At 36.1% G+C, this 128,649-nt stretch overlaps 3 protein-coding genes across 5 annotated transcripts; all 3 read right to left on the bottom strand.

The window, feature by feature from the left end:
- Window positions 1-37,314: 37,314 nt before the first annotated feature.
- On the bottom strand, window positions 37,315-39,242 carry LOC128536268 (saposin-C-like). Its single transcript, XM_053510462.1, has 4 exons — window positions 39,179-39,242; window positions 38,378-38,451; window positions 38,201-38,287; window positions 37,315-37,709 (listed from the first exon to the last, which is right to left on the bottom strand). Exons 1-4 carry the CDS (start codon window positions 39,219-39,221, stop codon window positions 37,542-37,544), a joined length of 372 nt encoding a protein of 123 aa, XP_053366437.1. The 5' UTR covers window positions 39,222-39,242; the 3' UTR covers window positions 37,315-37,541.
- Window positions 39,243-43,765: 4,523 nt separating this feature from the next.
- LOC128536299 (granulysin) lies at window positions 43,766-45,576 on the bottom strand. Its single transcript, XM_053510508.1, has 4 exons — window positions 45,488-45,576; window positions 44,707-44,780; window positions 44,531-44,617; window positions 43,766-44,436 (listed from the first exon to the last, which is right to left on the bottom strand). The coding sequence occupies exons 1-4, from the start codon at window positions 45,528-45,530 to the stop codon at window positions 44,266-44,268; spliced, it is 375 nt and encodes a 124-aa protein (XP_053366483.1). The 5' UTR covers window positions 45,531-45,576; the 3' UTR covers window positions 43,766-44,265.
- Window positions 45,577-52,135: 6,559 nt separating this feature from the next.
- On the bottom strand, window positions 52,136-115,460 carry stac (SH3 and cysteine rich domain). Of its 3 annotated transcripts, XM_053509518.1 has the most exons (12): window positions 115,079-115,460; window positions 98,361-98,688; window positions 82,474-82,503; window positions 77,631-77,731; window positions 70,585-70,666; window positions 70,106-70,212; window positions 64,682-64,760; window positions 62,639-62,706; window positions 57,243-57,343; window positions 54,844-54,895; window positions 54,600-54,737; window positions 52,136-53,560 (listed from the first exon to the last, which is right to left on the bottom strand). In XM_053509518.1, the coding sequence occupies exons 1-12, from the start codon at window positions 115,205-115,207 to the stop codon at window positions 53,462-53,464; spliced, it is 1,314 nt and encodes a 437-aa protein (XP_053365493.1). In that variant the 5' UTR covers window positions 115,208-115,460; the 3' UTR covers window positions 52,136-53,461. The 3 variants fall into 3 exon arrangements, with proteins under 3 accessions (XP_053365493.1, XP_053365494.1, XP_053365495.1); XM_053509519.1 differs by lacking the exon at window positions 82,474-82,503; XM_053509520.1 differs by lacking the exons at window positions 52,136-53,560; window positions 54,844-54,895 and having other exon boundaries at window positions 54,686-54,737.
- Window positions 115,461-128,649: the final 13,189 nt, after the last annotated feature.

Genomic DNA, 128,649 nt, shown 5'->3' with positions numbered 1-128,649 from the left:
TCATATGTAATAAATTTATTATATGGCAATATGGTGTCTAAGCTATTTTAAATATTTGAACTACTCAAAGAGAAGAAAATAAATAAATAAATCATATAAATAAACAGTAATAAAAATATAGCAAGTAATTAAAGATTTTACATTATTCCTTACAAACAAATGTATTTTATTATGATTTTCCTTTATGTATTTTTAATCCCATCATCTCTGAACATGACGTGAGGAGAGCTTTCAACAGAGTGAACACCAGGGAAGCAGCAGGACCAGACGGCATCTCAGGTCGTATTCTCAGAGTCTGCGCAGACCAGCTAGCACCTGTGTTCACAGAGATCTCAGTTGGTGATCCCAACATGCTTCAAAGAGTCTGTCATTGTTCCTGTCCCGAAGAAACCCCATCCTGCTTCTCTCAATGATTATCGCCCTGTAGCCCTCACTTCAGTAGTGATAAAGTGCTTTGAGCGCCTGGTCAGAAACTTGACCCTCTACAGTTTGCATACCATCCAAACTGCTTCACAGACGATGCAATCTCTCATCTCCTCCACACATCACTCACTCACCTGGACACTCAAAGAAGGAAATTATGTTAAAATGCTCTTTATCGACAACAGCTCTGCATTTAACACCATAATTCCCTCCACACTCACCACCAAGCTGGAGCACCTGGGACTCAGGTCATCTATGTGTCAGTGGATCTCCAACCACAGGCAGTAAGGATGGGCGGACATGTCTCAGCCTTCCTCACTCTCAGCACTGGGGCCCCCAGGGTTGTGTTTTGAGCCCCCTGCTGTACTCTTTGTACACCTATGACAGCGTGGCCTCTACCAACACCACTGCCGTCATCAGTTTGCTGACGACACTGTCGTGGTGGGGCTGATCACGAACAACAATTAGTCTGCCTACCTAGGGGAGATTGAAAATCTGGAGAAATGGAAGAGTGGACAGCTTTCGATACCTCTGTGTTCACATCACGCAGGACCTGTCATGACCCGGCAGCATCTCTACCACCTCAGCCGCTTGAGAGACTTTAGACTGCCCTCCAAGGTGCTCAGGAATTTCTACTCCTGCACCATAGAGAGCATCCTGATGGAAAACATCACGACCTGGTTTGGAAACAGCACCATGCAGGATAGACGAGCTTTACAGAGGGTGGTGCGTTCAGCTGAGCGATCATCTTCACCATGCTCCATGACCTGCACTCGATCTACAGCAGGCGGTGCTGAACCAAGGCCAGGAAGATTGTGAAGGACCTCAGCCATCCCAACAATGGCCAGTTCTCTCTGAGGGAGACTGAGGAGAAGCTTCTTCCCGCAAGCAACAAGGTCTCTAAATCACAACACTGACTGGGCATTCATGGCCACTATGGACACATTCATGCACACTTGCACTAAATATTTATATTTTCATTTATGGACCACTGCACAAATCACTTTAATAAGACACTTCAAGAAGTCACTTTTTATGCATATTTGCACACCCCAGTCATTTCTAAATGTCATTTCTAAAACTATATTTTAGTGTTTGCTAGAATAAATTAAAACTTTAAATAGTTAAATATACTTTGTTTTAAAGCATATATTTTTGTTAAATTGTTTTTATATGTATTAAAATTATTAAAACTTTGGGTAAAATTTTGACACAAAGCAATGGCAGAGGCAAAAATATATATTTTTAAAAACTTTAGTGAGTATGAAAAAACACTACAATTTTTTTTTCTATCCAGTTATTGAAAGTAAAACCCACACTACTGCTAGTGGACAAAAGAAAAGGAGTGCTTGGAATGCAATTTGCAATGAATTCAATGCAAATGAAAATGCAACCACAAGAACAATACAACAACTTCAGGCGAGATTTCTTTGTTATTATCATTGCACATTTCTCATATTTATATTTTTGTCACAATTTATAATGAATTATATTTGCCTGTATAGACTCTGTGGAAGAACCTAAAACTGGCTTTCAAAAGACAATGATTTATTCCAGGTGGTGGAGCACCAAATAAAGACAAAGCAGGATGACCATTCATGAAAAGCCAGAGAATTTCATAAGCAAAAAATTTAATTTATGAAGGAAGAGCGTGAATTGAAAATGAGAATTCTACAGATTGAATTGGATATGAAGTTGGAAGAAAGATACAAAAAAGATACAGTGAGGAGACAGCTGTGATTACAAGCCATGGTCTGTAAAACGAGTAAAAAAGAATGAACAATTTGTCATTTACATATTCATGAGTGAAAATATTTTATTTTACATTTTCATCCAGTATTGTTTAAGTGACTTGGTAAATTTTGTGCACACTGTTTTGATTTTGTACAGAACATTATCATTAAATTATCATTATCACATTATTATTAAAAAATAAGCCATAGTAAATACCTTCCATATTGAAATTCATCTTATCTAGCTGAAGTTGTGAATGCAGCTCTATGTGCAAGACCTCGTTGGCCATTGGCTGCCTCAGCCACTGCCACATCTGCCTCCATTGGAGGATCAGGACAGCAGCGCTGCTTCAGGTAGTTGTGCAGCAACCTTGCAGCATCTTCTTGGGCTGAAACGAAGTGTATTGCGTAAACATTAGAATCGACTTTTCCATATTCCAAACATGCGTTCAACCATGCCTCTTGTTCAGATATGAGCTCTGTTGTATCTTTGCTGCTCCACTGTTGTGGGATTTATGTATGGAGTAAATAAAAAGTTACTCTGACCATATCCACTGCCACCAAGTAGAAGTCCACTATGCTGTCCTCTCCTTGAATCATGAGTTGAATCTTTCCAACACGCTACAATGTTTGCAAACTCTAAATTTGGTGTGCATACACCCTGAACATTGATTGAAAACCAGTTCTTACGGATCCTGTACTCCTCAGCATCAGGACTTGGAAGTGCCAATATTCATAAAATTGCACTTTGTAGTTGGCTTGGTCAACAGCATCAGAAAACTTTATGTAAACACTCCTCAGTTCACAATTGGCTGTGTAGAATAGTTTACAAAGTCTTCAGAGCCATTTGCAGAGCCACCATACAAATCACGAGTTTCACAGTGAAAGGTCCCACATGCCAAAAACCTCAATGTGAGCAGAGCTTGGAAAGAACTGGGTAAAGGCCCTTCTCTCAGAGACAGACAGGAAAGTGTAGGTTCTAGCAAAGATATTATCTCCAATGCACGTTCTTTGAACATGCGAAAGCGGTCTTGATAAGCAGTGTCATCAAAGTACTGTAATGAATCACTCCTATCCAAAAGTACTCTTGCAGGCCTCTGTTGTGCACATGGGTTTTCATTTAGATATTCCAAATATTCCATGCTCCCCTCACAAACAGTGCTAAGCAGGAGTTAAACCTGCCTCCTTGAAGGATTAATTTAAACTTCAATTTAGTCAGAGACTAGCTATAATCCTCCCTCTTGCAATCAGCTTTGTTTAATTCAGAATAGGCTAAATCTGTGACTATTTTAATCTATATCTGTGCAAGTCACTTTGAGTTAAGACAGCTCAAGTGGGCAGTTAAGTCTTGGACTGGGCTTAAGCCCTGTCTGTGAAACCGGGCCTTTGTGTATCAAAATGAAAAAATGATAAAAATCTAAAATAAACCAATAGGGTATGAATTTATGAGTGTAGGCTAATACTGCATGTATCTTAAGGTTGATGTTCTGAGAAAGTGATATAAAAATCAACATGGCCACTTGTAGCATAAGCACCAAACAAAGTAAAGGAAGTAAATATATGAGGGTCATTCAAGTCAATTGCTCAATGGTTGCACAGGATAACAGAACACAGTTATAAAAAGTAAAAACTCCTCTATATAATTCCAGTTACACTAATGCCTTTATCCAGGATTTCACTAGAGCTTGAATATTCAATTCAATTCAATTTTATTTATATAGCGCTTTAAACAATGGTCATTGTCTCAAAGCAGCTTTATAAAAATTAAATTAAAATGAAAAAGAAAATTTGGAAGTGTCCACTAATAAGAAAAATGTGTCTAGATAATAATGAGATTGTCCCTGATGAGCAAGCCAAAGGTGACGGCGACAGTGGTAAAAAAAAACCTCCCTGAGATGGCAATAGGAAGAAACCTTGAGAGGAACCCGACTCAACAGGGAACCAATCCTTATTTGGGTGATAATGGGTAGAAATTATTTAACATTGTGTGTGTTATGCAGTTGAAAGTCCAATATAACAGAAGTTATTTAAATTAACATGAAGTCCAGTTTAGCACAGAGATGAGACAGCAGGTGCAGAGGGCAGATGGAAATTGAATGGAATATAAGTGAGCACTGCAGGATGAAGGCACTGCACCTCTCTGGCTCGCCTGCATACGGCTGTGGAGGTGGTAGTCGAGTTTCTGCCACCAGATGGGGCAGTTGACCCACTGATCAGGAGGCGCGAGTCGACCGGAAGTGGCGCACGCTTCGAACTGCCCTAAAATTTGCCCGAGGCGCATCACTAGATTTAAAGTTAAAACGGTTATGGCTTCCTCATGATTAACAAGCACTTTCGCTTGACCCTCAACTATTTCATGCACCCGCTTCAAGCCCGCGGGCTCTTCTGGTGGTGTTATCGTTCTGTGGTATAGAGAGCCGCACCACGAGATGTTTTATTGTTTCTTCTGAGGGGGTGAACGAAACAGGAGTAAGGGAGAGTGCTTATGATACGCACGGGAAGGCCTTTCCGTTTGGAGATAGCGTGGGATTATTTATTAGAAACTTAAGTGGAAATAAAAGAAAACACAACATAAACACGTCTACGTGAGGGCTCTGAAGACTGAAGATCCTCTCGAAGCTTATGCACTTACCGAGTATTTATAAGACAGAGTGTGTTTGTGTTTTTTTGTGTACACCTTTTAACTGAGCGTGCACGCTGAACTAATGCGTTCCGCGCTCTCTCTCTCCCCCGGCGTTTTAGGGAGGAAAAGGCTTGAGCTTTGCTTCTGTCTCTCAACAACGCGCTTGCTTGCTTGCCTGTCTTTCTTTCTTTCTTTCTCTCTCTCTCTCTCTCCCTCCCTCCCACCCACTGGCAGCTCAGGAGTGGCATGACAGGTAGAGATAAAAAAGGAGAGAACAGTTAGATATTATCACATATAAGATGAATGTATATTTAGTGCAGAGTGCAAGCAGGGACTGTGGCAGGACCAACTATGACAGCATAACTAAAAGGGAAGCCAGAAGGAAACACAGACATGAGGGCTCCCTGGGATGTAAAAACAAGTTACTCCACCGTCAACAAACATGATTGATCAGTGAGAGTGGGAAAGACAGCATCCAAACATACCAGTTCACCATAATACTCTACATCCATGAGTCCCCCAGATCTGCTCCTTTACCCAAGGAAAATCTATAAAAAACAAAAAGCTTGGCTAAATAAATATATTTTTTTTAGATTTTTTTTAAATATATATTTTTAAAATATGTACAGTATTTGTATGTACTGTGCCTGAGTCCTGAACATTAATTGAAAGGCTATTCCATAACTTTGGGGCTTTGTAAGAAATAGCTCCCCTGCTGTAGTTTTCATAATTGCTGTACTGACAAGCAGCCTGCATCCTTTGATCGAAGAAGGCATTGTGGATCATAAGACACTAGCAGTTAGGTACTGCGGCGCGAGACCATTTAATGCTTTATATGTCAAAAGTTTACAGTATGCACCTAGATAAGAAACCAGGCAGTAAGATGTTACAACAGTCAAACCTAAAGGTGATAAAAGCATGAACTAGTTTTTCTGCATCATTTAGTGACAATATATACCTTATCTTGGCAATATTTCTGGAATAAAATTATACTATCCTGGTAATATTATTTACATGAGATTTAAATGAAAGATTGGAATCTATAATTATATAAGTCTTTTACTGCTGTACATGATGAAACAGAAAGGTCATACTATTCACTATGTGATCAAAAAGCTTACTTCTAGCTGCATGTGGTCCTAGTACTCCTGCCTTGTCAGGATAAAGTAGAAGAAAGTTAATTAAAATCTAGTCTCCTATGTCCTTTACACATTGCTAAATTTTATTAAACTGGCGTAATACACACAAAATAGATTTTTTTTTACACTTTGCAGCTCAAATCCACAAAGGCCCCAACATGAGTTCTGAATGCAGAATAAGTGTGTGTCTGTGTGTATCCATGTTTTGAACAACTTATTGTATATTTTTTTAATCTTTAGTAAACTGTTTATCTTGCTTAGAGTCACAGAGGACCTCATACACCACAGGATGGGATTTCAGTTCATCAAACTGGGGACCCTGGAGCTGTGAGGGGACAACACTAACTGCTGTACTGCCATACAACCCCACCTTTGTCCCCCTCAGTAGTTAACTTCTTACCTGTCACAACCAAAACCAATACATATTGTTGCCAAAGCTTGTGTTACAAACTTTGAGAATATGAACAGTTCATTCATTCATTGATTTCAAAGTAAGTGTTTTATCTTGGTTATGGCCTTGGTGGTTCTGGAGTCTATCTATTCAGATGGATTGCAGGCGTCCTTGGCATGAAGTGGTAATAAACCCATAAATTGCTAGAGTGACATTACATAAAACTTTCAAAGTCAGAGAATAAAAACCATCTCTCTTACTCTCTTTCCCTCTTTCGTGTATGTGTGTGTGTTTATTAGGCTATACATAATAAAATAAATTTTGTTTGGAAAACAAAATGTATTTTAACCTTTTTTTTAGTTAGACTAAAATTCTAAATTTCCTTCTACAATAAATAATGCTGAAATAAATATATTAAAAGAAATTGCAAATATATTAAAAGAAATTGCAGACATATAAAGAAATTTGTTGCTTTTTTGTTCTAATAGTATTTTTTCTCTATAAAGCTTTTTTCCATCCCATTTTTAAATGATATCATATATAGTAAAGATATATTGTATTCTAGAATTTATATTCCTTTTTTTACTGAACAGGCTTTCTTTCTGTCTCTGTCATCAGGTTTGACACAGAGTCTGTGATCTGAATGTGTATTAACACGGTTAAAGAGAAATTGCTGAACTGTGGTATTTTAATACTGTACAAACCAGAACCACACTGCTATTGTTCGTTACATGCACCGGGTTTTCACAGACACACTAACACACACATACACACACGCATGCTGTGGTTTTTAACTGTCTTTTTGACCACAAGCATTTCTCATCACCCATCAGGAGGATCACTGAGCAAGAAAAGCACCTTTATGGATCTGTTTTCATAAATAAACTTTATGTTGTTAATAATTCTGAAAAAGACAAAGAACCGTATGCTGAACACTTTTTTTTTTATCATTAAAAAGTATTATTTGCTAGCTCAGTAAGAAAACCAAAAAAAACTATGATTATGGATGCTACAATATTTGCTGTTTTTCAGCAAAAAAAAGTTTTCTGTTTAAATGGGAAGTGCAAACACCAGAAATGTGTGAGCTGCTGTTTCAGAAACATGTGTGTTGCTGTCTCAGAAGTGACAACGTGATTATTCCCATAACCATAGTGTCTAACAGAAACACAAGCTTTTCTCATCTTTTATCCAGCATAACTGATATTTTTCTTAAACTCCACTGTGTAGTGAAGCCTCAATCATTACTGACCCACAAAAATGCTTTATCAACTTTTGAAGACTTGATAAGTTTATTCCACCTTCAGACAGATTCATCTCACTTATTAGCCATCACTGGTGGACTCGAGTTGCCTTCCGATATGCCTTCACAGCAGTTGAAATGTAATAAACTGCCCAGTGTCCCTATAGTGGAGTAAATTTGAGAATGTGCCCCTTAAATACTCACAGGAGGACAAACACAATAAAGTGCCATCTAAGGTGCCCCCATAGTAGAGCAAACAGAGTAAAGTCCCCCATACTAGAGAAAATAGAATAAAGTGCCCTCTAAGGTGCCCACACAGTAGAGCAAACTCGAAATAGTGCCTGCTAAGGTGTCTCTATAGTAGAGCAACCAAGAAAAATTGCAGTCTAAGATGCCCCCATAGTAAAGTTAACACAGTGATGTGGCCTTTAAGGTGGCACAACAGTACAACAAATATGATAAAGTGCCCTCAAAAGTGCCCAGTGCTTCAGTTATTTCATTGGATCTGTCTTTTTCTGGGGCAGAATAATTGTATTACATACATCTTTAATAGAAGAATATCCCAAGAGTTTGGAACAAAATATTAAATTTATTTGGGTTTCATGGGAAACACATGGAGTCAAGATTATACTTACAGTATTAAGAATAAACATAAATTTAGATTAGTAATTTAGTGCTGCTGGAAGTCCTGCAATGTCTATAAAATTGCCGTGCCCATCAGTTTCTTGTTACTGATGATGATGATGATGACTATAGATGGTACCTACTCCATGTTTGTTGCAACAGGTGTCGTTAACAGTAAATACAACACTAGTAGTTAAGTTTAGCTTTTATTTGTCTCAGAAACATTACATTACATGAGTATACAGTGAAATTCTTTTCTTTGCATGTCCCAGCTTGGAAGCTGTGGTCAGAGCGCAGGACCAGCCGTAATACAGCTGACAGGGTCTGCTCAACGATACTGATTAATAGATTTAATTTGCTTTGGAATAATCAACACAGACACGCTAGCTGCTTACATTTATATCACCAACAATTCAATTTGCTGTCTTTAAATTCCTTGATATACAGTATGAAGAATGAAATATTCATATACAATTGTGCACAAATTAAGCTGTTGATAAGTTTATATAAAAAAAAATAGCAAACTTTTGTGCTTTGATTGTGATTTGTGAATATCAACAGAGCTATATGCAGATCTTCAAACTCTTGCAGATACCTTGTGGACCTCCGGGGAAAAGGGTGCGCACTATTATGTTTTGATAAATCTTTGCTTTAGTCATGCATTGATTTCGTACACTTTTCATGATGTTGCATATGTTTTCGGCTTTCTGCAAAATAAAGTGAAAAAATAATAATTAAATTAATGAATGAACTGCAAGATCACCACAGAGCTGCTTAGTAAAATGCAACAACATTGCTAGCTGTTATGTGTAGATGCCTGGAAGCCATTTATTTGCAAATTGTTCCAAATTATTCTGGAAAAAAATGGGCTAAATTATCTAAAACTATTATCTTTAAAACATATTTATGTATATTACGTAAGCACTTAGTCCAGAAAATAAGGAAAATAGGGTGGGGATACAACAGCTGCTAGTAGTGGCAACACCTCAATCTGACATCCAAACTTAGTTTTAAGCATTAGCATACAAACCTGAAACAAATCTACTTTAAATCTGAGCTTAAATGCAACCTGTGGTAAAGAATGTATTTTCCATCAATTTATCTATAGGTTCTTTTCCAACATTTCAGTAATGGAAAAGTTTGAGGTCATTTTACCTGCTGAATTTCGTTCATGACCAAAAACCTGGCCAACATCACTGACTCTTTGCACATGCAGCATTTATATGGAAATTTCTGTGGAAAAAATTAGTTTTGTGTAATTGACGTATAGAGTTGTTTTTTTTATTTAAGATGAAAACCATGAGGCTTGTCAGTTTTACCCATGTCATGTTTTCATTAACTTTCATCGCAAGTTCCTCAAGGATTGCTGTTGGCTCCTCAAACTTCAGCAATCCGTCAGAATCACTGGTCTTGCTTTGCGTGAAGACTGCAAATGCATCAAGTTGGATTTAATCATTTAAAACCTCACAAAATTCACACACCGCAGGTTCTTAAAATTTTATTTTTTATAAATTTTGTTGGTCTTTTTTCTTTTGTCTGATGCCATTTTAGACTTTTTTTGGGTTCTTATAGGTTTCTACTTGGTTTAAAATAAAAAAAACATAGTCATTCAGGTGGAGTATCTTGGAGTTACCTGAGTTATTAGGGAAGGGGGGGGGGATGCAGGGCAGGGTGAGAGCGAAATGGAAGACAGAAGGGAGGGATTAGGGAGCGTCATTAGGTGTCATTAGTCATTAGGTATAATGACCAGAGATTAAGGGGAGTCCTTAAGTGTGGAGATTAAGGGGAGTGTGGCTTTCTTGGTGGACCTATGAAGAGGACTTGATCTTCCTTGGGAAAGATGAAGGGGCAGCATGAAAGATAGGAGACAGGTTGTGCCTAAGGATTTTTCCTCTTGCACGTAGATGGCTTCTTTTACCCCCCTCTCACCTCATGTAAATGTTTTTTCTGCATGAAAAAATCTTACAGCCCAAAACATGTAAGACTGTAAGACTGTCTTTAGTAAAGCCAATATATTTACTAAAGGTTTTATTAACATAAACATATCTTGCATTGCATTCAAAGGCTCTAAAAGTTCACCATAAATAGATGTTATTCAGCTGATAACTTTAAGTTTAAAAACTTTGGAATTTTCAGTTTGATAAAACTTCACATGAACTTGAAATATGTCTGAAAATTACAATTATAATTATATATACATATAAGCGAGGCCTGGTTTATATATATTTAGTTCTGAATTTAAAGGAAATCAGTAAAAACTTGTAGAAATACAAAAAAACAGGTATTTTCTTCTATAAAACCATATATAATATATACACATTTACTCAATACCAGGTAAGTTTTTGCATCAGAAGTTACTATAATTTTGTCTTGGTATTCATATGAGAGCAATTTCTTAAGTCTTACAAAGGTTACTTTGGCTTGGTCAATTATACATTTATAAACTCACATTAAACCATAAGGTTCCCAAAAGTGCAACAAGAAAAATGGCAATGTGGAATATTTAATATTACGTTTGGGTGCTGGATTAGATAAAGTTATAAAATTACTATAAGTTAGTGGTGTCTCTACAAAGATACATAAATATATCCACCAGTTACTAGTCAATTATTGCAATTGAACATAGTGTTCTTTATATGGTGCAAAAGTTTACAATTATTATAATGAGATTAACCCAAGTTTGAAATTCTTTAAGTACATTTTCAATGTCCAAAGAGTTAAATAAAAAAAGTAAAATTCACAAAAAATAAAACATTTTGGGTAAAAAGCCTACATTAAAAATAACTTAAAGTTTTGACCAATTATTATTATTATTATTATTATTATTATTATTATTATTATTTAAAGTTTGCAATGTAGTTTTGCAAGCATGACTAGGTTAAGATTTTTTTTTTAAAGCAAAATGCATAATTGTTAATATAGCTTAATGTAATTTTATGAATAGACCAAAAAAAAAAAAACACTAAATAATAACAAGAAAAGAACTGTAGATCTGGTTATAAATTGTATATTGAAGCATCTTACCTGAACTTGCCAGAAACACAGCAAAATAAAAGACATAAAACATTTTCAGATTTTTCTTGTGCAACAAACACACTGGGTAATGATAGTTAGATATCTTTTTTTGCTTAAGCATTATTTTCTTCTTAAGCCCAACCCCATTTTCTCTCTCTCTCTCTCTCTCTCTCTCTCTTTCTCTCTCTCTCTCTCTCTCTCTCTCTCTCTCTCTCTCTCTCTAATGATCCGTTTTCTCCCTCTAGCAACAAAGTCCCATTGAATCAAATAATTTCTGAATATTAATAGGTTAAACATTGAGCATTTAATACATATGAGCATAACCCATAACTTTTTGTATTAGGGAATTTAAATAAACTCAAGCAACTTGTCACACTGAAGCAACCTTTAAAAAGTGGTTTTTTTTATTTAAAATTGTCATTTGTATTAACAGTTGAATTAAATTTTTGTCAAATTTGGAAAAGTCTAACAAAATATTTTACAGCATTTCACAGTATAAATGTTTACCCTTTGACATGGTTAAAGATCGGGCATTAAATGCTCTAGTTAATTACAGTACCTCAGTTAATTATTAATTACACTTATTTGCAATTCAGTGCAGTATTAAAAAATTTTAAATCTGAGAAACAAGGATATCAAAACACGATAACAAATAGTAAAATCAGAAATATGATTGTTAAAAATATACGTAATTATTGATGTACAATTTATTATAAAAAGAAATCTATTTTTAAACATTTCTAGTAGTTTTAAGGTTGAATTTGTTATTTCAGTGGCAGTCATTTTGCTAATTTCCAAGTAATAAAATAAGACATTATTATAAATTATTGTAAGTATTCACCTACAGATTAGTTGCAATTAAGTCTTTTTTGTTGTCATTTTTAGACTAAGCTAACCCACATTAGATGATGTGGCTCTAATACAGACACAGTTTTATGTGCCGACATGTGTCTCTGGGGGTTTTTCCAGGAAACATTTTTTGGACAATCTTGTTTTTGAGTTTTCCACCAAACTGCAAACATTTCATTTTCAAATTTAGGATGAACATGCTGCAAAACTTGTTTATATTCTGTAAAAAAAAAAAAAAAGACAAGATAAGTTATATAAGTTAATGTATGTTTATGATAGAAATCATAAATCATCCAAACAAAAAAACTATTTTTAGTATGTTTCAGGAGATCAGTTCACAAACAGAGAATTGTGTTTATACCCCATATACGTTAATGTCAACCAAATGCTTGTACTGTAAGTGACATTTGGTGCATATTTTGATTAACCATTTAGTACAACTTTTAAAATTTCTAAAAGCTGAATGCAAATTGACAGTATGCAAACATTTTACATTTAAGTCTTACTTCAATTATTTACTTGCTTTTTGAGTGGACTTAAATATTTATTTTCCTACTCTTTTATTCATATATTTACTTACAGCCTCTTTGCTGAACATTATTTGTCAATATTTTAATGACAGTACACTGATTTGATGAAATTCAACAAATTTAATAGATCTTACCAACTGGATCTTGAGATCAAGTTTGGGCTTAGTTTGTTTTACAAAATCCTGGCAAGTGCAACAAAATAATGGGTTCTTCTGCCACTTCGGTGGAGGAGCATGCATAGCTATCTACGGTACAGAAAAAAAAATAAATCTGCATGTAATGATTAAAGTTATCCATTTTGGATTATTCTATACAAGCATATTTAAATATTCCTAATTCTTGTCTCATAAGTATTGTTAACATGTAACACCCACAGTTTTGTTGTTGTTGTTCATATTTTCCAAAATATATATATATATATATATTTTAATTACATACTTTTTGACTCCCCTCATGGTGGCCCTTCTTGATGCTCGATGAACTCAAGATCATATTGGGTTTTGTGTGAGAATAAATACCACCACGCTCAGCAAAAACCACTGTACATGAAAAATATTTATCATTTAATATGGCTAAATAATATCAATATCAATAGTTTTGTTTATTTACATACTTCCTTTTTTTTTTAATCTATGCACACAGTAGAATTCAAAAGTCTAGAATCAGATGTGGAAAATACATGCAAAAAAGTTCACCAAGCTAATATTTCTTATTTTAAAAAAAAAAAGGAATTATTTAACATTTTTAATTAAAAGTCTGGTTTGTTTGTTAAATTTGTTATGAATGATACTTCATACCAATTTAAGTGCTCTAAGTGTTATGTTTTACTGCCTCTGTCTTTTTGTACCTTTTTATGTGCCAAATAACTTTTGAATTTTAGCATTTTGAATTTTTTTTTTTTTTTTTTTAATGAAGCTTAAAAAAATTCTGATTACAAATGAAACAAATCAGAAATCAACTCAGACTGTTGGATCCTGTTTTATCTAGTTTGACAGTCATTAAATAAATCTTAATATACATTACTACTTATGACTTTCTTACCTGAGATCATTAGCAGAATGCTGATGTGAATTACGGATGACATACTCCTCTTTTTAGTTTTATATTTTACAAATGATATTTGTAATGCTGAACAAAATTTGGCCACAGCTCTTCTCTCATGTTCTCTCTCTCTTCTCTCTCTTTCTCTCTCTCTCTCTTGCCTATCCTTCTTCCCTTTCCTGGATGACTAAAGGCTCCCAGCCACATCTACACTACATTAGAAATTTTTAACCACTGCAAACATTAACCACCTCAAACTGTTTATTCATATTTAATTTTATTCATGATTTAGTTTTAAATGTACTGTATGTCAGTAGCTGTTTTTTATGGTGATAATGTAAAACCATAAAGTTTAGATCTTGATAGTTGTTACTTTGAGCAGATGTGTGTAAGGGTTGCCCACCAGAGGGCACTGTTTTTAGTTTTAGTTTGTAGACTCAGTTTCCCAGAAGGCACCTTGGTCAGGTGACGTGGTTGCGCACCTGGACCAAGGAAGCTCATTAGCCTTGTTATAAATACCTGTTTGTTCTGGGAAACTGGGTCAAGCATTAATGTTAATTTCTGTTCTGTTAAGTGGGTTCTTGGTTTCTCTAGTTATGTTCTGTTTTAGTTTGTTTAGTTGGCATTTGGTTTATGGAGCTTTAAGTTAAGTTTATATTTGTCCTTATTTAGTTTGTCTCTGTGTCTCCTAGCAGGATTAGCCTCTAGGAGAATTAACCTTTTGTGTCTACCCTCATGTGTGAGTAACCCCCTTTGCATGTTTAGCTCTTAGTCTGTATAAATACTAATCAGTGCACTACTAACCTGCTTAGATCATAGTCTGTCTAGTCTTCGAGTCTGTCTAGTCTCCTCGTCCGTTTAGATTAGTCTGTTTAGGAGCTAACTTGTTTAGCTACTAACCTTTAGAGTTCTTAATCTGTTGCATCCCTAGTCTGCTGTGTACCTAGTCTGTTCATCCCTTGGGTCTCTGGCTACTAGCCTGTTTAGCAGTTAGTCTGTTTAGCTACTAGCTAGCTTAGCTCCTAATGTGCATAACAGCTAGTAGGCCTAGCCACGTCTGTCTTGTGTGTGTTTAGCCCCTAGCATGTATTGTCCCTTGTGTTTAGTCCTCTAGTCTGTTTAGTCTGGTTTGTATCCCATGTTTGTACTGTATATTAGTGTGTGTGTGTTCTCCCTTGTCCGTGTATTAGTTGATTATTGGTTTTGTTCATATGCTCCCAAGTAAAGCCAACTTCCTTTGTTCCTGTTTTGTTTGTTTATTATTAAAGACTTTTGTTCAACATCATCCCTCTCTGCGTTTATGCCTGCCACACCATGCCCACAGTCCAACACCTAGCTAAATGTGACAATGTGTAACTGAATTCATCAAGTACAAATGCTAAACTTTTTGTGCATATCATACTTAATGTTTAAAAAATGGTTTTATTAGTATTTAAATAGCACCAACAATGAAATTTGTTTGACATATAAAATAATTTAAGAAGATATAGCATAAAGGTAAAATAAAATAAAGCTAAAAAACACACTAAAATACATAAACACCAAATAAACAAAACAGACACATAAAACAAGACTTTTATTTTTTTCATTTATTATCTTTTAGACGTTCATGTACTTAAGCATTTTTATTTGATTTTCATGCGTTTTCCATTACTATTGATTTTAATTGTATTACATATAGATAAAGTGAAGATAACTAGCTAAGTAAGAAACCCATCAGTGTTTTTGAACAAACAACAAAAAATGCTGTATATTACAGCAGAATAAAATTAATTGGATTAAAATTTATATTTTCTTTCCACATATATTTAACACATATTTATTTTCTGACATGCTTTTACAGGGGATCTGTTAGGGAACCAAAAGTCCATTACATCTTTGTGTAACGCTTTTGCTTTCTTTAAGCAAGATTCCAGATGATAATCTATGAACAAATGACATGTTGAACACAATTTCTAAAAAAAGAAAGGAAATTAGTTAGTGCAAAACATATTGTATAATCAAGATTGAACTGTCACATTTAAGGACACATGTTTTGTGATTGACTTTCCTACTTGTTGGATTTATTAAAATAATTTAGCATTTAAATATGTATATGTATTAACATTCTATTTAAGTATTTATTACAATCTTTGATTCTTTTGTCTTTATCTTATAATTAGAAATAATAGCTACATTTTATTGTATTCCTTTTATTGCCAGTGTGTCATTTTTAATTTTGGTGTGAATTTTTGTTAAAAAAAAAATTTTATTGTTTATTTTACTTTTCTACCATACTGTACAGACTCTTATTAGATATCTCATGTCTGTTAAAATTTCAATCTTTGATTGGTCAGAAGGTGTTGATTAATTTTTGATTTATCAGTAACAGTATCTCTGCCTTGTCAAAACACCTTGTTGTTGATTATTTTCCCATAACAGCATGCCAAATTCATTCATCTTTACTTTAAATCAACCTAGATCAGATATTCTTATCTCAAACACAATAACTTTTGCTATTACCTGATAAAGCTTATTGGAAATTGACGGCATCACCTTCTTCGCAAGCTTTCTACAAGCAAGACAGCGGATTTTTCCTTTCTGAAAATAGCAACAAAATTTTCAGTGTAATTGTTAAAAGTAGGAATTTCTTTAATATCATGGATTTTACAATTTTTATAGTTCTTGGTATGCTGTAAAATTTCGAACACATTTTAGGGCAGGAATCTGCAATAAAAAATTAGTCTTAATTATAATAATTATTACTATTGTACTATGTACTAAACAATGTTACTGAACAAGGTTTATATTATTTTGTTTAAACAGTAAGACAACTTAAAAAAAAACATCATACAGTAATACTGTATATATATATATATATATATATATATATAGAGAGAGAGAGAGAGAGAGAGAGATATTCAGCATTCAGCGGGAGAGGGAGCATGCAGGAGCGCCACCTCTGTGTGCTTTAGTCTGCAACACTGTCCACTGCCGCCTATCACCATCCGTGTGCCCACATGCCAGACTGGGCACTGCCTCCGGACCTGCATGTGCACACCTAAACTTCTTTTTTTCCTTTTTAATTCTTTTCACCCTCCTTCAACCCTTTCTTACCCCATTTTACCTAAACACTAACTACAAAGATTATAATTAATACATGACTAAAATATAATTTTTCTATTACAACAGCTATTAAAACAGCCAGATTCTTTAAATGTTGGTTTTTATAATGTTTTACCCATTAAAATAATAAATCAAATATAGATGCATTTTATAAATAAAATACAAAATTTTTAATTTTTTAGGCAGTTGCTAGAGTGTTGCTAGGGTGTTAATGTTATCATGTTACGCACAGGTAGTACAGGTTTGACAAGGTGGTGCTTACTGTTTTCCAGCTGGTTGCTAGACTATTGCTAGGTGCTCAGGTTTTGCTGAGCTGTTACTAGTGTCTTGCTATTGTGTTGTGTAACGGGTTCAACCCATGTTGCATGAGCGGCACCATAAAGCATGGACACGAGGCGAGGTCTTATGGGAAAAAGGGTAATTTTTTCAGGAACGAATAAGGTAGGAAAGGGTTAAAGGAAGGAGAATGGAAAGAAAGGGAAGGTATGAATGTGTACGTGCAGATCTGGTGGGCAGTGCCCCGCTGGCATGCGGACACAGGCTGGTGAACGGTGGGTGCACGTCATGACAGTTGCTATGGTATTAAAGGGACTGATGCTACAGCATTGGTCTGGTTTTCATGGTGATGGCCAGAGTATTATCATGATGTTCTGAATGGCTGCTAGTGTGTTTCAGGCCAGTTGTCATGGTGTTCTAGGTGGTTGCTAGTGTAAGGGAGTTGTTATACTTTTTCTTCTAAATGCCAGAATGTTGTTAAAGGATTGCTTGGGGGTTTCTTGACAGTTGAGGTCTACAGATATTGTTGTAATTGTAATACAAGTATTCATTAGCAGTGGTATTATACGTGTTTGCTATGGTGCTGCTAAGAATTTTTATGTGGTTGCATTGTTAAAACATTGCTAGGCAGTTGGTTTTCTAGGTGGTTAAGGCTTTTGCTAAGTAGTTGCTAGTAGTTATGTTTAAGGTCCTTGTATGTTAATAGAACGATTACCAGAGTGTTGATAAGATGTTGCTGTGTTTCCATAGTGATTACTAAAGTATCACTAGGGTGTTTCTGGTTGCTCTAATAGGAAATTCCAGATGGTTACAAGAGAGCAACGGAGAGTGTGGAAAGGATTGTTGGAATGGGTGGAGAAAAGTTTCAGGTGTGTTGTGCGATAAAAGAGTATCAGCGAGAATGAAAGGAAAGGTGTACAGGACAGTGGTGAGACCAGCGATGCTCTACGGCTTGGAGACAGTGGCGCTGAAGAAAAGACAGAAGGCAGAGTTGGAGGTAGCAGAGCTGAAGATGTTGAGGTTCTCCTTGGGAGTGACAAGGATGGATAGGATCAAGAATGAGTTCATCAGAGGGACAACCCATGTTAGATGTTTTGGAGATAAGATCAGAGAGGCCAAATTGAGGTGGTTTGGACATGTTCAGAGGAGAGATGGTGAATATATCGGTAGAAGGATGCTGACGTTTGAACTGCCAGGCAGGAGGTCTAGAGGAAGACCAAAGAGGAGATTTATGGATGCAGTGAGAGAGGACATGAAGTTAGTTGGTGTGAGAGAAGAAGATGCAGAGGATAGGGTTATATGGAGGCAGATGATTCGCTGTGGCGACCCCTAAGAGGAAACAGCCGAAAGACAAAGAAGAAGAAGATGGTTACAAGAGAGTTGCTATGGCAATCTGTGTGGTTGCTTTAGTATTGCTCAGCAGTTTGCTAAGATGTCAATGTCCAAATGGTTGCTAGTGTGTTTTGGAGCAGTTACTGTGGTGACCTAGGTGATTGCTATGATGTTACAATAGAATTATGCTAGGGTGTCGCTTTTGTTTTCCTGGTAAATGCTGCTGTGTTGCTCTGATAATTGCTAGAAAGTCGCTAATATGTTGCTAGGCATTTGCAATGGTATGTGATGTGGTTGTTACAGTGCTGTTTAGGTGTTGCTATGGTATAATCAATAGAACATTGCTAGGCTGCTGCAGACTGATGGTTTAAGTATCCCAAAAAATTTTAAACACCATTTTTTATTTGTGTTATTATTTAATACTATCTATAAAATCGAAGTCCCACCTTATCAACATCTTCGCGCTTGTGTGGCGAACTGTCATTTCTGCTCAAGAGTTCAGTCTTGTTTTTCAGTTCATGAGAAACACGGCAACTATCAGTGACAACTGCTGAATAACAATGAACAAAAATAATGTTTATAATCAACTTGATCTGTAAAGCATTGAAGAATGCAAAAATGTACTTACATAAACATATGAGGAGAAATCCAAGCTGGATTACAGGCAACATTTTTTTTACCCCAGTCTCTTAAAAATGCAGAAATTTGTCTAAAACACCTTAAAAAGAAAAGACTCAAAAAGAAGAGTCAGAGTGAGCTCTGAAGAGAAGTGCCTGCATTTTGTGGTTAAAAGTGTTTTTTTTTTCTAAAAAGTGCTACATCAGCAAAAAGTGCTAGTTACAGCAAAAATACCACAATGCCATGAAAGTGTGTCATCAAAAAATAAACTGAAACCCTGTAAGCATCTTTTGGGAACATTTTAACTGTCACTTTCATGTTTTTGTTTCTCATTTTTGTAGTACTGTATTATGTATAAGAATGAATTATAAAATTTTTTTTCTTTTATAAATAATCACTTTTGTAAATAATTATTGGCAGCCACAAAAGAAGATCTAAATTAATTTGTTCATATATATATATATATATATATATATATATATATATATATATATATTTATTTATTTTTTATATAAATTTTTCTAATTGTTTCTACATCCCATAGATGTCTAGTAATCAAATATTCATGAGATAGGGCCTGGATACTTGCAACACTTGTTTTCTAATAATAATAGTAATAAAAAAAAAATTATTTTTTATTATTATTATTTTTATTATTATTATTATTATTATTATTATTATTATTATAAATTAAAGTACTAGAATTTAGACAGGTTTAAAGACATGCATGCTTAAAATAGTTTTTAAATGTTTTTGTTCTCCTATAAAAGCTTTGGTGCCAACCCTAGCAACGAGGTCAACCACACCTCCTCACTATGATAAAGGTTTTTGTACTTTCCTTAGTCAGAGTTGCTCTGAGAAGTTTCCTAAATCACTTTTAGTCTAGGACTCCCAGTTTTTAGGCTAAGATAGGAGCTCTCTGAGAGAATTCTAAGAAGCTTTGTGAAAACACAAGAAAAGGAATGACTCCCTCCTCTCTTATTTGAGAGGAAGGAAAGCTACTGTGTGGAACAACTTTTACACACACACAACGGAAAGACTTATTCATTGGAAAACTTAACAAGAAACCTCTCTAATGACACAAATAAACAAATTAACCTGCACATTACCTTTAAAAAATAAAATATATAAAATATATCTTTAACCTCTCTAATGTCACTTGCTTTTGCTTTACACATGCCCACACAAGTGTGTTATAATAAAGAGTACATGCAGAAAATAAAAATTGCTTTATGCGCACACGTTGTGACAGTGTTATAGTAAACAGTACACATGCACGGATTTGAATATATGAAATAGAAAATATAGAAAATATTTAAGACCGAGCATGGGAGACGATTACCCACGATGCCGCAGTGCACAAGAGAGAAGAACCATTGGCTCAGTTGTGGTCATATGACGTTTGGCGTCAAAACAAGAAGCTTATGCATGTTACATGATAGTCGATAATACTTGGTACTTGTATATCAAGACTTGCTTGTTTAACAAGAAAAAAATGTATAAAAATTTTTTGCTCATCTTGCGGAGTGCTCGCAAACCAGGTTACTCGCAATCTGAGGTTCCACCGTATTACAATATAGATTTAAAAATAAATAACTTTTTAAAAAAGAAAAGAAAAATAATATCAGAAGTAAGTTGTTTCAAACTGTTTTTACATATATATAGTAAAATGTAAACAAATCGTAATTTTTTTTGCTTTCAGCTAGCTAACAACTTTAGTGATATTCACAATTTTTTAATTTAGTATACTGTAAATATTGGCATTGTGATGATCTTATAATTTACATCATATACAGTAAAAAGATAAATGTCTCATACTGTATACAAAGTTGCTTGAATTTCTTATTCGCTTCCATGTGTCTGTTTTATATTAAAATATAAGAAATATATATATATATATATATATATATATATATATATATATATATATATATATATAAAGATATAAAATGTCTTCTATAAATTTAATCTTTTAGTTCTTTTAATTATAAGAACACAAGAAAAATGTATATGTTAATTACTTTGTTTGTTTCATTTTAATTCTGGACAAGTAAATATTTTCAGGGTTTTATTAAAACAGCTTCTTATTTTATTTTGTGTCTTTTTTCACAGCTTGCAAAACAATATGATTAATTAGATTTCTTCAAAAAAATTATATTTAGTTCATAATTGTATGAATAACATAAAAAGCTTAATCAAGTACACAAAAATTATGATACATTAATTATGCTGCATCAGAAAGTTTTATTCTTTACACAATCATTTTCAGTATTTCAATCTATATGCATTTTTTTTACAGAATTGCAATATTTAATTTAAATGTCAATTAGTAATACATTAAGGAACTATTTTTAAAAGTGACATTTAAAGTTTGATTTAAATATTTACAATTTTATGATAATCTTTGTATTCACGAATCAACCAAAAATTTTTTTTAAAGTCTTTAGAACATTTTAAACAATTTTACCAATTTGAAATTGCTAACTTTCAAAAGTTAACAATTTGAGTTATAATGTATACAAATACATAATAAAATAAAATACTAGAATATTAAAATACTTTAGCAGTTGAAACTGAAAAGAAATGACACAATAAACTAAAAGGACCCACATTATATACAATTATTTAACATAAAAATTAAAAATGACATTTAAATTTTTATTTGTAAAAATTAATTTGCAGAATAACAAACATTCTCATTAGACAACTGTTATGTTTTTTTCTGGATTGTTAGAATTAGATTAAGGATTAGTACAGGTCGCTTTTCTCATTACCTAATTTTCAAAATTCTTAAGAATATGCTCAGACTTTGTTAGCTTGCCAAAGAAGTTTGCAACGGCTTGAGGGTCAGGATGTCCTGCTAACATATTGCCATAATGTTACATGTGCCCTTGGCATGCCCAGGGAAGATTTCTTTAATTAGCTTTGTTTTGAGCTTTAGGCCTGTTGTTTTGCAGGGATAGCGAAATTGTGGTATAAATTTATTGCAATTTTTAAATATCATCTGAAAAGAGAAAAGAGAAAGTAAATTAAATGAAAGAAATTTTATGTAACTTAAAAAAAAAATTTGTTCAATTGTTTTTCATGGTACAGTCACAGCAAATGTAAACAATTATGTAACAGATGTTCAAGTTCAAGTTCAAGTAGGCTTTATTGTCACTTCAACCATATACAGTTAGTACACAGTGAAACGAAACAACGTTCCTCCAGGACCAAGGTGCTACATGCAACATAAACTTACAACATAAATTAACAGAGAAGCTAAACTAGCTAGCTAGGAGGCCTAGTTAGCTGGCTAGCAGAGACAAGACAGATATTCCTAACATAAATTACAACATAAATTAACAAAAAAATAAATAAATAAAAAATAACTAAAAAGACTAACTAACTAAAAGACTATCTACAGGTTGTTGTTTTTTTCCAGACAACAGACAACAACATAAAGTGCACGTGCAAATGTGCAAAAACGAGCAACAACAAAGTGACAGTGCGACGACAACGACATATCAGAACATAAAACATAAGACATAAAACATAAAATATGGTGTTGAGGTAGTAAAAACATAGCAGCAAGAATTGGTATTTGTGCAAAAAGTAATGAATATTGTTCAGAAGAGATAAACAGTGAGGCATTTACATATGTGTGTAACATGTAAACACATGGTAAATTCTGTTTGTTACAACTATTTATACTATATATATCTTTTTTTAAACAACAGAGGATAGGACAGGTGAACCCAGGTAATAGAAGTATGTGAACCCTTTGGGATTACGTGGAGTTTTGCATGAATTAATCATAAAATGTGCTTTAAAATTCATCTAAGTCACATCAATAAAAAAACACAGTCTGCTTGAAATAATACTATACAAACATAATATGTTTTCATGTTTTTATTGAACATAACATTTAAATATTCACAGTGCAGGGTGGAAAAAGTATGTGATTCCCTAGCCTAATGACTTTTCCAAGAGCTAATTGGAGCCAGGAATGGGGCAAACCTTAAGTCAAACCAGTGTGATGATATTGGCTGTGTTGCTAAAAGCTTTCCTGCCCTTTAAAAACACACACTAGTTTTGGGTTTTCTGGTTTCAAGAAGCACTGCCTGATGTGAACTATGCCTTGCAGAAAAGAGCTCTCAGAAGACCTACAATCAAGAATTGTTGACTTGCATGAAGCTGGAAAGGGTTACAAAAGTATCTCCAAAAGCCTTGATGTTCATGTGTTTACGGTAAGACAGACTGTCTACAAATGGAGAAAGTTCAGCACTGTTGCGACCCTCCCTAGGTGTGGTCGTCCTGTAAAGATGACTGCACGAGCACAGCGCAGAATGCTTAATGAGGCAAAGAGGAATCCTAGTTTGTCAGCTAAAGACAGAAATCTCTGGCACATAATAACATTTTTGTTGACACATCTACAATAGGGAAAACATTATTGTAGAGGTGCACAAGAATGGAGTACATGGGAGGACACCACGGAGGAAGTTTGCCATTGCTGTCCCAAAAAAATATTGCAGCACGTTTAAAGTTTTCAAAAGAGCACCTGGATGTTCTACAGCACTACTGACAAAATATTCTGTGGACAGATGAAACCAAAATTGAGTTGTTTGGAAAAAACACACAACACTTTGTGTGGAGAAAAGAATGTACAGCACACCAACATCAAAACCTCAGCCCCACTGTAAAACATGGTGGAGGGAGCATCGTGGTTTGGGGCTGCTTTGCTGCCTCGGGGCCTGGACGAATTGTTGTCATTAATGGAAAAATTAATTCCAGCGTTATTCAAGACATTTTGCAAAAAAAGTAAGACCATCTGTCCGTCAACTGAAGCTTCACAGAGGATGGGTGATGCAACAGGATAAAGAGCTAAAGCATACAAGTAATTCAACAAAAGAATGGCTTCAACAGAACAAAATACACTTCCTGGATTGGCCCAGTCAGAGTCCTGACCTCAACCCGATTGAAATGCTGTGGCACGACCTTAAGAGAGCGATTCACACCAGACATCCCAAAAATATTGCCACACTGTTTTGTGGAGATGAGTGGTCCAAAGATCGTTGTCCAGGTCTGATCTGCAACTACAGGAAACTTTGGTTGAGGTTATTGCTGCCAAAATAGGGTCAACCAGTTATTAAGTCCAAGGGTTCACATACTTTTTTTACACCCTGCACTGTAAATGTTTACATGGTATGTTCAATAAAAACAGAAAAAAACATATAATGTTTGTGTATACATTTTAAGCAGACTGTGTTTTCTTTTGTCGTCACATTTTATGACCAATTCATGCAAAACTCCACGTAATCTCAAAGGGTTCACATCATTTTTATTGCAACTGTATGCTATATCATTATTGCAGGAAACTATTTCACAATAGACTTTACTGAAAATTTAGTGGTAAATGTAAGGTACTTCTACTGAACCTCTCCTTCAATTCTATTACTTCCATTAATACTCTTTATTTATGCAATGTATTTAAATTCAAATTACTGAATTTTTGTAGTTTTATTTTATATTCCTTTACATTGTGTTTGATGTGTGTTTTACTTTAACTTAAGAAACATTAAAATGTCATGACATTTTATGTTTATTTATTACTGTGACCTGTACTTTAAGTTGAGAATAAAGTGGAGAAACAGTTATGATCAAAATTCAGATTAAAAATATGTCTATTATGGGTTTTTAGTAAAGTGTGGTAATTTGTTTTGAATGTATGTTTTTAATGATGGTTTTCTAATTTAAGTCTATTTTTCTGTTTATTATAATTTTCATTTTACATAAAATAAATGTGCCATGTAATGGGAAAAGTCTTATAAAAGCTTGGTGTGTTGAAAGGCAAAAAAACAAACAAAAAAAAAACTAATGCTCAGATTTTTATTTAATAAAAACTGTGATAAAACAATAAAGTTGCAAAGAAGATTTGTGTGGCCTTTAAACATATTTCAAGTAAAAATAATCCTTTTAAAACATTAGACAATATAGGAAAAGCAAAAATCAATTAAAGTAAAGAAATTGCAACTGTTTTTACCTTTACAATATTCCTCTGAAATCTGTTCATTACTGCTTTCACAATTATCTTGCATATTGTACACTTAATAAATCCTGCATCCTGAAAAAAATATGCAATAATATTTGCTTTTATTAAAGTTGCTTTACAAATTTTTGCAGAGCTATTTTTATATATGTATATACACCGATCAGCCATAATATGCCATACCAGATGTGTTGAATATCATATAATATCAATGATATAGCAGTAAACTGGTCACAGGATCATAAGCACACAAAGCTCATCCATGCCTGTAGGTGTTTAAGGTTGTGTATCCAGCCTCCAGATTCCCCAGATCTGAATCTAAAATCCCAATCCATGTAATGTGCTAAACAAACAAGTCTGGTCCATGGAGGCCCCACCCTGGCACCCACAGCATACAAAGGATCCACTGCTAGGACCCCGGTGCCAGACACAGAGCACACCACTAGAGGCCCTGTAGAGCCATGCCCTGAGGGGCCAGAGCTAGGTGGTTTTAATGTTAATGGTATATCAGTGTAAATAGAAATAAATTAATTTAACTGATAAAAATATGAAAACTACATATGATCTACACAAACCTTAGTGTGACTGCTTTTCCCCTGAGTCGTCGCCACAAAGAAAGTCGTATTTAACATTCCTGTTTCTGTCGTTTCCAGGAACTGAAGATTTGGCGGGTTATGCTCACCATGTAAAATATCTGTTTAAAATGATTTTCCATAGTCAGTTAATAATTACAGTATTTCTATAAGGCTAATTCTTCTTTTTGATCCATGTCCCTTTAGGCATTCCATATATTTGTTAATGTTAATGTTATTTTAGCTATAACATAGACATATTGTATATTAAACTTTAATTAAACTTTAAAATATGAATCCACAACTCTTAACACCGTACATAAATATGTACACTGCCAGGCATTTTTTGCCGGTAAAAAGTAATAAAATCAACATTTAAAAATTGTTCAAAAAGATAGCACTTTTACTACTAGCTAAAAATAAATCTTCTGCTTCCAAAACTGTACTTAATATCATGTCAGGTTTATGTCAAGATATAGTATTAACATCAATTTTAGTACTACTGTAAAGTTCTTTAGGTGCTATGGAAATAGATAGGAAGACAACACATAAATTAAAATAAATAGTTTCTGACCTGAGCAGACCAAAAGCAACACAATGTGCAACACTGCCCGTATTTTCCCCATCATCTTCTTATTAAATGTGTTGATCTATCCTATAACCATTTATTAAGCTAAGTTACAACTTTTTCGACTACTCGCTTCAATGTTTCTGTTTCTCATGTTGTGGAGTTTGTGGCTTTTCACAAATAGTGCTGATACCACAACGGCTAAACTGCAGTGATGTTAAACCTCACCAGGCATCAGATCTGCTCATGCAGATGTTTCGAGTGTAGACTTCTTAGCTGAGATAGAAATATTCAGTAACAAGGCTCCGCACACACCACACACTCACAAAGCAATTTTATTTTTGCTGATTCAGGTACAAGTATGTTTTTTTTCTAGTTGAAAGGAAAATATTAGTTAGGAATAAACTGGGAATGCTGCAGCTGTGAGTTACCAGTTCAACCTACTGCATCACTATAAATACTAATAAATAAAATAGGATATGGGTTATTGTCAAATAAACGGAAAGAACATTCAACTGTTTATGAGGTAGGTTGCCTGGGAAAAAAAAAAAAATCTGCCTGGCTATCCTGGTGTTTGGTGCTCTGTAGATAAAGATGGCTCTATGGCGATAATCCTTTCAGCAGTCCGAACCATCCTTTGTAGTCTTCTGATGTCTGATTTAATCCTGATAAGACAAAAGTTCTTGTCATAGGTCCACAAACAGCTAGAAGTAAGCTTTCTGATCACACTGTACCTTTAAATGGCCTTTGTGAAAGACCTCGGTGTGATTGTAGATTCCAGCCTTTCATTTGAAGCACGTGTAGATAATATTACCAGGATAGCATTCTTTTTAAGCACACGTAAACCTCAGAAATATTGCCAAGATAAGGAATATATTGTTACTAAATGATGCAGAAAAACTAGTTCATCTTTTTATCACCTCTAGGTTGGACTATTGTAACATCTTACTGTCTGGTTGTTTAACTAGGTGCATAAAGTAGCTTTAGTTAGTCCAGAATGCAGCAGTGAGAACCAGAAGATACGAGCACATCACCCCTATCTTATCCACTCTGCATTGGCTCCCTGTAAAATTCCGCATTGATTTAAAAATACTACTATTGTAGTAAAAAGCATTAAATGGTCTCAGTATCTGAGTGAACTGTCATATGATCCGACACGCCTACTTCGATCAAAGGGTGTAGGCTGTACCATGTACTCTATTATGGAACCTACAGCTGGGGGCAGAGCTTTTTCTTACAAAGCCCCAAAGTTATGGAATAATCTTTTAATTAATGTCCGGGACCTAGACACAGTCTCAGTGTTTAAGTCCAGGCTAAAAACCCATTTATTTAGCCAAGCATTTTTAAAAATAGACTGGTCTTAGGTAAAGGAGCAGATCTGAGGGACTCATGGATGTAGAGTATTATGGTGAACTGGTATGTCTAGATGCTGTCTTCCCCACTCTTATTGATCACTCAGGTTTGTTGACGGTGAAGTGATTGGTCGCTTTACTTCTCAGGGAGCCCTCATGTCGGTGTTTCCTTCTGACTCTCCCTTTTAGTTATGCTGCCATAGTTAGTCCTGCCGGAGTCCCTGCTTGCACTCTGCACTAAATATACATTCACATTATACATTGTTTGACAGTGACCATACCTGTTATCTCTCCTTCTCTTCTGCTCTCTCCTCTTCTCTCTCTTCTCTCTCTTCTCCTCTCTCTCTCTCTCTCTCTCTCTCTTTTTCCCTCTACCTGTCTCTCAAGCGATACATATCACGCTCCTAAGCTAGCAGTGATCCAGACACCCTCTGTCCTCTGGAGCTGTCTGACTCGTCCTGGTGGCCTACTTCTGGTTGGAGATCTTGTTGCATGGATGCCCACCTGGTCTGCCTGGAATGCGTGTGGTGACTGCGGACGGTTCCACTTTACCATGAAGATGGCCGGCTGATGCAGACAGCTGTCCACTGAGGACTTGTGACTTCAGTCACTCGACAGTTCGGGACTGGAGTTTCCTACAGTCTCCCTGAGCCTTCAAGAATGAACTGGACTCCATTTTCACTTTAACACACTCCTGTCATACTGAACTTCCAGTCTCACACAGTATGAATGCAGATCAATCCCTGCTATCTGTTTTACCCAAATGAGGATGGGTTTCCTGTTGAGTCCGGTTCCTCTCAAGGTTTCTTTCTATTACCATCTCAGGGAGTTTTTCCTTGCCACTGTCGCCTTTGTCCTCGGCTTGCTCATCAGAGACAGTCTTATCACTTTGATTCATACACATTAACATTTCATACAAACTTAAATAATTCTTTTGACTGTGTAAAGCTGCTTTGCGACAATGTCAATTGGTAAAAGCGCTATACAAATAAAATTTAATTTAATTGAATAGATTTTGTTTTCTAATTTTAAACTGTTTGAGGAACTACTGTGGCAGGTTGAACTTCCTCAGCTGGTGAAGGTCCTCAGGCATGGTCGTGCCCAGGAACCACTGCTGTCACAGTACTCTTGATGTTGAGTGGGGGGGGGGTGTTTCTCCTGAAGTTCATAATCATCCCCACTGTTCAGCTCCAGGTTGTTGTGACTGCAAAAGACAGTCAGCTGCTCAACCTTGCGTCTGTATGCAGACTGGTCACCATCTTAGATGGGGTCAATGACATGACCGTAGTGTCGTCTGCAAATTCCAAAAACTTGACAGAGCGGTCTGTAGAGGTACAGTCATTTGGGTAATGGAAGAAGAGCAGTGAGGATAGAACGCACCCCTGGGGGGGCGCCAGTGTTGATGGACAAGAATTTCCCAGTCTCTCATGGTTATCTGTTTACAATATATTTCTTAATTTTTTTATTATCATGGCATTTGTTTTAAAACAGTGTTTTTTACGTATAAAAAGTTGCTGTTGATGTAAAGATTGTTGTCAAATTCCATTTCCCAGAACAGACAACAGCCTGCAAACATGGCTGACATGGAGTACAACACGCTACTTGGAGTGTTACTGAGTGTATACACCTATTCTCTATTGCACGCGCACGCACACACACACACACACACACACACACACACATATATTGTCAAATAATTAAATTTATTATTAACAAGCATTAAACTTCTTACACATACCCCGCGGGAAGGCTGGAAACAGCTTATTAAATATTTTGGGATTAATTTTTCTTGCTATACGTTGGCACATTTGTTGAGGTTTCGATTCAAACTTTGAACACAGTACAGCTGAGATCTGGAAAAAAAGACACTGTTAACACATCAAATTTAGCACTTAAAACTCTAAAAACATTAAGGATGGTGTTTTAAGATATAAAAATAAATAGAAACTCCTACATGATCATATCTATTTTCATCAATGAGAGTTTCTTATTTTTTTTAATTACCCTGTTAAGTTGTTTCTGAACGTAGTGCCTCATGGCCATGACCCCGGTTCTGCACAGATAACAGCTTCCAGGAACTTTCTTTTTGCCATCCTAAGAAAAAAAGGAAAACATACTGTATGTTCTACTACATACTACATAGAATGGGTTAAAAAATATCTGTTGAAATACAAGACTGCAAAAGTGTTAACCTCAACTCTGGCATTATAGCACAGCATGGCATACATTTTTTATTTTATATATACATATAATCTCATGTAAATTTTAGGGTTATATGTTTATGACTTTATTTAAGTCAAAATGAAATGCAAAAGTAAGTAGAGCAAAAATAACTAAATAACTAAAATTAATAAAATAAGGCATTCAATATTAAATTCAACTGAAATCTGTCAAGCTGAAAAAAATAGTAAAAAAGAAATTAAATACAAAAATGGCACATAAAAAGTATACATTTTACTAGCCTTGTGAGAATACAAAAAATGTACATCCTACTAAGTAATATAATGCATGTGTTTATTAAGTTTTTTTTTTAAGGCCTAAATAGCATAAAAATGTCATGTTACTTATACATATTAGAATATTAGAATATTCGAGACCATACCTGAGAATGATTTCCAGTTGGATGTGTAATTTCCAGTTCAGACAGTGTTAATGTCTTTGTCATGTATTCCAGATGTCTCTCATGTTGGCTTTCACATTTTAGAATTACTGTAAATGTATTGTGATGATATTAATACAGTGAAAATACAGCAGTGTATCATTCTAAATAAATTCATTCATTCATTCATTCATTTATTCGTTTGCTTATTTGTTAAGGATGGCATAAAGAGCCAACTGTTTAAATTACACATAAAATTCAAGTTAAATATGCACCGAAATATCTAAAACTAACAATAAACAATTCCAAAAAACTTTTCTACATGGCTATGTTTTCTGTAAGAAGGCAGAAATGTAAAATTTGGGGCTTTTGTTTTTACTTATAATTTTTGGTAGCACTTAATAGCAGATCTTGGTTGTTTATTGTACGTAATAATAGAAACAATCTTGTCTTTGAAGTTATTAACATTGCTGCAGCTATAAATTGCTGGGCCAAGGCCAGTAAGGACAAGTTGTTCTGTAATAGCATAAGAATTATAATAGGTTAAAATATTTAAATTTAGTTATTTTAGGTTAAAATAAACACTGTCTAAATATATAGAAGTAATAAAGCATTACAGGTCATGCCATTGTCAGGAAATACTTATCCTTGTGGTAAAAACTCCATTTCCTTTTGGACCGATTCATTCATGATTATTTTTCTATTCTTTACTAGGAAAAAAAAAGATATATATAAAGGAGTGAAATATCAAATCCAGTAACTCACTTATAAATGCAAGAAGAAATCCAAGGTAAAGTGAAACATGATCCATCATCCTCATGATGTCTCCTCACACTTATAATTTTAGCTTAAATAAAGTTTTTCTGCTGAATACTACTTCAAACTGTAGTTACATCCCCACAAAGTCACTGCTGAAAATGTTCTTCTCAGCCATCAGCATTGCTGTCACTCTGTCTATCTTCCACCTGAGAAGTAACACAGCTTCTCAATATGAATAGTTAAACGACATGGCTGTGCTCACTTATACATGAGTTAAAGAAAGTATTCCAAAACCTACAACACTTGTTTTATTGTTGACGCTATTCTTAATTTAACAACAGTATATTATTTACGTTTAAAGACCCAGATCATGCACAACTTTACCTATTTACTACATGAATAACTATAAAACATTTAAATATATTTTTCTCTAAAGAAAATCACATATTTAAAAGGTAGTGAGAACAAAAAATGTTAAAACATTACTCCTGCAAAAGGTTATTTATGAATATTTTACGTTAATTACATTTTAATAGATGTATATATAGTATAAATTGAGATATAAAACATACATAAATATTTCTATTTATATATTTTTAACAAATGTGATATGCACATTTTACTTTTTTAAAGTTTTAAAAAATTTTTTACTTCATTAGAACCTTTTGCAAAAAAAAAGTTTAGACTTGGAGTAACACTTAATGAAGTAACAGGATTTATGCATAATGAATTTATGCATAATGTTGAAGAGATTTGGGGATGGTTTACATCTTTTTTAATATCAGTCTCAAACAATCTAATGTACACCCAAATAGTATTGAATTGAAAATAAATAAATAATTAAAAGCTTGTGTTTTGATACACTTAGCCAATTCACATATCAGACTCATTGGATGAATATATATTTTAATATGATAACTTACAAAGTGTTCTTGATTTACAATAAAATGAATTTATATATATTTTTTTATTCTTATTCAAACCATTGTATAGTACATGCAACGTAAGTAAAAGGGCAAACTAGTTGTAGTGCATTTTCATCTTGTTTTCCCACGAAGTCTCTAAAGTTAATTAAACTATATCTTCACGTTTTAGGAATCTTACAAAGCCGTGTCTCACCTCTAATAAAACTGTGTATTAAAACACAGGAAAGAATTAAGTGATTAATAAATTTATTGAAGATACAATAATTTAGTTATATACGTAGCTTGAGTGGTTTATTTGCCTAAGTAAATTTGGTAAATAAATGTGAGGACACTAGTGAAAAAGGGTTTTATTCAGGTTAAAATTATACTGCTAAAATATTTACTTAAATTAAAAAAATAAACTTTAAAAAATAATTTTAATCATGTACACCAATTAAACAAATCCAGATCTGTTAAGAAAATTATTTATTAATTTGTATACATACATTAATATTTGGGAAATTATTTCAGTCTTTTAAGCAATATACATCATCATCGTATACATAACCTTTTTTCTTGTAATGATGTTGACATTTTTTGGTGACTTTATTAGGACATATGATCAGGTGTTTGACATTTAGCACAAACAATGAAAATATCTGAAACTTTTTTTATGTATATATAAAAAAATCTACACATGATGTTTACACATGCCAATATTTTTGCAGGTTTCATGGACATTCTTACCATTTAAAATCATTTTAATTAGTTTATCTTTGTATTTGTGAACAAAATTCAGACAAATTTTGGGAACGGGGGATTTGTGACATGCATTTTTTAGTCCATTCTCGATGCCTTCCTACAAGAAAAAAGAAAAGTATAATCAGATACTATAATTTAAGTATGAGAATATCAGACAAATTACTCATCTTATTTGAATGGTCAGTTTTGAAGTAATGTCAAGTCATGTAGGCATATATTGTCATTTCAAACATAAACTTTTCAGTACACATTAAAATAAACAACGGTACTCCAGGACCTCAGAGATACATACAACATAAATTAACAACATAAATTAACAAAACTAACTAACTAAGACACCTAATTAGCTAACTATAGCTAAGACAGAACAAATAGACACCATAAATTAGCAATATATTTGTTTGTGTGTGTGTGTGTGTGTGTGTGTGTGCGTGCGTGCGTGCATGTGTGTGTGTGTTTGTATGTGTGTTCAAGTGAACGTGGGACTAACTGTTCCCTTTTTTTAAACAGTATATTTAGTGTTTGTGGTTAAATGATAAAATAGGGCTTAACAATTAACGAGACATATTGATGTATTAATGTGAGATGCTATCAATTTAATTTGTGTTTTACATTTAAAAAAAATGATGGAACAAACCAAGGGAACAAAACAAAAGCAGGTTAATAGTTGATGTGTGTACTCAGACCTTTGAGAGTTCCTTTCCAACAGATTTGAAGATATGGTCCACGACTTTTGTGCACACTGAACACAGTCCAATATTCTGTTGTTTGTCTCCTCTCTGTAAGTAGTAGAAATCCCAAATAATTAGCGATAAATTTTGTCAAAATTAAATGACCTGATTAGCTTTACATGTACAGTACCTGCCAATCATGCTTGTATGTTTTAACCATGAGGTCATTGTGGCTGGATATCTGCTCCTTGCACTGCACAGGTCCTACTGGAAAAATAAAACATGCTTCTTTGAAAAAAAATGTAAAGACAGTCACTTAAATTAAAAAAAAGGGGAAATTAAACTTTTTAATTTATTTTCTGTAGCTGTTATACTAAGCACTTATTCACAGTAACATGTTTTCTGACAAAATTGTGCTATAATTGTCTTTTTCGCTTTCAGGGTGAAAATTTATATTTTTAATTTTAAATATTATTCGGAGGTGTCAATATTTCTGCCCCATGTCCTGTAGAGCAGAAAATTACTTTATCATCACTTTGATTTGGTTAAAGGAAAGGTTCTGCTCCATTTCAAGAAGGATGCTAATGATTTAAAAGTTTATGAAATCCAGCTTGAGAAATATGCAGTATTTATGTATTTTCCCCCAGTATTAAGTTTTTCCCCTGCAAACAAAAAAAACATTTCACGTTACAAGAGATTAATAAGCTTTACATATCACTGTCCTATTTTTGATTATTTTTCTATAATGTCATGTAATATTAATATTTTATTCTTATCTTTTTAAATTATTTGTTTAAAACATTCAATGTACATTTTCTTTTTCTCTCGTTCTCTTGTTTAAATTCATCTAATATTTTGTCTTTTATTAATTTTATTTTTACTTACCCAAAAACAGAAGCAAAACTCCAAGCTGAAAAAGAGTCGACATTTTTCTTTCTCGTTGCACCAGCTGGAACTGTAGTTTTGTTCAACGGTATGCTTTTAGAAGGTTTTATCAGTGAACTCAGAATCCTCCCACTTGTTTCTGAAAAAGTGTGAATGTGAACATTGCTCGTGATTGGTCAGTCAGTGACATCTGGGGTTTCTGTTACTTAAAACCCACAACTGCTGAGTTTTTACAACTTTACTGATGACTATAGCTTTCTCAAACACAAAAGCTTTTTGTGGATGTTCACACAAAATGCAGTTTTGAAAAATACTTTGCACCCTCAAAATTAGTTAATTTTGTAACCCATGCCCTAAGGGGTCTGAGTGTCTTACTGTTATGTACTGCAGCAGCAGCAAACCAAAGTCAGAACTCACTAATGTCAGTCCTAAACACACGGCACTACAGAAACGAACACCGTCATTGTTGTAACCGCAAGTTAAAAACCTGATGCTTGTACAGCATCCAGCGCTGACAGTGACCCTGCCCCCCATCATCTGCCCCGGAAAGGTACAGGAGCCACAGAACAGCACACCACCGCAGACACCGAAAGAAAGCACTCCAGTAAAACCAAGGAGGAAAAGGGAAGACACGTTCACTACTTTCGTTTACCGATCAGTAAACAAAAAACCCGCAGTCAGACCCTTAGTGGGAGTTCTTTTACTAAAAACAAACATTGAAAAAAAACATTGTAAGTATGTAAATATCAATTTTCTTCTGTGATCTAAAGTGTTCTGACCGATCATTGATATTTGCTTTCTGTCCATCTTTGGTTTCAACTCTTCTGGACAGACCTTTTTTTTTTAGCTGCAGTCCAACAGAGAGCTGGCTAAGGTAACTTATTGGCCAATAGTTTATAATTTTTAGTCTCAGTGTTACTTTTGACATCTTAAAATTATGTCATTTATAATATGTCACTGGAGGTCAGATAAAGCCTACAGTGGATAAACACACACACACCACTAGAACCACTGTTGCTAAAAAAGAGGAAATACTGTTAAGATTTGAAATAAATTCAGAAATAAGAAAAAGTAAAATATTTACTTTAGTCGCTTTAATAATGTATTTATCATTTTATGCAAATTTGCATCCAAAATGCTTCCACACTTCCTAACTCTAAAACTTTGGATAAAATAAAACAGTTCTCAGGAGTTGCTTTCTTTCTGTGCATTTTCTTCTTCTTTGCTTTCTTCTTCTTGCTCAAAATGGTTTCTGCTGTATTACTCTCCCTCTGTACCCATGCTCATTACTCCAGTTTTGTTTGTCATATATACATTTTTCAAATGTAAGTTGCATCTGGTAATTTGTATTGGTGCCTGAAGCAATATTCACTGATGTTTTCCTCTAGTTTTATCCTAATTTTACTCACAATTATGCCTGTATGTCGTCTATTTTTTTTTTTTTTAAAGATAGATCAGCCATAGCAGTAAAACCATCAAAACAGCTTTGCACTTTTAAGACATCGACTTGATCAATCTCTGAAGGTGTGCCTCCAAGCCATCAGTAGCAGATCCTTTAAGTCCATTAAGTTGAAGGCTCCATGTATCTGACTTGCTTTTTCAGCCCCACACACAAATGCTTGATCAGATTGGGGTCTGGGAATTTTTGAGGCCAAGTCAAGACCTCAAACTGCCACCATATTGTATCTTGGTGCTCTCTCTTCCCCAGGTAAGCAACACACACACAGCCATTTATATGATGATTCATCAGACCAGACCACCTGCTTCCATGGTCAAGTGCCTATTGTAGTTATCCGCAGTCTGGCGGATGAATTCATGTTGTGGGCATGATTCATGGCACACACATTAAAATAATTATATTTATATATACATTTTATATACTTATATTAAATAATTTTAAGTATACACAACTGTTTATTTTAGATTTACTGTTATATGCATCACTTCATCACTTCACTAACACCCAGTACCCCTACATTTTACTGCCTACTACACAAGCAAAACACTCTCATCCTCTTTCCAGTTTCATCAGATTATGACAGTCCTACACATCTGGAACTGAAACAGTTGTGATTGTAGCAGTCTGTTTGAGATAATGTCCTTCACCCGAGTCATGCATTTATAAGTTTAGTCTGTGTGCACAAAGATTTCATACTATGGCTGCTGATTTCACCGTTTCACTTTTCCACCGTTTTAAACTATAAAAACCTGTAAAAATGACAACACCCACTATACTGTGCAACCTATTTTGCGGTTCTCAGTGTCGTAAAAAAAAGTGACGTCACACACTTGTCCTAAATAAACTTTGAGCGCGATTCCTATACAGTAAGTGATTCTGAGATGCGAGTCTGCCCAAGACGCTGTGTTACCAGGAAATAATATAATTATGGTGTGGAACTGTAAAATCATTGTTTAATTTCCATTATTTTATTTGTATGGTGTGTGAACAAGAAAATTCAAAGCTCCAGAGTTTCTCACTAATTCCACATTTGTATTGTATTTTAGTATCCCACTGCATAGAATAAAAACAGGCTTATATTTAAATAGAAGAGATGTCACTACTTTTTCCTTACGCTGAACCCACACAGGATGTTAAACTTGTTGATGTGTGAATGCTAGAAGATGCTTAAAAAAAGAAAAAGGCCCATGTGTGTATTACATGTGTGTTAAGGTTAGGAAGAAAGATGGAGAGAGACAGAGAGACGGAGCTGTTGAAGTGTAAACGCTAGCCAGATGTGCATTCTATCAGGGTATTTACAATTATAACTTTTTTTTTTTGTTAACCCTGTCACACATTTTGTGTCTAAGAAAGATGTGTAAAATGGTAAACACACACACACACACAAACACACACAAAAATAGTGTAGACCTGTTATATACTGGGCATAGAAACAACATCTGAATGTGTAAATGTGTGTTATGATCATATATCGTAACACATGGTGTGTGTGTGTGTGTGTGTGTGTATGTGTGTGCGTGTGCTGAAGAATCAGAAGGACGTTTCTTCCAATCACATAGTACAAAGCAATATTTAACCATTCTTAACCTAATAGTTTTATACATTATATTATCACAATATTATAAACTATATACAAAGTAAGGCATTTGTTTTAATCTGGCACTCCAGCACGATGCCATTTAGTCATGGATGTTGTGTTTTTGATACAGCTGAAATATTTACCTAAATATTTTATAAGAAAAAAAAAATTAATAATTAAAAATAATTAAATAATCATTTCAGTATTTGAATCATGTACTGTACACAAACTAAACAAATCCAGTTCTTATGGCTATGAAAAATATTTATTCACGTGTATTCATACATAAATATTTGGAATATTAATTCAGTATTTTATGCAATACACATTAACATTTTATACATACATTTTGTCCTTGTAATGATCTTGATGTCTACTTGTCACTTTCATGACTTTATTATATAACAGCGGGCTAAGTGCACTTTTTGGTTATATAAAGGAGCAAAATGAGTACAAAACTTTGCTATTTAAAAAATCTGCACAGCTTGAGAAGCCTGCAAATTGGTTTGGCACCTTTTCCACTCAGGAGGAGTTCAACCAGTTTAGCTTTGTATTTATAAACAAATTCAATGCAAGCGTTTTGGTCTCTCACTTTGTAGCACACTCTGTTTAGAGCAGACTCGATTTTGGGCTACAAGGAAAAAGAAAAGTACAATCAGATACTGTAATCCATACATACTGTATTGGTGGAAGTATGAGAACATGAGATGAATTGCTAATCTAATTTAAAACATGGTCAGGGTTTTATCCAGTGGTAAATTAATAAAAAATGTTTTACTTAAATAATACTAATAGCCACACTATTTTTTACTGATCAAAAATGAATTAAGCAAACAATTACCACTGGGTTGACCTGCACACTGTTCATATCTGACAGTATAAGTCAAAGTGGTACCAAGTGTTTTTGGTACCTGTATTAAGTTTGAGCAGTAAGTATTGCATTTATGGTTAAATAGTCAAACTGATACTCATAAACTGATATTTATAAACGTTGATATGAGATGCTATGACACTTTAATTTGTGTTCTGTATTTATATAAATAAAAACTGTAATGTCAAATAATTGGACAAAACAAGGAAACAAAACAAAAACAAATTAATAGTTGATGTGTGTACTCAGACCTTTGAGAGATTCCTTCCAACAGATTTTAAGATTAAGTCCACGACTGTCTGGCACAAAGCACATGTAATCAGTTTTTTGTCTCCTTGCTGTGTGTGTAAAAGAAATATAACCAAATATAAGCAATGTATTTTGTCAAAATCAAATAACCTGATTAGAGAGCTTTGTGTATAAAGTACCTGCACATCATGCTCGTATGTTTTAATCATGAAGCCGTTGTCGCTTGAGATATACTCCTTGCACTGCACAGCTCCTACCGGGAAAATAAAACATGCTTAAAAAAAATACATTCATGAAGCAGTCTTAAATCTTGTAAAATAATTTGCATAAAAAAAAAGAAAATCACTAAACTTTTTAATGCCATATTGCATGTATAAACAGCACAGTGCATTGATATTTTGCAACATTTTTTACAAAAAAGAATTTTTATATGTATAATCATTAATATGGTGATGTTTTCTGTAGGGACAGATTAATTAAATACTTATGAAAGCACTTTGTAACTTAAACTGCATGGAAATAGGATAAAAGGACAATTTCTGACAAATAACCATTAATAAATGTTTTTTTTTATTTGAAAAAAGGATGAAATTTTGTACTGATTTTAAATATTATTCAAAGGTGTCATTATTTTTGCCACATGTCCATTAGAGCAGGAAAATTACTGTCATTACATTTATTTGGCTAAAGAAAAGTTGTTCCCTTACTTCATTTTCCCTGAAAAAATAAACAAACAAACAAAAACATACTTCATGCTGTTATGGGAAAATAATATGGGAATAAAAAATTCTAAAAAATATGGGAAAATCAGCTTCCCGTCAGGAAGCATCAAACCATCCCATGATTAATTATATTCCTATAATGTCATGTCCTATTAGTGTTTTATTCCTAACTTATTATATTTTCATGTCCAAAACATTTAAAGGACATGTTTAAATTAATCTTATATTTTGTCTTAAAAAATCAAAACAATTACTCACCTAAAAACAGAAGCAAAATGCCAAGTTGAAAAAGAGTCGACATTTTCCTTTCCTTTTTCCTTGCACCAGTTAGAACTGTAGTTTTGTATAATTTTCAGGGGTTTTTTATCAGTGAACTCAGACTCCGCCCACTTGGTTCTGAAAAATTGTGAACGTGAACATTGCACGTAATCGGTCACTCAGTGAGGTCTGGGGTTCCCGTTACTTTAATCCCATGACTGCTGAGCTTTTACAGCTTTACTAATGACTATTGCATTGTGTATTATGTTCTAATTAACCACAAAATATTGCAACCTTTCTCAACAGTGAGACCGAAAATACCTGTAAACCTGTAAGGTATAAGTTTCTCAAACATGGAAGCTTTGCTTGAAATGTGTCCTTATGGTTATTTTTACCCTTGTTGTCTAATTTAGTGAAATGTGTGCCTTAAGTGTATGAATGCTTTTTGGGGCACCATAGATTCTTCATTAGTGAGTATATGAACCCGTATTGTACTGTGATTAAGTAGTGTAACAAGTTTTCATGTATCTGTACTTTATTTTACTTTTTTTTACTAGTGGAAAGTCTTAATTTTTACTTTACTACATCCTACAAAATAATATCTGTACATTTGTGCATGGCATTGTGTTACATAATCACAGTTAGTATTTAAAGTGATTCTTCTATTTTTACTTAAGGAATATTTTACCTAGGCTATCGCTACTTTTACTCATGTAAAATGGATTTGTGCAAATTGTCCAGAACCATCCACGACATTAAATGTTACTATAAATTAATGTGCAATGGGCATAAACTGGATCAGGCTTAACTTAGAAACAAGAAAACAAACAATTTCAAAATCTGAAAAAAGCATGCAAGTAACAAAAGGGTTGGTAAAGACACTGGAACAAGTCACATAGAGCGTATACTTCGCAAAGACCGAAGGGCATGAGTCGCTTTTATCAGTGTCTAGTAATTAGTTTCAGGTGTGTTAATAATTTGGTGAGTTGGAGCGTTGGTGTTAGGAGTTGGTGGAACAAGTGTGTAAAAGGGCATGTCTGTACCTCGAGCATTAACAAACGTCAAGAAGGTCAATGGCTCACTGTGGAAGCTTAGGTAGCTTAATAAATCATCCCAAAGAAATGTTATCACTCTTGGTTCATAGCAGTGTCACACAGTGTCCATCACCAAAGCCACTCAAATGCATATTGTTCGAGAATGCTCAGTACTGTTCTCGCTGCATGAGGACTACAGAGACCCAATCTCTCCAAAAGCAAAAGTAAGTTCCTAATTATGGCAGAACTGACATTGTCAGTGGCAGTGACAAGGATAAAGGGGGCAAACACATATTCAGGAAGCATCACGCTGATGATCAATGTAACTGTAGGAGGAACAAGACCATAACAAAACATTGCATAGGCTGCCCGAGCTGGCTAGCAAACTTATAGGAATCTCTGGCGTACAGTAAGTGACCCAATTACCAACTTCCTAGAACCATGGTTTGGAGAGTGGAAGGGCCAAATAAGCTCAGCTATGGTTGCTGTCATAGTGGTCATTGGTGTCCTAACACTTTGTGGGTGTTGCATCATCCCGTCAGTCTGGGGTTTAATCACCAGACTGATTGAAACAACTCTTAATAAAAATTGGCTTATTTTGCAAACCTGTCCTCTGGTTTGTCTGAAGTCCACAAATAGGTGACAGACGGCCTTGCTTGCCTTCACAGGCCAACCTACATGACCCACTGTATGAGTATCACGGAGACCCTTAGCAAAATGAAGTTGTGCAAAATGCCGTCATAATGGTCATTGGTGTCCTAACGCTATATGGTTTATGCATCATCCTGTGTGTCAGGCTGCTTGAAACAGCCCTTAATGAAAAGATGAAGTATCAGCGTGTGAAATTACATGATGATAAGAAGAAAATCTTCCACCATTTAACGATGACTCTTATGACCCTTATCCAGACATCTGGCCTCCAGATCCCAAAGCTATAGACTACAATCCATGCCTGGACTTGACAACAATGACACTCAATGACAATGATGACAAAGATGACAAAGAACTCAATATGCAGCAGAAGAACACAGGACAATGTGCCATCATGAAGAAAAATAGAAGATTCTTGTACAGTACTACTTGATGACTAAACAATATAGCACAAGACGTGAGGCCTTGAAACATAGTTTGATTGATATAAAAAACCACTGCTGTGAAAAATGTAAGCATACCTAAAAGAGGTTGTGGATTAGACCAACTTACAGTAAGTGGTTTCATGTAAAACACGAATACTTACAGTAGGCTGGTGTACAAAGGCATGAGGATGAAAATCACAGTTTATGTGCAGAAGTAGATTGTTTGTTTATAAGAGACGTTTATTTTTTATTTTTTTGCTGAATCAATAGCTTAACTATTGTATTTTAAATGCATTAATTTCTTACCATGCAAAATAAAAACACACAATATATCCACTTTGGACTTAATGTTTTAACTGACGATGTTCACATTACAGTAACTACCTATTTGGAAAGACGTGTTACTGATGTTTTTTTGTACAAGACATTACAAGTCAACCCTTAAATATGTAAGTGTATATCAAATTCTGTACTCTGGTAAGGAAAAATCATGCTAAAATGTCATGCTTTGTTATGTTGTCTTAAGGACAAAGAAGGGGGAACGTATCATTTTACATTTTAAAGCCTGATAGTAGATGACCAGAGCTCTAACATGAACTTTCTTTCTTTGAGAATGACTGTCTGTGTGCTGAACTTGCACTTCTTGTTTTTTAAAGATGGGTATTACCGGACCTCTAACTAAACTTCTGGAAATTTAAATGACTCCTTATTTGGTATGATTTATAGACAGAGACACAAGCAAAGAGAAATAACCCAGTGTAGAGGCGACCAAAACCAACATATGTGTAAATATGTGTCTATGTATACTGTATGTGATAAAGTGTGTGTAAATACAAGCAGTGAGAAATAGGAAGTATCTTACTTTTACAGACTTGTGTGTGTGTGTGTGTGTGTGTGTGTGTGTATCTGAGGTGTCCTGCACAGTAATAAAAATTTGGTTTTGCTCATCGAGATCCTATTTTGTCTTGTTTTGAAAGCGAAAATGGAGAGAGGATGAGAGTGTTTGTATTGCGGAGGAGGTAGTAAAATGTAATTAAATAATTAAAGGAAAATTCTGCCTTACTCTTAGTCTTACCTCTAAAGATAAAAAGTAAGTGGAGGCAATTTGTAATAATTTACAAACAAGCCTCCTTGTTGGTGCTCGGGATGATAATTTTAATGTGTGTGTCATGGATGATGCTCATGGAACATTTGTTAATTTCCTGCTGCATGGTGAAGAAATGTATGAATCTGTATATTATCAGTATATAATATACTCGGCAAAAAAAGAAACGGCCCTTTTTCAGGACTGTGTATTTCAACAATAATGTTGTAAAAATCCAAATAACTTTACAGATCTTCATTGTAAAGGCTTTAAACAATGTTTTCCATGCATGTTCAATTAACCATAATCAATTAATTAACATGCACCTGTGGAATGGTCGTTAAGACCTTAACAGCTTACAGAAAGTAGGCATTTAAGGTCACAGTTCTAAAAACGCGGGACAATAAAGAGACTTGTCTACCGACAAAAGAGATGCCCAGGGTCCCTGCTCATCTGCGTGAACGTGCATTAGGCATGCTGCAGGGAGGCATGAGGACTGCTGATGTGTCTAGGGCAATAAATTGCCATGTCCGCACTGTGAGACGCCTAAGACAGCGCTACGGGGAGACAGGAAGGACAGCTGATCATCCTCGCAGTGGAAGACCACGTGTAACAACACCTGCACAGGATCGGTACATCCGAATATCACACCTGCGTGACAGATACAGGATGGCCACAACAACTGCCCGAGTCACACCAGGAACACACAATCCCTCCATCAGTGCTCAGACTGTCCGCAATAAGCAGTCCATGAGGAAGAGATGCACTGCAGTACTTCAAGCAGGTGGCCACACCAGATACTGACTGGTACTTTTGATTTTGAGCCTCCATTCATTCAGGGACACATTGTGAAACATTTTTAGTTTATGTCTTATGGTGTTGACTCTTTTTGTGTTCATACAAATATTTACACATTAAGTTTACTGAAAGTAAAAACAGTTGAAAGTCAGAGGACGTTTCTTTTTTTGCTGAGTATATATAATCCAGGACGCTGTGTTACCAAGAAATTAATTACCTTTGGTGTGGAACTGTAACATAATTGATTATTTAACTGCACACCCCTAAGTGTTTTCTTCATTACTTGGTGTGTGAACAAGAAAGTCAAAGCTCCAGAGTTACTCACTAATTCCATATTTTTATTGTACCTAGTATTCCACTACATACACTAAAAACAAGCCTTTATTAATATGAAAGAGATGCTTTTTTTTTTCTACACTGCATGTTAAACTCATTGATGCGTGAATGCAAACAAGAGCTAAAAAGTGCTGGGTGTGTATTGCATGTGTGTTTGTGAGGGAAAGAGAGATGAAGTGAGATATGTTAAGCTACTGTATTAAAGTGTAACGCTAGCCAGATGTGCAGTCTATCAGTTTTTTTTTTTTTTTTTTTTTTTTTACACACGTGATTTGTGTTGTTAGACCTGGTAAATAAAAAGCAATTTACTCCCAGTGACATGGTACAAAGCAATATTTAACACACAATCATTGACCTAATATTTTCTTTATACAATATAATATCACAATGTGATGCTGCAACACGACACCTTTTCGTCATGGATGTTGTGTTTTTGATACAGCTGAAATATTTACTTAAATGCAAGTAATTTAAAAATTTTAGTATTTTATGTTTATGAATTTTTTTTATTTATTTGAATCATGTACACCAACTAAACAAATCCAGTTTTTTTACTGTAGCTATGAAAATGATTTATTCATGTGTATTCAGTATTTTATGCAATACACATTAACATTTTATACATACATTTTGCCTTTGTAATGCATTTTGATATCTGTGTCACTTTCATGACAATATATTATATAACATCAGGGTAAGTGACCCTTTTTTTTGGCTATATATGAGCACAAACAATGGAAATATTTTAAACTTTTTCATTTAAAAAAATATGCACAGTCTAAGAAGCTTGCAGATTTGAGAGGCACCCTTTCCACTCATGAGGAATTTAACCAGTTTATCTTTGTATTTATGAACAAATTTAATGCAAGTTCTTGTGTCTTTCACTTTTTTTCGGTTACACACTTTGTTTAGAGCAGCATTGATGTTGGCCTACAAGGGAAAAAAAGCACAATCAAATACTGTAATCCATACTCAATCTATAGGAAATTTAAAACTAATTAATAGTTGATGTGTGTACTCAGACCTTTGAGAGTTTCCTTCCAACAGATCTTAAGATTAATTCCAAGATTGTCTTGCACAATACACATGTAATCTGTTGTTTGTCTCCTCGCTGGATGTGTAAGAGAAAATGAAAAAACATAAACAATGTATTTTGTCAAAATCAAATAACCTGTTAAGTGAGCTTTGTGTGTACAGTACCTGCACAGCATGCTCGTATGTTTTAATCATGAAGCCATTGTCGCTGGAGATCTGCTCCTCGCACTGCACAGCTCCTACCGGGAAAATAAGACATGCTTTTTAAATAATAATAATAATAATAATAATAAATCAGTCAAATAAATCTTGTAAAATAATTTGCATAAAAAAAGGAAATCATAAAACTTTTTTTTAACTGGACAAATGTGACACTTTGGATGTACAAACAGCATAGTGCATTGATTTTCTGCAACATTTATACTAAGCGATTATTCATTAAACAGAAGTTTAAATATGTAAAATCATCAAAATGGTGATGTTTTCTGTAAAAAAAAGATTAATTTAATATTTCTAAAAGCACACTGTAACTTAAACCGGATGGAAAGACAGTAGGACAAGAGGACAGTTTTCTGACAAATCACTGTTAGTTTTTTTTTTTTTTTTTTTAAAAGGATGAAATATTGTACGGATTTAAAATATTTTATATAAAGGTGTAAATATTTATACCACTCACCTTTTAGAACACAAACATTACAGTGACTTGGCTAAAGGAACAGTTTTGCCTCACGTCATTAAGGTTTTGCCAATGATTTAAAAATGCATGAAATTCAGCCTGAAAAATATTTGGTATTTATAAAATCATGTCCTGTCGTATTAGTGTTTTATCCCCAACTTATGTTCTTACTGTATGTCCAAAACATTTAAAGGACATTTTAGGAATACTTTTCACACACTTGTTTAAATTAAACTAATATTTTGTCTTTAAAAATAAACAATTACTTACCTAAAACTAGAAGCAAAACACCAAGCTGAAAAAGAGTCGACATTTTTCTTTCTCGTTGCACTAGTTAGAACTTAAACCCACAACTGCTGAGTTTGTACATGAGTTTGTACATTAAGTGTAAGGACTATTGCATTGTGGATTGTGTTGTAATTAACCACAAAATATTTCAACCTTTCTCGACAGTGAGAACAAACAAATATACACCACAAGTGAAATCTTGTAATACAAGGTATAAATTTCTCAAACATGCAAAGCTTTTTTTTTTTTTGCTTTAGTGCAGGTTTATAGAAAATTCGTTATAAATTGTTCAGGTTCATAAAAAATTCTAAATTATTAGCACCCTTCTCTAATAATGTTTCTTCATACTGACAAAAAAATGTTAACAAATGCAAACCAGCCAAGATTAAAGTGAATGATCTGAAATAAAATCTGAAAATGCTCTTTCTCTCTCTCTCTCTCTCTCTCTCTCTCTCTCTCTCTCTTCTGTGATCTGTAGTGTTCTGACATTCGCTATTGATTACTGGTATTTGCTTTCTGTAAAAATACCTATCTTTTCAAACTTTTATTTCAGCTCTTCTGGACAGACCTTTTGGTCTTTTGGATCCTTTTGATGTTTTTTTGTATATGAGCAGTCCAACAGATTGCTTGCCTAGGTAGCTTACCTGCCCATGGTTAGTTGGAGTTTTCAGGCTCAGTGTCACATGTTACTGCACTGTACAGTAGCTAGGGAGCTAATTGTTTATAACCGTGCCAACTTTGCCCTGACTTTTGCCGTCCAGCAACAGTGTCCTGCTCCACCCCAGGACACACGGCTGCCTGAGCACTCGGCTAACAAAAGTTCGAGAAAAATACAGAAGTGTTGAACAGTTAAGAAGTAGTGGCAGTTCAGTACTCTGTGTCGTATCTGTTACTGTGTATGAAAACTAATTTGAGTAAATACCAGGTTTATTTAAAGCATCACTCCAAACATTTACTTACTCCTGAAAATCACAAAGGTAAACCCTTTTGAATATGAAAACGTACTTAGCTTTAACCCATCAGTAGAATTCCTTATTCATAGATTTAATTTTCATAACCACATATTTTGTGAAATATCCAGCTTTGTCTTTACAAGACTTCTCTTGGTTTCTCTGCAGTGGAGAAGGGTGACGGTTGGCCTTTTGGAGCTACTGGAGAAGCATGAACAAGATATTAAAGTTGCCGTGGTGTTGAAGGGGACTGTAGTCCTGGGTGACTATGCAGCAGTTTTACGAGTGATGTTTGGTTAGGTCTGTGCTCTGTTTATTGAACTCCAAAAGGACTGGACGTACTGTATGAAACCATCCAAACTATTTCTGTTGGACTTGGAGAAACTCACACCTCTTAGATTTACGTGTTGAGAAACAAACTCTTGCCATAGACTTTTTTTGTGTCTGATACAGTGGGGAAAAAAGTCACAAACTGTTCATCTTTGCTAGCTTTTTCTTTGCTTTCTTATTCTTGTGGCTGATAATTGGTATCTTCTGTATTACTCTCGCTCTGTACCCATGCTTATTACTCCTGTTTTGTGTGTTACATATTTACATGTAAGTTATACCTGCTAATTCGTATTAGTGCCTGAAGCAAAATTCACTGCTGTTTTTCTCCTGTTTTTTAATGCCTGTGTTGTCAATTATGTCTTTTTTTTATATAATACACTGATCAGCCACAGCATTAAAACCACCTGCATAATATCATGTAGGTCCCCTTGTGCCACCAAAACAGCTTTGCACTTTTAAGGCATGGACTCCACTAGTTAAACCTCTGAAAGTGTGCTGTAGTATCTGGCACTAAGCCATTGTTAGCAGAAGTTAAACATCTCCCATGGCCTGCACAGATTTAAATATTATTGAGACACTTTAGGGTGTTTTGGAGAAGCAATTTTCCTTCACCAGCATCTTGTTGTGACTTGGCCACTATTCTGCAAAAAGAATGGCTCAAAATCCCTCTGGCCACTGTGCAGGACTTGTATCTGTCATTCCCAAGACGAATTGATGCTGTATTGGCTGCAAAAGAAGGCCCTACACCATACTAATGTATTACTGTGGTCTAAAACCAGACGTTTCAGTTTTCTTGTCCAACCCCCTGTACATATATTATTAATAATAACCTTTGAATTAAACATAGAAATTATAGTGACATTTTCAATGTCCAAAGTGATCATTGACCGGTATATCATATAAAAGGTGTCTTAGTATTAATGTATGTACATTGACACACTACCACATTAAATGTACTGTACATTCACATGAACCACCACACAGAGATTTATCAGTAATCTCCCAAAGTTATCAACTGTGATTGGCTCGCCGTCTGACTCCCCAGAACTCAGGCAACTGAATATTAAGAGTCAACATTCTGTTATACCTTATGTAATGTAACTCCATTTAAAAGGAAAATAAAAAGAGAAAAAGAAAACTTAAACTAAAATTGTAAAACTGAATATTTAGTGTTGCTATTAAGGTATCTCTCCAGTCTTATAGAAAACAACAAAAACAATCATCTATTCTTATTTAATACTATAACCAGGAATAAGAAAATCTCTACAGAAACCTACACATCAGTAACAGGCAGTATGTCAATAACAAAATTGGAAATATAAGAATACTATAAGGGAAATATAAGAATACTATAAGGGAAATATAAGAATACTGTTTAAGGAACTGAACAAATTTTACTAAGCATGTGTGCAAAATCATCAACTTGTACTGAGCTTGATCCTGTACTGAACCTTATTTAAACATAGTTTATTCTTCACTTATCAATGGTAAAAATCTCCCTAAATCAATATCAAACCTTCCTTTTATCTCCAAGATCCTAGAAAAGGCTCAGGACTTTGACACAGTTGTTATTCTTTACTTATGGGGTGTAAGTCCAAGCTCCAAAAGTTCCATCCAGAGATGGAGAGAGAGATATGAAGGTGTTGAAGTATAAAGCTACAGTAGCCAGATGTGCAGTTTATCATGGGTTATTTTACACCCATGATTTGTCCTGTTAGACAGAGTGTGACAAGAGATGGCAAACACACACAAATAGTGTAGATCTGTTGTATACTGGCCACAAGAACACCATATGATGATTTTGTGTGCAAATGCATGCTGTGATCCCAAGCGGTCAACCTTGCAGCTGGATGTCAATAGAAAATAACTAGGTTAAACAATCAATTTAATTAATCCTGACATTAATGACTTTCTAAATAAAAATAAAGATAAAAAAGCCTTTTAATGGCTCATTAAGTGCCTAATAACTTTTATACCTTTATTTACCTGCAGCGATTGTCTGATGAACTATAATTAAGTTTATTGATGCTCTGAGGTCAACTTTAACGTTGCATAAAATAGGTTCAGAGAAGTTTATGTATTAAATAATCAGAGAACAGAGAGGTAATCAATGTACAGTAGGTTATTGAAAGGAACAATTCAAACAAACACAGAGGAATGTGCTTACATTTAAAGTGCATTATTCAGGTTTCTCCTCTAGTCCCTCTAGTGGTTAAATAGGTGAAGTGCAATAATATGAAAAAATGCCTCTATTTCTGGACAATTCATAAACTGTAAATACCATAAATATAGGCTAAATTATACCAGGGTGGCTGTGCATTTCTTCTGATATCTAGCTAATGCCTAAACACTACCAACCCCTAATAGCCATGTCCATTTATTACAATTTATAACTTACAACATGTAGTTTAATTTTACTTATCATCTAGTGGGTTTCCTTGTGTTAGCATTTCAGCATGACACTGTGGTGTTGCAAACAGGCAACAGGCTTTTCTGAAAAATTTAGTCCAATGCTAATGTTCCAAAACATGCAGTTCTATGAATGACCACTAGGTTCTAAAAAGTGGTCAATGTTCAAACGTTTAACAGGAATAAACACACTAACGGCCTGGCTTTGGTCTAGCTATATTTCTCATTCAGAACAACTGTACAAAGGAGTGAATTTTTATGTAACTCAGTTAAAATTATAGTAAGCCGATCATTTATGCATAATTAAGGCATGGCCAATTTAAGAGACAGCTTCATTGCAAGTGTCCAAACCACTAGCTGTCAGGTATGCATCATTTTAGCTGACTAGCTAACTGAAATCTTTGTATTTTAACTTACCACAGGAAATGTAGGAGTTGACACGGGACAACATGTAAGATATGGATAACAGAGTTCAAACAAACGTAAAGTAACATTAGCATATATATTATATAGCATATAACATATTCATCTCGTTATCATCTAGACAAATCTTTCTCACACACACACAATTTATTATTATTATTATTAATATTTTATTATTTTATTATTATTTTATTTTATTATTATTATTATTATTATTATTATTTATTTTATTATTATTATTATTAATTTTATTGAATTTCTTTCATCTTTGTGAAGCTGCTTTGAGACAATGACCATTGTTAAAAGCGCTATATAAATAAAATTGAATTGAATTGAATTGAATATAAATTAAAATTAGGCACCTTCACCTTTTAACTAAGCTAAAGCTAAGCTAGTCTCGAACCAAGGTAAAAACACAGATTAGCATTCTGCTTTGAACTGCAGTCCATCAAGTTGGTTTTCTCAGCTCCATAATATACATTTTTCCAAGATTATCTGTATAGCCAATTGGATTTCCCCCCTAATGTGACCTCATATAAGAAGAGCCCCTCCACTGGCTTGCTGCTGTCCTCTGGACTTTAATGGTAGCTCATTTACATAGACACTAAAATGTCGTGTTTGGATGAGAAGTATGGGACCTTTACAAACATTTAGGTTAGACAGAAACAGTTGTGACTTAAAATGAGCTTCTAACACAAAAGAAAATAATGTGGTAACTGAGGTAAGCTCCAAACAACAGTCAGGTTCTGTTTGCTCCCATTTGCCCGTTGATGATTACCTGCTGTTGAGGTAGAGTCAGAGGTAGGTTTTTTTTAATACAGTCCATGGGTGTCACCCAGTTGGGCATTTAACAGCTTGTTAGCCAAACCCCTAAACAATATAAACATATGAAATTCACCTTATACTGAATGGCGTCACATTGCTCTAATTTTTTTCTAATGTGACTCACAGTGTAGTTACATGCAAATTAGCTAGCAATACTGTCATGAGCATCTGAGCATCTGATCTGCACACAGGTTTTACGCTGGATGCCCAGCCTGACGCAACCATCTGTGCTGGGGACCGACACTGCATCCAGTGGCTGGGGTTAGCTAGCATTATTATCATGGTTGTGCCAAATATGATTTAGAACTACTCCCATCTGTCACTGCACATCACATAATTATCACTGAATTGTCACTTTCACCTGATTCAGACTTATGATTGATGAAAACTGGAATTTAAATCACAACCTGTACAGTTCTCATTTTCCCTTTTATGTTGTTGCTGCCACCTCATTTATGTCATGTTCATGTCATTACCTTGATTTGCTACTCTTTATTATATTCCACAGTCATTGTGTTTCATGGATAAAATAATAGCTTTAAATTAAAGAATTCAAAGTTATATGCTACTGTAATCACAGTATGTTTATTGGAAGTGAGGTCATTTATTGTCAGTGACTTTTCTTCATCTTGGAAAAGCAAACACAATGTATATTCTGTATATAATTTTTTTTTAACTACAGGTCTGCGTAATTATACGGGATCTTTGTTGCCATATTTTGCACTTCATAGCGCACCACACATTCTCAGTTGGAACAGGCGGTTTAGCACCTGTACTCTGTGATTAGCAGCCATGTGTGTGTAATCTGAGCAGAATGCGGTTTGGATTTGTCCTGTTGGGAAATTCAGGGATGTCACTGAAAAAGATGGTGTTTGGATGGCAGCATATGTTGCTCCAAGAAGAGCATATATTTCTGCTTTAACAGTGCCCTCACAAATACACAGCTTACCCATAACACAGGCACACACCATACTAAAGTACTAAATAATTTTCTGGATCATCTGTTGGCTAATCTGTGAGCCATGCTCTAGAAGGACTAAGATTTCACTTGAAACTCTTTGTATACTATTGCATTATTGGTCACAATGTTATTAGTCTTAAACTGGCCATGTTGCATTTTTTTATGGAGGATGTTGCAGCCAAGCAATTAAATTACATGGAGGATCATCAAATAATGTGTTGTTGTAATGTTTTCAATGTAGCACAAAATAGAAAGACTTCACAATTTACTCCTTTTTGTTTTTACTGTCAATTTAAATTCTGTTCTTTTTAGAATTGAGTTTGTATTTGAAGTGGGAATTTCGCCATCTGCTGAATAATATAACTAATTGCAAGACTTGCCTTTCTTCGACACACGCCTAATCACATAACTAGTTATCTGTACTAGCCAGTTGGATTCCCCCCTAATATGACCTCACATAAGCAGAGCTCCTTCCCTGGCTCGCTGTTCTCTGGAGGAGTGTGGCTCAGCGGTAGCTCATTTACATAGACAATGAAATGTCATGTATGGAAGAAAAGTATAAAACCCTTAAAACATTTAGGTTAGACAAAAAAGTTGTGACTAAAATGAGCTTCTAACACAAAAGAAAATAATGTGGTTGTTGTATTAAAATAATTTTTAATTAGCAGTTTATACTTAATATAACATTTATAAAGTATACAACAAGTAGCTCTATACTTAAGAAGAGCTCAGTTCATTTGGATTGTTGAAGTTGAAAAAGAAGTTGAAAGTATATAGTGTAACTCTTATCAGGAATATTTTTAAGAATTACATATAAAATACTTTGGATTAGTGTAACTTTTCTTGTGTAGTCTGGATTCTTTTGTTACTTAATAGTGTTCAGTTTACACTAAAACAGCCAAAATTAAGACTTTCCATGAGCAGGTGTGTATAAACATTTGAATCGTACTGTCCATCTGTTTAGCCAAACATACAATTCATACAACAAACCTGTTTCAGGGTAATTTTGGGATGAAATATTCCTTGTGTGAAAAAAAAGAAAAATAATAAAAAAATGAAAAGGTGTTTCAGATTTATCTCCTAAAACAAGAAGTAATTAAAATGTCAGAATCAATATTACTACTAAATATATAAAGTCCTATGAGTAATAACTTTGTTCATTGGTTATGTTGGTTTTGAGCAGAAAATTTTTAAAATGAAACTTTTATAAAGTGTATTAAACCAAGTTTTGGTTGCTAACCTGAAAGTTATTTATGATTATGACCTAAAAATTAAAACAAGAGGAAATAAAAGACCTAAGAGGCAGTGTAGAGCAGTGTAACTCCTTACAAGAATTATTAGAAATCTTCCATGCACATTTCCCAAGATTTTTGTTACAAATTGATTCTCTGTGCCTTTTGTGGTTAAGAATGAGTTTTTTCCTTTGTTTGTTGTCACATCCTCATTTTGAAAAACTCTCTTGACAAATATGTGATATGCCCAATGCATCCTATCAGGCAGATCTTTCTGGAGTGTTCGCTAAACTTTTTCCCCATGTCACAAGGACATGAATTTATAAAAGAAGTAAAAAAAAAAAAAAGAGGGCATTCATTTTTGTTTCTTAAAAACAAATTATACCAATCAGTATTTGATATTTATTTAATTGTGTTCTAGTTAAGAATCCAGGATGGAATTTGTTTCAAGCGCTTATGCTCCTCAGAAGGTCCTAAGTTTTAGTCTCAGGACTAGAATTAAACCAATGCTGGGTTCTTAAATAAAACTGTATTCTTTCCTGATTTGAAAACAGTTCTGAGCGTTGGGTAATCATCTGATGTTCCCAATCAAGTCTTTTTCTAAAGCATTTAGATTTTAAGTCTCTTTTTCCCAGAAGTCTCCAAGTCCATCCACTTCCTGTCCTCTCATTTTCACACGCACAAACAGATGGAGAAAAAAGAGAAGAGCTTGTTTTTTTAAACCAGTCGCTCCAGCTTTACTTCCTGTTTCCTGAAAGAGCATCTTCTCTTCTGTTTATCCATCACTCTTCTTCTGTCGTTCTCATAATCACTCATTTCTTGTTGTTCAGATGTCCTCCAGAACATCACAAGGGACAAAGCCTTGTTTCTTTCCACTGGACACTCGGATGAAGCCGTTTCTCTCGTCCTCGCCGCTCACGCAGATCTAAAAAACACGCACATCATTAGATAAAATAATTTAATTTAAATAATTTAAAATAATAATAATAATAATAATAGATTTTATTTGTAGGCGCCTTTCATGACACAAAATAATGAGACAGTAAGTTAAAATAACGAGCTAAAACGTATAAATAAATAAATGCAGGTAGCCCCAACTTACAAACAAGTTCCGTTCCAAGAGCATGTTCGTAAGTTCGACGTCTTTGACACGAATAAACAATGTAAAGCCTACCAATTCACTTGACTAATCTTGTTCCCTTTCCTCACACTGCCATCATGTGGCCAAAAAACATAATTGCGGCTAAGGAAATGAATTTTACAGTGAAATGTACAGTAACAGTGTTGTCTCTGCGTCTTTAAATCATGAAGGGCTCCCCGGACACAATTTTGTCCCAGAGCTGTTTTCCACTGCAATGGACTGTGGATTTTCCAAAATTAGGATTATTTACCATTAGGACAGCTTTACAGGACAGCCATTTTCTATCATCCTGGCCGATTAATTGAAACCAGTGAGGCCGACTTATTTCTTCCGCCACCCCACATGCGCAGACATACAATATAATGGACTTTAGACAATTTAGTACATTCACTTCCATTTATTCCTAAATACTGGTATCTTACTGGTATCTGCACTGTAGTGTCTATTTTTTGTACAATACACATGAGCTGATTAAACCAGAAGTCCGTTTCTATCTGCGGAACTTAATAACTCCAATGTTCGTAAGTCTGGGACTACCTGTAACTACCAAATTAAACTAATGAGATAATATCTTGAAATAAGAATACAAAATTAACATTTGACCCAATAGTTAGTAAGTTGACTAGAAATAGCTAGATATTATTTGGAAATAAAATAAAATTGTTTTTTATAAAAATACTGAGAAACATGTAAAATGCTTACAAATACGTAATAAATTGGAAAGTCTAAATTTAACTTGTACACATTAATTTAATCAGTGTCAGTGCTTTGTAAGGGTCAGATGTAAAGCTGTAATATGAGTGTTTCCTGACAGGGGACTCACCTGTCCCTCTTTTATGGTGATTTGGCCCTGCTCCTTACACCCGATGAAGGTGCGGTGACACCTGAGCACCCGGTCTCCTTCCTTCACCAGGTGCGCGTAGGAGGCTGGGAAGAAACCTATCCTGTCATCAATCATACCCTAAATTCATGCCAACCAAAAAAAATAAATATAAGTTATGTAAATTATAAACAGTTCTTTCATTCATACTGTAATCGTGTATCACGTATAACACCTCCGCATTTACCTTCCACCAATCTTCATTAGAGTCGTCTGCCAGGATTATCCGATCTCCAGGTCTGGGGGAAAAAAATGCAGTAGAAGATGTTCCTACAAGTACCACTGATTATGTTCCAATAATGAGATCCTGAGATGCTTCATGCCATTTGTGGTTAGCCGAACACGCTCAAAGAGGCACATTGAGCACTCTAACCATTTACAGCACACGCCTCGTCAATGAATGTGAAATGAAGAGGAAAATCGAGGTGTTACTGTGTGACTGATGTGAGAGAGGAGTGAAGTGAAGGTGAAGGACGTGCTAAACATGCAGGTACAGCTCAATAATAACATCTCATATCACAATCGGATTGAGATATTGAGACAGCTTTTAAGGAATATTTTAATTTAAAATGGTGATCAGGTTTTACAATAAGGTCGAATGATCCACTTTTAATCCACCATCAATTTAATAACCAGCTATTACTATAGGCTGACTGTAGACCATGGAGTGGGATTAAGATCAAGTCAAAATCATTGTCTTGGAGGTGTCACGTGGGGGGCATTTTCGAAATCTCTCTGTCTAGATCCCAGACTGAATCTCCTTTAAAGCATGATACAGGAAGAATATTTTTTTCTAAGAGGGCTACACTGTAGCCGTACCAACTACAACAGAGGGGTGACAAGCATGAAAAACTGGACATGTTGTGAGTTCTGTATTAACACTAAAGACTGTGAATGAGACAGACATCCACTACTACACAGCTTACTGTATCACTATTTTAACAACTTCCCAGTCCCATTACAAATCCTTGGGAATAATTCTGATCAAGACTGTTTGACAAAACAGTTGGCAGTTGTTTGATTACAGTTAAAGGAAAATCCTGTTACTTTACCATCTTTTCTGCTAATAAGGGTAAGCTATTCTATTATTAGTCTGAATCAGGTTATCACGGAGTGAAACATCTGAAGTAATCCTGTGCTAATTACCATCACAAGTTATTTTTAAAGAAAGCAGCGAGGTGCATTGCTTGTGAGGCATCCCTGTGGCGCATGAAGGTCCAAGAACAAAAATCAGATGAAGCAATAAAGTGAGCGAGCAGCTGGAACACCACAGACTTTGGGTAAACATATTATTATTAGTATTATTATTAATAATAATAATATTATTAATATAGTAAAAATCATGTTTGTTGATCACAAACAAAACAAAAAAGCAATGATAAAATTATAATAAGTTTGAAATTTACAGTAAAATACTCTCTCACTCACTCTCTATACCGCTTATCCTGTTCATGGTCACGGGAGGCCTAGAGCCTATTCCAGAGCACTCGGGAAACAGGACGGGGTATACGCTGGACACACAATGCACACTCCTGGCTATGTGGAAACACTACTGTACTGTAGTTTGCCTAATCTGTATGCCTTTGGACTGTGGGAGAAAACCCATGTAAACTACTGTACACACAGACAAACCCAAGGCGGGAATCGAACCCCGACCACTGGAGGTGTGAGGCCATAGTGCTGACAACTGCGCCACAACAAAATAGAATGAGTAAAAAAGTTGCATTTTTCATGATTTTCATGTGATGAGTATCAATTTTAATATTTGATGTTTTTTTTACAGCCACATTTATATTTCATGCGCTACACTTCTCGACTCCAGCCTTTTCCATGCTCTGTCGCCATAAATTGAAATAATAACACTGAAGTGCAAAGGCAAGATACAGTCGCGCTGTGGAAAAGGCTACAGGGCCACTGCAAAAAGCATGGAAAGGCCGACGATTTTGTATGGTGGAACCATATTGCTTATCATGTACGTATGGTACGCTGTAAGGATGTATAGTTTCCTATGGTGATATCATTTAGACATCGAGATTGATTAGGGAAGGTCACTAAAAGGCCTACTGAAACAAAAGGTGGAGCTCTGGCAGACCTATGGGTTATGCAAACCCATTAAAACTACAGTATTTAGATTTAGCCCATTACAGCAAGCAGCGACTCGCTATGAGTCATCGTGACACGTCCTGGTAAATAATGGTCTTACCGCCACGTCTTGAATTCGAAGCAAATCATAGCAAAAATCGTGTAAGTGGAAACTGAGCTTTAGAAAGTGCCGACACTTCTCTTAAGTGAAACCTTTATCATATTTCTTTGTTAAACAACAAATTTTTTTAAATGCATTTATTATTACAGCAGTCTTGTCTCACTCATTACAAGTCCCTGTAAATTAGAATTGCCGTTAGAAACTATACAAAAGCGAGTGTATGAATATAAACGTTACAGCTGGAACCACTGTCTAAACGATGCTGTTATACTAAATAATAACACAAAAACAAGAGTTCATCTGCACTGTGGCATAATTACTTTCGGCAGAATGACTTGGTCCTCACAACTACCGTAATACCGGTGTTTGTGTGTCACGTTCACCTCATCTCCAGGTCCTGATTTTCTTGTGGGGTAAATCTGTACAAAGCCACGTAGGTGTTCAGCGGCAGGATGTCCTTCTGCAGCTCTTCGTCTTCATCAGTCTGTGTGTGGACACATATACACACACACACAAAATGTATTAAAAAATTAATAGCTTGTCCTCTCAGTACATCACAAGCACAGAATGTTTGGCAGGATCTGAATGTTTAATCTGTTTAGGTGCAAAGACGGAAATCGTCATTGTGTTGTATTGACATATGTTTCCTTACATTCGGCTCTAAACTGGCAGAATAAACAAAACCGGGGAAAGATTGACTCCCATTACTTCTCTCTCTCTCTCTATAGAGGGATGACTTTATTCTTGGAGAGATCTGGAGACGGCTGTGTGTAGGAGGCCTCGTCCCGCGTCCCTGTTTGTGGTGTGATTCAGGAAGCGAGTGGACGAAGAGGAAGTGAAGGGAACGCACTGGCTCTGAGATTCACACCTGCGGAGTCAGGCTGCTGCCTCCTGCTTTAATGACGTGGGCGCTCGTTAGGAGATCGAGGAGTATGTGTTAGAAGCTCGTATTCGAGTCTGAGGTGTTTAATGGATGGCTGTCTTGAATTGTTTTCTTTCCCAACGTAATATATATTTCTTATTCGACAGGTTCCGGTCACTGGTGTATTCATTATTTTGACACGGGAAGATAAACTTGTTGCATGCATGTTTTCAGAGCACTGTTGATGGCAACTCAGAAACATACTGTAGAAGCCTGTCTTGAGCTAGCTAACAATTTATCTAGCTATCACAGCAATTTTAGAAGATTTTTTTTTAACTTAGTTATTAGCAAGTTGCCAACATCTTCAAAACATGCAGTTATAAAAGGTTTTGGTGTGATTCCAAAATGTAGGTTTCACATCAGGAAACATCACACCATGCTGCAATTTGGATCAACCTACCTCCACCCACCAACCCCCACAAATACGTATCTTTCATTTAGTCCAAACACAGTCTGGATATTTTAATGGCTGCGCGGTTTGATGGAGGTATTAATAATCTCTTTAAAGCCCTGATATCAAACACACCGCTCTGTATGTGTGTGTGTGTGTGTGTGTCACCATACAGTGAATAAATCTAGTTAAACTGTGAACGGATATAAAGTCGGGTGTTAATATCTATTTACTGTAGTGTTTAAATATAGGATCAATATCTGCCAGTCTGGGGATTAGAACTCACAGTTTAATGATTAGCATCGCACAGTTTTAGCTATGCAGCTAAAGAAAAAAAGCTATGCAGCTTAATATTACGGGATGATAAAATCATTATACTCAGAAATACAAATCAAATCGGCACCTACAGAAGGTAACATGATAATATCAAATTAATTCCCTGGTGATTCGTATCCTTAGTAGTAATGGCATGATTGTTTTTAGATTTGATTAAAAATACAAGAAGTAGGGCCTCAGAGTGGCGCAGTGGTAAAGTGCTCGCCCTATCATCCGGATATTGCTGGTTCGATTTAGAGAGAGCTGATTGGCCGAGCTCTCTCAGAGGGGAGGAATAAGAGGTACTTACTGCTCTCACATTAATCACGGCTCTACAGCCAATCAGGGGCGTCTGTGAGCTCACACAAGCGGAAGGAGCGGATAGCGCTATCCTCCGAGTGTGTTACACCTCCCCAACGGTGCATTGAAAAGATGTGGTCTGCTGGCGTCAAACATGTTTCTTCTCTAATCTCTCTTTTCTTTTTCTATTTTATAAGTAAAAAAATTAAGCTCATCATAGCCCTGACACTGGAGACTCCTTCCAAAAACAATTAATATAGAAAAGTACATATATTAGCTTATATTTATTATATTTAAGTATATCTGCTTATTATTAGATTTTGTTTAGAGTTTAAAATACAACTCTTTTGATACTATAGCAAAATTTACGACATGGCCATTAATAGAGATCTGAGACCCTTTCATAAATCCTGCTTGGTGTCAACAGTTTATTCCACTGTGAGGAGAAGAAGTTGGTTAATAACACAAGCTTGGTATCTTTTTCCTTATATTATAGATTTTTAGATTACTTTTTTCAAACTGTAAGATGTGAAATAATTGTGTTTTCTGCCTCAATGAGGCACTTACAAGAATCTGTAATTCTTGTGCTGCTGCATGTGTTTATCCAATTAAAAGCATTAAAATGTAGAGAGTGTGTGTTTGTGTGTGACGAGGGCGGGATGTGGGTGCGTGTGGGTGAAACCAAGTGCATCTAGGCTACAGCACACAAAAAAGCACACAGACAGACACACACGATAGGTAATAAAACTGAACACAGATTTGATTTGTGTGTGTGGGTGTGTGGGTGCTGGAGTATATGTTGATGCTCAAGTAGAACAGCTGTGTGTGTCAGACACTGTGCGAGTATCCTCTCTGTACAACAGATGAAACAATGTGTTGACTTTTTTTTTTTTAATTCACTGCTGATGCAAGAGAGTAAACCTGAACTGCAACACTGATACGCGTTTCATCATCACGTTGTCAGGACACCGTGAGACAGTGCTCGATCTTTGTACACTAAAAAAAAACACATTAAATTTACATAGTCATCAATTACATAGACACACCTTACATGGGGCAGGATGTAATGCACCTAAATAAATTGTCATTTGGTGTAGTAATGCTACATTAGTTAGCTGTTCTGGAACAGGTCTTACAATAACAGTATTGTGTCAAGTGCATTTGCAAAACCCATCAAGCACCATGATGAAACTGGCTCTCATGAAGACCTTCCTAGGAAAGCAAGAACAAAACTTTCCTCTGCTGCAGAAGAGAAGTTCATTTAGAGTTACCAGCGTAGAACTGCAGATTAGAGCCGTTACGAAGGCACAAACAATTCTCAAATGTGTCAGGGTGGAGATTATGGTCATGTCTTTACTCGAAAATGAAATTAATTTAATGACTTACACCTGATACTGAGTTATTTCAGTCAATAAACACACTTCCTGTATTTTTGCCCTTATTTGGATACTATCAATGCATAATAAAAATTTGGGAATTTGACGGTGTTGCTCCTGCTTTAACATCCTGACAGGTCATTATTAAGTGTTTTAGAAAGCTGAAATTAACGCATCTGATCAGAAAAAGCACAAAAACCGAAAGCAGCTGGAAATCCGGGACCGTGACTGAGAAACGATGCATCAAACGTCGTCCTGTTTATTTATCTGTTAATCCGTAATGGATGAAATCACTAAACGTTCGAGCTCCGTCATGGAAACACTTTGTTATTTCCCATGGAAACTTTCCACGGCTGTAAATAACCTCGACCCGTGCCAAAGTTTTTTTTTTTCTCGCTGAACCTCGGATGTCAGCTTTATAAACAGGGCCACACGTGCTACGAATTTGTGAGTCCTCATAAAACCGGGAGGCACTTGATCAGTAAGAAGGAGAGAGATAGGGAGAGAGAGAGGGAGAAAGAGAGAGAGAGAGAAAGAAGGAAGCCGTGTATAGTCAGGCATCCTGAGGGATCGGCTTTTATTTGTGACCTCGTAAAAAGCTGTGCTGGTTTCAGACGGCTGCTTATTTATGCCTGTGCGTACCCTCTGTGGAGTGGAGTGCGGTTTGAGACAGTGGCGGTCGTGCTCTAGGGCCATTGGTTTACTGAAACATTGTGCCGTGTAGCCTAAGAGACTAGACCTCTCACAAGGCTATGTATGAACAGTGGCACATTTTAGTTTATCCTGTTTCAAAGTTGTTACACCAGAACAAAAAAAACTAAGACTAAAAAAACCCCCAAAACATTTAGGCAAAGCTACAAACCCAGACTTAAATATAATTGATTTATGTTACATGCCACAAATCTTCGACCATATTGAAGTGGGAAAAAATCTATATAGTATATAGGCCTATATAGAACATAGAACTTGTGATTGCATAAGTATTCACACTCTCGTCAGTATAAAACCCACATATGAGTGACAGAATTAGTTGAACGAAGTTGACATAAGTGCCTGTCTGTGTGTGTGTGTCTGTACACATAACCATTTTTGTACATCTCACAAAGTGACATCACATCCATCACTCTGCCTAGACTCTGTGACTGAATAGAAAGTGGATTAGTCAGAGAAGTAAGAATCAGGAAGCTAAAAGTAAACCCTTGAAATGATGCTACCACCACCATGCTTCACTGCTTTTAGTCTGCTTCAATATAAAAAAAATTAAATTTCCGTTCAAGGTCATAAAAATTCCTTACGAGGAAATGTTCAGAGGGATTGAATATTTATCCAAGTCACTATATTAAGTAATGAGAAATACATGAATATTCCTTTCTCAATTCATACAAAAAAACTGTAATCTTTACGAAACTTTGGATGTGCCGCTATAGAGAAATAATTACTATCAGCATGGTAGTAGAAAGGCTTCATGTCAGGCCAAAACATCAGTAGAGCTATGTGATTTAACTGATTATAAAATGTAATTGATCTTTTGTAGATTGGTTCATTAACTGAACAGATGAGTCAGTTTTTTTATTCAGAATTGATTCACCCTTTTTATTAAACTATTTAAATAAACCGTCAAACTTGAAATTATACCACAGTCTCTGTAGAAAATGCACACTGCTTTCATCTATCCTGTTTTGTGAGAGTATCTCTTCTTCTTCTAATTTCGAGTTTATGGGGCGGTTGGTGCAATACTGCCACCTAGACTCTAACTGGAGTGTGGAGCAGAAGACTAAAAGGAAAACTGATTATCGCTTTGTATTGTATGGGATGTACCGTTTAAACAATCAACAACACAAGTTACACAGCATTTTAAACCATGTTAGATACTTTTAGTAGTTTTTAACATTTAAAAACAATTAGAAATATAGCTGCTTAAAACAGATTGAAACAATATAATAAGCCTTAGGGCTAATTTAAATCAAAAATTGCAATGCCCCAAAAATGATTTCTTTCTAACTGCGCACTTCCAAGTGTTTATAAATTAAAATGATCAAAAATTATTTTCAGATATTGAAACCAGGTTTTATTGTTTTATTTTTGCTGCCAAGTTTGTTATATGAACAAGAAATTTTTTTTTTGTATTTTAGGCAGCCTGTCCCTGTAAAATATTTGTTCTCATTTCTTTAATCTGATCTAAATTATCTAATTTAAATATAAAGAAATGAGAGGGGGTTCAAGACTCTTGCACAGTCCTGAATATCCACCCACACACATTATTCCACACTCACATTCACTTCATCAAACCCTGAAGTTTGTCTTGTTTGAGAAGATCCTGTTACTTGCTAAACCTATTTCTGGTAGTTTTCTCAGAGAAACACAGAAGCTGGTGTTAAAAGTGACACCCGACAGTGTTTCTCTCTTTCTCTTTCTCACACACACACACACATACAGCTCATTTTCACCTGCTGGCAAAAACATTGCACAGCTTACCTGTGAGTCCTCTGGTTTCTTCTCTTCTTCGTGGAAGGTTTCCATTCCATTCTCCAGAGACGTGAAGACTGAAAAGAGCAGAGGGGGCATCTATAAAGATTTGACCATTTTAGGATTTTAACATGAAGTTCAAAAAATGATCAAACAAACTAAAAACACCTTCCTCCAGTCAGTTTGTAATAATAACAAACTGATGATTGTTGACTCCAAATTATTCCATGGTGGGTTATTATCCCCAGTCCGTTTGTAATAATAACCCACCTAGGGATAATCTGGAGTCAACAATCCAGAGTTATAGGAGGAAACCAGAGAACCCACAGGAAACCAGGTGACCAGAGAACCCACAGGAAACCAAGTATTTTTTTCTTTTACGTGTTTGAAAATGTCAGTGTTTATAAAGCCATATTAATGCCGTGTTGTTTGTGTATTTATTCACATCCACATTGCTCTTAAAAAGTGGTTTTAACAAAATGTTACATTTTAGGTGTTCCAGGGCTTCAGGTGTGGTCAGAGGTGTGCATGTTTGTTCACACGGTTCCTACCGTAGGTGTTTCCTGTGGTATTTATTGGGGGCTGTTTGGGTTACTAAGGTCTTTGTAGTGTTTGTATCACCTAAAATCTTTACTGTCTGTTTAATTGTTTTTATGAGTTTGAACTGTTTATGGGTGGCACGGTGCTGTAGTGGTTAGCACTGTCGCCTTGCGCCTTGCGCCCGGGTTCGATTTCCCCCTCTGTGTGTGCATGGTGTGTGCATGTTCTCCCCATGCTTGGTGGGTTTCCTCTGGGTACTTTGTTTTCCTCCCACAGTCCAAAGATTGCAGATTAGGCCAATTAGTGTTCCCAAATTGCTTGTGGTGTGTGAAACAGTGTGTAAGTGTGTGTCTGTGCCCTGTGATAGATTGGCACCCTGTCCAGGGTGTACCCCGCCTCATGCCCTAAGTCTCCTGGGATAGGCTACAGGCCCCCTGCGACCCTGAATACAGGATGAAGTGGGTTTATGCAGCTATTTCTAGGTGTTAACTGTGAAATATATGTTTTTAAGTTGTTTAGAGATGTTTTTGAGGTGTTTACTTGGTATGTACAACTGTATTGTAATTTTCATAGGGTTTTTTAATAGTGTTTCTATATAAAGTCATTTGTGGTTAGAAGATTAAAGCTTTAAGAAGTACGCCCTGTAGATGTCTTATAAGGTTTGTCTGAGATTTTTAGGAAACGTACTGAGGTTATTACAGGTTAAATAAAAGGTACTAATATTTTAATTAAATAGATTCTGGATTTTTTTTAAAGCATTTTTTGAAGCTCTCAAAAGTATTTAGACAGGTATTTAGACAGTTTTGGACAGCTCACTAAAGGTATTCATGTGGTTTACAGTATATAAAGGGAAATAAAGTGTTTCTGAAAGTCATTAAAGTGTTCGATGACATTTTTATGCCATGATTCTGTACGAAGTATTTAGGGAATGTCCTGAGGTGTGTGACAGTAACAGTGGTACCTCGGCAAACAAATGCCTTAAGAACTAAAACTTTTTTTAAAATGTTCCAGGGCATGCGAGGTGTTTCGGTGTACGATTGATCGAGCTGGTCAGTCGTACTTCTGATTGCGCATAGATCCGGCCGTGCATACTTCTGGTTGTGTGTACTGTACATCAATTCAAAACTAGTTCGAGTCGAGTTCAGTGGAAAGCCAAGCAAAACAAGTTTATTTTTTGGGGCGGGGGGGGGGGGGGTTTGTGAAGAATCAGGGAAGACATCGCACCATGGAGCCCAAGAATGTTATGAAGCATGTCAGTAAGAATAAAACCCACTTTCAGGTTCGTTTTTAAGGCAGTATTGGTAATGTTGGTTATATTTTTGTGTGGCTGGAACAGATTATCTTTTGTTTTGAGGTATTTGGAAGCTTGACTAAAGGTATTCATTGGGTTTATCTAGTAATTGAATGATTCTAGATCTTTTAAAAGAGTTTAATGCTTTCCGAAGCTCTGATGTTTTTATGGCATGTTCTGTGCTTTTGTGCTGTGTTGTATGGTGGTGTTTGTGTGCTGACCATTGTCACTGTGTTTCCTGGTCAGTAGTGCATGACTGCAGTGTGCTGCTTCTTCAGGAACCTCGGCAAGATCACTGGTCTGCACACAGGGACAAAAAACAATAATTAACACACACACAAATCCAGAAACATGAATATACTGTTCACATCAAGCAAGCATACAATATATATATATATATATATATATATATATATATATATATATATATATATATATAGTGATGGTATGTATAGTATCCCAGTAATGGATATACAGGTCCTTCTAAAAAAATTAGCATATTGTGATAAAGTTTATTATTTTCTGTAATTTACTGATAAACATTAGACTTTCATATATTTTAGATTCATTACACACAACTGAAGTAGTTCAAGCCTTTTAATAATTTTAATATTGATGATTTTGGCATACAGCTCATGAAAACCCAAAATTCCTATCTCAAAAAATTAGCATATCATGAAAAGGTTCTCTAAACAGGCAATTAACCTAATCATCTGAATCAACTAATTAACTCTAAACACCTTCAAAAGATTCCTGAGGCTTTTAAAAACTCCCAGCCTGGTTAATTACTCAAAACCGCAATCATGGGTAAGACTGCCGACCTGACTGCTGTACAGAAGGCCATCATTGACACCCTCAAGCAAGAGGGTAAGACACAGAAAGAAATTTCTGAACGAATAAGCTGTTCCCAGAGTGCTGTATCAAGGCACCTCAGTGGGAAGTCTGTGGGAAGAAAAAAGTGTGGCAGAAAACGCTGCACAATGAGAAGAGGTGACACGACCCTGAGGAAGATTGTGGAGAAGGACCGATTCCAGACCTTGGGGGACCTGCGGAAGCAGTGGACTGAGTCTGGACTAGAAACATCCAGAGCCACCGTGTACAGGCCCGTGCAGGAAATGGGCTACAGGTGCCGCATTCCCCAGGTCAAGCCACTTCTGAACCAGAAACAGCGGCAAAAGCGCCTGACCTGGGCTACAGAGAAGCAGCACTGGACTGTTGCTCAGTGGTCCAAAGGGTTTTTTTTGGATGAAAGCAAATTTTGCATGTCATTCGGAAATCAAGGTGCCAGAGTCTGGAGGAAGACTGGGGAGAGGGAAATGACAAAATGCCTGAAGTCCAGTGTCAAGTACCCACAGTCAGTGATGGTCTGGGGTGCCATGTCAGCTGCTGGTGTTGGTCCACTGTGTTTTATCAAGGGCAGGGTCAATGCAGCTAGCTATCAGGAGATTTTGGAGCACTTCATGCTTCCATCTGCTGAAAAGCTTTATGGAGATGAAGATTTCATTTTTCAGCACGACCTGGCACCTGCTCACAGTGCCAAAACCACTGGTAAATGGTTTACTGACCATGGTATTACTGTGCTCAATTGGCCTGCCAACTCTCCTGACCTGAACCCCATAGAGAATCTTTGGGATATTGTGAAGAGAAAGTTGAGAGACACAAGACCCAACACTCTGGATGAGCTTTAGGCCGCTATCGAAGCATCCTGGGCCTCTATAACACCTCAGCAGTGCCACAGGCTGATTGCCTCTATGCCACGCCGCATTGAAGCAGTCATTTCTGCAAAAGGATTCCCGACCAAGTATTGAGTGCATAACTAAACATAATTATTTGAAGGTTGACTATTTTTGTATTAAAAACACTTTTATTGTTCAGATGAAATATGCTAATTTTTTGAGATGGGAATTTTGGGTTTTCATGAGCTGTATGCCAAAATCATCAATATTAAAACAATTAAAAGGCTTGAACTACTTCAGTTGTGTTTAATGAATCTGAAATATATGAAAGTCTAATGTTTATCAGTACATTACAGAAAATAATGAACTTTATCACAATATGCTAAATTTTTGAGAAGGACCTGTATATATAAATATAAAATTTCTAGCTATTCCTCGACTCAGTAATTGTATGTTTACTTAATATTAATTTTATAATAAGCTCTATTAGATTATATAACTGTTATTTTTCAACACTCCCTCCCTTAAATTAGAGAGCTCTTAATTGCCAAGCTGTTTAAATAAGCAACTGATACAAGCATATACCCAAACACACACACACATAGCCAAATGCTTTCTCACACACACACACACTCTCTACCACTTTCACTAACGCACATGCACACACACTAATACACCGTCACCCTGTCTGACCCAACCAGCTGTTAAATGATCACACAATGTCTGCAAATGAGGCGTATCAGTGGCGGTAAGCCGGGAGATGTGCTAACGGTGGTTCGGTAACGAATGGCCTATACAGCGACCGCATGAAGAGCAGCGGACATTATGTTTTCATTTTCTCGCTTTACTCCTGAGAGAGTGCGTTTCAGGTTAATGGACTTCTCGTCTCCTTTATCCTTTAGAGAGGAAGAGTGTGTATGTGTGTGTTTGTGTTCTGGCCAGTCCTTCATTCACTTTACATTAGCTTTTCCTTTATGGGTAATAATTGCTTTCAAGTGGCCTTATCTAAGCATCACCAAACTCCTGGCGAGTCTGTGTGTCTGCGCCGGTGAGAGTGTGTATTCCGAGAGCATGTGTGGCGGGAGTCTACGCATCCCCGCCAGTCAGAAGATGTGTGTGTGTGATTATTTAACAAAGTTGTAAACACTGTAGAGACAAACAGAAATAATATCAGATCAGGTTAGTGAACTAGAGTACTGGCTAAATCTGAATTCGCACAAAACACAATGGTATAATTAATGATAATAACTAAAAAAAACCTTGCATAGTTCAAATAAAATAACCAACATCATTATGGTGTGATGAAGCAGAGTCACTGCAATCACCCTGAAGTTGTTTGGTTCCTCATAATTGTGTATAAGGTGTTTAGTTCCTCTTAAACTACATCAATCAATCAATGATTAGAATTTCAGAAGAATTTCATGATTACGAGTCCAGAAGAAAGATTGGAAAATTCCATTATTGAGTGTACTGAATACCTCTGGGTGATTAGGGATGGTGGTGGCTCTGGCAGCTAAGGCTGTACAGTAGGTTGTGGATCTCGAGGTCTGAGGATCCAGGTTCAAGCCCTTTGGTTGCCACACCCCATACTAGCCAGCCACTGCATGCAGTGCCAGTCCTGAGCCCGGTTCGAAAAATGGGAGGCTTGTGTCAGAAAGTACATCCGGGGTAAAACCAAGCCAAGCTGTGTGAGGATCGGATAATACACTGTGGCGACGCCTTGACGGAAAGTTTGTTTAATGTTTGTTTAGTGAAAGATGAAGAAGTGTGCACAAATCAAGCTGAGCTGTTAGTTATTTAACACACGAGCGACTCCAAAGCACCCTGGTAAAGAGACAGCAAAGACACTCACTCCTCGTTTCTCCTATTACTGGTTCTCTCGCATGTATTCGTTTCTATTTAAAGCTTCGTTCAACGTTGTGCCGAAGCATCAGCAAAACAAGCATGCTCATTTATTTTCTAGCGATGTTAAATTGTTTAATGAGGTGTGTTTGAACGTCATCGATTTCTCTCTAATGATTTAGAGTGTAAGCAGGACGCAGGATAAATCCGACCATGCTGCGATATAAATGCTTTATCGGCATCATTAATTAAGATGAAACACCTGGAGTTAAATTAAGGGCTTATACTGAGATTCATCAGTGCCGTCTCCTCCTGCCCACACACACACACACACACACACACACACACGCACACAAAGAAGCTGTTAATAGAGGTTAAAAGGATGAAAACATATTTGTTCAGGGATTTATTTTGGTTTCTAATCAGCATCACAATCGACTTTATGCAAGAAGCGATATCCGACAAATCATTATTATATTTGATCATATTCACAATTTTTTCTTATTTTGTGATTACGCATTGATTGTGGGATTCACCTTTTTTTCATTTTGCTCTTTTTTTTTTGCTCATTTTTGTAAATTTTTTTAAAAATCCATTATATAACCACATTCTGATTATTATATGTTTTTACTATTACTATTGTTCAGTTGATCTCAATTTAGACTAATAAACCCACTGGTTACTTGTGTGCATTCTGCTTCTAAATGGTTTATAGTCTGCTGGTAGATGCTTTGGCCTTCCAGTGCTTACGCAAGGAGTGCGTAAAAAAAAAACCCCCAAAAAAAACCGCATAGATTTGATGAGACACATGAATTGATGCTGAGCCATTTTGATTGACACAAACATCATTATGAAAAACTTTTCAATTTAACTGTTATTAAAAATAACTCAGCTTTATATGACTCTAACACAGATGATGGAGATTATGCTCATCAGCAGTGTACTAATCACTGACCTGATCATCTGTCATCATCTGCACCTGTTTCTCACTGGTTCATGATTCATAGATCACTGTGTGGCTTAACAAACAAAAACAGTCCTCTGAAACTGCTCAGGTATAGCGACTGGACTAAAAATGAGAAAAAAATACCTGCGCAAAAGTGGGCCAGAAAAGTCATTCAGGAAGCCTGGAGAACTCCCTCAAGAGTATGTCATAAAAAAAAAGAAAGTCTGAGCTCTTTGGAAGCAAAACATAAAGAAATGAGTGGGTTACAGAAAGTCTTTTGCTCAAGTCTGTATTTTTATTTTTTCTTTAATTATAATGTAAAGATTTCTGCATTTTTGATATTAAAGTGCTTATCTAAAACAAACTTTACATAGACGGACAACAGACAGAATCGACATTTATAGATACCACATAACACATACAGTGGGACAGAAAAAAAGTCCTTGTCCCTATACAACAAAAATAGTGCAAAACAAAACTTTGATATTGTGCAAGTAGTAGTGCACAGTAGTATTTACATCCTACATGTGGGTGGATTCGTTGGCATTATTAGTGGCTCATAATCTTTAAAGTTACAGTATCAGTATCAATACCAGTAGACAAGAAGGCTGTTTTATTTCCAGTGTCTCACTACTGAGCTACAATGATTAGGCGCCCATGTTTTATTAAACATATAAAATGCAATGAAACGGTATAGTGTACAGGAGTCATGTAAAATAGTGTGTTTTACATCTTAATGCAAAATTGAATTTTTTTTTTTTGCATCTAAAGTGACCTCGTAGTAGAAGATCGCCCAACCCAGGTCGCTCTGCTCTGCTGTTTTCTGCTGAGGTGTAACTCAAGAGTATTTTATTTACACAAATGACATATTTTGTTTGAGGGAAGAAACAGAGGGAGTTTGAGATTTTAGGCATTAAGGGTGAAGGTTCCCGGTTTTTATTTGTCAATGCCACCATATGTGCAGACATACAGAGGAATAGAACGTTTTTTGTTTTTCCTCATCAAGTGTTTACGTTGTCAACGCAATATAGAAATTTAGAATAAAAATATCAAAAATCATCTTTAAGATCTAGATTAACAGTAAAAATGTTGACCTTTAAAACATCTTTATTCCTTGTCATCCAATATTTAAGCATCAACCTAAGCACTTGATGTGAGAGAAGTCACTGACTAAGTCTTACAGAGTTTCTTGGGGGCGAGTCTGAGCCGCTGGCCCTCTTGGTCTTCTGAGCGAGAGACGTCCCGAACCGTAGTGCCTCGTACACAGGGTCCACCTTACTGCCGCATGCTGAGACAGAACAGGACAGCTGTCAATCAAAACCCTCAGAAAATGAAGCAGCATTATTATTAAAAACTAATCTGATTTATACACATTTTAACCACAGCGCTGTTGAATTCATCAGTCTGATTGCTCAGACGGTGTTTAGTAATTCCTTATAACTGCAGATCTGGTAGTGAAGCTGCTAATTATCCTTCGTTAAGTAATACATTATAGTGTAGTTTGTTAAAAAATTAAAGTATGTAAGAGAACACTACAGGACGTGCTGTTATGAGAAAATAATCAACATTGGAATCTTATCATTAAGTTCATGTCATCACACAGAGCTGTTATTGATTATTCTCATATAAGAGCACAACGCCTGGTGTACCTCTGACTCACCGATAGGCATGACTTCTTTAATGCAGCCAAACTGCTCCTGGATCAGCAGCGGGGAGCTGGAGTATCTCCGGAAGCCTTTAGGCTGCACAGACACACACACACACACACACGATAAGTACAGATACTTACAGATGTGATCTAGAACTGTTTTAATTGAAGCACTAATCAATATTTTTTACTTCTTTATCTGTTAATCCTTCACTCCCTTTATCCATACATTCTTACATTGTTCTGTCAGCCACCAGTTTATCCATCAGTTCATCATCCATACGTCCAGATTTTTACATATCTCTTCACCGACTTATCCATACATCATCCATGTATCCACTGCCACTCCATCTAATTATCAATCAATTTATTCATCCATTCATTCACACATCCATCCGTTAATCCATCAGTTCATCATCCATCCATCCGTACAGCCATTTACCCATCTATCTCTTTATCTATTAATTCATGCATGCACTGACCCTCCATCTATCCATCTCTTTGTTTATCCAACCATGAATCCACTACCCATTCACCTATCTGTTCATCTGTTTCTTTATTTATCAATCCATCTGTTCATACAAAAAACTATCCATCCATTTGCACACCAATACATCCATCCATTCATTCACATATCCATCCATCTATTTACACATTTTGCTAGCCATCCGTTTATCCATTTACCTATCCACTGATTCATCCATTTATCTGTCCGTCCATCTATCTAGTCAATTACCCACTTATCTATTTCCCCATCATCCATTTATCCATCCATGCATCTATTGCCTATCCATCTGTCAATCCATCTATTTACGCATCCATCAACTTGTCTCTATCCATTTATCAATACCTCTGTTTATTTATACATTTAGGCATCCATTTATACACTATTTATCTATCCATTTGTTTACTGATCCATTCATCTAGTCATCAATTAATGTACACGTCCATCCATTCACAGATTCATATACTATATGATCAAACCATCCATCTCTGTTATCCATTTATTTATCAACTAGTTTTATTTCTCCATTTACATTTAGGCATTTGGCAGACTTATCCAGAGCGACTTACATTTTTATCTCATTACACATCTGAGCAGTTGAGGGTTAAGGGCCTTGCTCAAGGGCCCACCAGGGGGAACTTGGTGGTTGTGGGGTTTGAACCTGGAATCTTCCGAACCGTAGTCCAATGCCTTAACCACTGAGCTACCCCTGTCCATCAATCCTTCTGTTTTTGTCCATTAATCTATTCAGCCATTTACACACTAATCCAGCCACCTGTTTATCTGTTTTCTTATCCATTCATTTATTTGCAATCAATTAGTCCATCCATCCATCAATTCCCCTGATTATCCAAACATCTATCCATCAATTTACACACTAATCCATCCATCTATCCATATTTCTACCTATCCATACATTTATTTATATAACAAAATTATTCATCTGTCTATCCATCTTTTTATACCATCATCTATCATCATGCATTTATCAATTCACCATCTATCCTTTTTTCTTCCACCCATCCATCCATCCATCTGTCCATCCCATCAGAATGATGTGTGCAGTGTTGCAGACACTGTGTTTTTATCAGGCCTTTTAAGAAGTGTCACATACTCAGTCAGGGTGAGAGAACACCCTGTTTGTCTTTCATTTTCTCTCTTACACACATACGCAGGCACACAAACACACAGAGAGAGAGAGAGAGAGAGAGCAAAATAGAGAAATAGATATGTAATCTCTTATGTATAAATTTGCTCATTAGCAAAAGGGGCATTTCCATTTGAAAAAAAAAAAAAAACAATCTGAGACTTTCATCTGTTCGCATAAAGGTGCACTTTACCCTCTACAAACGCCCCCACCCCCCATACACCACACACCATGCCCACACACACAAACGCATGCACACTAACACACTCCAGCAACATAATTAATTCTGTTTCTTTGTGTCTAAGGGTATTTTCAATGCATCACTAATACGCATAAATAGTTCATATTAATCTCAATTTATTAAAAAGCTTTTTCCTTTAATAGACTCTGATGGCGGACTCATAACTAAAAAGCTCTTTAAGATCAGATTTAATATTGGTCTGGAGAATTAGACATAATTATACGAGCAAGCATGTATTTTAATTTGTGTCTTTCTCGTGAAGCATAGCGAGCCATTTTATCACGTTTACCGGCATCAGGTGGCGTCCTAATAAGGAGGCATTTGCCTATGAAGCCATACATGGTGCACGCATACACACACACACACACGGCTCTGGTCCTAACCTTACTAGTTGTGTTGCCAAACTGAAGGCATAATCAACATCCTGCATCTGATCTGATGGCCTCGAGTGAGGAGACAGGGGGCTAAATGACGGCTTTCTGCAGCGCCTCGAGCACCTCTTCACTCACACAGGCGTCGTGGTTAGAATGCAGCTCATTACAGGGAAACCTTACAGAACTGCTGTTTCTATCACACACTAATGAATGCAGAGGCGGCTCGGTGCTGAGAGACATACCAGTGTACAGGCTGTATTTAAACACGGTGTCACCGTGTCGAAGACGTAAATTAAACTGATTTACATTATTCACTAAATCAGTCAAGGATCTGTCCTGAACTGGGGTCTTTGCGATGCAAGTCTTTGTTTAGGCTCTGTAATGAATCCTAGGGCATGGCTGGTGTCAAACAAAACACACACACGCACACACGCACACACACATATACAGAAAAAGCGAGAGAGAGAGAGAAAGAGAGAAAGAGAGGCAGCTTTTAGTCCCAAAAGTCAACTAATAATTGAAGAAAACAGAAATATGTTATGATTTCTATAGCAGGTCTTGTTCACAAATGAATGTTTGTAGAAGAAGTCTCCAATTTTAGCACTTCGTAAGAGTTTGGAGAAAAGCTGTAACTCTAAAAATGTCAGGAAAGGCCGGTGAGAAGGTTTATAGCTGATATAATTTAGGCGAGCACTAACAATTTTCATAGAAATTCCATGTAATTACAAAGAATTTTAAACAAGTGTAATTATGAAAAGTGCTACGGTTTGCAGAGGACGCAGGACAAATTAACAATGAAGAATGTTCTTGTACTGGTTTTTTTTGTGTAAGGAAATGTTTTTGTTTTTTTTTATGAAAGGAGTCTCCAGTTTCAGCATCAAAGGAAACCCTTAAAAAGTATCTAAATTTGTCACTTTAAAAAATCATTTAGAACATGCTAAATGTTTTTTTTTCATGCTACTTTTTTTTGCAAGATTTTTTGTATTTTTTATCTCCTCCTACAGTGCAACTCATGTCCAAACCCTATAGAGTTTGAAGAGTCCATCTGGTCCATCCTCATCGCTCAGGCCAAAAGAAATAAACACGGAATAAAAATAACAACTCGCCAAGTTAAGAGGAAACTGACCTCAAAGCATTAACTCTGATGGGAGTTTTTTTTTTTTTTTAAACGTGACATCGTCAGCCGTCTACGTGAGCCGATAAATTCACTTAGGATTCTTATCTTAAGTAGAAAGTGAGATTTTTACATGGCCAGAATTGTAAAGGTGTTGCTGCGGTTAAACTATTAAACAGTAGGCGGAGCATTGTGGGATTTGTGCTTTACTTGGCAGGCAAGTCTGTTAAACTGCACAGCTTTCACTTCCAAACACATAGCTGATTAAAAAAAAAATAATCACATTTTATCAACATTTCAAAAGACCCATTTCATCTTTCATAAAGTTTATAAACTTCAATAAACAGTGACCCAATAATTATTAACAGAAACACCTGGCATGTATCTGGATGCATGAAAAACAGGCTTTATATGGACTTTTTTCATACACACATACTTCTATCTTGAGTTTATGTTTGTCCCTTGGGGAAATGTTTTACCTTCTGAGGCTTGATGTTTGACTTAGGGTCAAAAAGAAAAAATCTATGCATTTAGCCTAATGTTATCCATCTTACAACTAGCTTTCTTTTTCTGTTTTTAGTTCTTTTACATGCCATGTTGTACATGTAGACATTTTTGAGTGCACTTTTCATGTGAAAGCGTTTTTATTTTCACTTTCTAATATATCCCATTTTTACCTAAATGAGTTTTTATATATAAGCAATAAACACATTAACAATAACTACTCATAAGGCTTCATCTATCAGTAACATCTGTCTAGCTTTTATAATCTGTTTTTATTATTTAACTTATTACATTTTATTCCAATAATATGAATCTTTCTACAGTACGAGTCAAACGTTTGGACACACCTTCTAATTTATTGCTTCTTTGTTCAGTGATTTTTACACTTTAGAACAATACTGAAGATTTTAAAACTATAAAATAACACATATGGCATTAGGTAATTAAGTAACAACAAAAGCAGTCAGTTGTTATTTTAAGATATGAAGGTCAGCTGTTCTGAAATAGTTCTTGCAAGAACAGTATTGCCAAATGAATTTGCAAAACCAAACAAGCACCGTGATGAAACTGGTCTCATGATGACCTTTCCAGCAGAGCAAGACCAAAACTCAGCTCTCCTGCAAAGGAGAAGTTCATTTAGAGTCACCAGCCTCAGAAATCACCAATTAACAAACAGGACCTCAGATTAGAGCTGTACAGAGCAGAAGTAGCAGATACATCTTAATATTAACTGTTCAAAGAATATGATTGCATATTTTAGACGCCTTCAGCATTGTTTTACTAGCATAAGTACCCATTGTTTTCTAATTATCTATTGATGCGGGTGGTGGTTTACATAAAAAATTGAGCTTCACATTATTGCTTGTTATTACATACACGGTTTAAGAAAAGAGACTTTAAGAAGAGAAACTTTAACTTCCAGCAAGAAAAAATAAATATACGTTGATCTGTCACTTACAGTAGTCTTCGAAGGTTCAGTTTTCATAGTCTACTGGCCTTTTTTTTTGAGTTATCTACTGTATGCAGTGTTGTGCTTTTGTTTGTGTTTTGTAAAGATTTAGACTCATCGTAGGGGCATTACATTAGTTTCAGTGTCTTCTGCATACTCTGTTAAATAAATTATCGCTTTCATTGTGGAGTGACACGTATAGTCTTGCCTACCTTGAGGAAAAAAACGCTATATTCATCCAAAAAGAGCTGGATGCCATGACATAATCTGGCATATAACTGCATTTCTATTCAACATTTTGATTTCATTTATGGTGCAGGTTTAACTTCAGGCAAATACCGAAGGACTGGCAAAGTTTCATTAAATTCTGTTCAGCCAGATTTTCATGATTCTGATAAACAGGCGTACTGAGTAATTTTTTGTAGTTTAGGTCCTCCAATGTATAAAAACATAAAGATATCTTTGAAAAAGCGAGTTCTGACGAAAACTTTTTCTTCGAACAAAACCTTTGCATACCACAACTAAGGAGATTTGAAAATACTGGAACTGGGTTAAGAACCCTTCACATTATCACACTATCAACACATTATCAAAACCTAGAAGCATAGTGCTGAACATCTTCAACTTCGTTAAAGAAATGTGATTAGCTGTGTTTTTTAGTACAACTATGTTGTTTAATAGTAACAGTAACAGCATTTCCACACAAAATATGATAAGAACTCTGAGGATTGGGACTAAACAGCTGTATGTCCTTTAGAAAACCACCTGTTAGAGAGACTAATTATAAAGGCTTCAATTTGCTAGTGAGCAAGATTGGACTTTAGAGCAATGAAAAAATAAAAGGTTATGTGGTCTGATGAGTCCAGATCGACCCTTTACCAGACTGAAGGGTGCATCACCTGACAGGTGAAAGTCCAGACCTCGCAAGCCATTTCCACATGTTTGGACCATTAAAGGAGTTTCTGGGAGGCCAGCGTTTCACTTTCTACCTTAATGATGTCCAAGCACTGGTGAAACTGGTTTATGCTGGAATAAGTGCATTAGTGTAGCAGGGGATTATATAGAGGATTAAAGGAGTATTTAGTCTCATTACTCTACGGAATGCCCCGAATATTTAATAATATTAGATAACTTATTTTCCTTGTTTTTTTTAGTCACTGTAGCTATTTTTTATTTACTTTTTTCCTTTTTGGGTGTTGGGGTTTTATCTTTCGTTTTTCTTAATTTTTGTTGCAAAAAAAATTTGGAGCAGCAAATGCACGATAGGTATGTTGGAACCCTATTAAAAACACTTGCAACCTATTTCTGGTATCCTCATTGGGTTTGTTTTAAGTCCATGGAGAGACTTTCTTTTTTCTAAAGTCAAATATATTTCTCTGAGTGAGCTCCACCTCTTGTACCCATTACCCCAAGCAGGTCGTGTGAAGCCCATTTTTGCATGTGTGGCCACGAGGGAGCCGGATTTCCCTCTGTACAGGAGTCGTGTTTGTAGTCGTGACTTCATTTCCACTTAACAGATGTGAAAAGACACACAAATGTTGGACACACATTTCTGAATTCCTGATTAACACAACCCTCGAGATCTGTAACAACCTTTCACAATACACACATTCTCTCAGTGTCGCAGACACTCATGCACACATAGAGATGATGATCATTATGCTCATGCTCTGCTTCACAGAGGGAAGGAAAGACAGTGCATGTCACACCTTTTAACGTCTAATCTTCATGTAATTGACAAAAAAACAACTGCCAGAGTGAATGCACCTCATAACACCTGCAAAGACACACTCAGTAATAATTAAAAGCCTATAATTAACACATACACACACTCTAACTGATGAGGTATAATATATTATTACTGAGTATACTATACTGGTTCACAAGATTACTGACCATCAAGAGTATTTTATTTGTATGACGGGCATTCAAGTCAAACCGGGATGTAATTTTGGATGAATTACGGCTTTATAGTAGCACAGTACAGTGATGAGACTCTTAGCTGCGGTAAAACATTTTAAAGAAGGGCGTACGTCCGTGAATGTCGATTCTGGCCGAGGTGGCTACCGAGAAATCTTTTTACCTAAATCGTTTTTCTCTTATAACTAAAAATAAAAAAATTATCTTTAATAATAACTTTATCAATATTATGATGAGGTCTTTATTCTACCATTTCAGAGCTGAGTGTAAGCTAGCATATGTGAGAGTAGGTGTAAACTCTTACCAGTTTGCCCATGCACCTCTGCTGCCCCACCCTGTTGAGACACTTGTGATGGATGCCCATTTTACACGCTTTGCAGCGAAGTCCCAGCTTGGCATTCGGGCCTGTCAATCACACATCAAACTCATTAACACATCACAGGGTCAAAGGACATAAAGCTCGTAGGGCTAATTCGACTGTTCAAACCCTGCCACTGTCATAAGGACACTGCATATGATGGAGTGACTGATGTTCTGTTATGCTGGATTCGATTCTAAATCTTAAAGAGAATAACCACAAATATATTTAAAAGGTACTTACTCACAAGTAGAATGTGTGAACTTTTCTTCTATTATTTATTGACCTAAAGTTCTAACAGTGCTGTAATAGCATGGTTCCAACTTTAGGTGCTGGGTTAGCAGTGTTAGCAGTCACAGATTGCTTTTGAATCTTCAGTTATAAAAAATATGAAATGAAATTTCTCAGGAAAACAATATTGTAAAAAAAAGAGGAAAAAAACAGTTCTGATCTCAATTAAAAATGAACAAATGTATACATACAGCATTCAGAAGAGTGCGTATACAAGTAAAAGTTCTGTTTATGAAAATTGAAAAAAAAAAAAAAAAAGAGTTTGTGTAAATGTCTGTAGAAGATGCACAAATGTGACCTTTATTTGAATGGCTGCCATTTTGTCATTTTCAGCTCTGTGAACTTTGCCATGAATGGAGATTTGTGGGCGTTTCTAAATGTAAATATACTGTAAATACTTTTCATGATTCATGAATCCACCTATCAAAGCATCTACATAGGAACTTCTGTAGTCCAACTAGGCACTGTGGAGGCCAATGATGACCATTGTATTTATTCCTATTTGCACGACCATGGTAGGACCTCCGGGAAACATTTACTACAGGCAATTTGGGAATGCCAATTAACCTAATTTGCATGGCTTTGAATTGTGAGAGGAAACCGAGGCACCTAGAGGAAACCCACCAAGCACAGGGAGAACTTACAAACTCTATGTACATAGACCCCAAGGGGGGAACAAGGCGCAGTGCAAGGCGACAGTGCTAACCTCTAACCCCATAATTCATGAATAATTGGTGTTTATAAGCATAACAGGAAAGAATAAGCAAAGTACAGGAAAAATAAGCGAAAGGTCAACCAACAAGTAAGATTAAAAACAAAAAAAAAAAAAAATATATATATATATATATATATATATATATATATATATATATATATATATAGAGAGAGAGAAATTTAAACAAATGCAGAATCAGGGTGCAACATAAAGTTGAAGGGGGTCTGAATACTTCCTGAATGCACTGTATACAGTATATATTGGGGATTTTGTGTAGATGTGGTGTGATGGAATTACCTTCCAAACTGCATGTTTTTATTAAAATAACTATGCTTTAATTAATCATTATTCATAGTAAAATTATTCAGTGCTGTGCTTCTTTAATTAAATATTTCCTTTTAAATGAGTAAAAACAGAGCCCGGTTTACAAAAAAACAGAAAGCTAAGTAGCGCTATGACTTGTGCTTTTCAAGAACAAACACCCACACGAGCTTTGTGTTAATTGCATTTAAATGGTAAAAAACAAAAGATAACATGTCTAAACATCGCTATCTGATCCACACAGTTCCTGCTTTAAATAAATTTAGAAACTAATCGTGCAGCACTTTTCCCCTACAGTACTAAAAGTTAAAAAAAAAAAAAAAAAACACATGTAAGGGAATAATCTATCAGTAAATACTGTAGATCTGCACAGACACAGGTTCTCCTTACAATTTGTTTTACCCAAAATGCGTCTCGCATCTTTTTTGTTCATGAAATTAATCTGTAAAAAACACACACCGTATCCCCTGATGCAAGCACACAGCATTTCATATAAAACAAGCCCTCAGGTTCCAACCAAAGTGCATTTACCATAGCATCCGGAGATGCCAAGTTCGATACCTAGTTGATGCTACAGCCATCTGTAGCCGGACTAATAACTAGTGTAACTAATTTCTTAAATCAAAGACTACTAAATTTAGCTTTTGTGATTAAAAAAATAATAATAATAACAATTGCTGTCATTTTTATGTTGCAAATCAAGGTCAGTGAAGTTACTACATATATACGGTTCCTCACCCATTGATACAACATTTTTTTCCAAACAGTGTTTACTGTATATATATATATTTAAAAAAAAAATTCAACATATATTTAAAGGCACATTTATCTAAACAGAAAATGTGTAAAAATACATGGATACGTATTTTTCTTTTCTTTTTTCAGTTACTAATACTGACACATACTGAATTAGAAAATATGGATCTTTGCCAGATTAAGGGGTTAAAATCCATGGTAAAGTTATACGATGTCATGTCATGTCAGTCTTCCTTTATTCAAAAGTGACCTTTTACTCCTCTTACTCACACACACATTGTTCCACTAACTCATGTTCCTCATGGTGTGTATCACGGTTCCCAGCCTGGCGAGCTCTTCTTACTTGTCTTGCTTTGTTCTCAGTCTTCCGCAGGCTTTTGTCTTTGATTTGGTTACTTCAGTCTTTTATCTATTTGACCTCTGTTGTTCTTTGCTAATCACAATATGGTTTATGTTCCTTGTGTGTCTTAGCAATAAGTGCTAGTGTGTCTTCAGCAGTTACCAAATAAAACAAAAGAAAAAACTGTCAGTTGACTTAGCTGATAAGTCAACTTTTTAAAACCACTGCTATGACTGAGTACATATTATTAAAAACTTTCCACAATCTAAACACTAAGCGTGCACAATAATTATCAAAAGCAAATTCGAGATTAAACACACAATAAGACACAAGCAAGGTAAAGCAGTACTAAAAATGCAGCACAGCAAGATGCAGAAAGGGTGTCTTTTCTTATACATTGTGTCTTAATTTTTTTTGAGAGCTGCCTTAAAGGATCCAGACAGGGATCACACTGGGCCTATGTTTCAATACAGTTTTTAGCACACGCTCATTAACTTCCCCTCTAATTATGCTGCAATCCCCAGCGTAATTTTAAGCCCTGCTTAGATGAGGCATTGGAGGGACTAGGTCAGCAGGGTTGCCAGATCTGTAGTTTTATTTAAAAACTGAATCACTGATCTTTTAACTGTTTGTGATTTGTTCTAAATGCCTGAGAGGGTATGGGATTTTACACGCTAAAGGGTTAAATGTCTATTGGACTGGCTGGGGATGGGTCAGACAGGTTCAGAGGGCAGAGGGAGTCTAGATCACTGGCAGCTAGTTTAGACTGTGGTTGTTCTGAATTGCACATCAGCTGGCTTTAGGGTTAGTTCTCATTTGCCTTTTGAATAGTTTTATGCAAAGTCTGAATGGCAGCTGGACTGGTTTAGTTCTGAATAGCAAATGGACTGCTTTCGGTTAGTTTGGAATGGCAGTTTTGGGTTAGTTCTGAATGGTAATTGGCTTGGTGTTGAGTTTAATCTGAATGATAATTACTGTAGACTGGTGTTGAATTAGTTCTGAATGGCCTATCAACTGATTTGAGGTTATTTCCAAATGGTTTTTGACTAGCAATTGGACAGGTTTTGGGTTAGTTCTTCATAGCATTGAACTGGTTCTGAGTTCTGCGTAGGCTTTGGACAAGTTTTAAACTATGGATAAATGGCCTTTAGACTGTGTTAATTCTGAATTACCATGGAGCTAATTTTGGAGTTAGCTCTGAAATAAGCAATTGACTATTTCTGGGTTAGTTCTAACTTGCTTTTGGACTGGGTTAATTCTGAATAGCCTTTCAACTAGTTTTGGTGTAGTTCTGAAGGGCCTTTTAACTGATTTTCGATTATTTCTAAATGTTTTTTGGACTGGTTTTGGGTTAGTTCTGAATGTTAATTGGACTGGGGTTGCAGTAAATGAAAAGCCATTGCAGAAACACAGTTTGATCAGTAGCAAGACTATAGTCGGTAATTTAAACAAATTAATAAAATAAATAATGTCTAACAGGAAATTATGCAGCCAAAGCACTGCCTTCAAGCTACTGTATATGTAATTTTACTCTAATTAGAAAACAATTTAGATAAGAAGCAAATAAAACACTGTCAATAGTCTTTTAAACCTACCACAGCCTTCTGCTCATAAGTGATGGCCACTTCTGAGTTGTAAAGAGAAGCAGACGAGCGTGTGTGTAAACCAGTAATGAAACAGGGCCCGTATTTTAAAATGCTTGAGGGTGTAATCTTCCAAATGACATTCAGAAGAGCACTTGTGCCTCAGAGCATTTTAACTTCCTGAATATGAGGGAGAAAAAAGCAACATGTGGAACCAAGCGCCTCATATCAGGGTAATGGCCTTAGGATTACTGATTACTATGATTTGTATTGCAGGTCCTGATTTTACTGAAGGACAGAAGTCCCTGAGTCAATACGGGAAGCAAAGTCAGTTAAAATAAATCCTTTGACATCACCATGATGGTTTAACAAACATTAGCTGAAACTACCTACAAAAGTGTAGGCGTTTTACCTACAAAATATAACAGTTTTTAAAGTATTTAAAGGGTTACTGTTTCCTTCAGGACAACTTTCTAGTGATTGATCTAACCACTAATTTAATTAGCTAGCTACTTCAACTTCAGCTAATAAGTTTGCTGTTTCAGTATTACATTTTGGCACCTAGCAAAGCAAAGTTAATGCTGTAAATCTAATAAATTATGCATTTGAACTAGTATTTTATGCTAACCTGTTCAGCAAGCTGAAGAAATGTTTAATTAACAGATTGTAGTGATGTCATTCATTGAAGTAAATGATTAACTGTCACTTAGCAAAATCAGGAAGTGAATTCTTATCAGCTCTAGTTTTGCTATCATAGGTGCAGGAAACGGAACACGAACTTACCGAAAACTTTGCCTGCTCCGCCTTGGCAAGCTAAAGAAAAATTGTAAAAAAAAATAATAAAATAAAATAATAATAATAATAATAATAATAATAATAATAATTCCTGGGATATTAGAGAAAGTTAAGAACTAAGTCAAATTTAGATAAAGTCTTAACTTGTGAAATATTAAAATTAAAAACCTACTTTAAAATGATACAATGCTGAAATGAATCAATAATATTAAAAATTATATTTAAATATTAAAAATGGTATTTAAATAATTTATGCACACAAATATATATACACATACACACTACTTTGATAAGATTATTTTAAACATAACGTCAAAATAATACTTTTCTAAGCCAATGATACTTTTTAAAACCAAGTATGAAAACAAAAAATGTTAAAAATGAAATGTTTTGACATTCATACATCCATAATCAATACCCATCCCTGACTTCTGTGTTTTTTGCATTCCCAGAAAAGTATTTAACTGATTACCTGATAATCAGGTATGTGACTGCTGGGTGTGTTGTAGCTGTGTTTCTCCTACAGCTAGAAAGTTTAAATGTTCTCTCTCGCCCTCATGCTTACATGTTTGAGAGATTGATAGGTGCTAGTGGAGACCACAGAGAGCCAAGCGGAACCATAAAAGGAAGCGCATCACCGTGACATTGTGTCAGAGCTCTGCTTTAGGTCACACTCAAGTAAATCTCTGTGACTCAAACACAATGAGGCTCAGTTGCAGTGTTGTCCCAGCAGCTCGGTGCTTACTTACCCAACACTCCCAAGCATGATAACCAACATTCAGTATGGGGTAGAGACAGGGGGTGCCCTTGAGTCAGGCCCTAAACCCTTAACTGCTCAGATGTATAATGACATAAAATGTAAATCTGTCTTGATGATGTAAATGTAAAGGCTCTGCGAAGGTTTGAACAAATTCCCATAAATAGTTTAAGAGGAGTTGAGGATAGAAGAATAGTGCGACGGACTTTGATCTACACAGGCAACACAAAAAAGTATTTTTTTAGGTTTTGTTTGGTGTTTAAGGTTTTGTTTGGTGTTTAGACATTCTACCTTTATAGTGTAGGTTCTAATAATGTAATGTTGTAATGTTTTCTGAAAGACAGCTCCATCCATTTCAAGATAAAAGGGACACATGGAGAAAAACTCCTAAAAAAAATATTTGTTGAGGGTTCCTGTCGTATTTGACTCCATTAAAGGGTTCTAAATAATCTCGAGCATTAATTAAGCTTAAGTAGACACTTAAGTAAGTGTTTTTAGGTTCCACTTGGAAACCTTTTCTGACAAAAAAACACACAACTGTGCGATGAAGTAAACTTAGACAAGGGAAGATTATTACTTGACAACTCATAAAACATCACAAAGTTAATAAAGTTAATAAAACCCCCACAAATCCCCCACAGAACCCCGTAAATCACATGCAATAACATCTTCAGATCAGAACATTTCTCTCATACTCGCTCTCTCTGAGTGAACTATGGTCTACGACAATCCTTAGCTGGGGTGTTTTCTTATTCCACTGTAAAATATTCAGTAGATGAGCGTGACACAAGATGTCCTTCACCACATCAGGTCTCACGTCTGTCTGTCACACGCTGACACCGCACTGTCTTCAGGTCTTTAATTACATACCACAGAAAACAGTGACAAACACAAGTGTTACCTGAGCTTCGCAACTGATTCGAGTTGACGCTCTGAATTCCCTCACTGATGGAACTGACATCAGATACCCACAAACATATACACACACACAGTAGACAATCTGACTTTAGCTCAATCACATGCATATTTAATACTTCTAGTCCCTAAGGAGCGCAGAGTGTGTTTGGCAAGCTCGGTTCTACAAGGGAGAGTTCGAACTTCTGAAACAGGAAATTGCTTAAAAAAAAAAAAAATCACATAAAATAAATAATTTATTGAAGCTGTCCTGTTTTTAAGTTCCTGTTTGTATGTTCATCTTACACTGTCACTGTAGCATTCCGTGAATAAGTTGTTTCTAAACCAAATAAACAAATTCTAGTTGTGGATATGCTGAAGTTTTCTGATACAATTTGTATTATTATTACGGTTGCAACTAATGATTCATCTATTGATTATCATTGAAATGATTAATCAATTATTCAGCTCTTATTTAGCTATCAGCCTTCAACCTCTAATTATTATTATCATCAGGATTTTAAATATTGCAAAAAAAAAAAATTAAGAGAACACTTAATACCAGTTTTTGCATGAATGGGCCCGATTTTTTGAGCAGTATATGAAATATATGAAAGTGAGAGTGTCGAATGTCAGTGCTTTAAATAGAGGGTCCAGTGTCAGTGCTTTCTAAAGTGTTAAACCTGTAACTCTACGTTATTGGACACTGTTTCCATTGACGTTCAATAGATAATAAAATTCCTATTAACATTTATGCATCTTAATGAATAAGACATTTTTTTAAATACATTTTTTATTCCTAGTCTGAGATTATGTTAATTGTTCACTATATTAGACTGAGCACATTATCAGATATGTCACTTCCTCCATCCTGCTAGTCCTTCATCTCTTTAAACATATGTGTATGTATGGACACATAGACGCACACACGCTTTCAGGTTTCATTGATTGCCGAGCGTCTGCTTCTTTGAAGCCGTGCAGATCGTTACGGCCATTTTGAACCGCTCTTCAATCAACTCTTCTCAATGCATCAAAAGAGCCTCATATCTGAAAGTCTTTGATTGACCATTGCTATTATAGAGTCCTTTGGTGAGCATGTGTGAGATGAAGGCTCGCTATTAATTCCTAGGATTATAGACGGCGCACATGAGACGTCGGTCATGGAGTAATTTTCTACAGTGGAAGCCTGTGTGAGGAAAGATGGAACAGTCATGTGGAGAATCTACAAATATACATAATCAAACAAAAGTCAATATTTAGGAAACTATGATCATGAATGTAGAGCTGTGCAATTTAAATGATTAGGCAATTTATTCAGTCTTTATATAACTTATAAACATTTATTGGTCTTAAATTGACACATTTTCTAAAAGATATATCACAGCTTTTGCAGAGTATACTAACTGCTTGGATCTACAGTAACTTACTTGCAAAGTACTCTCTTTTTATATTCAGATTAGCTCTTGTCCTTCTTCTTTTGAGTTTAAAGAATGCTTGGTGCAACACTGTCACCTACTGGACAGGAGTACAGAGTCGAAGATTGGCAGAAAAAGGTACACTTCATTTCAGTGTTTATTACATACTTAATAGTTTATTAATATTTAAAAATCTGAGTCCCCAAAAATCAAATTAAATCAAATCAAGAATTTACCTTGGATTCATTGCTCTAAACTACACACAGGTCAGTTTAATAATCTAAATGAGCTGATACAATCTGAAGGTCACTGCTTAAGCTAGTCCTAAAAAAAGGAGAACTTTTTCATCATAAATACTGACATAATTTCTGATCTTAAGTTGGCAAATTTAAATAAAATATAAATAACGCTGTGCTTTTTTCAGTGAGACCACATGCACAGAAGATTAAGGCAAAGGCTTGCCAAGGAATGAGGTGGATGTTATTCCTCTTGAATGTATCTAGGCCAGCTTGATCTTCCTTTTAAAGAAGAGAAAACATTCAGAGAAGATAAACTATTAATATTAAGACTTGTGATTATAAATAAAGCGAGAACCATTATTTAGTTTGATCAGCCTCTTTAGGTACTTAAGTTTTCCTGATTTTACTCTTCGTCTATTAATCATTTTTCTGTTTTCTGTTCAATCATCCTCCACCTCTCTCTTTCTCTCTCTCTCTCTCTCTCTGTCTTTCTTTATCTGAGGAGGAGGATTGATGGTTCTTTTGCCAAGCCATAAATTCTCCTCTTCCTTCATCACTTCCTGCCTGGTCTGGAGGTCTGTTCAGACTTACAGCAGATCAATAAATACACCCACTCACTTTTCTCTGGAATAACCAACACAGGGTTCTGTCTGGTTAGTGCTGTGTAAACAGGAGCTTGAAAAGATGCTGTAGCTAGCTCAACACAACTGCATAAGGAGAAATGTAAAAGGGAATGATTTGGCCCAAAATCAAAAGGGTACAAAGTTCCCTTTAACCCAAAATTGCAGAGATTAACCAAGATGATAATCGGTTTGTTTGGCTTAAGCAGACAATGAAGAACATGAATTCAATGTTTTTCCAAAGTCTGAAACTGTTTTCAACTATATGAAGCCAATTCTCATCAAAAGCACACTCCACTGTGGAACGTCTTCTGTGCTTAAGATTGTTTTTCACTATCTGATCTCACTCAGTTTACAGATGCAGCTGAAGCTGAGTCTGGTTGATTTCACATGGAATCATTTTGAGCTCTAGATAATTGCATCCTCTTTCTAAGAAACGTTGCTCACTGAGCTTAAAAAGAGCTCTGTTAACAGGCACGAGCTTTCCCGCTGCAGACCCTCAATTAAAAAATCAATGAATTCATATGCAATACAAGGCAATAAAAAATATTTCTAGATATATTTACTAATTTCATGGCTATTTTGCCTTATTCTGTTAACGGATCATTTTGCATTGTTTCAGAATTGAACACTTAAAATAAGTAAAGCATTTGCACATGGGCATTCACGACTTGTGACGGAATTTCTGGTGAATAAAAGCGTCTGACATTTACATCTAGCACAGTACAGTGATTAACTCTTCGCTGCAGTAAAACATTTGAATGATGCAAACATTTTTAAGAACGCCGTATGTCCATGAATAATGATCCTGGCCCAGATGGCTCAGTGCCCACTGAAGACTTTCCTGTGAACATTCAGTGAAAGGAACACCTTATCCTTGAAAATCCCTAAAAATAACTTAACGTAAAGAGAAGAGGAGACGCATCTGTCAGTGGGAACTGTTTTAAACAATCATTCACCAACACCAATGAAACATTACAAGAACTAGGCTGAGAGTTACTGCCGCATCCCTGAACAGTCCTGACCTTGCTCCAAGGCCATTAAAGGGGTTCCTGGGAGGCCAGTGTTTTAGACGTAAAGCAAACAATCCGATCGGCGCTCTGGCTTACTGAGAAAACGTTCGACCTTGATGGTTCCAAGCACTAGTGAAATACTGGGATAAGTGCATCAGTGCAGCAGGGGATTATATGGAGAAATGAAGGGAGATTTAACTCTCATAACAGTGTTCTGTTATTCTAAATCAAAAGTCCTTGACTTGAATACCCCATTTGAATCATTCAATATCTTTCTTTAACTCTATTTATGTTCAAGTTATTTTATTCACTAAAGAATAATAATAATTTTTGGCAACACATCACATTCCTATGAATGAAATATGATACATTTATTATTTGGCACAGGTTCTAGAGCTTTGAACATGGGTAGACTGTTGATTCTTCTATTTTTTGAAGTATCAAGTATTATGTAAAATATCTTATAAGCACTAAAATGCTGTGCTTATGAAAGTCTGGTTTACTTTTTCATCAGTAAGAATACAAGCATTCCGAGCTTGTATTTTCTGTTGTCATCAGTGCTGGGGGTATCCTAAATCTTTGTGTGTGCGTGTCACTTGCCAACGTCATCCTCTGACACACACAGCCATAGCCGATAAAGTAAGAAGGCACGCGATAGCATTTTTTTTAAAATATGAATAATATTATTGATAATATTCTACTCCTTGAGTTTAATGGTGGCCGCAAACCAACTAGGTGCATACTGCCACCTGCTGTATCGGAGAGTGAAAATACACAGGTCAATGAAGGAGTGGGGAGTTTTTCTTGTCTCCTACTGCTCCACTCTTCAGTACAGTAATTGGTAGTATTGCACCAACTTAAAAAATATATATTTTTTGTTATATATAGTATATATAACAAATTCATACATTTTCCACCAATTAATGTTTGTTATATAATTCGACTACATTTACAATAAGACAAAATGTATTTCTTTCTTTCTTTCTTTTAAAAGAACACCAAATGTTCTCTTCAAGCTCCATTCAAGTTCCTCAGAGACACACTATATGTTTATGAGCCACGTTTAACCGCCGACACAACCCCGATCCTGTGGTCATTCTCGACCCTCTTCTCCATCTTCCTGCTCAGCCCTATTACCCACGATGCACTGCAGTGCGGTAATGCCATCTGGAGCGGCTGTGGTGTGACTCGTCACCTCACCTGGGGATCTCGGAGTCTTGAGGTGCACTTCACCATCACTTCGCCATCCCCGCTTAAAACAATATAGTATATGTCAACAAGACGTTCGTTAATAATTAGACATCATTATTAAATGTGATTTTTCTTCTTCTCTACACATAACTAAAATTCTGTGCCCATAAAACAGAAAGTTCTCTTTACAGAATAAAACACAAGTAGCATGTCTTTAGTAAGTCTTCCTTCACATTCCCTTGACAGCAAGACCAAATGGCGACGCCCACACAGACACTCGCGAGGGAAACAGATTTGGACGTATTGTTTGGCTTTGCTTTATGACCGTCATAAATTTAATAACCATAAAGTGTCATAAAAAACCCAAAGCAGCACATTTAAGCACTTTATGAGAATGTGATGGAGGTCCAAGTTAGAACACTGCAGAGGACTTTTTTCTTCCTCCATCATCCACTTATTTTAGTTGTTAAGTATTCAAATGTTCTGTAAAATGTGTGTTCAGGGTGCAAGGCACAAATCTGACTGTTTATAAGGATTAAGACCAATTTGTCTGAAATCAGAATATGTGGCTTAATACATTTGTATTTAACACTGTTTACATTTGCATGTTCATTACATAACTGCTCTCTCTCTCTCTCTCTCTCTCTCTTCAATGCTAGCCAGATGTTTTTTTAGTACTATGATTTTGCTAGCTACAGTAGTTAGCTTAGATCCTTTTGTTTCAGGTTTATTTCAGCTGTAAATCTAGTAGGACTTTTTGGTTGTCACAATCGTGGTAACACTCTGACAAAAGTTATGACTCTGACAAAACATTGCAAAAACAGTATTTACTGAAATGCTCATACTGATCATGCTATTTTATTTATTTTTTGCCAACTACACCAATGCCCTAACTGGGAATCAAACTTGGGCATTAAGTGAATGATAGCCACTGGTCGATCAGGGAATCACCTGAACCTCCATAGAAAAAATCCTCCCCAGGGAACAAGGGCATAAAATATTAAATATTAAAACATTTGTTAAAAGCGCTTTACAAATTAAATTCAATTGAAAAAAACAACAACAACTGCATTTGACCATACTGTGAAATCATGAAGCAGCTTAAAGAAGAAAAACACATGAGAACTACCATCTGCGGTACGATCACATCTCAGATCCGTCCTGTGAAGACGAAGTTTTTGAAATTTAGATGTCGGACGAAGGGATGTTAACCGACCCAATAAGTATATGTTGATATTCGCTATCGTCATTCATTTACTGTTATCCCACTTTACATTATTCCAATGTTAAATAGGTTCATCTTTCCAAGTCATTCTAACTTCCCCCCCCAAAAAAATTGTGTTTTAGCTGAATGACTTCGCAACCTCTTGCAAATACAGCTACACGACAACGTCATACAACATTACAGTTCCTGCTAACAATGTGTCCCTTTTTTTTGTCACTGTATCTTACTCGTTGTCTCGGCATGAAGAACAAAACATGCTCTAATATTTTCACTCGTCCAGCATGTGAAAATATTTGAGCTTAATAGCTCTAACTCTTCATGTTTAATGTTTAAGTTTAATCTCCTTTACGTGTCTGCTCTAATGAACATCAGGCAAAGATGTTTTTATTAATTTAGCACCAACATTGTGATCATATGAAAGTCACATCTTATTAAAAGCTATTAAGCTTACAGATCTTAATAACAGGTTAGAATTTAGCTAAATCATGTCTCTGTAAATTGCAATAATCAGAACACCACAACAGAAGGTTAAACGTTTCTGTTGGAAGAAAACAAACTTCAGTCACATTTACTTCATGAACAGAACACACACTCATGTCTACTCTTTTCTGTATATTTTTGACTCTTTATATTGTTTTTTATTTGACTCTTTATTTCTATAGATTTTTGCATTATATTGTATTTAAAGCATGATGACATGTATTGTTTTTACGAGACTTTTCCGTCATCCGAACTTGACGTGAACTTGAGAACAATGAGCATGCACATACAAAAACCTCATTTACATATTGTTTCCTCCTCCTGCTTTACAGATGACATAAATTCATCTGATTGCACAGAATAATTAGAGTGCTTTATTTAGGATGACGAGTAATCAGGGCCGAAGTGTTAAGCAGCAGTCCCGAATTCTGTTAGAAAGCTCAGGAATGTGAATGTATTAATAGAAAATAAATAGACACTGTAGTCTATGTTTACACAATATTGTTGCTTTGATTAAACATTGTTATTATTTATCTGTAATTTTAACTTCAATCAAGTTCTTAAAGCATAGACTTTATTTTTAACCGTTTATTTTTCTTAATGGTCTGATGTGTGTTTTTGTCTGGTTAGCGTTGGAGGAGAGCGCTACATTACCCATTAGCCCCGGCAAATCACATGTCCATAAATTTCCCCTGTGCCTTGTTATGCGTTATTAAAGTTCTCTTGCTTTATTGTGTTTCTTTGTCTACCGTTGATTTGTTCTTGTCTAGAAACCTAGTTCATTCTCGTAATCTTGTTTAGTGACTCTGATCGTTTTTCACTTCCTGTTAAAATAAAATATCAACACTTGCATTCGCTGTAATATGCACTGTACAACCGGCACACTTACATATTATCTCGGTATATATTTTATGAATTGCATTTCAACACATTTGCATGTTCTTCTGTCCTTCTTCTCTCCCTCTAATTCACGTTATTGCATCTGCGTCCATTTCTATTAACAGCCCGGGTTCATTAACAAGCTGTCTCATTTGCCTACCTGTCAAATATACTCTGCGTTTGCACGCGCACACACACATACAAACACACACACCCATTTGCTGAACTACTGTTGGGTCTGGATAAGATTTATGGACAGATATACTGTACGTTACATAATGTCGCGGGATGACGTCTGTTAGATTCCCACAGTGTAAGTGATATCTGTATAAATCGCAGAGATGGCTGTGCCATTCCAATCACACTATACAGTATATACCTGTTTAATTTTATGTGCATGTGGCAGTAACACTTTGGGCTGTTCCTGATCTAAAAATTCTATTCTTAAAACTCCCAAGAGCATTTCTTTTCTAAGACATGATCCTCATTGCCTCTGTATAACATAATCTTTTAACAGAAATCAGTTATGCTGGGATTATTCCTGTCCCACACATTTTGTAGTAAATAAAATGCAGTATATAATCTTTCCATTTCTGTTAACAAAGACTTAGTATTATTTATGATTATTAATTATTCATCCTGTCCGAAAAGGACTATGTGTTAAAATCATGGGTTCAGACTAGCATTAGTTCATAATTTGGTTGCTGTATGTATTTATAAATGTAGACTGTATTTAGCTTCTAAATACATTTTAAAAGGTCTTTCATTCTGTCTCAAATTTCCCATTCTCATGTCTTCCTCTTTCCTCTCTCTTGCTTACAGGTAACATCTGCACTTATCCTGCATCTGTCTATAATAACAGCCTGAGCTCAAAAACATGAGGTCTCATATGCTCAGCCATTGGGTAACACGCTGCTAACACACACATACACATACATCCTTTTTGGTATTCTCTTGCTGCATTTGATTCTGTCTCGGATGACATACTTACTGCATGCCTGTCGAATATTAGTGTCACACGGATTGCCTCTTATCTGACTAACAACACAACATGTGATTACCATCAAACCGACAAAAACAAATCTCCTCCTCAGCCCGAGGTGTCCCTCAGGGCCTGGTACTCTGTCCACTCCTTTTCATTACCTACATGCTTCGTTTTAGGCAGATTATTCACTGTCACGGACTCACTGTTATGTGGATGACACGCAGCATCTGCCACCAGACCTTCTTTATAAGTTTGGCTACATGATCCCAAGCCCTTGAGGATTTTAACAAATGATGGAGATAATCAAAGTTAAAGTTACTAAATCTTTTTTTATTTATTTACCCAGCCATGCACATATATGAACAATAGAGCTGTCACAATACCAAACCTTTTGGTCTGATACCAATACCATCACAAACGTCAATATTTTCTGATTTAGTCTCTCTGAGCTAGAGCCACTAGACGTCTATGGTTGATATAAAGGTGTTTAAAAAATTCTGGTGATACGTTTGTTATATTTGTAATAGTTTAAAAGATACTGTACCTAGTAAACATTTTGATGATACCGATTACTGTAGATACATCATAATCTAGGACTGTGTTATGTCATAATGTCTGATTATTTTTAAAATCGAGCTTTTATAAGAAAGAATAGAAGTCAAATATAGTGCATCATAAAATTACTTAAGTTTCTATTTGTTTGCAGAAAAATAATTAGCAATAAAAACTTTTTTACATCAGTGTGCTGTAGTTGTTAAGACTACTTTTGAGCTTTTATCAGGCACAATACAGTAAGTTATTTGTGTAGTCACTGATTTGAAACTATATATCAACAATAATCATTAGTTATATCTAGAGTATTGTGCAAAAGTCTTACCCTGTGTTTTTTGTACATACTTTGTAATACTTGTTTATGTTATAACTTTATTATTAAGTAAGTACAAAAAAAATTAATCTGATTTCCAAACATTAGTATTCCAGCAAAAATATTCAATCTTTCAGGAAATTATCTGTAGGCCAGAAAATAAAGCAGAATATAATGCAAAAAAAAAACTTTTCAGAGGAAAAAAAGTTCTAGAATTCTCTAAAGGACTTTGATTGGTCCTGCAGGATGTTCTGTAAAACTAAGCAGCTAATTTTGTTAAAGACCTGCACAAAGTGTATCTGAGACTGTATTTTAACCAAAGGGTCGTTCCACCAATTACTGACTTTCATTAATTACTTTTTGCTGTTTTTTTATAGTACATTTTGAATGTAGAAACTTTGGAAGACATTCTTGTTTTACAGCAGTTATTTGGATGTGCTTATGACATTTGCACAATACGGAATACAGTATGCTATAAAAAAGTCACACGCTTCCTAACTGACTCCATTACTGTAAACAGCACTATTCCAAACTAATTTCTACATAATTGTATGCCCAAAGGCATGCCAGAGCAGAAGATCCACCAGATTTGCTATTACAGGTGGGATTTTACATCATATATACATGTAGTATTATTCACAGACGTTACAGAGAGCGTGTGCACATGTCTTTGCAGCTGAACCTCAAGAAATTACTAGTATGCTGCCAATAAGAACAACTCTGAGTCATCCTGAAACATGAGTAATAAACATTTCTATGTGTTAATATATCCGGTAGCAGTGTGTGTTATAGTCCTGGGCATCGTTATTCCAAAGCAAACACCATTACAATATGCTGAAGTTCCTCAATACCTGCTTGTTAGACACAGTTTATGATCTAACACTCAGCTCACTGTTTGGAATTCATAGCTTTTGGTTACTGCTTTGGGCTTTCATCGTTTAAGAGTTCAATCAAAGAATATTGACAGAGAGTATTTAATCCCAAGATTAAAGAGATAACCATTCAGGTATCTGGCTAAATAGTCCAAAGCAAAAGTTGTTGTACAGGTTAATAAGAAAGCCTAATAATGTTCCATAACATTAAATGCAAAAATAAATTTATATGTCCTTTAATTATTAAAGCAAATGTAACATTTGACTGATGTATCAGATGACTAAAACACTTCAGGACTGGCTATTCTGAAAAAATAATCAAGTCTGTCTGGGATACAGTAACTGCTTAATCACACCGCTGCATGAATAGTTCCCCTTTTAAGGTGTTTATTTCTTTCTTATTGACTACATTCAAAGCATCTAATTTAATATAGTGATACCTACAGGAATACTGTTATTTAGTTTAACCTAATTTCTACACATCAAGAAATGCATAAACTGAATAATCGTTTTTCAAGACTCATTATCCATTTGAGTAAAAGCAGACTTGTGCACCGGTGAGCTAAACCTTCCATACCTGCTTATTTTTATCACAAAAAAGATAAAGATGGCTAAAAGTTAAGATTACTAAGTTGTATAGTTAGCACTAGATATTTTAGCTAGCAGTTAATGATAGCTGATCTGTAATTGTAACAACTAATTGTTAAGTAGCTAACTTTAGTCTAGTGTTTTGTTCTCCAATAGGAAGAAATTCCCTGGATTTGAATAAACCAATTTTTAAATGTTTCCCTACATCTAAATCTTATCTTTTTTATAAAAGATGCTCTTTTTGAACATATACACATTTTTTTTTTTTACAAATTTTTAAAAATAAAGAACTGAAAACATCCACCATTTTCAAAGTTGTACAAATGTTAAACTGTTTTTTGTACATATTTTTGTGTGAACCTGTGCGTACCCGTTGTGGTTTTGTGTGTGCTTGAGCTGCCCTAGGTTGTTATGCTGTAATCTCAAAATCTAAAACAGTAATCGACTTCTGGAGCTCTTTACAACCTGTTTTTTTCCATCAGTAGGGCGGCACTTTTATGTAACATCCCCTGAGGTCTTAACTGGCTAAAAGTAGAGCGTTCGCACAATGACTGTTGACGACCGCCTGCTATGTCGGACACGCAGCGAGACTGAGACCCACTGACCCTCTTTATAGAAGTTTCCAGAGAGATCTACATTATAGAGACCCAGACCGCACAGATGGCCTGGAGGTTTACCACAGACAGAGAACACATGCTGTGGTACTGTGTGCACTAAATAATGCTAACACAGTGAACATAACTCACTGATTAGCAATGTTTCTATTAACAAAGGCTGTAATCAGACAAAAAGTCAATTATAAACTTAACATATGTTTCATAAATGCATTGTGCACTAACACTATACATAGATTATTATCGTAAGTTAATTAGCTGTTATCGACAAGTCTGAGTTATGTTTGCCTGGCTAGCTCTTGAAAGATAGCTAACTTAGATGGCAGTTAATTAGCTAGCTAATCCATAGTTGACCAGATATGTAACAGCTACAGTACGTTTACTTAGATAACTAATTAACAATAAGCTAGCTAGCAGTTGATGTTACACAGGTTGTGAACTAAAGCAAAGTTAGGTAGAGGTTAAGAATGCTTAGATAGCTAATTATTAAAACATAATTTAGTGTAAGTGTTTTAAATATTGAAATTGTGTGGCCAAGACAGAGTCATATTTAGCTAATGTTTCTGTAAATTCCCTGTAATTCCACTTATTTGCTGATTCACTACTCCCATCATGCCCCCTGAATGCCAGCTCCTGACGGCCAAGCAAGGAAGTCACATCAAATAGACGGTTTAGGATGGCCCTTTTTTTATTTTTTATTACTGTTTATTATGTTTTGCCACCTGAATGCAAAGACCTCCATTGATTGCATGTTCAAACCTGACCCTGCCCAGACAACTTAACCTTGCACATAAACTCACATGTTCTTTGCACTTTCCATGAATTTTGTATGCCCTGTCAAAGTTACCCAGATCCCCAAAACCCACGTTTGACCAAACCCATCCCATTCCCTGAGAAGGTTTCGTCAAGAGGCATGGCCAACAGTTTTTTTTCTACAGTATGTCACAGCACTTCCAGTCAGCCAGTCCACCTTGTCATACCAGGAGAGCTGAAAAAAAAGACCTGTTAGTTTTTCCTGATTTTTGCACCAGATCAATCTTGGGCATTGGTCTACCTGCCATTTAATTCTGAGTCTCTCCTCGTAAGGAAGACTACCAAATGGTTTTGCCAAAAGCAGGTCAACAATATTAGCACTGTCTGCGTCTGCGTCCATTATGCACAGCTTGCTAGCTGGGTAGTTTCCCCTTCCACAAGCTACTTTAATTATGTGAACGAACTAATAACAAACTCAATGCTGAAACAAGGAGCAAAATTAAGAATGCTATAATATGTTTTTTTTTATTATTTAAGGAATGATTTGTACAAACAAAAATGGTTTATATCACCAGCAAACAATACAGAGTGCAGCAGTTTGTCGTACCACTTCACCTGCAAATCCGCATGGGACTGAACTCGAATCTCTGTAGCGCTGATGTAAACTTAAGACATGCTGTCAATCAAAAAAGGGGTTCCGGCTTCTCCAATCATTATGCAGCAGCCCAGCGTCCTGGCCCGCCCACTGCTTCATTCACTCCCAGAGAAGCTGAGCTTCCCTGGAAGTGAAGATTTTAATGCATTTATCCAATTACCGTCCAACTTTTTTGCAGTAAAAAAAGCTCCTCTAAGCTTGCCCATAGAGCTCCAGTGAAGCTGGGCTTCAGGAGGGTTTAACGCGCTGTGCTGCATGGAAATGTATGACAAGAAAATCGCGTCAAACAATCTACAATAAATACCTGATTCTGAATGAGGTAGTCATGAAGTTGAACACGTTCTAGCGCACTTTTATTAAAACCAATATAAATACGACAGTGCATATATGAGCATTTATTTTCTGACATAGTAGAGGAAGCGGAGCTTCCCTTGTAGTCTTAGAGCAGCCGCCACTGCAATACATATGTTACTTACTGATGGCTGATTGATATTCAAGTTAGGTAGCAATTAATATCAGTGAGAGAACTAATTTACAATAAATAACTCAACAAGAGAACAATATTAGACAGCTATTTAATAGTAGTAAAGTTAGCAGTTAGTTTGCAGTTAATTTTTGCTAAATAGCTAATTAACAATAAATGCTTTAACTAGGCGTTATGATTAAATGTATTATTTTCATAGGTATTTAATAGATATATTAGTTAACTAATACATTGGAATACATATGTTGTATAGAATACAATGTAAGAGAGCTAATTAAAAGTAATCAATTGGATAGTGGTTGAGGTTAGCTAATTAATGATGTTATTTATTGCTTAATATCAGTTAAAGAGCTAAATACCTTAATAAATAGATACATTTTAATGCTAGATATCAAATTAAGAGCAGCCAATGGATAGTGAATGGATGTTAGATACTGTAGTTATGATCAATGAATATATTAGCTAGTGTTTAGTGTTAGGTAGATCGAAGACAGAGGCATTAGCTAAAAGGGTATAATATCTAGCATGAACCAGCACTAGCAGGGGTAGCTCAGTGGTTAAGGCATTGGACTACGGTTTGGAAGATCCCAGGTTCAAACCCCACAACCACCAAGTTGCCACTGTTGGGCCCTTGAGCAAGGCCCTTAACCCTCAACTGCTCAGATGTGTAGTAAGATAAAAATGTAAGTCGCTCTGGATAAGAGCGTCTGCCAAATGCTTAAATGTACTTAAATGTAGAGTTTTGACCAAACGACCTTAAATTACCTTTTTACCTTATATTTCATACATACTGTATATAATATATACTATATCTTGATATTATCTAACCATGCTTTTAATGAAGAATGTTAAAGACACCATATTATATTTTACAGTATGCTAATTTAAGGTAAGTCCTCAGAACAAATGCTGATTTTGTTAAGTGACACATATGTCATTTTACTTTGTGGTACTAAAGACGTGCTTAACAATATTTAATGTTGTAATAGTTTTTAATGAATTTGAAACTTACTAGTTTAACAATAATAGCTAAGTTAGTTAAACCGAGAATACCCAAAAGTTTTATTATATTTTATTAAGTTTTATAAGTAGCTAGCCAGGCTTGCTAAAAAGAAAGATTAACATAGCTGCTAACATTATGTAAAGAATAGGTCATATTGGCATTATAATTTCTGACATATTTGTCATTGTCATGTTATAATTAATATTATAACACTTGACAGCAAGCTTTCTTTCAATTACCAACTAGACTTTATTAATTCATCCAGTACACTTGTTTATAGCTTAAATTAAGAATTTTGTGATTTGTTATGAATTAAACTAGCATATGCACCACACCGTCTTACCTACAATCATATGGTTGCAGACGTCGCAGAAGTGTGGCTTCTTGAACGTGTGCTCCAGGAAGGTGTGTGCCGTGGGGTCGGGTGGTCGCGGCGCGCGTGATGGCGAACAGATGGTTAATGGAAGTCCAGTTAGAATTGTGGGAGGCGGAGTCAAGGGTGGGATGTAACAGGACTCGAGCGGAGCCGAGACAGACACCCCGATAGTACTAAGCTGTCCCGTGCTGCTGCTGTTGCTAACCTCAGGACTCGGTCGCTGGAAGAAGTTGTCGGCACTTTTGCTGCGGAGGCTCTTGGTCCTGAAGGAAAGTGAGCGCTTCAACTTCTGCAGCTAAAAGAGAAAAGACAGTGAAAATCTTTTACTAGTTAAGTCCATTAAAAATTCTTTGCTATGCCTGCGTGGCAATCCTTGCGGGGTACAGTAGATGTGTGTATCCAGTTAGCTAAATTACAGCGCATAGAACTCACCTGTAAACCTAATATCTTAAGAATATCCAAGCACACAGTGCTTGAGTGCTTGATTTTTTTTTCTCCTTCTCCTTCTGACCTAAATTTAATATTCTGATATATATTATATGATGATAATATTCATGGTTTATCTGTTGAACCGTGAGGCGTACAAACCAAATTCTCCTTTTGTCTAATTCCTTGGGATGTTTCAAAAAATACCTGAACCCTTAAACATTCTGCTCTACTTTATGTTAGAGCACATTTTCAGCAACTTTATCATAGTAAAAGACGCTGAACTCTACCACCTCTACCACATCTCTAACCAAGCCCATTAAATGTCGCTTTGTTTATACACAGTAAGCCTTTTCAACTGCTTTGTAGCATACCATGAGAAATATACAGTAGTAAATTTAATGACCAAAGATTTTATGAACACCACCAAGCAAAAAGTTAGCAATTTATGTATATTTTCTGATCGTTTTGTATGATTTGTAAATGTATGGACACTTTTATCATAAAGCAACATCACAACCTTTTGGAAGACTCCTATACTGGGGTCTGTTAGTTTAAGATATAATATAAAACATATATCGTAATTAGAACTGAATTCCAATTATTGCCCCAAGGACATACAAAAGCTATTTATTGTTTTTTAATAAATGTAATAATTTATTTTATCCTACCCCTTCAGACTGAAGCATGTTCCCAATACATCTCCAAAAACTTGGGTGAACAAGGTAGGAACTTGTACAACTTAGCAGTATTGTCTCCCTTGACATGGAGCTCCAACTTTTTTTTTTTTTTTAAAAAAACCTGCTGAGGACGCGGTTGAAGCAAGATGCAACATCATTGACTTATTACAAGCATGGCACAAACAGAAAAGACAGGATGGCGCTCTGACTGAGCTGTCATTCGGACATCACAGTGATGTTGTGCCACCAGTGGAGTTCTCACTAAGCCCTCTTGACCATGGTACGTCTATGCCATGTTGTAGAAGACCGCATTTATATTACATTCATCTGGAGCTTACCATGCTTATGGTGTTCATGCAGCAAGATATCAGCACATCTATGTCACATTCAGAGATTTTAATATAAATACTGCATCCAATTCCTCACACCATCACTTCATGATAAGAAGAACAGCGTGTCACGGTATTTATACCAACCTGCCTGACGCAGTGACAAATTAGTAAGCATGTGATAAGCATCTGGTAGGAATGCGGTGTGATCATAGATATAACACGGATTGATCACACTGGACCTGGTGAGTGCGTGCACGTGTTGTAAGAAATAAGTGATAATGATATGATATGATAGACCCCTTGATAATCTGACCAGGATGAGTCTAGGAAGTAGTATAAACTTGTTAAATGCACATTTTTTCATCTTGACCCTGTTCTTGCTGTGTTCTTTGATATTTTTAGGACAGATTTTTTTATGTTTTTCATCATTGCGTGATGGAGCCTTAGTGAGGATGTTAAAGGGTTAAAAACCATTGTTCCACATGTTGCATTAACAATATAGCTGTCATCTATCAATCATTCAGAGCGGAACAGATTAGGTCTCAAATAGCTATAATTCATGATTTGTAAGAAATAAAACCATTTGAAAGACATGTTCAGTACAAGGTTCTGAGAATATCAGAAAAGTCTGAGACATTTTAAATAAAAAATGGGTAACTTTTAAAACTTGGCTGTCTTTGGCCAATTCAGCAAGCATTTCAGACAATTGTTATTGGTGCAAAACTTGATGATTATGTTCATCTACAGTTTCTTTACAGTCCTAGAACTGTAGTCCGGAGAAGAACAAGAAAATTATTTTTAAAAATGTAATCCAGTAATATGTCAGAGCTTTTTTGTTTTAACCTTTATATGTAAAACCCTAAAACCATGATAATTTTGTAAAACTGGTGCTAATATTTGAGATAAGAACATGAATCCTAATAGACATCTGACTCCTGAAGCTGACTGATTGAAGCCACGTCCTGAAAAACAAAATGCAGGTCTATTCTGGACGCCAGATGTCCTTACCGGATGCTCACCTGCTGCTATTCCCAGAACAAATTTATCGAGCGTCCCAATTCACACAGCCATAACAGATTCAAGCTGCTGAATTCAAGGATCCAAACTCTGTACAGTTCCCGCCCAGGACTCCTCATCACAGCCTAATGAAGGACCGACATAGGTCTCATTTGCTCTGGAGTTATTAATGAAGCGCAGAGCGGGAACAGGACAGCGAGAGATGGGGAGAGGAGACAGGTTATCATCTGCCTCTCCTGATACATAACCTCGTTATAAGCTGCACATTACCCAGGACATCAATCTCTCTCCTAAATTAGCTGACAAAGCCCAGCAGGATCCTCGTTAGGCTAAAAAAGATCTCCCCTATGCCAGTAAGCCGTGCTGATTAAGGGAAGATTAGGAAACTGAAAATTAGGGATGAAAATTAAAATGCAAGAGGATGATTTCAGATGGATTGGTCTGATTCAGATGTCTCAGCCGATGTGTCAGACATCATCTCCTCTTCCCTATATAGGGCACTACTTTTGACATGTAGTACAGAACTTTCAGTGCACTTATTCAATCCCACAACGCATCATGATAATGTACCCATAGTGCAGTGCATTATTTGGTTTGTTTCAGGTCTGAGTAACTGTTGTGGCTTACTTTATTGTCTTTAGATTTGATTCATTGTTTGCATCATTTGATTAAGTGAACACTACATGATAAGCACATATGGGTGTAAAATATACACACTGATCAGCCATAATGATAACATTACCAGCCTAATATTTTGTAGGTCCCGTTTGTGTCACAAAGACAACTGTGAACCATTAAGGCATGGACTCTAAAGGTGTGCTGTGGTATCTGCCGGTAAAGTGTTAGCAGCAGATAAGTCTTTAAGTCCTGTAAGTGCAAGGTGGGGTCTACATAGATCAGATTTGTTAGTCCAGCACACATTTTTGGAAGGTGTTACGTGTCCACATGAATCCACGTGAATGCCAAAACCCAGGGCTTTTCTGCAGAACATTGCCCAGAGCATCACACTGTCTTATTCCCATAGTGCATGCTGGAGCTAACTATTATTCAGGTAAGTCAGACACATGCACCCAGCCATCCATAAAATAAACGTAAAATAAAATGTCATCCATTCAACCAGGCCACCTTCTTTCTTTGCATGGTTCACTTCTGATGTTCACGTTCTCATTGTAGGAGCTCTCTGCAGTGGGCAAGAGTAAGCATGGGCCCTGTGACCAGTCTGTGGCTACGTAGCCCCATACACAGCAAGCTGCGAGGCAATGTGTGTTCTGACACCCTCCTATCATAGACAGAAATAACGTATTCAGCCAATTGTGCTACTGTAGCTCATCTGTGGGATTGGCCCAAAGAGGCTAGCCTTTGTTTGCTATGTGGATTGGATGTCGACTCTGTCACCAGTTCACCGCTTGTGCTTCCTTTGATTATTTTGGTAGGTCCTGACCACTGCACACCAGGAACACCCTAGAAGACCCACCCTTTTGGAGATGCCCTCACCAAGCTTTCAAGCCACCATAATGTTGCTCATCAGAACTCTAAATTGCGATGATGAATCCAACGCTATTGGTTAATCTCCATGATTCAGATATGTTAGCATGATTCAGATTTAATTCAGTGGCAATCTAATTTCTGATTGGTTTGTCTGTGCACTTTAAACTAATGTGTGTAACTCGGGTTCAGTTAAACTGATCTGTGTAACTTGGGTTAGATTCATTAGACGGATTCACATCTCTCAGTAGAATTCATATTAACACTGTGATTTAACAATTCGATTCCAATTCAGATGTACTGGGTGATTTAGATTCAAAAAGTGGTTCAAATGTATCCGGAGATTTTACAGTTCACTGATAAGTGTGACTTGGAAATACCAGGGTGATTCAGATTCAGAAATAGTGTTCAACTATATTAGATTTTAGATTCGAATGAAATTCGGATATACAGAATCGCAGATTTATGAAGGCTAGTCAGATAAAAAAAACGTGGTTCAAGTGTATTAATTGGATTCACATGTCAGTTTGAGTATTTAGAAATGTGATTCACACTGGCATTTATTAAAGTGATTCAAATCCAAATATGTTTCAAATGCAGTGCGATCAAGAAATATCAGTATGATCCATATTTTCAGTGTGATTATTATTTTCTGGGCAATTTGGATTTAAAATGTGACTCAAATGCAGCAGAATAATTCAGTTTTAAAAGACATAATTCAAATATGTCAGCACAATTCACATTCCACTGATTAGGGAGAATCAGATTAATCAGTACAACACAGAATCCATCTGTCAGATTCAGACTGATTAGCAAGATTCAGACCGAACAAAGAGATGCAAATTTGTCATGATGATTCGGGTTCAGAACGTGGTTTTAACTGATGTGTGGGATTCACATTAATCAGCGCGATGCAGGGTTGATCTAACTGAAATTAAAAGAATCTCATGATAAAAATAATGTATCAGGAGCATCAGGTTTGCTGCTGTACTCCAGATTATGAGTGTGTTTAACCCAATTTCATTTTGTCAGCTGCTTTTGGCATGTGCTCGAGGAGAGGTGTTATAATGTGGACAGAGAAAAGCATGCACACACACACAGGTTCATTGCCAAAGCCCTAGTTTTAAATGCAGAATGCGTCCTACGTATGGTGAACATGATGTAAAGCGGTATCAGTATACTGCATCAATTGCAATAAAACCTTATTATTATTATGCAACTATTTAGAGGATAATAAAATGCATTTTCAGGTGTACCAGGTAATATAAATAGCTCTTTGCAACACTTTGCTGACTCCTTTATCTTTATTTTTCCAAACAGAGAGAAATCAAGAATTTATTCAAGGCCATATATGATATCGAACTGTCATCAGTCAGAATCCACACACCATTTAATACATGCACACCACCTTTATTCTGAACAGAAGCTCCAGCAAGCCTTCAAAATTTGTGAGCATTACGTTTCTTAAGCACTCGGTGCTAGAATGTAAGATACCGATGTTACCCCTATATGTACTGTAATTCATGCAAGCACCTTTTCTTTGGTATAAGTAGGGTAAATACAGTAATAATTCATCACCCCAAGCTGCATTTTCCTTTACAGTTGCTTTGTGTTCTCCCTTAAAGTATAAAAAAATCTATCCAGTATTATATTTTATATAGAAATGTAGCTGAATTTACGTTAATATTAAGTTACTTACTCACTCACTCATCGTCTATACCGCTTTATCCTGTATACAGGGTTGCGGGGACCTGGAGCCTATCCCAGGGGACTTAGGGCATGAGTCTGGGGTATACCCTGGAGAGGGTTTCAATCCATCTCATTCACACACTACGGGCAATTTGGGAACGCCAATTAACCTAATCTGCATGCCTTTGGACTGTGGGAGAAAACCAGAGGAAACCCACCAAGCACAGGGAGAACATGCAAACTCCATGCACACAGAGACGGGAATCAAGCCTGACTGGGAATTGAACTCGGACCCTGGAGGTGCAAGGCGATAGGCCGGTTTCGCCGGTAGGCCGTTTCGCCTACTTATGTTACAAAATTAGTCAATTATATTTTGAACCACAGAACAGCCATTAAAAATTGCAGAGGATATTTGTGGTTTCCACAAAATTGCGTCGGTTTCCGTAAACACATTAGTTAGGTTCTAAGGAAAAATCTCCAAATGACTCAGGCTGCGAACTCTGAACCGCGATTTTGTGGGGGTCGACTATATATCACTTTTAACTGTTACACTGATTTAATTCAGTAATAGTGACACATGAAAACTGTCTTAGAGACTAACACTTCGCATTGACTCAGTTAGTTTTGGTGTGTCTGAGGTTTACGTGGCAGAACTTTCTTTTTGGTCATTCACGATATGTGCTGCTGATAGAGGGCACAAGTAGGAGACACACACACACACACACACAGTAAGTTTTATAACTCAATCAGTCTGTAGAGCTGTAAAACAGTGCAGCCTGCATGTGGACAGAATGAGAGATACAGAGTGTGTGCTGAAAGATGTGTGCTTGTGGCTGAAACATAGCACAGAGTAAATCGTATATGACAAATGTTTTTTTTTTTTTGCATGTCTTGAGCTCCCCTAATTTCTTCTTGTTTAATTTAATTTAATAATTCAAATTAAACTGAAGGAATGGAAACAAATGTTTTACTGTGACAAGCTGCAAAGTGCCTAAAGATACAATTGAAAAATCAGCAACCAATCAGCAGCAACCTCATTTCCCCTCTCGTCTGTTCCAACCGCTCAGCATTCAGCATCACCAGTATACTAATCACCGGCCTGCCTAAGATGTTTTTTTTCCATGCATGAATAGTTCATAAATCACTGTGTGGCTTAGCAAACACAAAACTTTACCTGGATTGAAAATGAGAGACAAAAACTTGCCAAAAATGAGAGAAACCAAAAAAGGTCCTTCAGGACTCCTGGAGAACAGTTCCTCAAGATTACATTAATATATACAAGAAAGTCTGGCTCGTTAGAAGCAAAATATGAAGAAATGAGGCTTCTGAAGAATTTTGCACAGTTCTGTGTACACCTAACACACACTGCTAACTACTAATTCACACTGAATCCGTAAATACACTGCTGACGAATGTGCTTTAAAGAAGAAAAAAAAATCACAATCAAGCTATTAATGATTTGTTCCCATTAAGTAGCTCTAAAGTATAAACATTAATAAGTAAATATAATTATTAATAAAGTACTTATCATAGCTTATTCAAGATTAAATAAGAAATATCCATTTGCTACTGTATATCAGCATGCCCCCCTAAACAACACATCATAGATTTTGTGTGATGTGTTTATAGCTACATTAAACATTGTAGAAGGTCTGCAAAGTTCCTGTTCTCACTTACGCTATAGCAGCAATATACAGTGGTTCCCTCACCAACCTCTGTTTTCCCTCCAGAAGTAACAAAGTAAATCATGATGGCAAAGTTTGGACTAGCCATATGTCTGGTCCTGGATGTACGATCTCAGCTGAGGTAAATCAGAGCCCACTGCAATCATTCAGCGAGTTTAACGCCTTGTCGCTAACTTGTGGAAGAGACGCATCTCTCTGAGAAAACTGAGAAACTATGGGAACAACACTGTCACGTTACAAGAACTTGGCTGGGAGTTATTGCGACAGTCCTGACCTCGCTCCAAACCATTCCCACATGTTTAAGACACTAAAGGAGCTCCTGGGAGGCCAGTGTTTCACATGTAAATGAAGCAGGCAGTCCGATCATTGCTCTGGTGTACTGAGAAAATTTTCTACCTTATATAGAAAAATAGAGGGAGTTTTCATTTTTGGGAGTACAGTATGTTCTGTTATTCTGCACAAACAAAAGTCCCAATTTGACTTGAACGTCCCTCATATATTCAAATATGTCCATTCAAAAGAGCTGCTGTTACAGAAAATGCACCAAAACCTTTTGACCAATCAGAATCAGTGTTGAATTACGGTGTTGTAATAAACACTCGTCACGACGTGCCAGACTGTGTGGGATTATTCATGCATACGTCGCATATGCTTGCTTAAGGCTAATTTGCCACATTTTTAAACAACGTCCAACTGAAATACTTTTACTTGCTCTTACTAAAATTCCTACTTCCTTCGCTAATTATTTAATGATTTACTGAGTGACTTCCTAGCATCATGTTATTTACCTGTCAGAGATTTTCACAGCTCTCTACTCTTTGTCACTTTTTGCTCTCATGATGTGCTAGCGTACTAAAAAACCTGTCTGCGTCCCTCAGTCTGACAAACACCACAAATTAAACGGTTCTGTCTCTCAATTCGCTGTAAAAAAAAAAAATGCAACACAGGTATTTCTGTACTGACGGCAGGCAGAAATTGAGTTGGGACAAAAACAAAAGATGAGTTATTTCCCCACACGGCTGTTCATTGTTTATGGAAAAACGAGCTTAACCCAAACAGTGGCATCATCCACATGGGAAGGAGAACGCACGTGTCTCACGGCTCTTGTTCTGGAGGGCCGGAGAATGTGCATGAGAAACTTCTGTTCTCGCAGAAAGATAAGATAAAGATCCGATGTTTAATCTGAAACCTTTATATAAAAGTGCAGATGCTGGATGTCTGGGGTGGTCTAATAAGATCATGCGTAATTTAGTGTAATTGCATTTAAGTGTGTAATTGAGTGCAGGACTTTTGTTTCAGAGCCTGATTCTGGGTCAGATTAGACCAACACTGGTGCATTTTTAACTTTGTACCTTTATTCACTTAGTCTAGAACCTGACACATACATTCACAAACACAACTGGTGTGAAATTAACCAATAAAAGACTGATAAATTGCATAATCAATTTAATGAATCTTTTGTTGGTTGATTTAATTCATGGACGTTTTTGACCCATCGATTAAGTTTTTTAGGAGTTTTCAGTTTTTTTCTTTGTATTTCATCTTCTTTTATGAAACAACTCTGAAGGTGTAACTGATAATAGAGGTAATGCTGTAACATCCAGACATCCTAAATACATCTTTTTTTGTTTTATTATCTTAAAAAGAAAGGCTGATGATGGAACAATATAGCTGATGAGAATCACCAGTCACCTCCGGATACGATATTATAACGATACCTCAGTGCCGATTCGATTAAAATTGTGATTCTATAAATATCACCATTTTATAAATATTCAAATGTGATATTACATTTTCCCTGGTTTTGTTAGAATTTTAAACCTACAAAAAAGTTTAATGAGTAATTAAATTTAGCCCATTCCTTATAACATTTATAATGTTTCCTACGTTTTCTTAAGCGCAGCATTTAAACAATACAAAATAACTTCAATAAAGCATTTAACATTTAACTTCAATTTTAACGAAACAAAAAAATATATATACACTAAGCAGCAGGTATCTCTGTCATCTGCCTTTATTATTGTTTATAAACAAACTTAGCAAATAATGAACTTCTACCACGGCATGAAAATGTGTAAATATTACAGAGTGCGCCACCTGCAGGATTATAACCGAACGGCGATGTTTTCAAATGCCTGCAAAGTTTCAAAACTCAACCTGACAGTGAGCACGCGGGGCTTCTAACACAAACTATTTTAGACTAATTAGCACTCACTGTGTTTTGAAATTTGTTAAGCGTGTTTAAAGAGTGGCTTTGAAAAGTCAGACCGGAGGCTTTTAACGTGCACAAATTTTTGATAATGCAACGGCATAAAAATATGTTTCTGTTTTGCCACTCAGACGTTTCTGCACTCTGTACAGAATCGTTTAAATCTGAGGCTGATCACCTGTCATGCCCGATTAGAATAAAAACCTGAACAGACCTATCGACCAGTTCATCTCTATAATAAATGGTTTAAAAAAAATCTATTTTAGCGTCAGTGTGGTGATGCGTGAATCTGCACTAAAAGAATCACGATTCATACTTGAATGAATTTTTTCCCATCTTTAAGAGCTGCTCTAACGTAAGTGAGAACTGGGACTGTAGACATTTTAGGAAATAAAATTTAATTATAAATGAATTAAAACTATCTTGTGTCGTTCTTTAACAAATAAAATTTGCCATTGTTGCTAAACTGCTGTAGTGTAAGAGAAATAAAACACTTCAGGACATGCTGCAACTATAAGCCGATATCACTAACTCTTCACACCACCACTTTATTAATATTTTAACACCACCAGAGGTGGGAGGTAACTGATTTCACGTATCTGTACTTCACCTGATAAGTTTTATTCAAGGATTCACTTAAACGTATAGCAAATATTTGCACTTTTATTTAAATAGATTTCTGCATGACATTGTATTACATAATGACAGTAGTGTGTTGTATTTGAAGCTTTAACTTGACCACCTGCTGACTATTACGCGTAATTATGTGACATGCCTTTCCTTTGAGACACAAAGGAAAAGATGCAGACAGAGACGTAAACAGCACGTTCGCAATCAGAAATCAGAGAAAGAGGGAGAAGAAGAGAGAGAGAGAGAGAAAGAGGGAGAGATTTTTTTTACTGATTTTGATTTTTTTTAGGCTACTGTGAGCTAATATAAGGCCTGTATTTTTGATACTTCAGTACATTTGAAGGTATACCTCTGTAGTTTTATTTAGGTAAAGAGCAAATTAAAGACTTCTACTTTTGCTTGAGTAATATTTGCCCTGGTGAAGCTCTACTTTTACCCAAGTACAGGATCTGTACAGTACTTTGCCCACACCTGAACACCACATCCCCAAGTCTTTCAATATGTACCTAAAGGACACGCCGTCCTTGTTAGCCCGTCTTTAACCCAGCTAAATCAGGAAGCAGACACGCCAATTTCCTTTACTGGTGTCAGCAATTTGCAGTAACGCATCCACACAGATGGCACCAGCGTCGGCCTGTGAAAACGACAGCTGTAATGGCGAAGCTCAAACAGAGTCACTTCATTTCCCAGGCGACGACTTAATGAAATTATTTCACCATAAAGCTATTCACTGGAGTCAGTTCTACATTTCATATGAATGATGCATTCGGCATTGAAGATTAAACATGTTGTTGTTGTCGTTGTGAATGTTGTATTAGAGCATTGCCTTTTCATTCTGACCATCCATTAGCCAAAACATTTCCCCTTAACATTCGTTCTGCTACTTAAGCAGGAACAGTTCTGATTTAATTATTTCGGGCCAAGAAGCTGAACAAGAGAAACACAAATATGAATCTCTACTGGCTTTTTACATTTACTGAGAAACTGAGAAACGCAGTATGAATGACTGTAAAATTACACTGGTTAATAGTCAAGTAAAATCCAGAAAATATATCAGTAATAGCAACTCAATTGTGAAAATAAAGCTGGAGAACTACGATAGTGCTGAGAGAAACCCTAACTGCTTTAATCTTGATATCCACACAATAATTGGAGCAGACTTCACTGATAAATGCAGAGTTTATTAGAATGGTGAATCCAGAGTCTATTCTGGGAACACTGGGCAAGAGGTGAGAATACACCCTGGAGTAATTAGCTCCTACATACACACACACGCACACCTTTAGCCCACACATTTTAACAAATTTACCTGCATGTTGTTGTGGGATGAAAGCCGAGAGCCCTGAGGAAATGCACATGGACATGCTCATGAGAATCCTGAGCTCAGGTGTTTCATACTGTTTGTGTTTACTTTTTAATCTTTTCATTTTAGATCTTAAGTGTTATTAGTTTTTCATTTCTTTAAGTTTTAGACTTTTACAATTTACTTTTTAAAAAATGACGACCTTGATCTTTAACGTTAGGATATTCTTATACTGCAAGGTATTTTTTACATTTGTAATAATATGCAATATTACATTTTATTTTCCGTTATTTTATGTGATTCTCAAGTTTTTAAGGCCGCAGACAGCGTACATATTTAGTATGGACACCTTATAAAGTGCAACACAAACAGACAAATCCAGAAGACTAGGAGCATGAACTAGCGCCTTAAGAACAAACTAGAGCCCAACCTACAGTAGACACAGGATAACCACGACAGACCCAGGACAAAGCCACAGACTGAACTACATAGAGGACTTAAATTTAGAAGCCACAGTGAGACACAGGTGGAGCTCATCAAAGGTGTGTATGGGGCTGATGGGAACTTTTTTTTTTAGCTTTCTCTCCAATAACACTTGTTTTTGCCTCCTTGAGGGTTTCGAGGAAAAGTGACTTTGCATTGTCGTTAAACAGATTAATCTCCCACACTGCAACAGCCCTTTTACCTTTTTTTTTTTTTTCACGGGGGCCATTGTTGCAGTACAGTTACTAAGGAACAGTCCCTAAAATTGGACACAAAAAAAATTCTTGAGGCGCACAAACGTAATGCAATTTTTTGTTCCGTTAATTAGCATTATGTAATGTCATGGTAATGATATGTCATGTAACATTGTTACGTTTATACAGTAAAATGTCCTATGATGTTATGTAACAAAGTTCTGTAATGTTATAAAATACTACATTATATTATGTCATGTAATATAATGCTATGTTAAGTTACATGTACTGTTATTATAGAGGGAATGAATCTATTCGGTTATAAATCGTGATTCTTTTGTTTGCTCATTCAGTTATCATCACATTGATTGATTTATTACATTTATACTAGGAATGCACAAGAAATGGGCTACATTCAGTTCACCATCATCAAGCTGTTCAAACATCGTAACAAATTAGGAAAAAATTTACATAAAATCAGGATATTTATAAAATCATGACATTATGAATCATAAAGAACCTCAATATTATCACAGCACCTAGGTATCGTAATAATATTGTATCGGGTTGTGACTCGTGATTACCATCCGTAATGCTAAGTTGTTAAGTTATATAATGTCATGTAATGTTACACTGTTATGTTATGATACTGTATGTTTCTTTGCATAATAAGACTCATGTTATTTTATGTTAAGCTGAGTTATATAAGGTTAAATTACATTAGGTTGGTCACGTTATGCTACATTTAGCATGATCGCTATTGAGGTCAGCAATTGTACTGAATATCAGCACAACTCTGATGCCATCGTAGGCACAAAGGGACAGCCTGAATACTGACGATATTACAGCTGTGCTGATAATCAGTACAACAGTTCCACATCCACCATTTATTAGCAACTGAACATGATTTGTTCTTTTATGTAACCGGTTATTTTGCTCCATCAACACATAAACTTCTGTAACTGGTGGAACTAAATAACGGCGGTGCTGGCGACCGTCAGGTAACAGTGTAATTAACAGTAGTTTTAAATTTATACTGGTACTATAAAGCCAAAAGCTCTGTTAACTTCCTGTGTCCAGAGTTCAATCCTAAATAGTGTTAAATCAATCAGATAGGGAGGGATTTGCGATTCAGGCTTGTGTTAGAAGTGTGTTAGCTTTGTAGCTAGAAATAAAATAATGCAGACAGTTCTAAGGCAATTAGAAACAACTTAGAAGCAATTACAAATTGCTGTGACATTACGTTATCAGATGTGTTTTCTAGTTGAAGATGCTCTTGTGACTGGATTTGAACGTTTTGAATTGATTTTGGCAGGCTGCTGTTCACTTTTCACCCACTCTTAATGACAGTTAGAATGGCCATGGAGTGATGCATATAGTTAAACATCACTGTGCTGTTACTCTCTATTATCAGCATTTGTGGAAAGCCTTCAGTCAGATTGCTCGGTTGGAACTATGTTGTTATTCTGCCTTGTTTGTTGCACAGAGCTTGAATAAAAGACTAATAGGAACTGATTTAACAGCAGTGTAAATTATTACTACTATTGTATGAAATCTACATTTTACCACAGTATTCGCAGTATGAAGTGTTTTTTTAGCCTAACCAGGCAGCATTTTTCCAGCTATAATTAATGAGTCCTTAATTTGGGCAAATTTAAAGGGGTGACCTTCTCACAGAACATGATCCCATAATCCTTTTCACTGGAAAAAAAAAAAAATCTATGAAAGGTTCAAGCTCTAACCTGATTCTAAATTGTATTAAATCTAGTACTGTGATAATGTTTTAAACTTTGTCACACACTAAGCATGTAGTGTTTACAAAACAGTCACACACAATGAAAGAAAAAAAAAACTTGACCAGACAGTGTACGAGTCTAATTCTACTGACCTGTCCGATATTTTCGGGCTAATTGTAGCACTCGAGGCCACAGCTGACCCAGTTAGTTGGCGGAGAGCTGTAAAACAGCCAAAAACGCCAATACGGGTGACAAAGCGCATCCCACAAGCTCGCCTACCACATCACAGATCCATCTGACTCGTCTGCTCGATTTATGCATCATAAAATGAAAGACATTAGGAATCACGTCACACCGAAGCTGAAAATAAATCTTTTCACTCAATATGAAAAGCCTTTTTCTTTTTTGGGAAAAGTGATTTAAACAATAAGCATTAACTCTGCCAACCCTTGTCTTTGTCAACTAGATAATATCGTCACTACGCTACTGTAAGAGCATAAAAGTGTGGTTCGTTGAAGTGAAAAGCAGCTAGCTGTTTGTACTTCAAGGTTCCTCGTTTTGACTTAATAATATCCAATAATTACAGGTTCAAATAAATGCACACAAAAAAACAATGGTTTTTATTGTAACAACTCATTCACATGGACTTGATGGCAGATGCTCCATATGATCTAATGTTAGCAATAAACAGATGCAACATGCAACATGCTAGTCTGCAGAACAGAAGTGTATACACCTTCAGGTTTCTAGGGAACATGACAAGCTACATTTTTTAGTCATTAATTTTAAACAAGAAAGTAAAAGGATAATAAGGAAATGATTATTTAAAGCTGCTATAATGTAATGTGCATGTGTTTATTTCCCCATTTAAACAGCTTCACCACAACTGGATTATTATGACCTTTCAGATCCATTACTCTCACACCAGGTAACAATAAAATAAATAAATAAATAAACTACTGAAGTAAAAAAATTTCGACTCTAAACTAATTTTTTTCTTAGTTTATTAAAGTTTAATAATTCATTGTAATTAATTTATATATGTCTTCATTTGAGGTGCTAAAATTTTGCAGTTCCTCTATAATCCTACAGGTGGCTTAACTATATACACACTGGCGGTAGCACTGAGTCCTATGTTTGTTTGTGAGTTTGTTTAGAATTGTAACAAAATCAATAAATAAATTAATACAGAATCTATTACAATACTATCAACATATTGAATCGACATTTAGGTTTCATGATAATACACATAGCATCAGGTTGTCCCTGGTGATTCCTGTCCCTAGCTGTTAAGTTACAACAAAAAGATTTAATTAATAGTTACTTAAGCCTTTATTCATCACAGCGAAGTTATTTCGTTGCATATCATATCATATCATTGTTAGAAAGCTGGGGACAGAGCACAGGGTCAGCCATGATACAGCACCTCTGGAGCACACCGTAACCCCAAGGCCTTGCCCAAGGGCCCAAGTGCAGCAACTTGGTGTAGCTAAGACTTAAAACGCCAACCTCCTAATCAGTAACACAGAGCCTTAACAATCTGAGCCACCACTGCTTCTTATAAGGAAAACTGTGCATTATGAAGATTTGATATCAATATCATGATAATTTTTGCTACAGTAAACTTTCTTGTGATCTCTTAGATACCCAGATTTACCCTTTTTTTTGTTTTCTTTCAGAAAAACTGACAGTATTTGAATGTGTCGTCTTCATGTCTAAACAAGTGCCCTGGTCACGTAATCTTACTAGGTCTAATGCAATACCATTTACAAGTTCACTTTCGAACACAGCACAAGTCTGAATTGCATGCAGTCACATTAACGAATAGGCATGCACAAGATCCTGACGCATTAGTGTGGGACATTCTTATGTAAAGTGGCCCTTCCAATCACTAAAGTCTAGGATGAGATGCTTTATAAGCTGTGACTCAGCAGTGTTGTCAGATTAGTTCATGTTTCCTCCCAACAGGGCTACTTTTTATCATCTTGGGATGGAACATTTGTCATTTGTCTTTTTTTTTTTCAAATCTGCCTCAGCTCGAGTTTATCGGTGTTATCTGGCAACCCTAGCTGCAATCCCATGCATTACTGTGTTGTTTAAAAAATTGTTTTGCAATAGTGCAAAAATGAATACCTGGCCTCACACATTACACACATGTCACAGTTGTAAAATCTTGAGAATATGGTGAATATCGCTCTTGTACCATGGTTGTGTCCATTATAAAATCAGGTGTGTCAGAATACATCTTGTCAGGAAGATTGGCATCAATGTGAAAATGTCTAAATGACAGACACTGATGATGTCAGCAATGTTACGTATCCTGTGTCTAAAAATGGTTTTATAGATTTATTTCTACATATAAATATTTCTCATTACGTTAAATATTGGCTTATTTTTGCATTGTTGGCAAACCCAAAAACAGCTTAGAAAAAAAATAAAGTGAGTAATTTTGTGAGGTCACTTAACACAAATATTAAAATGCTTAGAGTGTATATGTGGTTTTATTACTTATTAATAAGTATTATATTAACTACAAAACACCTGTAATCAAATCTGTAAAACTAAGGATGATAGATAGATAGATAGATAGATAGATAGATAGATAGATAGAATTTGACTTATACATTTAGATAGATAGATAAATAGACATATATATTTATTAATAGACAGACAGATAGATAACTTGACATAGATAGATAGATAGATAGATAGATTTAAACATACAGATGGCAAGTATTTATTAAGTTTAATGTTCCGTGACTGAATAAGTTCTGCGCGCGCGGTGAGGGTATAGTGCACGCGCTCGCTCCTGTTACCTTGGACTCGTGCTGGCTCGCGGATGTCGGAGACAACGGCGGCTCGCTCTGCTCCGGCGCGCGCTCTTGCTCTTTCTCCTTCTCGCTCCCGTCGCTGTCGGTCTGCGTCGCGTTAACAGGAGGAATCATGGCTGCACCCCGGAGTGAGAACGCACAACAAAAAACAAACAACCCCACCGTGGCTGCGGTGTTTACATGATTCCTGCTTGTTCCGTTCAACTGGATCCCCTGGGCTCACATCGCGCTCGGAAGAAGAGCACGCGCACTGCTTTATTTGCTGATTAAACACTAGTGAAAGTGGACTTTCGTTTTGTTTTTTTTAAATGAACTGAGAGCGCGTGTCGCTTTATTTCCGACGCGTTTACGATCTCCACAAGCGACTTTCCCGTTACTTTCACGCACTTGCGCAACGCGAGTAAGATGTGCGCCCCGCCGCTCGGCTTGGATAAAACTACCGCTGGCCGCGCGCTCCTACTGTTCACCCGTCACCTGGTGCATTAACCAATCAGCGCTCTCCCGGGAGTGTGCTTGGACTCGCCCCGCCCCTTCCCAGAGAGATTTCCATGGTTACGCACGTTTTTGAGACTCGTAAATAAAGTGCACTGTATAGGGGGCAGAATCTCTATAAATAAAAGTCAGGTTCTGTCTGTATAATAATCGGAATTCGCTATTTCGGTGATTTCTTTATGTTTCTCACATTGGAGGACCAGAAACCAGTCTCAGAAAATTCTGTCTGTCTGTCTGTTTGCATGTCTGATATTTGTCACAGCATTACACAAACTGGCTGGACAGAATTTAATGAAACTTTGGCAGTACTTTTGTATTTGCCTGAAGTTAAACATGTGCAATAAATGAGTTCAAAATGGTGAGCAGAATTCACACCCTAACCCAGTAAACTCAGTAACCTGAGTTTAATCTCAACTTTAAATGCAGTAACTTTAAGCCCAGTAACTCTGTGTAAGCCAAACACCAACCTACATAAATTTGAACCCCAGTAACCCAAACTTTATCTCCAGTAACCAAAACCCTAACCACAGTAAGCTCAAACTAAATCCACAACTTAACCTTAATAAAATTAAATTCAGTAATCCTAACCTTAATCTTGGTACCACAGACTTTAACCTCAGCTACCCAAACCTTATCTCAAGTAACCAAAACCCTAACTCCAGTGCCCCTAAAATAAATAATCCACAACTTCAAAAAAATCAGTAACTCAAACTTTATCCTCAGTAACCCAAACCTTAAACTCAAAAACCGAGACTTCAAACTCAGTAACCCAAATTTTCAATTCAGAAACCCAAACTTTAAATTCAAAAACACAAACTTTAAATTCATAAACCCAAACTTTAAATTCAAAAACACAAACTTTAAATTCATAAACCCAAACCTCAATCACAGTAGCCCAAGCTTTATCCTCAGCAAGTCAAACTTGAAGCTTAATAACCCAAACTTTAACCCCATAACCCAAACCTCAAATTCACAAACCCAAACTTTGACCCCATAACCCAAACCTTAAATTAACAAACAAAAACTTTAAATCCAGTAACCCAAATTTTAACCTCAGTAATACAAACTTTATCCTCAGTAACCCAAACTTTAAACTCAGCAACCCAAACTTTAAACTCAGCAACCCAAACTTTAAACTCAGTAACCCAGAGTTTAAACTCAGTAACCTTAAACTGGTTACCTCAGTAACCATAACCAGTCATAACCTTGAACTTTGTTTTATCTTGATGAAGAAGATATTTGAGCTATTTGCATAAAAGATGCAAAATAAACCATATTATGACTTATTTACACCATCATGATTACATTTGTATTTTTTCACACAGACTTACACTTGTGCAGACACACACTCATATCCAGTGCTGCCCTTGAAAGTAAAGCCTGCAGTCCTTTTGTGACTTGAATTGTAAACAACTCTACATGCAGGAATGAATGGAAAGTTTGCTTCCCAATTACCTCAATTTTGACTAAATCCGGTAAGTTGCCAGATCCAAGAGAAACCTAACACATCAGAATAATCAGATACTACATCTGATCTCATCTCTCATTACATTTAAGCGATTGCAGATGTTGCTTTCTAAGTCAAGCTGAATGAAATATAAGCATGCACGTAGCCAAGACTGTAAGGGGTAAGAGCCTGAGGTTTGACTTCGAAGGTTTAATCACTAAGCCATCGCTAATGAATATTACAGTTTTTACCAATTGCTTAAACACTATTGACAGATGCTAAAACCAAAGGAACCCAACTTGAAGTTGTTGTGGCTGTTCCTTAAACAAAGTGTAACCATACCTTAAACAAAAGTGCTGCTTTGCACTTTGGTTGCAATTCTGCAAAACACTAGCTCCTTTCTACAACACACTTGCTCCTGCTCACAACACACTATTTCATACATAAGACACTTTGTTCAAACATGAAATCTCGCAGTACCATTGGGAAAACACATCTATTCAAAATACAAAACACAGTCTGTCATTGAAAACAATTAGACACACACCTGAAAACATTTACTAACAAAACTGAACACCAATCAGTCAGCTACAAAAAGGCCTTAGCTAAGCCATTTTGGAGAACTTGCCAGCATGGAGGGAGGGAGAGCTAGAGGCAGAGGCAGAGGAGGACGTGGACGAAGAGGCCGTGCAAGGACCATCATTTCTGATGACATTAGGGCAACTTTGGTGGACCATGTCATAAACCATGGTCTGACTATGAGGGAAGCTGGACAGAGAGTCCACCCCGATCTTAGCCGTTTCACGGTCGCATCCATCATAACGACATTCCGACAGGAAAACAGGTATGTCTTCAATTCCTCTACTACAGTAATGTAGCTTGAGTATTTACAGTACTGTCTCATCTTACATGTATATGTTATGTACATGTACTGTTACACCAGTACTGTACTGAAGGGTGGCTCCTTGTTTTGTGAAACATATAATCATGTCTTGAGATGTTTTACAGTACTGTAATACAAGTACAGTAAATACAGTAAAATACAGTTTGTACAGTACTGAAAAATAGAAGAAAACAATTACAAATTCTGGTTGCATTTTTTCTACAGAATGATTAGAAGACCTACTGGCGGTGGACGTCAACGCCTATTTACTGAACAACAAGAACTTGTATTAGTGGACATGGTCAGGGCAAATAATGCGATCCGTCTCCACCAGCTACAGAGTCACATAATTGCAGATAGACAGGTTTTTGGCAATATAAATACAGTAAGCATTACCACCATTAGACGCATCTTGACAAAGCACCATATTACAATGAAACAACTGTACAGGGTTCCATTTCAGAGGAACAATGCCAGAGTGAAGGAACTTCGACGTGATTACGTACAGGTAAGTGTTTCAGTCCTCTACATTAACAATACAAAAGAGGAGCAGTCAAATAGCTGAGTCTGTACCATTGGATCAGTACCACATTGACACTGTATATTCAGAAAGCTAAACAGGCCCCTGTGTGATGAGGTGGTTCAATTCTGTATGTGTATCAGTGTAGTTGTGTACTTTGAGTAATGCCATCCATACAGTACTGTACAGTACAGTAATATGTACTTTTTCTTGCAGAGAATGCTCGCCATGGATGGAGCTGCTCAGCCTCATGAGTGTATTTACATCGATGAGGCTGGATTCAATCTGACAAAAAACAGACGACGGGGGCGTAATCTTATTGGCCAAAGGGCAATTGTGCACGTCCCTGGGCAACGTGGAGGAAATATTACATTGTGTGCTGCCATTAGCCTTCAAGGGCTACTGCACCATCATGCCAAATTGGGGCCCTATAATACACAAGAAATACTCACATTTCTTGATGGTCTTCATGACATAGTCATACAGAATAGACCAGAGCAGCCCAGGTTTGTTGTTGTGTGGGATAATGTTAGTTTCCACCGGGCTGCTCTGGTCCAAGACTGGTTTACTAATCATGAAGGATTTGAAGTGGTGTACTTGCCCCCTTACTCCCCATTTTTGAATCCTATAGAGGAGTTTTTTTCAGCATGGAGACGGCGCGTATATGACCGCCAACCCCACGCCCGAATGCCACTTTTACAAGCAATGGAACAGGCCTGCGGAGATATTGAAATCAGGTCAATTCAGGGATGGATTAGACACACAAGGGGATTTTTTCCCCGATGTTTAGCCAGAGAAAATATTGCTTGCAATGTGGACGAGGTCCTGTGGCCCGACCCCGACAGACGGCAGGATCCATACATGTAACTTCTTTTGTGTGAAGTTCAGTTTGTTTTATTTTTGCTTTAACTGAATTTCCTGTCATATAAATTTCACTACTGTAATGTAATTGCAGTATTTTGATTTCAGTATTTTATTTTTGGAATTATGTGAAACATTTGGAATTGTAACTATATAAAAACAGTAAAAGTGAAAGACTGCAGTGTTTTATATAAAGTAGACTAGTGTGTTGCCGCTGATATGAGAGTGTATTGACATGTGGAAGTGGGCATCATTTAGTCATCAAAGTGAGGTTTTGACAAAGGATTGTTCAGTTTTGATGGCAGAGTTTGTATTTGGCATAGATGTGAATGGTTTATTTCCCAGTGTTTTTCCTTACTTCCTTGTGTGTAGAGTTTTGGCACCATGAGCCAAGTTTTGCAAAATGTGTTCAAGCAATGGACAAAAAATGTAATGTCAATTAGTTTAGCCTGCTAAGCTACGGATGAACACATTAAGATAAACAAAAAAATTTTATGACTTATTTAAGATAGCGACCTATTTAAGAGTTTATTAGTTTCAAAGATGTTTGCCACAAAGATTGTATGCACTGATCAGTCATAACACTATGACCACCCACCTAATGTTGAGTAGGTCCCCCTTTTATGCCACCAAAACAGCCATGCATTGTGTATTATGACTACTGGAACAAGCCTTAACCTTTGCAGCAATTAAAGCTACAGTAGAACTTCTATGGACCACACTACACGGGCAAGCTTCCACCCCCCAAATGCATCAGTAAGCCTGGGCCACCCATGACCCTCTCGTTAGTTCACTGTTTTTAATTCATCGGACCACTTGTTGCTCTGATCTAGTCGGAACACTTTTGTTAAGAAAGGGGGACCTACTCAATATTAAGAGGGTAGTAATAATGTTGTGGACAATCAGAGTACATCTTGTGCTATTTCCTGTAGCAACTTTCCTGTATATCTTACGAATTTAATTTGCTGGAATAATGTTGCTGAAATGATCTCATCATTGTATGCCTTCTCTGTACTACTCCACAGCTTCTCCAGAATGCCTGACTATTATTATTATATTCCTGCATTTCTGTTCACAATCTTGTCTGCTGGCTTGTTTGCATGTTAAAATCAGAGTACATTTAAATGAATAATGAATTTAGCAGAAGTTGCTGATAAGCTTTCTATAACAAAAGCAATATATTTTAATCTATATATATTTTAGTTTATTACGTAGAACAAAATTTTGGGCAGTAGTGGCTCTGGGTTGCAAATCTGGGGCTCGAGCACCGGTACTGTAGGGTCCTTGTGAAAGACCCTTCACCCTACGCCAGTTACAACCAAGCCACTGCATGCAGTGCTGGTCCCAAGCCCAGTTTGGAAGTGGAAGGATTGCAACAGGTAGGGCTACTGGCATCAAACCATTACCACATCATGCGGAGCAAATGATCTGATGCGGTAACCTATGATAAAGGCCCAATAGAAAAAGAAAATAAATAATTTCTGTCAAACTGACTAAAGCTTAATTTATATCACTATTCATAAAACAGATGTGTCAGGGGTAGTGGTCAAGGCATTAGACTAGGGTCTGGAAGGTCCCAGGTTCGAACCCCATGACCACCAAGTTGCCACTGTTAGGCCCTTAAGCAAAGTTAACCTTCAACTCCTTAGATGTATAATGAGATAAAAAATGTAAGTTGCTCTGGATAAGGGCTTCTGCAAAATTCTTTAAACTAAACATCTGTCTAGCTGATGCTGACTAACAGGCTGTAAAACCTGTATTTATATATATATATATATAAAATCTAAATTCTTAACTTTTTTTTCTGAAGAAGATGACTAACCAGCTCAGAAGTGGAGGAAGTAGGAAATGACACTAGTGATGTTAATCATTTAAAAGACTGGATAATAATGTTACATTAATGTTGAGTCAGTAACTATGAGAGCAGATCACATCCACCGCAACGTCATCGTGACATCATGGCTACCATCTGTGTGATTCACCAAAATCTGTTCAGGAACATTTCCGCTCTCTTTCCCTTTTGTTATCACACTCTTTATTCTCCCTCTGTTGCGTTTTTACACTCTTGTGACTCAAAAATGCAAATTTTTAATATAATAAAGACACAATGACTTGGGAAGGAAGGAATAATTGAAGAGGGAGAAAGAAAGAGAGAGAGAGAGAGAGAGAGAGAGAAAGAAAGAAAGAAAGAAAGAAAGAAAGAGTAAAAAGGCTATAATTTGTTCTCTCACTGCTCGACTGAGATCTAATGGGCAGAAGCAGATGAGAGGGGGACTTAATTATAGAGGAGAAAGGTCACTCCTCAGATCATTGGACGGAGATAGACTTACATCTTCAACTTCCGTATTGATGCTTAATCAGCATTAAGGATACGAAAAATACACTAATATTGCACTTGGCTATAATAATGTTCATGTCTTCATGTTGCCATACTATGATTTCTAAAAAGTATGTGAACATTGGCATGTGTATAAGGAATATTACAAAGCAGTAAGTTCTGACAGAGTAATCTGATTGGATGAGAGTCATTGCACAAGTGATGTTGTAGAGCATAAAAGCACTAGGTCATTAAATTATACATAACACCTGGTGTCCCAGGCATTCTAAAAATTGTTAATTCATTAACATTCAGTCACAGCATGGGTGAATGTAGGTATGTATGTGTCACAGTACTGAGGAGAGAGCAACTGCCTGCCAAAACCAAGTCACAGGAACACTTTCAGCAAGAAAACACATCTAGTAATGTTGTCATCTTAAACATTAGTTTGTCTCCTTAGTAATTGCTTCTAAGTCATTCCTAATTGCTTCCATACTTTCCTAATTGCTTCTATGTTGTCCTGTTCACAGCTAAAGAGAGCTACAATGCTAACTTGCTTCTAACACAAGAAGCTAGTTTGAATCCTAAATCCCTCTCTAACTCCTAATCAAGGGCACTACTCGTGACTGCACATCCTACATTTCTACTTCCTACTAGCTTTACATTTAATGCTATTTGGGATTCAACCTCAGAACCTGGTCATTAACGGAGCTGATATTATAAAGCAAAAAAAGTGAAAATATAAAGTAAATCTTGAAAGCTTCTCAGGACTGTCCGTCACCTCTTTTATTTATTTTCCTCACCTTTTGCACATAGTACCGGTAAGAATTTAAGACTATCCCCTGTCCCTGTTAATTATGTTCTATCCCTTTTAATGTAAAAATATAACCTATATAAAAAGCTTCATATAAAGACAAGATAAAAGCCATTTTTGGACTTTAACTCATTTTGACAAGTTATTATTCTCTGACACACAAGGTAGTATTTAACAAAGTGTTTAATTTAAAGCTTTAAACTTTAGAAGCTTTAAACTTTCCCATTTTGAGCAAAGCATAACACACAGCCGCACAAATTCCAAGCAGAACACTGTGTGTAGGAAGCTTTAGGTGCAGATCTATACTATGATAGGGAGCAGACATCACGTATTGAAATAAAACTAAAACTGGTAAATAATGCTGTACACTGAAGTTCTTGTGTTGCTTATAAAGGTAATCATGATTTTCAACAATCTTTGTAATTAAAAGAGTTTTGTGTGAAACAAAACAAACTATTCCTTGATTTAATTTGTTGCCACTACTTTGTTTGACATGCTATAAAATCACATTCAAAGCATAAGTTTGCTATATTTTACATTTAGCAGATGCTCTTGTCCAGAGCGACTTTTTTATCTCATTACACATCTGAGCAGTTGAGGGTTAAGGGCCTTGCTTAAGGACCCAACAGTGGCAACTTGGTGGTTGTAGGGTTTGAACCTGGGATCTTCCGCAGCTATGACTGATTTAGTCTGTAAGAGGTGGATTTTTACATTTTTTGGAAAATCACACAAAATTCACACTATCATTTGTGATGGACTACCTCGTCACAAGATGTAATAATAAATGTAAGAGCTCTGGTGCAGGGTTTTAGAGAGGGTCAGTGAAATGTGAGTGTGTGAGAGTACTGTACAGTAGTTGTGCACTTTTAGGAAGACCTTTTCATTCGGAGATACCAGAGGTTTATTAATTAGAACTCAAAGGGAACAGAATTAAAACTGGAAACAAAACTCCTCTGTCTTTTCTGAGGGCAGGGCGGTGCTTTGGAAACTGAAATAAGAAGCCTCTCGTCTCCTCTAACCAAGGTTATCACTTTACTGGCCTTATCTTTTTTTTCTTTTGTGTCTTTTCACTTAGTTTCTTTTCAGTTCTCTCTCTTTTGTTTATCTTTGAATTTTATTTAAGAGCATGCTTATTGCATTGAATGCTGCTTTCTGTTTCTTAGACACAGGCTCTTTTTGTTAACTTTTCTTTGTCTTTGCCTTTGCCCTTTACCTGTCTTTGCCTCTAACTGTCTTCGCTCTCTACCTGGTGCAACAGAATGATCGGTGGCTTAAATAGAGGGTGACCCCAGATTCGGCAGTTCAGAACTCATAGCCATCTATGGATCTGCCGGTTATGAACAGCGCGGTGCATTTCCTAGTGGATCTGCCCTTCACTAGACTCACGTCGTTATGTTATCCTTCCCTTCACATATTGAACCTGATGTTCAATATAGAGGATTATATTTTTATTTATTAAAGATTTTTTAATGTCTATAATTTCTACTAAATGCTCTTATAAAGATAATCTTGGGTGTAGAAGGTTTTGAGAATTTTAAACCTATGAAAGGAGGTCAAAAATTCATAAAAATGTAAACTTTTTTAAAAAAATCTTACTTTTAGACACAGTCAGTTCTTTATAGAGAAGGGTATGATAAACGTGATATGTCTTTGAGCTGGTCATTAATTCTCCTCGCAGTAGGACATACACAGTTTTATTATTTATATCTTCGTATCCTGTTGGGAAAGAACACGGTGCGGGCTCTCAAAAGGATCCACTAATCACACTGAGGTACAGTATGATTCATTTCAGCTTCTTCAATTACCTCCCCATTGAGATATCAGTTCTTTGTAATGGAAGCTCACCAGGGGTTACACCATTCGGCAGACCCTCATCTCGATTGCTTTTTCAGTTGTCTGAATAAATTCCGCACTCTAGACGTTTTTCTAAATTTGCAGGAATGGACATGTCAGACTTTTTATCATGATACAAAGAACAAAGGCACATTTAGACATTCAAATCATGAATATATAATGAGATAAAGAAAAAAAATATTAAAATAGGTTTGTGGAGACTTGAAACTTATAAATTCACATTTAGGGTATTGAGAGCCTGAAAATGATAAGCCCCATCCCCCTGTACTTGGTAACCTCATGAGGTCATAACTTTTTAAAATCTTTTTTAAACATTATATAAATTTTTATTTTAATATTTTTTCCTAAAGGTATATTTTAGTATATTGGTGTATCAGTATTTACTGTGTATCTCTTGGTCTAGTTTGGTACACACATGGGAAAGACTGCTGACTTGACAGTTGTCCAGAAGACGATCATCAACCCCCTTGAAAAGGAGCGTAAGACACAGAAGGTCATCACTGAAGGTCATGACTTTCCATGTATATGCTTCAAAACAGCACTCTGTGAACAGCCAGGGCTGGCTGTTCACAGAGAGCTGCATTGAAGCATATGCATGGAAAGTTGCCTGGAAGGGAAAAAGGTGCACAAGCAAAAAAGTTTGTCAAGAAAAATAGAAACTTAAGAGAGCTTCATAAGTAGTGGAGTGAGGCTGGCGTCAGTGCATCAAGAGCTACCACCTACAAATGAGCTACAACTGTTGCATTCCTAGGTTCAAACAACTCCTGGACCAGAGACAAAGTCAGGTTTAAACCTAGGACCTCCTGATAAGTAGGCCAACATCTTAACCAGCGAGCTACCCACAACTCCACAGTTATACATATGCAACGTACCCACTTCAAGCTCATCTCCAGCATAGGGTAAAAAGGTCGATGTCCACAAGCTATGTCTCGATTAAGGAGCCATCCGTCACCAGCCCTAGAAAATTTTTTGAAAAGGTCATCATTAATATAACACTCTGAGACAGCCACCAGTGTCACAGCCTGTCCTCAGGAAAGAGTTCCTGTCCTGTCTAACTGAGCGCCACATGGCACCAGGACATCTTCCTTTCTAAAAGGAAAAAATCGCAAATCAGAGACAAGCTTGAAGACTGAGCCTATCAACACTGGACTCAACAGGTAATTACTGTGAGTTGATCTTGAAAAGATCTAAAGAGCTACAAAGTAGGAATGAGAAAGACTCTGAGCTGTTTGGCCCACCAGAGCGCCTAAACACTACAACTCACCTTAAGATCTCACCTTAGGGCCATGCTAGAACCTCAGTGAAGGACATGTTGTCAGTTTGATGAACCAGTGGAGTGATGTCTATAAGGTTGCATGAAGAAACAACAGGAGGTTATGAGCCAGCATTATGACTTACTGCTGAGTTCCATTCATCACGTCGCACTATGACTACTATGCACTTATGCTTAATTACGCTACACTTTCTTCCTTAACCACTTGCATTAAGTCAGTTCACTGCTCTTAATCACTTACACCTAGGTTACACTTGTGCTTATTTACAATATGCTGGAAAAGTCCAATTCTCTGCTCATCTCATCAGCTCAACACTCATCTTCATCCAGTCACACCATGACAAAGATGCACTTATGCTACTGTGTGAACAGACCTGTTCCTTACTACTAACATCTAACCTCACTCTTTGGCCCTTTTCATCTTCAAGTCATGGGTTATTTTAAGCATAAAATACTCTGTGTTGTGCAGTTAGGGGAAAATAAATAACTGCATGGGGTGATGCCACTATTTCCACCTCAAAGTTTATTTTTTTCCTAAAGTCCTGGAGTTTTTCATTTATCTCATAGCATTGGAATTTGAAACCACTAACAATTTTGCATTTATAGATTTTTTTTAAATAATTATTATTTATTACATTTAGTCTTCAGCTATGGTAGAAATTAATTACTATTGTAGCGTTTTTACGCCGGGAAGAATGCTGGAGAGACGAGCGAGCTTATTTGCTACCCAATGCAATGGCTGGGAGTACTTTATTAAGCACGCAGCATGTAAGGCATGAGCAGCACCTTCACTCAGGAGCCTACATCCAATTCACCACTAGCTTGAACTGGAGCACATTTCACACGTCACTAAACAGACATCTACCCACACACACACACAACCTGGCCGAAGTCACTACCCCAAACACCTTTCCCCAACACGGTGAACACATCATAACCCCTCCCGCAAAGCATGATGGTCGTCTGTCAAACCCCACCCACGCCACACTATATTCAGTTATATTATAACAAACATTCCCTTTTCAGCCATTTTTCTATATTATTAATATTATTATTATAATATATTATTTAATACATCTTTCTATATTATTATATAAATATATTATATACATATTTTAAGTAATAATAATAATAATAATAATAATAATAATAATAATTAATTTTCATTCATTTTCAGACGCTGAGGTGGGTCTCCAATGTGTGTGTACAATAAAAAAAAGGCTTTTTTTGCCCCCTTTTTGATTTTTTCTCTTTTTCTATTTTTGTATTGGCCAGAGCTTAAACAAGCCAATATGATTTTCCCATATAAGAAGATGCTCTCCCTCTGGCTCTATTCTGGAGGGACATGGCTCATCTTCTATACCGCTTTATCTTGTATTTAGGGTGGCAGGGACCTGGAGCCTATACCAGGAGACTTAGGGCACAAGGCAGGATACACCCTGGACAGGCGCCAATCCATCGCAGGGCACACATACATACACACACTCACACTACGGGTAATTTGAGAACACCAATTTACCTAATCTGCATATCTTCGGACTGTGGGAGAAAACCGGAGTACCCGGAGGAAACCTACCAAGTACGGGGAGAACATGCAAACTCCATGCACACACACCTTAATTTTGCACATATGCCCACAAAGCTTACAGTATATCGAAACATTTAGCTGGTTTTCCTGAGTGCTATGCAAAAAATAAATAAAAATGCCCTGCTTTTGAGTTATGAGGATTTATTTGTCACCTGTACTGAACCACTTTGCTCCCACAGGCCTAGCTCACTTACTTCTGGTCCGATTGGGAAACTTATCACATCAAACAACTCCAAAATTGCTACTTTCTAAAATAAATTAATAAATAAATACAAGTTCAAGAAATGTAAAAATACAAGGTGATTTGAAGTGTAGAGATAATAAATCTATTTCATTACTCTCTCAAAGATTATCCCTAAATTTTGCACAGACCTTATATTAAAATGTTACGCTGGGTCTCTTGGCTGCTCCAAAAGAAAATGAGTGTTATAAAATCATTTCTGGGACGATGTTTTTTTGGAGTACACAAACTAAACTTCACACGATGCATCCTCTCTCAAACAATCAAAACAATAAAAGCTGTATTACTATCAATTCGTAAGATAAACAGCCCAGAAACAGCACAGTGACCTTCCCATTAATGGAAATATTAGAAATCGTGGTACGTTCTTTGTGTGTGAGTCAGCCACGCAGACAGGGATGTTGCTATGGCAGTTGGACCAAACCACACCCTCTCCACTCAGACACTCATTGGGCTGAGAATTTGTTGTTTTCACCATTTTACACTGGAAAAGTGATCGTTGCATCCATACCTTTTGCAGGAACAACATTGAGTTGTTGTTTAGGTTATTGTAGTAGGGTTAAGTACTGATTGGTGTTTTAACAATTTGATCTGTGATCCCAAGTATGGCCCAAAACTAGTTTACACTGTTATTACACTTATAATTTAAGTATATATAATTACCACAATTTAAGCTTCTGTAGGGTTCATGATTTTGTGGGTTCTTTCAAAAACACTAAATCACAATTAATAAATACCACAAGTGATCTTACTTTGGATAGATATCCCAATGAGTCAAAGGATTTGTGGCTTTTTTTCAACTAAATAGAATTCATATTGCTTTTTTTCTCTTTTCATAATTCAATCATTTAAATCAGATCCACAGCTTTGCTTTTTGCGCCGGATTGGTCCGGACTGGACTCAGCTGTCTGGATCTTCAGGTGTTTAGTTTCCAAGTGAAGGAAGAAATGTGCTTCCTCTCATTAAAATGATCACAAAGACATTAATCATAACTGTGTAAGATGATCACTATGTGGTTTCCCTGTCCATTGATGTGATCTTAAATTTTATTATCTGGTCAAGTGGAGGAATCAAGTATAAATAAGCATTCGGAAGACACTGTAAGAAATAAAGTTATATGTTTCTAATTCTAGCTTCAAAAAATGTGTTTCATGCAGCAGTTACATTTGTTTACTTAGTTTATTTGCATTGCATAGAGTTTATCAAATAGACTTAACACACTGCCGAAGCAGTCAACTGAACTACCCATTTTTATTGTTGAGCGGG

The sequence above is a fragment of the Clarias gariepinus genome, chromosome 13 (assembly GCF_024256425.1).
Source record: "Clarias gariepinus isolate MV-2021 ecotype Netherlands chromosome 13, CGAR_prim_01v2, whole genome shotgun sequence".
NCBI classification, from domain to species: Eukaryota; Metazoa; Chordata; class Actinopteri; order Siluriformes; family Clariidae; genus Clarias; species Clarias gariepinus.
The sequence above is the reverse complement of the archived record's forward strand: the minus strand, read 5'-3'. Positions and strand labels throughout refer to the sequence as shown.

Bases quoted from the DNA above. Each gene is read 5' to 3' on its own strand.
- LOC128536268 (XM_053510462.1), bottom strand. From the start codon at position 39,221: ATGTCGACTCTTTTTCAACTTGGCATTTTGCTTCTGTTTTTAG. The intron at 38,452-39,178 runs GTGAGTAATTGT...TTTTCCCGGTAG, and splicing joins CATTTTGCTTCTGTTTTTAG to GAGCTGTGCAGTGCAAGGAG. The intron at 37,710-38,200 runs GTCTGAGTACAC...TTTTCCTTGTAG, and splicing joins TTGGAAGGAATCTCTCAAAG to CCCAAAATCGAGTCTGCTCT.
- LOC128536299 (XM_053510508.1), bottom strand. From the start codon at position 45,530: ATGTCGACTCTTTTTCAGCTTGGTGTTTTGCTTCTAGTTTTAG. The intron at 44,618-44,706 runs GTACTGTACACA...TTACACATCCAG, and splicing joins CATACGAGCATGCTGTGCAG to CGAGGAGACAAACAACAGAT. The intron at 44,437-44,530 runs GTCTGAGTACAC...TTTCCCTTGTAG, and splicing joins TTGGAAGGAAACTCTCAAAG to GCCAACATCAATGCTGCTCT.
- stac (XM_053509518.1), bottom strand. From the start codon at position 115,207: ATGATTCCTCCTGTTAACGCGACGCAGACCGACAGCGACGGGAGCGAG. The intron at 54,896-57,242 runs GTGAACGTGACA...TTTTTCCCCCAG, and splicing joins AATCAGGACCTGGAGATGAG to ACCTGGAGATCGGATAATCC. The intron at 54,738-54,843 runs GTAAATGCGGAG...GCATGAATTTAG, and splicing joins CTAATGAAGATTGGTGGAAG to GGTATGATTGATGACAGGAT.